Source organism: Lotus japonicus, chromosome 6, assembly GCF_012489685.1.
Source record: "Lotus japonicus ecotype B-129 chromosome 6, LjGifu_v1.2".
Taxonomy (NCBI): Eukaryota; Viridiplantae; Streptophyta; class Magnoliopsida; order Fabales; family Fabaceae; genus Lotus; species Lotus japonicus.
The window spans coordinates 64,730,827-64,835,907 of NC_080046.1; the positions used below are offsets into that span (position 1 = coordinate 64,730,827).

General features: G+C 35.5%; 15 protein-coding genes and 1 non-coding gene across 43 annotated transcripts; 6 read left to right on the forward strand and 10 right to left on the reverse strand.

Annotated features, from left to right (window-relative positions):
• Positions 1 to 4,560: 4,560 nt before the first annotated feature.
• Positions 4,561 to 18,284, forward strand: LOC130726645 (mitochondrial import inner membrane translocase subunit TIM44-2-like). Its single transcript, XM_057577947.1, has 15 exons — positions 4,561 to 4,718; positions 4,849 to 5,027; positions 5,107 to 5,210; positions 6,928 to 6,969; positions 7,082 to 7,157; positions 9,650 to 9,694; positions 9,776 to 10,186; positions 10,268 to 10,336; positions 10,556 to 10,620; positions 10,784 to 10,852; positions 10,943 to 11,015; positions 11,550 to 11,654; positions 17,573 to 17,644; positions 17,751 to 17,813; positions 17,957 to 18,284. The coding sequence occupies exons 2-15, from the start codon at positions 4,962 to 4,964 to the stop codon at positions 18,086 to 18,088; spliced, it is 1,392 nt and encodes a 463-aa protein (XP_057433930.1). The 5' UTR covers positions 4,561 to 4,718; positions 4,849 to 4,961; the 3' UTR covers positions 18,089 to 18,284.
• A 2,009-nt stretch (positions 18,285 to 20,293) lies between these two features.
• LOC130726647 (uncharacterized) lies at positions 20,294 to 20,856 on the forward strand (the record flags this gene model as incomplete). The annotated part of the gene is made up of 1 exon (XM_057577950.1): positions 20,294 to 20,856. A coding segment is annotated over one exon (507 nt), but the record flags the coding sequence as incomplete, so codon positions are not given.
• Positions 20,857 to 21,032: 176 nt separating this feature from the next.
• On the reverse strand, positions 21,033 to 23,911 carry LOC130726646 (NAC domain-containing protein 73-like). The gene is made up of 4 exons (XM_057577949.1): positions 23,689 to 23,911; positions 23,292 to 23,524; positions 22,993 to 23,173; positions 21,033 to 21,893 (listed from the first exon to the last, which is right to left on the reverse strand). The coding sequence occupies exons 2-4, from the start codon at positions 23,439 to 23,441 to the stop codon at positions 21,529 to 21,531; spliced, it is 696 nt and encodes a 231-aa protein (XP_057433932.1). The 5' UTR covers positions 23,442 to 23,524; positions 23,689 to 23,911; the 3' UTR covers positions 21,033 to 21,528.
• A 1,625-nt stretch (positions 23,912 to 25,536) lies between these two features.
• Positions 25,537 to 35,988, forward strand: LOC130722071 (50S ribosomal protein HLP, mitochondrial-like). 27 transcript variants are annotated; one of them, XM_057572689.1, is made up of 10 exons: positions 29,447 to 29,465; positions 29,844 to 29,910; positions 30,048 to 30,102; positions 30,354 to 30,761; positions 30,863 to 31,035; positions 31,256 to 31,316; positions 31,499 to 31,564; positions 31,670 to 31,766; positions 35,073 to 35,152; positions 35,384 to 35,988. In XM_057572689.1, exons 9-10 carry the CDS (start codon positions 35,126 to 35,128, stop codon positions 35,756 to 35,758), a joined length of 402 nt encoding a protein of 133 aa, XP_057428672.1. In that variant the 5' UTR covers positions 29,447 to 29,465; positions 29,844 to 29,910; positions 30,048 to 30,102; positions 30,354 to 30,761; positions 30,863 to 31,035; positions 31,256 to 31,316; positions 31,499 to 31,564; positions 31,670 to 31,766; positions 35,073 to 35,125; the 3' UTR covers positions 35,759 to 35,988. The 27 variants fall into 27 exon arrangements, with proteins under 27 accessions (XP_057428648.1, XP_057428652.1, XP_057428649.1 ...); XM_057572690.1 differs by having other exon boundaries at positions 35,387 to 35,988; XM_057572665.1 differs by lacking the exon at positions 35,384 to 35,988 and having other exon boundaries at positions 25,537 to 29,465; positions 30,232 to 30,414; positions 30,543 to 30,761; positions 31,670 to 35,129.
• Positions 35,989 to 36,780: 792 nt separating this feature from the next.
• LOC130722074 (pentatricopeptide repeat-containing protein At1g08070, chloroplastic-like) lies at positions 36,781 to 38,395 on the reverse strand. The gene has a single exon (XM_057572691.1). The coding sequence runs from the start codon at positions 38,393 to 38,395 to the stop codon at positions 36,857 to 36,859; it is 1,539 nt and encodes a 512-aa protein (XP_057428674.1). The 3' UTR covers positions 36,781 to 36,856.
• Positions 38,396 to 38,495: 100 nt separating this feature from the next.
• On the forward strand, positions 38,496 to 43,417 carry LOC130722075 (putative tRNA (cytidine(32)/guanosine(34)-2'-O)-methyltransferase). The gene is made up of 11 exons (XM_057572692.1): positions 38,496 to 38,663; positions 38,766 to 38,859; positions 39,095 to 39,144; positions 39,286 to 39,335; positions 40,119 to 40,227; positions 40,768 to 40,828; positions 41,104 to 41,156; positions 41,457 to 41,549; positions 42,238 to 42,301; positions 42,652 to 42,759; positions 42,956 to 43,417. The coding sequence occupies exons 1-11, from the start codon at positions 38,637 to 38,639 to the stop codon at positions 43,195 to 43,197; spliced, it is 951 nt and encodes a 316-aa protein (XP_057428675.1). The 5' UTR covers positions 38,496 to 38,636; the 3' UTR covers positions 43,198 to 43,417.
• A 3,530-nt stretch (positions 43,418 to 46,947) lies between these two features.
• Positions 46,948 to 49,023, forward strand: LOC130722380 (pentatricopeptide repeat-containing protein At4g21705, mitochondrial). The gene is made up of 2 exons (XM_057573087.1): positions 46,948 to 47,261; positions 47,626 to 49,023. Exons 1-2 carry the CDS (start codon positions 47,013 to 47,015, stop codon positions 48,862 to 48,864), a joined length of 1,488 nt encoding a protein of 495 aa, XP_057429070.1. The 5' UTR covers positions 46,948 to 47,012; the 3' UTR covers positions 48,865 to 49,023.
• Positions 49,024 to 49,478: 455 nt separating this feature from the next.
• On the reverse strand, positions 49,479 to 50,573 carry LOC130722381 (stress-related protein). Its single transcript, XM_057573088.1, has 2 exons — positions 50,396 to 50,573; positions 49,479 to 50,306 (listed from the first exon to the last, which is right to left on the reverse strand). The coding sequence occupies exons 1-2, from the start codon at positions 50,447 to 50,449 to the stop codon at positions 49,704 to 49,706; spliced, it is 657 nt and encodes a 218-aa protein (XP_057429071.1). The 5' UTR covers positions 50,450 to 50,573; the 3' UTR covers positions 49,479 to 49,703.
• A 6,672-nt stretch (positions 50,574 to 57,245) lies between these two features.
• Positions 57,246 to 63,496, reverse strand: LOC130724180 (putative nuclear RNA export factor SDE5). Its single transcript, XM_057575354.1, has 12 exons — positions 63,351 to 63,496; positions 62,032 to 62,613; positions 60,915 to 60,940; positions 60,429 to 60,503; positions 59,906 to 59,976; positions 59,495 to 59,706; positions 58,746 to 58,828; positions 58,562 to 58,618; positions 58,154 to 58,221; positions 57,941 to 58,044; positions 57,759 to 57,832; positions 57,246 to 57,650 (listed from the first exon to the last, which is right to left on the reverse strand). Exons 2-12 carry the CDS (start codon positions 62,585 to 62,587, stop codon positions 57,534 to 57,536), a joined length of 1,443 nt encoding a protein of 480 aa, XP_057431337.1. The 5' UTR covers positions 62,588 to 62,613; positions 63,351 to 63,496; the 3' UTR covers positions 57,246 to 57,533.
• A 7,300-nt stretch (positions 63,497 to 70,796) lies between these two features.
• Positions 70,797 to 73,409, reverse strand: LOC130724173 (uncharacterized). Its single transcript, XM_057575346.1, has 4 exons — positions 72,466 to 73,409; positions 72,158 to 72,337; positions 71,941 to 72,047; positions 70,797 to 71,380 (listed from the first exon to the last, which is right to left on the reverse strand). Exons 1-4 carry the CDS (start codon positions 72,757 to 72,759, stop codon positions 71,089 to 71,091), a joined length of 873 nt encoding a protein of 290 aa, XP_057431329.1. The 5' UTR covers positions 72,760 to 73,409; the 3' UTR covers positions 70,797 to 71,088.
• Positions 73,410 to 73,549: 140 nt separating this feature from the next.
• Positions 73,550 to 81,920, reverse strand: LOC130724144 (allantoinase). Its single transcript, XM_057575319.1, has 15 exons — positions 81,609 to 81,920; positions 81,288 to 81,381; positions 80,804 to 80,924; positions 79,256 to 79,329; positions 78,817 to 78,893; positions 78,510 to 78,546; positions 78,355 to 78,440; positions 77,825 to 77,884; positions 77,411 to 77,556; positions 76,743 to 76,869; positions 75,644 to 75,799; positions 75,443 to 75,553; positions 74,842 to 74,952; positions 74,055 to 74,153; positions 73,550 to 73,897 (listed from the first exon to the last, which is right to left on the reverse strand). Exons 1-15 carry the CDS (start codon positions 81,708 to 81,710, stop codon positions 73,769 to 73,771), a joined length of 1,530 nt encoding a protein of 509 aa, XP_057431302.1. The 5' UTR covers positions 81,711 to 81,920; the 3' UTR covers positions 73,550 to 73,768.
• Positions 81,921 to 82,791: 871 nt separating this feature from the next.
• On the forward strand, positions 82,792 to 87,452 carry LOC130726914 (uncharacterized). Its single transcript, XM_057578236.1, has 5 exons — positions 82,792 to 83,037; positions 83,629 to 83,682; positions 84,659 to 84,762; positions 85,620 to 85,658; positions 86,988 to 87,452. Exons 1-5 carry the CDS (start codon positions 82,923 to 82,925, stop codon positions 87,120 to 87,122), a joined length of 447 nt encoding a protein of 148 aa, XP_057434219.1. The 5' UTR covers positions 82,792 to 82,922; the 3' UTR covers positions 87,123 to 87,452.
• A 651-nt stretch (positions 87,453 to 88,103) lies between these two features.
• On the reverse strand, positions 88,104 to 88,176 carry TRNAV-UAC (transfer RNA valine (anticodon UAC)). Its single transcript has one exon. It is a non-coding gene; the product is annotated as a tRNA-Val (tRNA).
• A 1,265-nt stretch (positions 88,177 to 89,441) lies between these two features.
• On the reverse strand, positions 89,442 to 91,406 carry LOC130722271 (sphingolipid delta(4)-desaturase DES1-like). The gene is made up of 2 exons (XM_057572955.1): positions 91,143 to 91,406; positions 89,442 to 90,426 (listed from the first exon to the last, which is right to left on the reverse strand). The coding sequence occupies exons 1-2, from the start codon at positions 91,305 to 91,307 to the stop codon at positions 89,608 to 89,610; spliced, it is 984 nt and encodes a 327-aa protein (XP_057428938.1). The 5' UTR covers positions 91,308 to 91,406; the 3' UTR covers positions 89,442 to 89,607.
• A 1,379-nt stretch (positions 91,407 to 92,785) lies between these two features.
• LOC130722272 (E3 ubiquitin-protein ligase AIRP2-like) lies at positions 92,786 to 96,865 on the reverse strand. Of its 2 annotated transcripts, none has more exons than XM_057572956.1 (5): positions 96,625 to 96,865; positions 95,308 to 95,458; positions 95,162 to 95,228; positions 94,832 to 95,066; positions 92,786 to 93,408 (listed from the first exon to the last, which is right to left on the reverse strand). In XM_057572956.1, the coding sequence occupies exons 1-5, from the start codon at positions 96,717 to 96,719 to the stop codon at positions 93,198 to 93,200; spliced, it is 759 nt and encodes a 252-aa protein (XP_057428939.1). In that variant the 5' UTR covers positions 96,720 to 96,865; the 3' UTR covers positions 92,786 to 93,197. The 2 variants fall into 2 exon arrangements, with proteins under 2 accessions (XP_057428939.1, XP_057428940.1); XM_057572957.1 differs by having other exon boundaries at positions 95,308 to 95,517; positions 96,625 to 96,780.
• A 2,566-nt stretch (positions 96,866 to 99,431) lies between these two features.
• LOC130724392 (CBS domain-containing protein CBSX5-like) lies at positions 99,432 to 101,966 on the reverse strand. The gene is made up of 2 exons (XM_057575607.1): positions 101,465 to 101,966; positions 99,432 to 100,464 (listed from the first exon to the last, which is right to left on the reverse strand). Exons 1-2 carry the CDS (start codon positions 101,842 to 101,844, stop codon positions 99,612 to 99,614), a joined length of 1,233 nt encoding a protein of 410 aa, XP_057431590.1. The 5' UTR covers positions 101,845 to 101,966; the 3' UTR covers positions 99,432 to 99,611.
• Positions 101,967 to 105,081: the final 3,115 nt, after the last annotated feature.

Genomic DNA, 105,081 nt, shown 5'->3' on the forward strand with positions numbered 1-105,081 from the left:
AATCCTTGGATACAAACATCAAGGGCTGTGATGTTGCAGGATAGGGCTGCATATAGAAGCTGCTGGAGAGGATTCATTTTCCGCAAATGAAATGGAAGAGTTTTGAGTCATTCGCATTATACTTTTTTTTCTTTTATCCAATTTTCACTTATTTTATCTTCATATCTCTTCTTTTTCTATCACATCCTCCATTATATCTGTTATTTATCTTTTTTCTAGGAGCAACTGATGTGTTCAAGATGCAGTTGGTGTATTCCAGATGTAATGGTGGGCTCGAGCTATGTTGTTATGCAAAGTGTATGACATATATTACGAAGTTACGCTTTGTTTTATTTTCATCCACATGATTTAGTTGGTAGTTATTTTTGTAAACACGGTAAATATGGCTTTGTAATTCGAAATGAGGGCTGAAATCACACTACTGAAAAAACTCTAAAAAAATCTCACGTTCACCGTTAGGACAATGAGGGTTGAACATACGTTTGATCAGTACTTATCGAAGCATTGTTCTTCTAAATTATCTAATATGATGATTTGGTTTTTCAATCTCACATTTTTAATTTAACTTGAACACTAAGGATAAAAGTGTTCTTGTTGTCATTTTAATTTCGTTTGAACACTACAAGACAAAATAAAGTGTAAACCACCAAACCTCAACCTAAAGAGTAATGAGAAAACCTTTATCCATGCCTACAATAGTGAGATTTATATACTTGCATAAAAAATTTCACCTAACTAAAAAAGTACAAATCTATATACTATAGAAAAGAACATCATTGTGAGACCCACTTAGAACACTTGGCATTTCATGGCTTACTCTCACCCAACCCCCCTCATTAAATGACAAGTGTCAACCTCTCATTTATTCAGACTACCTCATTGCAACCCCATTTTTCTTGGACTTTTGTTTTGAGATCCATCATTGATAACTTATTTAATGATCATAATAAATTTCATTAATAGCTGATTTTTTTTAATTCAATTTCAATCCTTACTTGATATTTATTTACAACATATATTACTCAATCAATGGAAGCAATATTTTTTTACAGTTTCATTCTATAACTGTAGCAATATAGAATGATGATTAATATCAGATCACATGATTCTCTCCATTAGATGAGCAACAAATTAAGAAGGATTTATATCATTGACTTGCTCTCTCATAATATGTGAGCATTCTTCACTCTTGATTGCTTTCCGTGATATATGCAAAAACATTACACTCCTTTATGTATATTTCAAATTCAAATACTGGTTGTATTGACCATATTGATTGTATTTAACAATTGGAGAGATTTGTTGTAACATTATATAATGTATCTTTCATATCAATGAAAAGCACCAAAATATTCAAACTTTTTAGAACTTCTTGATCTTCATTGCAGAAATGAGAGCCATTGATAGGTAAACTTTCCTTCTCTCTTATTTTTCTCTCTATTTGTATTAAAAGCACAAATTTTGTTGTGCTTCCCTCGAATGAGAAATGTTATTCAGTTTTATACATCTTTATCTCTTATTTTAATTTATAAATATTGAAATCTTTTAGCCTACATGAACTTTGAAATTCTAAACTGCAATCTGTTCACACTTATCTATTTTTTTATGAATTGAATTCAAGTTCAATGCACAATGATGATAGAATTGTATTGTGTTGCTTTACATTGATCTGTGACCTATGGTACTCTTATTGCAGATTGTAATTGGAGCTATGAGTTTATATGTAAGATTCTTCAAGAGTGAAAACAACATTTGAGGTTATCCCCCTTACTTTCTGATAGATTTTGTTGTAAATTTTTTGTTATGATGGTTATCACGGTCCATTACATTTTTTGTTGTTGTATTTTTCTGACTTGAAAACCTTTGGATTATGTTATGCAGTTCAAGAAGTCATGGTCAAGGAGAATGTTCACATTAACATTTTCGACATTCAAGGTGCCCCTTTATTTTATCAATGGGTATGTTACTTTAATTAAGCTTCAAATTTGATTGGATAAAAAAAAAAGTAATGTTCATGGAGTGTTGTGCGTGAGTGGTGAGTTTCTAATTCAAGTTCGATTTGATAAATTCTTATAATTTTTATTCCCTTTAGATTGTGATTACTTCAGTAGTATTGGGCATTATTGATTATGATATCAGTTTCTTTGTTGTCATCATATTCAATCCAAACATAAAAAAATAATGGGATTTTTACGTTTCCTTTTTTTTTAAATGAATTAAAAAAAAGTCATGATCTCATAGATTAAGGAGTAGATATTCAATTTTAGATAATGTTTTCATTATTTTAAAAAATGTAAAAATAATATAGAGATTTGATTTTAAAATTTAAAATTTAAAATTGATATTAAATATTAGTAATTAATGCAAACTTTCAGTCAGAATTTATGATGATTTTTTTTTGTTGAAAGAAATTAATGACGTTGACCTGAATAAATTATTGATTTTTTTTTGTACATCGGAAAATGAATAAATTATTGATTGAATTATACTTTTACATTTATTTTACATGCACTTTAAATTGAAAGTTTTTTTTTTTCCTAAATCATGTTTAAATTATTTTCCATTATTTTCAAATCAGCTTTAAATTTTAAAAACACGTTTTTTTTTTAGAAAAAATGAAATCAATATTCAATCTATACATAAAAAAATTAATGGGGTTACGTTTACTTTTTTTTAAAATTAATAAAAAAATGTCATGATCTCATTGATTCATGAGTAGATATTCAATTTTAGTAAATTCTTTTTACACGAAAAAAAAACTTCTACATTTAATAGGGTGACAAAATTCAATGTACAGTATAGAGCATGCACGTTTCAAAATTCGAGTCGACCTTAAAAGAGGGGATGTGCTACGAAATTGTCATACTCAACGTCATTATCAATAACTACAAGTATAAATCTTGCACTCTTCATGCAGGTTGTACTTCAAGTTGCAAACCGCAATGAAACCTATAGACAGTGGAAAAATTCTCTTTTACGGGTTCACGTTTGCACCATATCCTTCTATATTGTGAAATCCTAAAGAGGATGAGAAATTGATCTGTATGTTTTAAACGTATTTATATTTTTAATTAAATATAAAGATCACAAATTTCAAAATTTTGATGCGGATGTCATTGGTATACAAAAAAGGAGATACTACAGTTAGTAAGTAATATATTGTTGTTGATTTGCATTCTCTAGAGTAAGTAATATAATTTAAACTCTTTTTTTATTTTTCAAATTTAATAACTATCTATTTAATCTAGCGATTAAATTCCAGCGGAAGTGAAACTTGCGGTGTACACTATGGGAAGATTTCGCTCAACAATTTTTACAGTATATTGCGGAAGGACACGATGGTCCAGTGGTTTCTTATTCTGCAGTTTTCTAAAATGAAAATGTACAGAAGTACTATATTGTAATTACCAAAAATACTTATTTTTCATATGAAAACTAATATAAAAATGATTTTTCATATTACTTAAGTAATTTTTAAAAAAATTAAGAGTAAATATAAAGTCATGGTATGATAAATTGAAAGTGAAAATATGATTTGAAAAACATAATTTTATATATATAAGCATAAAATTAAATAAAAACTAGAAGCAAACAAGAACCTAGCAACCCGCCGACCAGCTCCTAGAGCGCTGCTAGACCATCACCACCGCAAGAAGACAAATATTGAGATCAGAAGGGAACCGTAGCCTCAACGCCCTTGACAAACCCACTAAGCATAGTAGTTGGCCAACCCAAAAACCCACACCAACTTGCCACCACAAAAGCTTCAATCCACATGCTCAGCCGTCGCGAATACCCAGCATCGTCAAAAGCCGAAACCATATAGAAAACCCTAACAGAAACCCCAAAACCACCATACCCAAAACAACAACGAAGGAGCCAGGAGAACCCACACTTACATGGTAAAAAACTTCCACAGGGAAAAACATTTTGCATAAAAAAAATAATTTAATTCAATAATTTTTGCTAACTCTTCATTCTCCTCCAACTCTTATGTCTCTTTTCTCTTACCACTTTTGCTAATTCTCGAGAACAAATATTTAGGATTAAATATATATTAAGTTTTTGTTAAATTTTGCAAGTTTTGTGACACTCATTGTGATTTTGTTTGGTTGAATGCTCATTTTTTTCATATCTTAATTCATTAATATGTGCCTAAGTAATGAGATCAATATTCGCCGTGCAACGCACGGGGTAAAAACGCTAGTAATAGAGAAATAAAAGTAATTATTAACACCGCAATTATAAACTTCATTAATCATGTAACTATGATATAGCAAGGAAACCTAACTAAAAAATATCATGTTTACTTCAATAAACTCCGTTTCATGGTGCGATGATTTTCATCTATTCTCTCAATTCAAACATAAATAACCTTTGAAGCTTGTTTAAAATTTTATATTTTTATTACATATAAAAATAAAAATACTACACATACATTTCATTAAAATTCACTTTTTTACCCCATCATATATCAAAAAAAAAAAGAAACAAGATAAAATTTTATTATCACTATAATGAAATTATAAAAAACCCTAGCTTTTATAATTTGATTTTAATTATAATCTTGATGCTCACGAAAAACGAATATTGCAATTTATAATCTGAACTCTCTACAAATCTTTGATTCTTCTCTCTCTGCCTCTTCCTCGCACGCACCACCCTCCGTCGCCGCCGCAGCCGCAGCCACTCCCCTCTCCGTCAAGCTGCAACCTCTGGTATGCTGTTTTCTTTTCACAACCCAGATTCTTCACTATCATCTGTATAAATTGAATTTCTATGCATCAATGTTCTACTTCATTGGAACTTTGAAGCTCACTCTGTTACGATTATGGTGTCTTGTTATAGGAGTTTAGCATGGGAACATACACACATTACAAGTAGAAGAAAATTAAATTGAAGAGGAAGAAGCTAGATAGATACTGTTTCATATTTGTTTGAATTCATTCAGTTCCAAATAAATGGCAAGCAAGAAGCTCCTTCGTGATTTTTTACTGTCCAAGCAATCACTCTTTCTTCCTCGCCAGGTTTTTCTTTGCCCCTTTTGTTTCTTTTGCTCACCCTAATTTTCTCTCATTTATTTATATATTTTTATTGCCATGATAGGGTTTGAGTATCAGTAGGAGGTTGCCGCCTTTGGTTTCGGTCGATAGGCGTAGATATAGTGTCTTTAAAGAGTTCTCTGAGAAGATTAAAGGTGAAGTTAAAAGGTATTTCACTTAACCTCTCTCTCTTTTGTAAAATTGGATTGCTTCCAGCTGCACAAGGTTGAGGTTTCACTTGACACTAAAACATTTCCTCATACATTGGACTAACTTCGTCCGTAGAAGCTTAAATTTCATTTTTGAAGCTAAGAAATCCAGCCATTAGAGCCAATAAGTTTTACCTGGATATTTGGCTGGAGTATAAGCTATGAAAGACATAACAGGGGGAATTAAAAAAACACATATGGTAGGCAGAAGTTAGATTACTCTAAAAGAAAAAAAAGTCTAATCCATACATGAGAACATGATGAAGAACCTTTAAGCAAAATATCACCTTCGTTGTCCGGTCTTTTCCTCTCTCTCCTTTTCTTTGTTTTCTCAGTTTAGCAGGAATTGTAATGAATGATTTTTTGTTTCTCCCCTCCCCCTGCACCTTCTTATGCTACAAGTCTTAATGGGGAGTCTGGCATGGTTTGGGCTGGCAAAATTTTCCTGTGCTGCCAAGTGCAATAGAATTACTACGTGGTAGACCAATGGCTTTGACATCTAATAGTTTAGGATGGACTCCTAAATCAAGTTCCTGGGGCAGGACTTGTTGGTTGGTTTTGAACCATTGACGTTCTTGCTTCCAAGATGTCTCTCTCTCTCTCTCTCTCTCTCTTATTTGGTTGCTAGACCACCCCCTTATATCCCTAAATTATATCCCTTTTTCCATGTTAGGGGACTTCTCATAATGCATTTTATAAGGCTTTGCTTGTCTTTATTATAATCACAATATAGTATTTTGACTCTTCATGCTACACAAGGAATACAATCTGATGGCATGACATCTGGGAATTCAATCATATATTCATGTACTAGCATTATGCTCTACAAGCACACAGCTGAAAGACACAGACACACACACACACGGTCAACTTACACCACAAACCACAACAACAACAAAGAACAATTATAAAGCCTTTTTCCACCAGACCGGGTCGGTTACATGAATCAAATAATGTCTTCGTGTCTTTATTGAAATCACTTCTTATTAGAAATCATTTAAATCTAGATCCTTCTTAATGATCTGGCTTACAATTTTCTTGGTGAGCATCTATGTTTAACAATTGGACTGCTGTGTATTTGATTTACCCTCGTTACCGGAGCTCTCCATGGCCTTTTCCTCCACAAATACCTAAGTAACCTAAGGCAGGATTCTACCGTCTATTCCCTAATATGCATTATGCAAACATTCTCTCTAAATGCATTCATTTATATTCATATCTTTGTATTCACTCATCCATCACAACATTCACATCTTTCTTCACTAGCATTCAAACCCATACAGCATTGAAGGTCTTAAAGATGTGCAATAAAGCTTTCTCGTGTGTTTGTGTTTAATAGGCAATGATGTTGTTCACTTATTATATTTATATATTTTTATTATTCAATTTGTTCTATTTATTTTCTTAATGGTTGTAATGGAAATAAGGATGTTTATATGTAAACTGGGACATTCCGTTAATTTATTTACGTAGACTAGGTATTTAAACCACCATCCTGAAACAAATGAATGATTGACCTACTCATTTGTATGGAGATGACAAAACTGGGTCTTTAAATGCCCATTTATGCATGCCTTGCATATCTTGTTCTGTTGACTTTTCCGCTTTGTTTTCCCCCTTTCACTAATGGGTGCTACCACCGTTCTCTTTTTGTTTCTTGTCATAAATGGTTGTAGCAATCCAGAATTCGAAAAGTCTGTCAAGGAGCTGAAAGAAAGGTAATTCTTGTTTTGTAGTCAGTGTAGTGTAACGTCAAACTTTTATCAATAGGCCTGAGCCGTACTGCTGTATTTTAATGGAGTGCCTGAGATGGTTAAATTTTGAATGCAGAACAAAGCAGACAACTGAGCAGCTGTACAAACAGGTTGATGAAGTGTGGACAGAAGCTGAAGCTACAGCGAAAAAGGTATAATAAAATCAAAGGTTATTTTCAATTTCTCTAGAGTCTGGATTATTAATTGATGAAATTATAGGGTTTAGACTTAAAGGCAGTGAAAGAAGTAAAAGGAATACAAATAATAAATTTGTATTGATATAATCATAGTAGCCAAAATCGGGATTACGACTTTAATCCGGGTGTTAATCGTAAATCGCAGTTATAAGATTTGACAAATTTCCTCTATATATGCATATAAAATATCATAAATAAATAAAAAAACACTTTCTGGTGCGATTATGTGATTAAGGTATGATTATTAGCCTTACGATTATGCCACAACCTATGAAGCACGGACTCGGACACGGACACGGGACACGGGCGGGAACGCCGACACGGCTAAACTCTAAAAAATAGGATACGGGGACACGGCTTATATATATATATAATAAAAAAACATGATAATATGTTCACAAAATTAAGAGAACATTGCACTATAATATGTTGATCAATTCAATACAATAACACACACAATTAAGTCAGTAACAATGCTTCTCAATAGAAGCAAAAGAAGCTTGAAAATTGTACTATTTATCAATATCAGGCTACATTTTACCAAAGATTAGGAGAGTTTGAACTAAAACATCATTCAACCATTAGTCTGACTGTATGGTAATAAAAAATTTCAGAAAGTCTTACATATTTATGGTAGTGTATATGTACATATAATATAATCGATTAGGAGAAACCTTAAGAAACTAATTTAGGATAGTATATCTGTATATTTGTAATTAACACTATTGATACCTAATCAGATTGATCTTACAATTCTGAAGTACAATGATGTGCAGTAAAATGAGATTGAATAAATGAATTGCACTTAAGGGGTGCAAACCCTATTACAAACAGGGAAAACAAAGAACCAATAAAAGCAAGGGAAGAAAGCCTTCACAGTACATCAAAGAAGGAAGCAAAAACCAGAATATCAATATCCAATACTCATAAACACAAATAATCTAACCATGCTCACTCTCTCTATCAAGTAAAAACTGCAAAATCAGAGTGAAAACAAAATAAAGGTCTTACCTATTTCAAGTAACAGAGAAGGGAAGCAAGAGAGAAGACCAAGAGGTAGGAGGAAACGTCACCGCTGGTGGAGAAGGAGGAGCGTCGCCGCTGGCGGAGGAAGGAGATGAAACACGCAAGAGAAGAGGAGAGGAGAAGCGTCGTGTTTGTGCGTTATGAGCCCACTGAATCATTGTTTTTTATTACGTTTGTTTGATGTTTAATTAGATAAGGTTGTTTATTTTTAATTTATCTTTTTTTTAAGTCAGAAAATAATAAAAAAATAGTACAAAGTGTCCCATATGTGTGTCCAGCCACAAAGGTGTGTCGGCTCAATATACAAGCCGTGTCCACGCCGTGTCCAAGCCGTGTCCGAGCCAAGAAATAATGTTTTTTTATTCAGACACGCCTCAGACGTGTCCGACACGTGTCGGTCACGTGTCAGTGGCGGGTCCGTGTCGTCCGCGTGTCGGACACGCGGACACGCCTCTGTTTTGAAGTGTCCGTGCTTCCCAGGCCACAACTAAGCCAGAAAACAATTAGAGATGCGATTTTAAGCGCCGTGGGCACCATTAATTGCATAGTCATGCGATTAAGCGATTTTAATCGTGATTCTGACTATTACGGAATACGGATATGGATATGGATATATTATTTTTGTTGCAAAAGTAGACTCTAATTCTAGTAAAATAGAGAAAATAATTACGAATCCTAATTAAATAAGGACAAAAACCAACATAATTAATGAAAAAATTAACTGATTCTAAAGAATAATCTAATTACCTTATATTACTTCAAGATAAGATCAAGATATTATAATATCTTTTTATATTCTAACGCCCCCCCTCACCCTAAAGCTTACTTTACTTTTAGCTCTTTGCAAATGTGCCCTTTAGAAAAATAAAAATAGTGAGGGGATGATTATTTAGGACTATTGCTAGGTCAAATGAATTCTCTACGGCTGTTATGGGGGTTAGCTGATCCAGTGAATGAAGGTGAAAAACCAACAGTGCCCAAAATTAAAACATGGTTGAAACAACGAACTAGGAACAGCTAGACAAAGCCTCTGGAGCATAGAAAATAGAGCAGGTCGGTAAAATAAATCCATAGGAAAATCGAGATTTCCAGGATGGACTGGATTGTTTGTTGGGGAGAGAATGACATTATTATTATTATTATTATTATTATTATTATTATTATTATTATTATAATTATTATTATTATTATTATTATTATTATTATTATTATTAGAGTTCTGAAGTCCAAACTTTGGAAAACTTGGTAGCGGAATAGATAGCTTGGATTGCCATTTATGTTCTTATTCTTCGTTGGGTTGTTCTTTTGATTCTTCGATATTGCCTTATTATTGAACTTGTGTTGGGGAATTTGGGATCCTGTATACTATAAATAAGCTGACCTGTTACCTTGAGTTTGATTAGTAACTGTACTTTTTGCAGGTTTCTCACAATGTAAAAGAGAAACTATCAGCCGCAAATGAGGAGGTCTGTTATTTACAATTTTTTTTTAATAAATATGATCAACTATTTATTTGATGGCTTATTGATATTGTTTGTGTAAATTAGGTGAAAGAAACTTTTTGGATAGGAAAGCAGGATTCTTCAGGATCAACTGACTATTCAAAAAAGCAGAATGCTGATGCAAACCAAGGAAGTACGACATCATCGGGTGAAAAACAAAGCCAGCATTCTAAGTCTAGTAATGCTGAGGAGTCATTGTTTGGCAAATTTAAGTCCACCATTTCCTCTTCCTCTTCAAACGTTTCTGCTGCCTTCCAAAAATTAAAGGACACTAAAGTAGTCAATGTAACCAAGAAAGGTTATGACATAATAAAGGAGGAGTTAAGTAGTAACCCGACCAAGAGACAGCGTGCTCCTGTCCCATCAAATGATGAAATCAGTAAAAGAACCGAAATTGTTGTTGTGCCAATAAAACAATCTTGGTGGAGTAAGAAGTTTGACGAGATCAAGGACAAGGTAACTGAGCTAAAGTTTTTTCATATTTGGACCATTAATGATACCTCTCCACTAGGTTATCTTTTCTACATTTTCATTTAGGGGAAAAGCCTTCCTGTATTCAAGCGATTCATCGAGCATAGCGACCCAGTGAAGAGAAAGGGCCAGGAGGTATTTTCTATCCCAAGGTTCTTTATTCTTTTAAAATAGTTCCTTTTTTAACATGAACGCCGACCTATATTATGCATTCTGCAGCTTGCCTCACTTGCATTATTCATGGACCATGGTTGTGGATATAGAAAATAGATTTCACATTTAACTTCCAATCACCTTATATTCCACATTTAACTTCCAAACACCACATTCCTCATCTTTTAATGAAATTGACAGATACTAGAAGACATTCGGGAGAGATATGAAACTACTGACAACCCCATTATTCACAAAATACAAGAGTATGTGTCTGAACTTCTCTTTGTGCTCCTTCTTGTTCTTTGAATTACCAAGTTATTGGCTATTGCACAGCAACGCATGGTGCAATAGTTTTCTGGTTATAGTCTAAATTGTTCTAATATATGTTGCAAGTTTTAGTGCTAATTCACCCTCTTTCTTGTACAGTATCAATGATAGCATGTTTCAAGAGACTGATGCTGCTATTTCTTACAAGGAAATCCGTCAACGGGATCCGTAAGCTCTTATTTTTGTTTTTATCGTAGTCTTGACATATTATTTTATTGGCTAACCAATTTTTTCTTTTATTTTGATTATATGAGCCAGTTGTTTTTCCTTACCAGAATTTGTGGGGGAAGTGCAGGAGGCAATAAAACCCGTGCTCAATGCTTACATCAAGGTTAGAGCTAAACTTATGTCAAAGATTATAGATAAGTGGTCTATAGTATACACAGTTAGACAGTCAACCACAACCAGAATTGTGTTCTTTCACTTTGCTTTTGGTAGTCTTGTAAGTAATGAAGTCCATTGTGACCTATTTTGACACCTTGGAAGGAATGTGAAGAGGTGGTAACAAGCCAGCTGGAGCTAACACCTAAGATTTGTTTTTCTGGATTTTACGCTGCAGAAGCAGATAGCTTTTCTGGAAGATATCCCGATACAAGCATATAGGCTCCCCTCCCTTACTCTAACCAACCCAACTAACTGTAATCTCCTAACCTGCTCAATTGAGCTCATTAGTTTCAGGCCCATCCCTACTATGTCGCCTAGTATTGACCCTTTTAACTACTGCTCTACTAACTGCTAATAGAAGTGGTTTAAATGTTTCCTATGTCATTTCCTAAATGCAAACCTGATATCAACGGATAAGCACTAAATTTTTTTCTAGGCTGGTGCATCTATCATTTATCAATTGCTTTTTAATTATATACAGGGAGATGTCAAAACACTGAAGAAGTACTGCAGCCCTGAGCTGATAGAACGTTGTAAAGCAGAGCATAATGCTTACCAAAGTCATGGTATCTTCTTTGATAACAAGGTGAGACTGTAAATTATTTGAATATTTCATATTGCTCTCTGTTCAATTATATTTTGTTTGAATATGAGGTTGATAGTATCAGAACACAATGTTTTTGCCTTTCTTTACCACCTGCCAAAGAAAAAGGAAAAAAAGAGAGAAGCGTTTGCTTTTGATTTTATTTGGACTTTTTGTAGTAGATTTAACTTCAATGTCTTCTTTAGTTGAACCAAGAGTCATTCTTGATGAAACTAGATAAATATAGCACAAGTAAAATGGTTTTCCAACTGCGAAAGAAATAATATAGTTATCTAATAGCTTTAGATATAAAAAAATTGAGAAGATGGCAGTGTAGGTAGGGAAAATATTTTATTGTCGCAGGAGATGAGCGTAAATGGTGTTAGAAGTATGCTTTCATTACTCTCTAGTATCATTTCCAGCAATTTTCTCATTTATCTCTTCTGAATTTATTTGTTACCATGCAAATGAACTATGGTGGGCAGATTTCTAAAGTCAGATTATTGTTTTACTTATAAATGATGCAATTCTATATTAAATAGTTCTCATAATCTTTCAGAATTTATCTTTCTTGAGCCTGTCCAGCCTCCTTTTGTGAATCTTGAATTAACAGAAAACCAGAATGGTAGAGAGAGAGAGAGAGAGAGAGAGAGAGAGAGAGAGAGAGAGAGAGAGAGAAATAGAAGAACTGAATCTGAATCTGTTATTGTATTGTTGAAAGGTAAATACAACTATGACTTAACTACTATATTTATACTAGAAGCAAAGCTTCTTACACAAGCTATTACTATTGTACTCTAATACTCCCCCGCAAGCTCAATGTGGGTTCCTTGCAAAGGAATCCCTAACATTGAGCTTGTCTTTGAGCTCAAGAAACCTAGTGGGAGCTAATGCTTTTGTAAGAGCATCTGCAACTTGGTACTGAGCTGGAACATGATTAACAACAAGTTGCTTATTGAGCACTTTTTCTCTTACAAAGAACAAATCTAACTCCATGTGCTTAGTTCTGGCATGTAAGACAGGATTGTGAGAGAGAGAAACAGTGCTGAGATTATCACAGAACACAGTAGGTATAGAATGAGCAATGTGAAGCTCTTTGAGCAGTGTTTGAAGCCACAAAAGCTCTGAAGTAGCAGCAGCTAAACTTCTGTATTCTGCCTCTGTAGAGGACCTAGCCACAACAGTTTGTTTCTTAGACCACCAAGAAACTAGATTAGGACCAAGAAACAAGCAAGCACCAGAAGTTGACCTCCTATCATCGGGATCTGAGCCCCAATCTGCATCACAGTAGGAGAGAATTTGCAGTGGAGAAGAGGATTGAGCTGGTCTAAGCAGAAGACCATGGTGCATGGTACCCTTGAGATACCTAAGTATCCGTTTTACTGCTTTCCAGTGAGGCTCAAGAGGCTGAGACATGAACTGACAGACCTTGTTCACTGCATAACTAAGATCAGGTCTAGTGACAGTAGCATACTGTAAGGCACCAACTACAGACCTGTAGAAGGAAGGATCAGCCACTGGATCTCCTTCATGTTTGCTCAATTTCTGACCACCAATCATAGGAGTAGCAATAGGGCAAGCACCTGACATCTTGGTCCTCTCCAACAAATCAGAAACATACTTGGCTTGATTCAGAAGTAAGGCACCATCTGGTTGAGGTTTCACCTCAATACCAAGAAAGTCATCAAGAGAACCCAGCTGTTTAAGAGAAAATTTAGCATCTAATTGAGTAATAAGGGTCTGGACCTGAGCAGAATCATTGCCAGTGATGATTATATCATCAACATAGATCAAAACATAAATGACCAAAGGCTTCTTGGAGAGAACAAACAAAGAGGGATCACATTTGCTGGCAACAAATCCAAATTGAACCAAAGCAGAAGTGAGCTTCTCAAACCAAGCTCGAGGGGCCTGCTTAAGTCCATAAAGAGCTTTGTGCAGCCTACAAACTAACTTCTTATCATGTTCAAAACCCTGTGGTTGCTGCATGTACACTTCTTCAGCCAAATCACCATTCAAAAAAGCATTGTTCACATCCAACTGTTGGATGGTCCAATGATTTGTCAAGGCAAGAGTGAGAATCACTCTAATTGTCACTGGTTTAATAACAGGACTGAAAGTCTCTGTATAGTCAAATCCTGGCTGTTGGTGGAAGCCTTTAGCCACCAACCGAGCCTTATACTTATTCAAAGTGCCATCTGGATTATGCTTAACTCTAAACACCCATTTACAGCCAATGGCTTCCCTACCAGGAGGTAAAGGAACAAGAGACCATGTTTTATTCTTTTGCAAAGCATCAAACTCAGCTTGCATAGCCTGTAACCATTGTGGATGAGCAAGAGCTTGCTTAACAGTGGTAGGTTCAAGCTGGACAGTTAACAGAGTAGGTTGAACTCTTGGCTGGACAATGCCATTCTTAGACCTAGTTATCATAGGATGGACATTACCACTAGAAGAAGGAGCAGAAACTTGACCAGAGGAAGTAGGTATGGTGACTTGTGAGGGAATTTCAGCAGAAGCTTCAGACGTAGCAGGGGCTGAAGCTGGTGAAGTTGAACTTGGATTTTGGTCAGATGAAGCTATAGGAGAAGGCAAAAATGGTGATGGAAGTGAGGAAGAAGGTTGAGCAATAGCTGGCTGTGAAAAATGTTCAACAGAAGGTAAGCTAGGTAAAACCACAGCAGGAGATAAGGATGGAGAATTGGAATTCTGAGCAAAAAGCTTAGGATAGGGAAAAGTATGTTCATCAAAAATAACATCCTTAGAAATATAAATGCGACCACTAGAAGCTAGGCATTTGTAGCCACGATGAGAAGGGGAATACCCAAGAAATACACACTCTTGAGACCTAAAGTCAAGTTTATGAGAATTATAAGGCCTCATCAAAGGAAAACAAGTGCAACCAAATACCTTTAGAAAGGTATAATCTGGAATTTGCTTGAAGAGCTTGTAAAGAGGGATATCAAACTGAAGAGAAGAAGTAGGTAATCGATTAATGAGATACACTGCTGTAGAAAAAGCAAAATCCCAGTAAGTAAGAGGAATAGAGGCATGAGCAAGTAATGATAACCCCAAATCAACAATGTGTCTATGCTTCCTCTCCACAACACCATTTTGATGATGAGTGTGAGGGCATATCAGCCTATGATGAATACCAAAGTCCTTGAGGAAGTTAGGAAAAACTCTAAACTCACCCCCCCAATCAGTTTGCAAAGCTTTAATTTTAGCATTTAATTGTAATTCAGAAGAAGCTTTAAACTGGTGAAAAGCAGAAATAGCCTCTGATTTGGCTTTCAAAAGATAAATCCAGGTATATCTAGAATAGGCATCTATGAAAGTAATGTAGTAAAGATAACCAGATGAAGAAGGAGAGGGTGAGGGCCCCCACAAGTCACTATACACCAATTCCAGTGGAGAAGTATATTCAGTAGTAGACAAAGAAGATGGCAGTCTATGAGACTTGCCCATAACACAAGCTTTGCAAAAATCAACATCCATTTTATTTGAAACTGGAATTTTACAGAATTGTAGAGCTTTCCTAAGAACATTTAGACTAGGATGGCCTAATCTAAAGTGCCACAAATTGGCAGTACAAACAGAAGAAACAACACTGGGTTGCTCAACAGGAGCATGACCACTAGATGAAACACTAGTATGAACAGACACTGGATGTTGAACTGGAGCAGACAAGCTAACTGGAAGATGACTCAGCTTGAATTCATGAAACTTGTAAAGACCATCAGCTCCAACAGAACCTTGCAGAAGGACTTTGCTAGAGGCCTGTGATTTAACACAACAATAGTAAGGATGAAATTCAAAGAACACCCCATTATCCCTTGCAAATTTGCTAACACTGACTAAGTTTTTGGTAATAGAAGGGACATGCAAAAGATTATTAAGAACAAGACCAGAAGATAGAGTAGAGGAACCAATACCACTGATAGGCAGCCCTTGACCATTCCCAACAAACAACTGATCCTGCCCTGCAAAAGGTGTGAACTGGTGAACATTCTGAGATTCTGAAGTAACATGGTGGGAAGCCCCTGAGTCAGGATACCAGGGTTGAGCAGGAGATGTTGCTTGTGGTGTAGAAGTGGATGTCTGAAAAGCAACATGTGCCTGAGCATAACCCATAGGAGAAGGAGCAGGGCCTCGATATGGTACTCCTGGAGAAGAAGCCATAGGAGCATAGCCAGAGGGAGCTGGAGGATAGCGTGGAGGCCACTGAGATGATGAATGTTGCCAAGGTGAGGACACAGGAGCACTCCATTGTGAATTCCACTGAGGTGTAGAAGACCACTGTGAGTTAGAGTGCCATTGAGGAGAAGAATTCCACTGTGAATTCTGTGGCGAATTTTGTGGCGGTTTCTGAGGCACAAAATTAGGATTGAACCTGTGGTAGCACTGCCAGACATCATGACCAAATTTGTAGCAAAGTTGACACTGAATAGAGCTGCGACCACGACCACGACCTCGTGCTCCTCTTCCTCGAGAGGATCCACGACCATGTCCAGAAGAATCATACGAGTCCATAGGATCAGAGTCCTGAGATTCACCCTGAGAAGTGGTGTGCGAAGCACTCTGTGTCGAAACAGCAGAAGAAGACGGAGTTTGAGGATTGGAGAGTGCAACATTCACAGAGATCTCACCAGTAGCAGAAGGTGTACGATACTTGCCAAGTCGCGCCTCCTTCGCGAGCAACAGAGCCTCGAGTTCATCGATCGAGTGCTCTTCAAAGCGAGTGCTGATGAGAGTGATGAGATCCTCGTAATCCGAAGGCAGTCCTTGAAGAATAACATCCAAATGCTCGCGAGGCGAGATTGGATCTCCAATCGCAAACAAAGAGTCAATGATACTCTTGATTTGGAGCAGAAACTCAGAAATCGTGCGATTACCCAAAGTCGCACTTCGCAACTCTGTGCGCAACTGCGTTGATTTCGCACGAGTTTGATTGTGGAAAAAGGAATGAATCTTCTCCCAGAGTTGAAACGAATGAGCACATCCAATCATGCGAGAGAGAACTGGAGTAGAAAGTGACGACTGAAGCCATGAAAGCAAGTATTGATCCTTCGATTCCCAAACAGAGTATGCGGGATTGAGAGTTCCAGCGACGCGATCGCGTTCCGTCACAAACCGAGGAGGAATTTCTGGATCTTGAACCAGAACATGAAGATTGTGAGCCTTGATGATCGGTTCCACTTGCTGTTTCCACAACAAGAAATTACGATCAGAGAGTTTCTCAGAAATCGTATACGTTGACAGAGATGGCAGCTTGAAGCGGTGCGGTGGCAGCGGAGACGCCGGCGGCGGTGGTGGAGGCGGCGTAACTTCTTCCATGGTCCGCAGGAAACGGTTAGGCTCTGGATACCATAACAGAAAACCAGAATGGTAGAGAGAGAGAGAGAGAGAGAGAGAGAGAGAGAGAAATAGAAGAACTGAATCTGAATCTGTTATTGTATTGTTGAAAGGTAAATACAACTATGACTTAACTACTATATTTATACTAGAAGCAAAGCTTCTTACACAAGCTATTACTATTGTACTCTAATATGAATGATAATTTCTATGATTGGACCCTCAAGTTCTTCCCTAAAAAATTGTCAGTAGTGAGTAGACACATTGGTCATTGAGAATGCATAAGTTTCATCCTAATCTCTAAAATCTTAAAATTTCAGTCATCAGTCTCTAGACTTGAGATGCATTAGTTCCTAGAAGGTCTGACGTTGCCAATGTTCATGGTTTCTACCTTCTAGGGACTACAATAAGGTTTGTGTTCTCAGGGACAAATGTGTCCCACTGCTAGATTTCTGAGATACAAATTTGGAAGTTTACTTTATTTCTATCGCCAAAGCTTGATTAAGGTGCTTGTCTAGGTGTCCCTATTATGATGTTCAGCTTTATTTTGATATTTAACTCTGCAGATTTTACATGTATCCGACGTTGATGTAAGAGAGACCAAGATGTTGGAATCATCTCCAGTTATTGTTGTAATGGTACTGTAAATTATTACCTTTTTGTTAATTGCTAATTGACTAAATTTATTCTTATGCCGTGGGAACAAAAACTAATTATGATGGTTTCTGTTAATTGAATTTTCAGTTTCAAACACAACAAATCCACTGCGTACGTGATAGGCATGGGGAAATTACAGAAGGGGGCAAGGTGAATGCTTGTGTTGTTTACTGTTTCATGTCCAAAATGTTAAAATGCTGTTGTTCTATGTGCTCAATCTTGAATATGTATCATGTATGCAATACCATTTTCATGCTTGTATTATTTTTTCTAATGATGATTTTTCTTACTAGGATACAATCCACAATATATTCTATCTTTGGGCTTTACAACAAGTGAACCAAGAAGATAATGCAGAAGATGGCATTTACCTAATGTGGAAACTCAGAGAGATGCACCAGCAAGGGATTCAAGCCCTTATCTAGGACTTATTCTTCTTTTCACAATTTTGCCTTTTGCGTTGATGTTCTATAGATTTATGAATTTCATTTCTCGTGGGCCAATTGCTATGTCCCTGTGATGCGTCCTCTAATAGTTTTTTAACACTAACGACTTGAAAAAATAATGTGTACTGTAACGAGTTCATTGATGTATAAGATATGAGCTAGCTAGATTCGTCAAGTTTATCATGTCTCATTTATACCTGTGAGTTTCACGGGTTTATATATATTTTACATTTATAATATTTGTGAAAGTGAATTTCTATGAAATATGTAAAATAATAATATAACTATATAAAAAAAGTGTTAAGAAAGGAAATTTTATTAGTTAAAGATAATTTACAGTGAGAAATTTCATTGAATTGTCAGCGTGAATTGAGCTTTTTTATGAAGTTTTAGCTCAAATTGCTACACAGTAATGTTAGTCTAGATGGAGAAAGTTCATTGCACACATGTTTATTTCGTATTCAAAAGTATATTTGTGTCGAGTTAGCTGAAAATTTTTGAAGCATAAAGTTCTCATAGCACTTATTTATTTTTTCTGATAGAAAATTTTACTTCACCATTTAACCTTCTAGACTTCTAGGTGTGTCAAACATGTTATAGTCATATTACTTATGCGTTCACTTATGAGCTAAAAAAAATATTACCTATGCGTTCATACAAGATATGCTATATTTTACCATTAAACATGATCAAACAAAGCAAGTTTAACCTTGTGGATCAATTCACACAAATTAAATTGGAAATAATACAAATTCAAGTGAAATCCTCCTTCACGAATTTTAATTACCGCAATCAAACACATATACCCACTAGTCACTACAAATAAAAAAAAATGAAAGGAAACAGAACAATGAAATCAAAAGAAAAAAAAATGGAAAGCATTCAAAGGAAGAACTTAGAGCAATCTAACCATTGGTGTTACAGGATGCAATTCCATCTCTTGTGACATGATGGTCATCAGAAAATTTTTAATAACTAAAATAATTTTTATTTTAATATATTTTATACGGCTGGAATTTTTCTCAAGTGATTATGTGAGTTGATAGATTAGTTACGAATGCTCGCAAGAGCTACTTGAGCGTTAGTCAAATCATACCATTATTTTCTCATTTACGCTCAATATTGAATCCCATTAAAGTTGTTGTAAAACTGGCGTAACAAATATTATAAATGAAAAATTCAAAATTATTTTTCTAAAATACAGATAAAAAAAATAGGTGTAAGAATTTTAAAGTGCTTCAAATAGTTTCTTATTTGAGGAAAAATTAATTAATTTAGGCATACTCTCTTTTTAAAATGAAAAAATAAAATAAAAATGAAATTGCCCTAGTTTTACGGTGCCCACTAGGGTGGACCATTTATCTTTTGGTCCCCCGGTGGTCCATTACTTATAACCGTTGGATGAAGGAATAAAAGAATATTCTTAAATTTAGTGGCTATGATTGAATTAGAGTTAGAAGGGTATGATTGTAATACCACCATGACCAATTTCTCTCTTTCTCAAAATACACCGAACCACCACCGCCGTCCTACCTCCACACCGCCGTTTTGACCCACGGCGTCACAACCACCGCCGCCACCGGATCTTCTCCCTTCCCACCTACGACAACACGCCTTTGTCGATCTTGATCTCCCTCTGTTGCTTATCCTCATTCTTTGCCTTTCAATTTTGATTGCTAGTCATCGATCTCTGAAACTATGATGTTTTCAAGTTTTTCAATTTTTTTGGGATTTTTTTAATGCTTGTTGCTACTGATCTTCTTGTTTTAGTTGAATTTGTCTTTGTCTTCATTTTCGTTATTTGATTTGAACTGAAAATTGGAGTTTAGCGGGTGTTTTGGTTAGAGCTTTCTTTGTTGCTTCTGAATTTGTGTGCTGAATATTGGGGCTTTTTCTGTCTGTGAGTTCGTTTGCTTGCTGTTTCACTTTTGCAGTTAGATTCAGGTTTTGGGCTTTAGAATGTGTGAAAAAGCTCGGATTTTTTTGTAGAGGGGTTGTGCTTCAAACATGAAAAAATTAGGGATTCTTTGGGTGTAACTGGTGGATTAAGATTGTCCTGACTTGATCAGTTTAATTTGTGGTGTCTGCTTGGATAGTATTTGTACCCTAATCAGTTCTTTTATTTTAATTTAATGCTTACATGTTTCCATTTTTACTTTGTTCATTGCAGATCCATGTTAATAATTGTTCAGATCTGATCGTCTCAACCGAACAAATAGTATTGGGAATGATTTAGAAAAGAACCAAGTTGCTTCTTCAAGAAATGTTCAAGTTCAAGATCACATAGATGCTGTGAGCAGTATTCTTGTTAATGAGAATCATTATTCAAGATTCGTAGCTTTAGATGGATGTAGTTGCAGTTGCAGTTGCAGTTGCAGTGCAGCTTCTCAGCTTCTTAATGATCGTTGGACAGCTGCAATACAGTCCTACAATAACTCCAAAGATTCATCTGAAAAGCTAGGTATGTATTCGGGTGGAACATCAGTATGGACTCATTTCAGACTCCCTCATCAGATTATGTCCAAAGATTCTCTGTTAGCTTTGGTTACAACAATAACTTTCTCCAGGAGACTGAATTTCCTTCACACTGTTATACATGACGTGTATTGGTTGTCCTGCATTGCTGCTGTTCCCTCTGATTTCGATTTCATTTACTTTCGCAGACGAAACAGTGCCAAGAATCAAAGTTAACTGCCACTGAATATAAGGTAATGCGATTAATTGAATTTGTTCATGATTTAATTTAATGTTTGTGTGATTAGGTCCTTGATGATTAAAGCGGATTATTACTACAGTTCTCGATTTATCAAATAGGAAGTTGGGAGGGAAATATGGTAGTTTTGATATATGTCATGGTATATGTGCTGTGATTTGTTCTGGTATATTGTGATAATATATACTAGAATTTTCAATGTAACTCCAATAAGAAAGAGTGTAAGTTAAATGGGCTGGCCAAAGACCAAGCCCATTTTGACACCACTACCCACTTTTGCTTAGAAATTTAACAAGGTATAGTCAGGGTCAATTATATTATATATTTGAACATGTCCACCATATGTATCTCCCCTGATCTTCAACCTTGAATTTCATTCATTATGGTCCCATGAATAAATACTGTCAATTAGCCATAAAGTAAAATCAACATATTATATATTATATATATATATATAGAGAGAGAGAGGATTTATCTTATAAGAATGATGTTTTTGTACGAGAACCTAAGAATAACTCACGACCGTTAGATCTAATCATCAATGGTTTAGACTAAAATACAAAGTCATGGCCTATATATATCATTGTTAAGCTCTTCCAGTGTTACTCTCTCCACTCTTGCTTTGCTTGCTTCCGTCGCTAGTCCAATAAAAAGAACCATCACCTTGGACATCCCCAAGTCTGGAATAGGTTGTGGGGAGCTTTCACTATGGAGGATCTCTTATAATGGAAGTACCACATTGTCTAGGTTGTGTCTGGTAGAAGACCTTTGAAACAACTAATTCTCCATCTTGCTCTTCTTCATTACTGCCAAGATGGTATTGATGCATCACCCAATTGGTCTTCTCAGGCTTCCTTTGCCTGCCAAAGTTGGTGTAGAGTACCATAATCTTTTTAAAACCCTTCACTGCACCACCACCAGCAAAAACAGCTCTAGTTTTCCCTGTTTTGTGCCATCTAGTTTCGCTTCCTTCATCATCAGTGTGAACCTTTCTTCTTTTCCTTGTTCCTGTTGTGTATGCTTTAGAAGGCCTGTGAAAGAAGTGGCGGACCTGCCCATCTTTGCTAACTCCTGCATTATTTCAAAGGAACAATTTCTCATATATATAGTTGCATTACGTAAAGGAACTGGTTTTGTTAGTGTGAATTTATGCATGACTAAATTATATGAAAAAAAGAGAGAAAATCTCATATTAGTGTCAAAAGGAAGCAAAACCAACTGTGACTGAGTGAATATCCCAAAGGCAACATTTACAAAACTTGGGGAATTAGACCAAACATTAGGAATGAGGCCTAGGTCCCAAAATTCGTATGCAAGTGAAGATGCCTCTTCCAAATGAGGTAAACTCCCTCTTAAAAGTTCCTTGTGGTTGTCATTTGAATTCTTAAGTAACACTTATGAGTCTCAATTATGGGGTCTTTAGTGTGATATTGATATTTAATTAGAACTATTCCTGGGTAAGTTAATAGCATATAAGCGTGCGTTATGATTCTAGCTAAGCTCTTCCGTGTCCACCCCGTTACTTCTCTAAGCTGTCCTTTTTGTCGTGCTACCTATGGCCGGATTTAGGTATTTGGGACCCGAGAGGTTCACAACTCTTCAAGTTCTAAGCATTTAGCTTAGTGGACTTGAGTAGGTATAGTTATAATAACTATGAATCAGGAATTCTTAACTATGAATTAGGAACTCTTATTTGTATCTTTATATCCGGTAAGAGGTTGAGAAAGCCCCCATCAAAAGAATGACAAGGTAGCAACCTTCTTTTTTGAGCTGATAGAATTAGCCGACAAAAACCTTCTATTTGGTGTCATGTTTGAAATTTGACGAATATTGGTGGAAAATAATTAAGAACTAACATTTACAATTCACTTGAGCATGCCTAAAGTAAGCTAAGTAAGCTATGACGCCACAATTGAGTTTGGCAGTCATTGCCAACCCACTTAGAGAGCATAAATGTTCTGATGTGATTCTAAACCGCCTTATACTTTGAACCTTTTGAAAGAAAAAAAACATTTTCATTTCTAAAACAATTAATTTCACACATGTGGTGCCGCACGCATATATATCAAGATGTGCCTCCCATTAAATGATAATTTCAACGATGGCTAGAACATGCATATGCAATGTCTCAACTAAACTATTTTAAGTAAGGGAAAAAAAAAATCAACACCTGGTAGCTTTTCTGGGTGTGTATAGCAGATTCCATTATCGCCTTGAAGCGTTGGTATGAACTGATCAATAAGGGGATGAAGCTTGCACACATCAGACACTACCTTGGCCTCCAAATGCTCCAGTATTTCTTGGTCATTTGGATCAAACTTCACTCCAGCCGGCAATCCATGAATTCCACCCTATCAAATTGGTGCATGAACAAAATCAACTTGTTATGAACTAAAATTAAGCATAAACACAAGAGAAGGAATTACTATATGTTATGTGAGAATCAAAAAACCTTAAATTAATTAGTACCTGATCTCTGACATCCGTGTTATGGCTACATGAGGGGCATTTTATTGTATGAATTCCTTCTGTGAGATTGATGATAGCTTTAGGAGTATTCGTGGGCGTGATTAAATATTTATTGCCCTTCTCCTTATCAGAGTCATTGCACCATTTCATCTTTCTTTGTTAACTTCTAATGATATATACCACAAATTTTCAGAACCCTTTTCGCTTCTACTTCCTCCTACAATATCAGCTTTCTAGTAATAAAAACAAATAGTAATCAGCAAAATAGAGATGAGAAAGGGTGAAGAAAGGTAAAGCTAGTGCCTTTTTGGGACACTTTTATATCCTGGATCATTTTAGTTATACTTGTTGTGCTGAAAGGGAGAGAATTTCATATTCTACCATAGCAATTTCTTACTTTTCCTTCTTCTGATTCAATGATTGAATAGTTCCTGATATCCCAAACTGCTGGTTCTTGCTCACGAAGAAAAGAAGAGATCGATAGAGGACCAATTAAGGGTTATTATAGCCGATAAAAGAAACATATGAAAGGCTCAACTCAACATATAGGAAAAGGTTACTTGCAGGGCACGTTTGGCTATGCTCGTCTATATACGCTTGTAAACAAGGAATAAATGTGGCCTAGCTAGCTAGCACGATTTTTTCTTAAATTTAAAATAACTAGTTTTATACCCGTGCAATGCACGGGGTAATATTTATAGATATATAAATGCATTTGAAAAAGATATACATATTGAAAAACTAATGAAATTATACTTAAGTTTATTTTTATTTAAATTTTAAAATGATTCATGTAAAATATTTCTTTCAGTAAGAGCTTTTTATCATGTAATTTTATTTTAGGGGGAAGGGAAATGAAGGGATTTGTAGGGTGAAGGGTCAAGGTTCGAATCCTGACAAAAGAACTAATTTACTAACAATTCACTACTAACATTTGCCGATAAAAAAAATGTAATTTTATCATTTATTAGCATTTAATATTAACCACTCATGTTAGATCAAACGGTCACAATTTAGTGCTCTCATCTCTCACAATAAACATTGCTCTCACTTGATACGCTCAAAAAAAAATGAAAGGAATAGTAAAAAAAATTAAATTATGTGGATTATAATACTTAAAAAGGTACCCTTATTACACACTACTTTCTCATTTAGTGTCCAAATTTTTTTATTTCTAATTAAGTGGATTATAATACTTCTTCAACGTGTAGAACATATATCGTATTTTGCCATTAAAAAAGAGAGATCATGTTATGGTACACGACACTTGCAGCCAAAGACTTCGACTTTTCGGGGTTGTTCGGATCAACAAGTTACAGGTCATGTTTGAGGGACGTTTTTGTCATTTAACATTGAGGTTTAGATGATTTGGAATGAGATTACTGGTCTGGATGTTGGGGTCAAAGTAAGCCACAATAGACAGAACACATGCGATCACAGTCCTGTTTTAAATTTCAACAATCGCCGACACGTCTTTGTGAGCTTTTCAAAGAAGCCACGCATGCGAAGCTTGGGCATTAAGTTTCTGCTTTTTTTTAAGAAAGGAGAATATTTATCTTTTTTTTTTTCCTTCAAGTTTTTAATTATTTATCTAGAAATTTCGCTTGGCAAGTATATTATTTAAGGGTTAGAATTAGAGTACAATGACCCCAAAGGATAGGTAAGTGGGTGGCAAGTTGAAGACATATGAGTTGGAGAGGAGAATATTCGCGGATCAAAAGAAAAAAATATTAAGAGTATTGTTTTTACGCTATGAATAAAATTGCTTTTGGTTTATAAATAAAAACCTATGGAGTAATGTACTTAAAAGTCAATAGAATGATTAATTGTGAATCTCTAGTTTTTCAAGCTTGTCCATTAAGGCTACGAGTGATTAGTTATTAGGTGATTTATTTAGTGATTAATATTTTTTTAATTTTAATTTGTTAATTATAAATTTTATTTTATTTACAAATTATATATCTAGAAATAAAAAATTAATTAAATGACGTAGATATCAACATGTCACGTTTGTACGTCATTGGACATGATCGTTAGTGGGGTGAGGACCAAAACTAAACTTAGTGCAAACAGAGAGGTAGCAATCAGCTTCCTAATAAAGCCACCCACCACATTTTCCGCTAATATATCATTATGACATTATTCATCTTCCATTAATTATTTTGGGTAGTAGGTAGCAATCAGCTTTCTAATAAAGCCACCCACCATACCAACCAAGCACCGAGATATTAAAATGGTAGGAAATTGCCATGAAACATCCTTCTACTACCACTACCCCACTTGTCACTAAAAAAGACTAGGAAAGTGCCTCACGAGAATTATTGAAGTTCATCTCAATTCCTTACACTTCTTACTTCCTCTCTTCTCATCCATCCATCACTTACACTCTTACAGATCTTCTTTTCTTGATATCATGGCAGTTGCATTAGTGGGTGGAGCTTTTCTCTCTGGTTTTGTTAATGTTGCTCTTGATAAGCTCACTTCTCCTGAGTTTCTCAACTTCATCCGGAGAAAGAAGCTTGACAATTTGCATTTAAGGTTGAAGACTACTCTTTATGCCGTTAAAGCTGTGCTGAACGATGCAGAGCAGAAACATATAACAGACTCTGAAGTGAAAAACTGGCTTGATGACCTCAAAGACGCTGTCTATGTGGCTGATGACGTTCTGGATCTGCTTTCTACTAAAGCTGCCACTGGAAAGCAGGTGAGCAACATCTTCTCTAGACATTTCAATTTCAATTCTCAAGACAGGGACATGGTTAACCGCTTGGAAGACATAGTTGGCAGACTAGAATCCATTGTCAAACACAGAGATATTCTTGGTCTTAAGGAGGTTGCTAACGTCACCATGTCATCGAGACTTCCATCTACCTCTCTCATGGAGACTCGGTCTACTATCTATGGTAGGGATCAAGATGAGAAGGCCATACTCAAGTTGTTGATAGATGATAATCAAAGTGATGGTAAAGTATGTGTCATCCCTATTGTGGGCATGGGCGGAGTGGGGAAAACCACTTTAGCCCAACTGGTGTATAATGATGATCATGTAAAGCAGAAGTTTAGTTTACGTGCATGGGCTTGTGTTTCAGATGAATTTGATATTCTCAAGGTTATGAAGACTATCACAGGGGCTATTACCAAAAGAAATTGTACTCTGAATGATATCGATTTGCTTCATCTTGAATTGAAGGAAAATTTGACCGGGAAGAAATTCTTAATAGTATTGGATGATGTTTGGATGGAGAATTCTGTTAATTGGAATTTTCTTATAAAACATCTTCAGTTCGGGACACAGGGAAGTAAAATCCTCGTGACAACACGTAGTGAAAAAGCTGCTTCTATGATCCAAACCTTCCAATGTTACCATATGAATCAATTGTCTGATAAAGATTGTTGGTATGTTTTTGCGAGCCATGCAGGTATTTCATTAGAATCTACCGGAAACATGACTTTTGAAACAATTGGTAGACAAATTGTTAAAAGGTGTAAGGGGTCACCTTTAGCGGCACAATCACTTGGAGGCTTATTGCGAGGGAAGCATGATATCGGAGACTGGAACAATATATTGAATAGCAACATTTGGGAACTTCCTGAAAATGAGAGCAATATTATTCCAGCACTGAGAATTAGTTATCATTATCTACCTCCACATCTGAAACGTTGTTTTGTTTATTGTTCATTGTTTCCGAAGGATTATAAGTTTTATAAAGATGAACTAATCTTGTTGTGGATGGCGGAGGATCTTTTAGAGCCTACAAAAACTGGAAAGACTTTAGAAGAAGTTGGTCATGGGTATTTTGTTGATTTGGCTTCAAGATCATTTTTCCAGAGAGATATATCGAATGAGTATTTTGTGATGCATGATCTTATACATGATTTAGCAATCTTACTTAGTGGAGAATTCTATTCTAGATTGGAAGAACTTGGAAAAGAAGCTAAGATCAGTACGAAGACTCGTCATTTGTCAATTAGTGGGTTCATTGGTCAAGTCTCAGAAAGTTTTGATATTTTTTCCAAGGTAAAAATTTTGAGGTCATTTTTGCCAATTAATCTCAAAGATTCTCCATTCAACAATGGAAAGGCAGCATGCACCATTCTCTCCAATTTGAAATACCTAAGAGAATTGTCATTCTGCAAATTCTCAAATCTAGATGCATTACCCGATTCAATAGGTGAAATGATTCATTTGCGATATTTAAATCTCTCTCACACAAGTATAAATGCTCTACCAGAGTCATTGTGTAACTTATACAATTTACAAACATTGAAGTTGTACAATTGTAGGGAGCTGACTATGCTGCCTAATGACATGCAAAATCTTGTGAAGTTGCGCCATCTTGATATCTGGGGAACTGATTTAAAAGAGATGCCTAGAGAAATGAGTAAATTGCATCATTTGCAGCATTTAAGTTGCTTTATTGTGGGCAAGCATGAAGAGAATGGGATCAAGCAACTCGGAAAACTTTCAAATCTTCATGGATTACTTAAGATTATGAAATTGGAGAATGTTAGCAACAGTAATGAAGCATTGGAGGCTAAGGTAAGGGATAAGAAGCACCTTGACCGCTTAGAATTGTGCTGGTCTTCAGGAAACGATTTTAACGATTCCCAAGGTGAAATGGACATTCTTTGCAAGTTACAACCTCATCAAGACCTGAAAGGACTAGAGATATCTGGATACAGGGGCACAAAATTTTCAGAATGGGTTGGATACTCTTCCTTCCATCGCATGACTCGCATAGTTCTATCTGGCTGTGAGAACTGTTGTATGCTTCCTTCCCTTGGACAACTACCCTCTCTCAAGAGTCTTCATATTAGAAAATTGAATGGGCTTGAGAATGTGGGTGTTGAATTTTTCAAGAGTGATGATTCCTTTACTGGGACACCCTTTCCCTCCCTTGAAAAATTGGATATTTGGAACATGCCATGTTGGGAAGTGTGGAATCATCCAATTGAGTCAAATGCCTTTCCTCAGCTAAAGCGCCTCACCATAAGTGATTGTCCCAGATTAAGGGGAGATTTGCCAACTCATCTTCCAGCTTTGGAATCACTTTCGATTAAGAATTGTGAGCAGCTTGCTTCTAACCTTCCTAGGGCTCCCGTCATCCGGTCATTAAATGTAGAGAAAAGCAATAAAGTGTCCTTGCGAGAGCTACCCATTTCGGTGGAAGAGCTAGAAATCAGAGGAAGCGAGGCGGTGGAGTCTATGTTTGAGGCCATCTCCATCATCCAACCAACTTGTCTTCAAGTTTTAGAGATCCGGAGTTGTTCATCTGCCTTATCATTCCCGGGAGATTGTTTACCCGCATCACTCAAGAGATTGGAAATCAGGAAGTGTAGGAAACTAGAATTTCCAAAGCAAAACGAGTTACTTGAAGCGCTGACTGTATGGGACAGCTGTGATTCTCTCATATCCCTTCAGTTGGAGACCTTTCCAAATCTCCGTTCTCTCACCATCATAAACTGTGCAAATCTGGAACGTATTTCAGTACCGAATGCAGGTCTTCACAATCTCACATCTTTCGAGATAAATGGCTGCCCCAAATTTGTATCATTCCCAATAGAAGGATTGCATGCGCCCAACTTGACTGAAATCGTCGTCTTTAATTGCGAAAAGTTAAAGTCATTACCTTGTCACATGAATACTCGTCTCCCAAAGTTAGAATCTCTGTGGATAAGTAATTGCCAAGAAATTGAGTCCTTTCCTAGTAAAGGGGATATGCCGTCTAGCTTGAGATCACTTACCATCGACGGCTGCGAGAATGTGATAAGGAGCACATGCCTAGCTTCGATGGACATGCTCACTGACCTTACCATTGGAGGTCCATGGGATGGGGTCAAGTCCTTCCCGCAGGAGGGTTTGATGTTGCTGCCTCCCTCCCTTACCTCCCTGCGCCTATCTGGATTAATAAGTGTGGAGACGTTGGAGTGCAAGGGGCTTCTCCACCTCACCTCCCTCCATCAATTAACGATTCGGTTCTGTCCCAAGCTGAAGAATGTGGCGGCAGAAAGGCTGCCTGCCTCTCTAATAAAACTTGATATCATTAGGTGTCCTCTGCTGGAAGAACGGTGCAAAATGAAGCACCCACAAATTTGGCCCAAAATTTCCCACATCCCAGGCATTGCAGTTAATTACAGATGGATTTCTTGAACTTGAACCAGGATTATCAATAGGTAATTGCTCCGCTTTTCCTTTAAGTAACCACTTACCCAATTTCATTTATTTTCTGCACCCACTTTTTCCATTACTCTTTTAACCAACTACAATTATCTTTCTACCAACCAATTTCTTTATCCTTTTTCAAAAGAAAAAACTTTTCATGATTTTGAGTCAAGGATATATTTCAAGTCTTTCTGCTTTCTACATTTAATTTTCTAATTGCATTTTTCCTAGTCTAAGATTTTTTGGTCTATGGCAATTGATTGACTGAAAATGTGAATAACTACAAATTCTTTTGTATACACTTTTCTTCACAGTAACATTTCTGTATTTTCAAAAATGAAATGATTACGGTAACTAATAACAAAAAATTGTATTCCTGTTGTTTGCAGTTTGTTTGCACAAGGTCATATGGGTTAGCTGCCCAGTCACAACAACAGCAAAAATTAACATTTAAAGGTAAAGATTATCCAACCACATATTCCATTATCTTTTGGAGGCAGAACAATTATTTACAAGTTACAACTAGGACATGAAAGTTGTCAGTTCTTAAAAAATGAATGTTGTTAATTAATGTTGTTTTTCTTGTTTTACAGACATTGAAGCGGCTAACTCCCTTGTTGATTATGCTAGGAATATCAGTACAATCAAGTGAGTTCATACACTTCCCTTACATAGTAGATAGTTTTACTGGCAAACTTCTTCATGGAAGGGATTGTTATTTTGCTAAACTGATTATTTGAATCTCACAAACATTTTGTCATCAAATTTTTGTGGTAGTGTTGAAAGATTTCTGGAGAAGGAATAGGCATCAAAAGTTCAAACTTTAACTAAAAGGGCTCCAATTATTCTGCTGGTAATTCCCTTTCTAATGGTTGAAAACTTGAAATCTTCAATTGTAGGACCCTGTTGCATCTGGTTCAGAATCAGGAAGAAATGTTGAATCACTTCTTGAGAAATCAAGTAAGTAAGTCAATCGTGCCCAATATAGACAGGACTAATTCTATGAGTCACTGCTTAATTGAGACCTTTCCAAATCTGAGTAAACTTGCAACCAGAAACTGAAACTCTGAAATGTCCTTCCGACTCAGAGTCACAGGATAGTGTTCTTAAGAATCTCTGTCATTTTTCCATTGATGGACGCCACAATATTGTCTCTCCCAAGAGAATGATGGCATGCGCCCAGCAAGACTAAATTTCTCGTCTTCGGATGCTAGAAGTTGAAGTTATTGCCTTCTCACATGAACACCCTTCTTCCAAAGTTACCCGAGTGAATGATTTGCTTGAAATTGAATCCTTTCCTGAAGGAGGTATGCCACCTCTCTTGAGATGAATTGATATCAGAAATGCTAGCCATTTTTTAGCGTATACCTGGCTTCGATTGACATGCTTACCCATCTTTACATAACAGGTCCATGTCATGGTGTCAATTGCTTCCCTCCCCAAGGAGGCTTTTTTCCAACAGTTCTCGATTTATCGAATAGGAAGTTGAGAGGGAAATCTATATTGTAAATTGTAGGTACAGCTATAGAAGAAGTGTTGGAAGTTGAAAGAAACCATAACATAGCTTCAAACTGGATAATAGTAAGAATCTTTGTAAATGGACACAGGATATATGAAAATGAGGATGGATTGTGTTTTAATTTTTTGGCAGAAATTTATTTTGGATCTCTGTAATGCATGTATTGGTTTGTTGTGTAAATAGCTTAGAAAGTCTAACTTGCTTGCACAAAATATTTGATTATATAATTTCATTTTCAAGCAAGTCAAGTTGTTAATTTTGGTGCAAATGATCTTTTTGTAGCTTGAAGGCTTGTTTGTCAACCTCTTCTCACTATAAGCTACTCAAACAAGACTTCATCCCGGTAGGGTTCCTATTCATTCTTTAATTTATTAATTTATTTGCATCTTGTTACCATTTTTGAAATCTTTGGGAGCTCTTTTCCATTTGGCGTGTATTGTTTAATATTTGATTGTGTAAGTAGCTGCCACTCGATTACAGCCACTATCCTCTCTGAGCTAATCTTTGATTTTCTCTCTTTGCTAGGGAGGGAATAAAAAAGACTGCAACTTCCGAAGATGGCTGCAAGTTTTGCTTCCAGATGTTCTCGTGGTATGTGCTTGCTTTTTCTGTTTCATTTTAACAGCCCAGCCCAATTTCTTCTTTCAAATTGGAACTTATGTGTCCAAAACTTGATAATTCTGAATTCTTTTGAAGGATTGTTAGCACAAGTTGTTTTAGTTTAGATGCCGGGGGGTCACCTTCAATGTGCTTTTATTACAATTATTAGAGGATCAAGCTAAGAAGGAAGTTGGTTAGTTATTAGTTCCGAGCAGTTAGTTATTAGTTTCTATGTTCTGTTAATTCTTATTTGTTCGTTAGTTAGTTAGTTAGCTCAGCTTGGGTAGTTATCTTCTGTAGCCTAACTCACATTAGCATAGATTAATACGGCCTCCTCTATATGTGAATGAGGCTAGATCTGTACAATCCAAGAATCAACCAAGTGAGCATTTGACTCTTCTCTTAACAAATTCTCTGTTAGCTTTGGTTACAACAATAACTTTCTCCAGGAGACTGAATTTCCTTCACACTGTTATACATGACGTGTATTGGTTGTCCTGCATTGCTGCTGCTTTTTCTTGCCATCCTTTTTCTGTAGCACACGAAAATTCAAGGGTTCTTCAGCATCACAGCCGCACAATATATCTGATGCAGCGGAAGTCGTACTAGGATTGCAAGCGCAAATCCTAAAAGAAAAGGTTTCTGGAATCCACCAGAAAGTAAGGGTTAGCAAGCACTGAACCCTAAAAAGATAACTCTGGAATCCACCAGTAAAGAGAGAAAAATCTCAAATTTGATTATCAATAATAAACTGAATAGGCTATTGCCTTACACGTGCTTAAATAGAGAAATAGGAAAACCCTAATGAAACTAAAAATAATGAAAATCCTAACTAAAAGATCCTAAACTCAATTAGAAAGTAATTAAAAATAACAAATCCTAACAAATTGATCCTAAACTTAATTAAAAACAGAATAGATTCGGAATGATCCTAAATATATTTAAAAATACTAAAAATAATAAATTCATAATTAATTTGCTCCTGCATCAGGCTCCTCTTCTTGTGAAGAACTCGACCCCGAGTTCTAACGTAACAAAAAAAAACAAAGGAGGCCTCTGTTCGGAACTCATGAACGACATTAAGAATGCCAGGGTCAAATACCCAAATTTGTGTAGAACTATCTGATGTCCGCATGAATGCGTCACAACCAAGTGCCTCTGATGTCTTTACATTCTTGATGCAGCGGAAGTCATACTAGGATTGCAAGCGCAAATCCTAAAAGAAAAGGTTTCTGGAATCCACCAGAAAGTAAGGGTTAGCAAGCACTGAACCCTAAAAAGATAACTCTGGAATCCACCAGTAAAGAGAGAAAAATCTCAAATTTGATTATCAATAATAAACTGAATAGGCTATTGCCTTACACGTGCTTAAATAGAGAAATAGGAAAACCCTAATGAAACTAAAAATAATGAAAATCCTAACTAAAAGATCCTAAACTCAATTAGAAAGTAATTAAAAATAACAAATCCTAACAAATTGATCCTAAACTTAATTAAAAACAGAATAGATTCGGAATGATCCTAAATATATTTAAAAATACTAAAAATAATAAATTCATAATTAATTTGCTCCTGCATCAGGCTCCTCTTCTTGTGAAGAACTCGACCCCGAGTTCTAACGTAACAAAAAAAAACAAAGGAGGCCTCTGTTCGGAACTCATGAACGACATTAAGAATGCCAGGGTCAAATACCCAAATTTGTGTAGAACTATCTGATGTCCGCATGAATGCGTCACAACCAAGTGCCTCTGATGTCTTTACATTCTCCTCTTCTTCCAAAGAACTTGACCACAAGTTCTCTTCTAAATAAAAGGCTTCAATATGCAAACCAACCAAACGAACAACACCATTACTACAACTTCGAACTATTTTTTCATCATCTCCTTCAACAAATATCTCATGAGCACCATCACTATCTTTAAGCAATTCTAACCTCTCCAGTTTCTCCAAAATAACATTGGGGGCTTTTGAATTATAGGGGATAATGCCTTGTACTCCTGTAGGAAGCGGAGTTGAAGATTTGAATGTAAGAAACTCTGAGGACTTCATGTGGCCAAAGTTTTCATCTTTTGTAACGTCTACTTCCCTTGGTTTCTGCGCAGATGGTACCAAATCATCCACCAACATTTTTGCCTCATCTTCCATGTCAACAATAGAGGATGGCGCAAATGAAATTTGAGAATCTGATTCCGAAGAAGTTGCGTACATAGGTCTTGCAGATGGACATGAATTTGAAATAGGTTTTGGTAGGGGTTGTGGCAAGGAAATTGGATTTGCAGTCGGTGATATGTTGGGGTAAGGATTGATAAGGTTGGATGTAGCAGGTTGGGGGTGTGGAGTTTCGGTGGTTTTAGAGGTTGGGTACTGAACTTGGTAATAAGGATGAGATACGGATGGTGAATGCAAAGATTGGGAAGGTAAAGATATAGCGGAACGATTGTTGTTGTTGTCGCGCGGAAACCTATGTGGTTTCCCTCTCCTGTCTCGTCGCCGGTTACCGTTGTTGGTATTGTTGATCTGCGCCGTTAAAGCCGCTGTGAACGTCGCCATATGTTGTATCATTTGTTGTGTCATATGTTGCGTAATAGCAGTTAGGGCCGCGGTAAGAGCCGCGGTAACATCCTTTAGGTCTGCTTTGGTCATTGGTTGATCTTCCATGGTTGATCAAGCAAAGAAAAGAGACAGGAGAAAGCCTGCTCTGATACCACTTGATACAGCGGAAGTCGTACTAGGATTGCAAGCGCAAATCCTAAAAGAAAAGGTTTCTGGAATCCACCAGAAAGTAAGGGTTAGCAAGCACTGAACCCTAAAAAGATAACTCTGGAATCCACCAGTAAAGAGAGAAAAATCTCAAATTTGATTATCAATAATAAACTGAATAGGCTATTGCCTTACACGTGCTTAAATAGAGAAATAGGAAAACCCTAATGAAACTAAAAATAATGAAAATCCTAACTAAAAGATCCTAAACTCAATTAGAAAGTAATTAAAAATAACAAATCCTAACAAATTGATCATAAACTTAATTAAAAACAGAATAGATTCGGAATGATCATAAATATATTTAAAAATACTAAAAATAATAAATTCATAATTAATTTGCTCCTGCATCAATATCCCATTGATTGCTAGCCCTGTTTTCTATAAAGTATAATTCTCGGATAATTGTATACATTCTGTGATTTGAGCTAATGGTTAAAAGTTAGGGATCACAAAACTAAAAGATCAAGGCCTATATTCCAATTGGCTAAAGTGTTATGCTTGCAATGATCTTTTTTGTTCAACCACTGCATTTCGTAACCAGCCTGACATTTCATTCAGCTCCACAACTCTTATTTTGATATATTTAAGCCTGTCTTCATGTCACTTGTACATCCTTTGCAGTAATTATCTTTTTTAATTTAATGGTGAACTGAATTTTATGTTGACAAGATGATATTCTCATACTCTCAACTTACTATTATTTGTTTCATGTGTTGAAAATTAAAAATCAAACTAGTGGGTCGTTCTCTGTTCAGTGGTTTAAGCAACAGTCACCTTGGTTCACATGAGATGACACACAGTAATTACTTTTCTCAGGTCAGTTTATGAATTAATTGCCAATTCATATTTGTATTATTATCATTGTTACTGATAGTCTATGATACTATTTATGTTAGCCCAACATGGTATTGGTAGACAGGTTTTTGAAAAAACAGTAATTTTTCCTTGTTCTGCAAAGATATGCATGTGCTTAAATGATTCTCATCCATTCTTTCACTCTGATACATTTCATTTCTTAAGAAAAATATCTCTATACCTTTTTTGCAGCAGCAACGCACCTTCATACAAATGAGGACTGTTCTCAAGGTTGTGGACAATTCTGGGGCTAAAAAGGTGATGTGCATCCAGGCATTGAAAGGGAAGAAAGGGGCAAGATTAGGTGACACTATAGTAGCATCAGTGAAGGAAGCACATCCTAATGGAAAAGTGAAGAAAGGAAAGGTGGTATATGGGGTTGTTGTGCGTGCAGCAATGCAGAAGGGGAGATGTGATGGCGGCGAGGTCAGGTTTGATGACAATGCTGTTGTTCTTGTTGACAAGCAAGGCCAGCCTATTGGGACCAGAGTTTTTGGACCGGTACCTCATGAGCTTAGGCGGAAGAAGCATGTCAAGATTCTTACCTTGGCAGGGCATATTGCATAAATGAAGAATGGTTTATCCGGCAATTTTTTATGAAATCCAATGTCACATGCACCCTTTTTATAATTTGGCTTAGTGCAATGTTGGTATTTTTAACTATCAACTTATGAGAAGAGAAACAAGAGTTGTGGAATACTTTTACTCGAATAACGAGCCTTTGTTTTGGTTTCTAGCCTTAATTTGAATTAGAGATGCAATATTTAATTATGATTAGTTTTCTTTTGCTTGGATGATATTCCAGTATTTTTACTTAAGAGGAACTTACTAACATTGTTTGTCAGATACAACTTGAAGGCTTGCTAAAGATGAGTTTTTATTTATTTATAATATAATGACAAAGTGAATGAATTTAAACTGTGGAACTCTCATAAGCATCAGGAGTGGAGACAAGAGTTTTATTAAATACTTTGTTACATAATAAACTTTAGTGTCAACTTAAATACTTAATGATAAAAAATGAGAGAGAAATAAAAAGAACAGAAAGATATTTGTCTTCTTTATTATTAATATAGTGTTTTCTACTGCCAGCATTCGTATGGGGTCAGCATTGAGCAGTAACACCATGTTCGGTTTATGGATCACACATGGTACATTGAGTTCTGAGTTTAAACAACGAATGAATTTGGACTTCGAGCATGTATTTACTATTTAAACACCATGAACTGGAGTGTGACAATAGGTCAATAGCGGTTATGGGTCACACATGGTACATAGAGTTTTGTGACCAATTGTAAGCTACATGCACCATTTGCTCTGTGACTGTGAATTTCATTAACGCTTGCCGACATCACATAAAACTCAATAACTACATGATTAGGATAAAGAGAAAACTTATTGAATATCATCACCACTCTATTGAATATATATATATATATATATATATATATATATATATATAATATCTATATATATATATAACACTTTTGTCATTGGATTGCCCTGCTTACTGCCAATCCACATACAAAGAATCACCTAACTGGATTGTACAATAATTGAATATGAACAAGAAATGTTGAAAAAACAGGTTACTTTAAAACTTCAGAGATTCTTTCGTTGTTGGTACCAATATACAGTTTACAAGCATCATCATCCGATACAACCTTATGCAACACATAAGTCTGCTTCAACCCAGCTAAATCCTGCCATCTTCTTCAATCCAGTGCCTCTTATTGTTTTCCGAACCTTATTAGCATCATCCCATCGTTCAGAACTTGCATAAATATTAGACAGCAAAGCAAGTGTACCAACACCAACAATTTTGTTATCAAGGCGCTCCCTAATCCATTCAGACATCTTCTCATTCCCATGGATTTTGCAGGCTTGAAGCAGAGCTCCCCAAATAGGCCCCTCAGCTTCAACAGGCATTGCTCTAAGGAAAGCCTCCGCTTCCTCAAACAGACCAGCACGTCCATACATGTCTACCATGCAACCGTAATGCTGCATTTGCGGCACGATGCCATAACTATCTCTCATGGCTTTAAAGAACATGGTTCCTTCACTAACCAAACCTTCATGGCTGCACGCAGACAACAAGCCAATGAAAGTCACATCATCTGGTTGAACCCCTTGAACCAACATGAGTGAAAAGAGCTGCAAAGCTTCCTTGCCGTGTCCACTCATCGCTAGGCCGCAAATAACAGTGCCCCACGAGATAACATCCTTGTGCTCAAGCATGTCGAAAATCATTAACCCCATTTGCATATCACCACACTTTACGTACATGTTAAGCAACGCATTCCCAATGTTGCCAGCAACCACAAGGTCACACCTAGTGTCAATGTAAGAATGCACCCACTGCCCCAAGCTCAATGAACCTGCAGAAGCACAAGCTGACAACACCGTGACAACAGTCGCCTCATTCGGCTCAGCTTCCCCACTATCCACCATTTGTTTAAACACAGCAACAGCCTCTTCACAACGCCCACCGCGCGCATAAGCCATCACCAATGTGGTCCAAGAAACCACATCCCTTTGCGACATTTTCACAAACAGGTGCCGCGCATTCACCAACGACCCACATTTCGCATACAAATCTAACAAAGCATTATCAAAAACAACATTCCCATCAACCAACAACTCCCTCTTCAACCCATAACCATGAATCCCCTTCCCAAGCTTCAAAGCTCTGAGACCCGAACACGCAGACAAAGCACTCACAAGGGTAGCAGCATTAGGCTTCACATCCATCGAACAAAACAACTCAATCGCTTCAGCTTCAAACCCGCATTTGGATAGCCCCGAAACCATTGAAGTCCATGAAACCACATCAGGTGAAGAAACCGATCGGAAAACGCGCGAAGCCGCAATTACGTCGTTGCAGGCGAGGTAGAAGTTGAGAAGCGAATTCTCGATGAAGCGATCATGGTAGTGACCGGATTTGAGAAGATGGCCGTGAATTTCAACTCCCTTGGAGCGCGCGTGGTGGCGGGAACATGCCTTGAGAGCGTGGGTGAAGGTGTAGTGGTTATGGGAGAATGGGTAACTGAGCATTTGGTTGTAGAGGTTGAAGAATGCATGTTTGGAATTTGATAGAAGTGCTAGCAATGGGTTCAGAAATTGGGGATTAGGGTTTATGGTGAATTGTTGTTGAGCTTGTTTCGCTATCAGATTCAGATTCAGATTCAGATTCTGAAGCTTCATCTTCTAACCCGAACTTCACACAATGGGTTATTTAACCGGGTTTGTTAAACGGGTCGACCCGGTTTTTGCTTAATTTATGAACTGAAACTTGAAACGAACCCTAGTATTGTTGGCGCCGGTGAAAGTTTGAACTATAGCACCACCCACCGGGCTGATACTGCTGGTGGCGCTGCCGTCTTTGTGTCACCGACGGCTCCATCCACTTATTGTTGTTTGAGGCAGGGCAAGGGATTGATCAACCATGGGCAAAGCTTCAAGGGATAAGAGGGTGGGTGTGGTTGATTTATGCTTTATTGTGTTGTTCTTTCTTATTCTTTCTTCTTGTTTTGTGAGGTTGTCTTCATGGTTTGCTAAATTGGTTGGTTTTCAGGATATTTACTATAGGAAAGCGAAAGAAGAAGGTTGGCGTGCTCGAAGTGCATTTAAACTCCTTCAGATTGATGAGGAATTCAACATTTTTGAAGGTAACACGCGTTGCCCGGGTTTAATTGTTTGAGTTTGTTGATTTTTTCGTAACTAGAGAATGAGTATTATCAAATATGCTAATGAAAGGTTCTTATCAAGCATTTTGTTCTACAGTTTTGAGGCTACACAGAACTTGCAGATATGTGTGCATATATGATATATAGAATGTGCACATATTCAAATTTTTGGTTTCAGGTTTGAGACTCACTTTTCCCCTTGTTTTTCCATTTGCAGGTGTGAGACGTGTTGTAGATTTATGTGCTGCCCCAGGTAGCTGGAGTCAGGTACTTGTGATGAAATTATCACTAATCTGGCATATGAATTGTTTACAATGAAACAGGCTTTTCACAATGTAGTTTATACTTACATTTTACTCAACCATTCTCCCATGTATCTAATAAGTAATATCTAATTCTTACATACAGGTTTTGAGTCGTAAGCTGTATCTCCCAGCCAAGCTTGCACCTGATGCAAAGTAAGTTGACTTTCTTTGAAAGTTATGTGCTTTGTTAAGGATTTCCTTGTTATTGAGGTCTCTTATACGGTAAATGCATGCTGGGACTCAGGATTGAAATTAAGCTCTATCATACCACGTTTCCTTTCTTGCTTGTCATAGACTTACCTACAATACAATTGGTATCTTTTTTTTCTTAATTATCATGATAAACGAAGCATTTCATCAAGACAAAGGGAAAAAAACTGCAGAGTTTGAAGGATAAGGGATCCTCCTTAACTTATAAATGAAATACAAAAAGAAAACAATAAAGAAAAAATCAATGAAGCAAAGATGTCCTGATATGCGTGTCATGCTAGGCGCCATCTCAATTAATTCATCATCCCTTCTTACATTGTTTGGCTGCTGATTCTTTGATGAATTTGGAGTTTTTTGTGAATGATATTTGTACTCCTGGTCTTTGGACCAATTTTTTTATGATAGCTTTGGCAGTTTTAGCAGGCAGTGTGTGATTTATGCTACATTGTGGTGCACTTGGTCTATAACTTTCATCCTTAGCTGATTTGGGACAAGATTAGGCATTGACATAAATTACATGACATGTTATTCATTTCTTCTTTTTCCTTTGTTGTTTGTATTGTCTTTTTTACATTATGGAGCATCCTTCATCCTTTGTTGTTTGTGTTGTCTTTTTCCTTTGTTATTTCCTGTTCTTAATTTCTTTTTATATGTAAAAATATGTATATTAATGATCTCTCAGTCCTCATCAGTATCATCAATTTCTTGCTGCATCATGATATGCAGGGATGAAAATCTTCCTCTTATTGTAGCTATTGATTTGCAGCCAATGGCTCCAATTGAAGGTGTTATCCAGGTGCAGGGTGATATAACTAATGCTCGAACTGCTGAAGTGGTAAGTACAGCAGGTTTCCTAATTTTTTTCTCAGATGTCTTTGTTTTATTTGCAAGCTGAGATGAGTATGCTGCGCATAGCTCAGTAAAATTAGAAACTGATGTTGACCCTTTTTCTTATCTAAACTTTGTTCGTCTCATCTGTGATTCATGTTTTTGTTGTCTCTATTCATTTTTAAAATTTTCCTTCTAAATTTTGTGTCATGTTAGAAAGATAACGTTTGTTGGCAAAATTTATATTTGGTTCCCTATTGAAACAAGTGTGAGCATTATGAGTTTCATTTAATATATTTGTTTCTCTCCTGTTATTTAATTTCAATTAGACATACTTGTGCATGTTAAATCCATTCACATGAATTGAGTACGTCTCTTAATTTTCTTGACATGACTCTTTACGGCTGGAGTCTATGTTTTTTTTGGAACTTGGAAGAATCATATAGGATTTGTTCTGAGGAGGCTGCTTTAACCGATCAAATGAATTTTCTTGAATGACTATTTTATTATATTTTGTGAACTTGTTTTTTTGTCTTGTTCTATTCAGGTTATTAGACATTTTGATGGTTGCAAGGCTGACCTGGTTGTTTGTGATGGTGCTCCTGATGGTAAAGAAAATGAGTAATTTACTTCATAATCTCTTCATACATAATATTTACGTTTACTGAAGTGCTCTTTCACTCAAAAGTTGTTTTTTTTATACCAAAAAGCTACAAATGATGTGGCAGTGTTTGTTTAAGCCTCAACCTCTTTCATACGACCTACAAGAATCAATCTATTTCTCATTAGTTGCTCCATGTCATTTGTAATGCATTTCATCATGATATTTAGCAATTTCTTTATTTTTACTTGTAGTTTTAAAAAAGAGTTTCATCTTTTGCAGTTACTGGGCTTCATGACATGGATGAATTTGTTCAATCCCAACTCATACTTGCAGTAAGTACATGACTCCTGTCCTTTTTGGTTTCTGTTATTACATTATTTACGCTTTTATCTTTTATATTTGCCATCTTGATAGCACCTTATCCTTTACTCAAATTGGGGATGGCAAAAAATATTGAAGGCTGTAAAATCAGTTATGCCTCTTTTTAAATCTATTCCTCTTTACCCTCTTCCCAAACTTATAATCTACTTAAAATTTTAGTACTCCTTGCTTTGCTTAGAGTTTCATCATTTTGTTTGGCTATCTTGGTGGAAATTTGTTGCACATTGATGTTAACTCGACACTCCGTGCAGGGGTTGACCATTGTTACACATGTACTTAAGGAAGGAGGGAAGTTTATTGCAAAGATATTTAGAGGAAAGGATACAAGTCTTCTGTACTGCCAGGTATTTGAAGTTTCCCCTTACCATTAAGATTTTAGAAAATGGAGTTTCACATAGTTTGAGATCGACACAAGTGTTTTTTTGCTTTTATCTCTCGCTGTCGTCCACTTTATACTTAGCTTTTGCAACATGCAAAATCTGTAGAAAAGTGAGCATAGATGTTCATCTGTGATAAAACAATGAATGGAAGTTGCAAATATTTGAAATCAATTGGAGCAATGCAAATATACCACAAAGACTACTGACTTTAGATCACATGAAACTCCAGAATTTTATTTTCTATAATATAAGCTTGACCAAAATTCTGAAGGCATACATTAAGCTGATTGGATGCTAACAATGTAGTTGATTTTCAAAGGAAAAGAATAACATGGAGTACTTTCTTGAGAAATAAATGAAGTGCACTTATGTAAGGTAAGGAAATTATTTGTCAACTGATCTTCACGGATAGCATGTTTTTTCTGCTTGGAACTTGGAAGGAACCTACTCATGACTGCATCCAAAATTTTAGTTGTACTTGTGGAATAGTTGTCCAGTTCTTTCTTTTAAATACTAATAATTAGGGGAAAAAAGTGCACATATTATTTGAAAGTGCCCTTTCATTAATCAGATTTTTTAAATTAAAACTTTTTCTATAATCCCAGAAGCCAGAGAATCATAATTACATGATATGTTGTCTTTTTGTTTGCAGCTAAAATTATTTTTCCCTGTAGTGACTTTTGCAAAACCAAAAAGCAGCCGTAATTCCAGCATAGGTAAGGATTTTAGTTTCCACAATCTTACTATTATTTTATGAGTACCTTGTCAGCTCTTTATGCGGTTGTTATTCCTTTTTTAGTATGATTTGCCATTTATGAGGAATTGGCAGTTATGCCTTTTCATTCTATGACAGAAGCTTATCTATTATCTGACAATGTTACAACTCTTTGAAAATGAATATACCTCTTGTTGAATTGTATTTAGCTGCTGCTCCTGTGCCTCCAAACACCTTGCAACTACACTTATGACAGTTTTATCTCACTGGTTTTTCCATGGAAGTGGATTAAAATTGTAGGAAGGTTGGTTGGTACTATTTGTACTAATGCTTTGTGCTTCACCCCTGCAGAGGCATTTGCAGTTTGTGAAAACTATTCCCCTCCTGAAGGATTCAACCCGAAAGATCTTCATCGCCTTCTTGAGAAGGTTGGAAGTCCCTCTGGGGTAGAAGATACAGGTATATGTGGAACATTGTAGCAAACCTTATAAGCTATCTTAGAACACAAAATAGAAAAATTATCCCTAAATTTGTATGCATACTCATCTTAACCCTTAGAAATGATTTTTTTCTTGCTTAGTTTCTTAGTGTTCATGTACATTTATTTTTCATGGAAGTTGTGTGAAGTAATTAATGCATGCGTATGGTTTTGCAGATTGCTGTAGTGGGTGGTTGGAAGGCCCTAATAAGGTGTATATCCCATTTCTAGCTTGTGGGGACCTGAGTGGGTATGATTCTGATAGATCATATCCACTACCTAAAGTTGATGGGGGAACATATCAGAGCTTGGACCCTGTACAACCCCCTATTGCCCCTCCTTACAAGAGGGCTCTCGAGTTAAAAAAAGCCTCCAATCAAGGATTCCGAGAGCTTGAAAACCTCTCATTGGATTCTTGATCACTGTTTATTCACCATGCCATTAAGAACTTTGCTACTTCCTTTTTTTCTATTAGCATGATTTAATTTGTGGATTTACAATTATTAGCTTACGTGTGAACTTTAACTCTTTCTTTTCCCTTGTACCACACCATTATGGTCTGCCTGCCGAGGCTTTTGTTGTCACAATCTTTTAAATGAACATGAATTATCTTATAGATAACTATCCAAGCTTATAACTGTTCCACTGGATGAGGTTTGACTGGTGCTTTTATTTTGGCTTCTTTCAACAAAAGCTTGTCAAAAAGACAAGTTTGAACAAGGTGTCACACCAGAAAACAATTGTTGTGTCATTGTTCCTTAGATAACTTTTTATTGGAAGAATCAATTTTTGGATGGTTGTATAGATATTTCGAAATCTTCTCGGAGAATTCAGTCCCAAAATCAATTCTATAGTGAAGCTAGAAAGAGCAACTTCTAATGCAATTTGATTATCAAAGTTGTCCAATTTGATCATCAAAGTTTATAATTACTACATCTGTTTTTTATTAATGGTCTAAAAAGAGAAGAAATACAGATATTAAGTGTAATTAATTTATTAGCTTTCATAAAAATATTATTTGTTTTCTTATTTTATCCTTTATAATAATGTTTTCTTTATCTCATAAAGAAATTATTTGGAAAAATATCAAATTAATGCTTTCTTAAAATTCATGAAACAAATTTTTTTAAGTGGAAAGTGAGAACCAGTAGTAGTGTTTATTAGTCGGTTTTATTGGTTAGTATTATGAATGAACATTTTGGGATGAATCTTTAGTACTATGGCCAAAGGATGATGGTTTGGAAGTGGATAAATTGGGATATTCACTGATTGTCAGCATATGCCTGACAATGTTTTTCTCAATGAAGATAAGAGCATCTCCAACTAGTATATTTGGGTTGGTTCTTGATATAAGAATCGGTTGCTTAAATTTGTAATACATCGGAGAAAATTGACGTGGAGGTAACTAGTTTTTAGCGGTTTTTATAATAAAAAATTATTATTTCTCTCTCATTTATCTATGAAAACAAGAAATATATAGGGTATTGTGGGAACCTAAGCAATAGTAAAATGAAAATCCGTCATTGGAGCAAAATCTGCAACAATTACTTATGTGTTGTTTGTATTTTATGTGACATTTGGGACTCAGAGAAATAGTGATAAACAACCGCTAAGATCCCTTCCTTTGAAGATGTTCTTTGAGGAAATAGAAACTCTTGTTCTTTTCTGAGCTGTGGGGTAGGATGTAATCAAGAGTTGTGTCACTTTTCAGTAGGTATCTTGACTGGTTAATTCATCAAAGTCCTACAGCCATTCAAATTACAGGTGGCTTAATTAACTGCAGTTCGTGGTGCAACTAAAATTGAGTGATTCTTACATTTGATAATGATGTTTGTTTAGAAAACTAATAGCCACATAAACATATTGCATTGAATGGAAATTTACACAGTTTGCAATACAAACTATGATGATTTGAGCCAAGTTTCAGATGAACATGGTGCACAAAGATCAACCTCTATTTCTACTACTGAATATGTAAATTGAAAATCAAGAAAGCATACCCCTTTTTCTCTAATACATTCTCTTACAAGTAACAACCTTGAAAAACTTTCCCATCCACAATTTGCAGATAAAAACTAATAACATGTTTGGAAATCTTGCTAGAATTGATTCGACAACCAAAATCAATTATGAGAAGAAGCTACTGTGCAGTTCTAAAATTGATTCTGAGAGAAAATAAGCTGATACAAACATGCTATCAACTGGGTGCCTCCCTAGTGGAAGAAGAATGCAAGAACTGAATGCAATCTTCTACAGCTTTAGCACGATGTGAATCAGTGAGGTCTGATAGTGAACGTGACCTGACCAAAGTGGATGAAGAAACCTTCCTGGAGGATCTCCTTCTCATAGAAACAACTCTGATGGAACTTGCTACTTTTTCTCCAAGTTGTAGTAGGAATCTCACAGGTGTCAATATAGGGTCCTTGGTCAATCTCAAAGTCCTCTTCTTGTTTCCTAATACTTTACCATGCTTGAGAAGAATGTTGGATTTCTCACTCAGATCAGGACTAAAGCATATTCTTTTGCTTTTATTCAACATTTCAACAACAATATGCCTGAGAGACAGAGAGAAAAAGAGGAGAAGAGGCAGAGAGAAACAGAGAAACAGAGAAGAGGCAGAGAGAAACAGAGGAGACTAGGAGAGGAAGAGAGGGAGTACTAGCAGAAAGAGGGGACAGTTGTAGATCTTGATAAATGAGACTATATATATAGCTTGTTTGGATCAACTTATTTTTCCGCAATAATCAATTTTGGTACGCAGAAACTACTCACAGAAACTTCTCCACAAAATTGATTTTGACTTTAGAATCATTTTTAAAATGTTTTCCAAACATGCTAATAGACAATTTATTTTAATGAAACATGCTAGCTATAGCTATTGAAATGGATATAAGTAAGGTATAGATATAGTAGGATTAAAATTTAAATCCTTGGGAGGAGAGTGATGTTTCAGTAATATTTAAAGACTTAGGTGTGGGAGAACAAGCAAGGTTCTTATACTTGCATGAGACATGCACACATGGGAATGTAATGGAATCAAAATTTACCATTAATGCAAGAGGCCTACCATTATCAAGCTAATGGTGAGGCAAATAATGAACATCAGAAATGTTGAGTGAGAATTTCTAAGAGATCAAAAAGAGAAAGAAAGTAAAAAAGGCTTTGGTCAAAAGACAAAGTGGTGGAGCCATGAAGACTCATGAGTGAGACAAGGATGAAAATGTTAAGGTTAATATAAAGGTGAGAGTGTGTGAGAGAGAGAAAGAGAGAGGATGCTGTTCTAATCAGCTTTACTTTTGAGCTGGTATTTCAGCAGGACCTACAATTGCTTTCTGCTGCCTTTGTCTTCGGTTCTGTTTCCAAAATGTGAAATTTAGATACCACTGTCCGGAATATGTTGTGCAATGAGAAAAAGAAAAAGGAGGAGGGAATGTGTTTGAATATGTAAGAGATGTTTTTGCAAAGGATAGTTGAGAGATTACATGTCTAAGCTAAACATATGCTATGCGTTTTTATTTCTTTTGTTCATTAAAGAGGGCTTTATTTATAACCATCAACCTTAGCAAAGAGTTATGATGTGTTACCCTGAATGTTTGCATGCATAAGTTAAAAAGTAAATGAAACACTTCTTATGAATCGTGATGAAAGTTTGTTCACGGTGAATTTAACTTGTACCTAAATACATTCTTAATCTCACATCAACATCAGTGGTGATGATTCAGTCAAAGACAAAAAAAAAAGATAAAGTGGACTTAGTTATGTGTTTCAGCATCTTTTTTTCGATGTTAACCAAGGTATTCTCATAGTAGATAGTCGTGCGGCTAATATCTTGTATCCGCACACTAAGCAGTAGCGACACAAAATGAGTTTTTTTTTTTTTATATTCGCAAGAGTTAAAATTTAAAAATCAAATCCATCTCCCTATTTGGTTAGCTGTAGTATAATGTAAATGTGTAAGACATATGTGTCCTCATTCGGAGGCAATTCTGTTCGAGCCGGGAACAGTTGAATGTTTTTGCAGTTGCTTAAGGTTAATTTAAATATTTAATGGGCCAACAAGCCCAAAGCAAAAGCCCAATCTCAAGGCCCTTAATCTGTGTCCATGGCTGAGGGCCACCTCACCATATCCAATTTCAACCAAAAAAACAAAAAATTCACATCCAGTTCAATCTTCATCTTCAACGTTAAACCCTGCACCTCCCATCGACAGTTAAACCCTAGCGTCACCATTGAGATGGGGTTGAAGCTTCTTCAAAGAATTGCGACTGCGATTGAAATTGGGAAGAGTAGCAGGTCATACTACACAAGCAGGACCAAGAAACCAAGCCTCTACTCCAAAATCAGCCCACTTGGAAATCCCAATACGAGTGTGGTTGGGGAGCTCGACGATTGGGTCTACAAGGGGAACAAGGTTCGTGTCGGAGAGCTTCAGCGCCTCATTCGTGATCTTCGCAAACGCAGCAGATTCTCCCAAGCCCTTCAGGTTTCGCAAAATCTCTGCACTCTTGTAAAATTTAAATTTGGGGAAAATGGATAATGAGACCAAAAATGAAACCTTTAGTGCTAGAAAATGCAATGCAGAGAAGGGTTTTGGTTGATTGTGTTAGTTGATGTAGATAATCATTGTTTTTTTTGTTAATTAAGCTGGAATTAGTCTGATGGGTAAGTTCTGATGAGCTACATGAATAGTTATGGCATGCTTCTGCTTTTGTTGTTCCAACATTTGTTGCAACTGATTCAAAATAAGATGTATGTGAGACTGGATCATGGTTGGACTGTTTGAAAATTTAAATAACTAATTGATTGTTTGTTGTAGTCCCTGAAGTTATGTTGGTTAATGGCTGCAGGTATCTGAGTGGATGAATAAGAATGGTGTGTGCATATTTTCGCCAACGGAACATGCGGTGCACTTGGACCTGATCGGCAAGGTTCATGGATTTTCTTCGGCGGAAAGCTACTTTGATAGCTTGAAGGAACAAGACAAAACTGAGAAGGCATATGGTGCTCTCTTGAATTGCTATGTTCGACAGCGCTTAACTGATAAGTCCCTTGCCCATTTTCAGAAAATGAAGGAGCTGGGGTTTGCTTCATTGTCGCTAACTTACAATGACATTATGTGTCTGTACACGAATGTTGGACAGCATGAGAAGGTTCGTGATGTGCTGAATGAGATGAAGGAAAACCAAGTTTTGCCGGATAACTTCAGCTACAGAATCTGTATAAATTCTTACGGCATGAGGCAGAATATTGATGGAATGGAAGAAATATTGAAGGAGATGGAGAGTCAACCACACATTGTGATGGACTGGAACACTTACTCTGTCGTGGCAAATTCCTATATAAAAGCAGGACTTACAAGTAAGGCAGTTGGTGCTCTAAGGAAATCTGAGGAGAGGCTAAATAACAAAGATGGTGAGGGTTACAATCATCTCATCTCTCTTTATGCCCGGCTTGGACAAAAGAATGAGGTCCTAAGACTATGGGATTTGGAGAAAAGTGCGTGCAAGAGATGCCTAAACCGGGATTTTGTGACTGTGTTAGAATCTCTGGTAAAGCTTGCGGAGTTTGATGAAGCTGAGAAAATACTGAAGGAATGGGAGTCCTCTGGTAATTGTTATGATTATGCAGTTCCTAATACATTAATCATGGGATACTCAGATAATGGTTTCCCTGAGAAAGCTGAAGCCATACTTGAAGATTTACCGAAGAAGGGAAAGGCCACCACCCCAAACTGGTGGACTATAGTGGCAAGCTCATATCTGCATAAGGGTGAAATGGAGAAAGCATTGGAGTGCTTGAAAACATCCGCCTCTTTGTGTGCAGAAAATAAAGGGCGGAAACCTAACCCGAAGGTGGTTGCGGGGCTATTGAGTTGGATTGGTAATAAGAGCAGTGTTGAAGATGCAGAAGTTTTAGTGAGTCTGTTAAGAAACATTGTCTCAGTAAATAGTCTAATGTATCATGCCCTAATCAAGTCTTATCTACGAGCTGGTAAAGAAGTGGACGAGCTTTTGGATCGCATGAAAAAAGATGACATTAATGAAAACGAAGAAACTAAGAAAATTCTTAGCATCAAGAAGGCATAACTATGGACCACATTTGTATTCTTATGCATCTCAATCATTTATAGAAAGACAACACATCATCGATAGTTCTCAATTTCAATTGAACACATGAGTCCTTTGTTATGACTTTTTATTGGTCCAAACTATATATATAGTAAAGATCCAATATCCTTTCTTCTACCACTTGTCTCTTACGTACATACCAAGATCTCTCCCTTCCCCATTTCTTCCAACCATACCAAAGACATTTTCAATTTTGCATCCTAATCAAATAAATTGCTACTTATGAACTCCCTGTTTGATCTCACAGCAAACATGAGACTTATCTCCTCAAAGCTTGGAATTCACATAAGTGAGTAACTCTCTTCTTACAAATTATTCTTCATACACATCGTCTGGGATTGAACAATGAAGATACTGTCTTATCTTGTTACCCTTTAAAAGCTTCAAACCTTCAAGATAATCTTGTGAACATTGAAAAATAAGGATAAAACTATTTTATTTTTCACAATTGATTCAATCATATACCAACCATTATAGGAGGCAATGAAAATAAAGAGATACAATGGAATGAAATGAATTCTACAAAGTTTCATTTCATTCCATCATTTTTAACAAATCAAAACAACCAAACATAGTATCATAATATGATTCCATTCCATTCCCCCTCATTACATAACCTTCCATTGACCAAAATTACATGATGCTATTATAAACTGACCAAAATCATAGTCCAAGGAGACATGATATGATATGCATACTATAGGGAGTAATTGACAATACAATTTTTTTTTTCTTCATGCATAGAAAACAAAGTAAAGACATAACAATTGTTCAAAACTAAGAACAATTGAAAATGATTAGTTTGCAGTTGCACTGAACACCTTGGCTATCTTGTCAGTAGGCACCAAGGGAAGATAAGCCGAAACTCTGTAACCCTTCTGGGCGGTGGAAACAACCGCCTCGTTGTACTTCTCCGAGCAGTAAGCAGCCTTAGGCAACACAGCGCCAGCCACCTGAGGGAAAAGCGGCAGCTGGTTCAACCTCCTCCACGCCGACACGGCGCACTGCTCCGCCTTAGGCTCATACTTGGAGTAAACAGTCCTAGCGAGACCGGAAGCAGATTCAACCACGCCGGCACGGCGGACCTCAGAGACGACAGATCGCGCCTGGGAGGACACGCTCTTGACGTTGGATGGAACATGGCGGTCGATCTCAGAGACGGACTCGTCAACCTTGCGATCGACGTAGCGGAGAAACTCGGCGGGGACCTGGTGGAATTTGTCGTAGACGGGGCCAACCACCGTCTTGACGGCTTCCTCGACGGTGTCGACGCCGGGCTTGAGTGGTCCGGCGCGTTCCTTGGCGTTGGAGTAGAGGATGGCGAATCGCATCAGGGCTTGGATTGTGGCGAATTGCACGAATTCCAGGTACTTGAGCTCTTTTTGTTTCTGATCTTCAACCTGTAAAATTCAAATTCAATTTCAATTTCAATTTCAATCAAAATCAGAAATAAGAACCCTAGATTGAACAAAGAGAAAGATGAATTTACCATTTGTGGTTGAGATTGGAGAAGTTGTTGTTGAGATTCAGAGTCGGAGGCCATGGATGAATGGTTGGAGAGAGAGTTTTCGAATTAGGGTTTAGGAATCAATTTGGAATTGGAATGAATTTTGAGAATTGGGGGAAAGTGGGTTTATATAGGGAAGGGAAGAACGGTGGCGTGGGAATATGCAGAAATTTAGGGTCAAGTGCCAACGACAAAACGCGTTAATGCTAAACAAAGTGCTTTTTCTTCCCCGCTAAGAAATTTCTACTTCTACACACTTCTTTTCTTCTATTCTATGTTTGGTTCATGTTATTTATTTTTAGACACACACTATCTTGGGTTTGACATGTTGACCTTGAGAAATTTTTAGAAATGCACTATGTATTTTTAGACACACATACTATATATTTCAGTTTTCTACTTTTATCCTGTTGTTGTTGACCTGGAGAAATTTTCCAACCTGAGATGGTTATAGATAGGTAGTATTTTGGATAGTGAACTAGGGATTTATGATGTATAATAATAATAGCTTGTTTATTTTACAATTTTAGTTAAATATAAGTGTGTGTGTGTGTGTGGGTGTTAAGGGAAACACGGTTTGAGACTTTGAGCGTTAAAAGTTAAAACTAAAAAATTGCTTTTTTAACGTACATTGTATTTTATTAATATAGAAATAACATATGGGATGAGGGTTGGGTTTCAGAGGTTATGAATGGGTTAGATTGAATGGCAAAATAAAATTCAATTCAATCCTAACAAAACTGTTGGGTTAGTTTGAGATTTCACATATGTTCTTTCTTTGAACTTGAACCGAACCACAGACAATGTTCATCGACAATGTTTAGATTAGATCGGGTTGATCAAATCGCCACTAAAATAATAATAAATATGAAATATAAATAGCTATGTAAACATAGAAAATTAAACACAAAATTTCACCACTAAGGCACTACCAAATGATTATGATAGTATACGTGTGTCAAAAAATTATTGACAATTAAGTATAGTTTAGATACTTGGCTTGGATCATATTTTATTTTTTCAAATCCGAGATCCGAACCAATCTGCTCAAATTGACAAAATTGAATTCAAATGAATCCGCGAATCTGAACCAAACCAAAAACTTTTGTCATTAAATTGGGTTGAACTGATCGGGTTGGTCGAATTGACCCAATCGTTTGCACCCCTAATTGGTTCGTATATAAGCCAAAGTCTAAGTATTAGTAGCTTATAATTGTTCCAGATCATCAATTAAGATAGCCTTGTATTTCTTTTACACTTTATGTGTAATATATGATCTTCGTGTGGTAGATGAGTGCCATGGAAAAGAAGATAAAAGATCTCAAAGTAATGGAAGAATATAAAACTTATATATAAATTTAAACTTGGAATCAAACATTTCTGAGTGCAGCCTAATTAACCCCTAATATAGAAACCTAGAATGCAGAAGAAAAAAAATCTCTGCATAAACATAACCATTTATTCCAAGTATTGCCAAAAGTTATGCTCTTATATTGTCATTGTCATATCTAGTCTAAAAAATCTCCAAGAACTAATTCTCAATCTGGAGACATAAGATTGTCGCTGGATGGATTCTCCTTGCAATCTATGTTTGGTAGAAGCATCAGCACTGCCTTCAGCTCCTTCTCCTCAACATGGCGCTTGCCCCTATTTTCAGTAAAGAGATCCTTCACGGAAAGAGCCATGCTTTGAATCAAAAATCTGTCTGTGCATTCAAAACCAGGTGGAGGTAACTTGTCTGATTTCCGGCTTACTGTATCCAACAATAGAAACACACACATGTATGTATTGTTTAGAGCAACACAAGTAATAACATTAACAACTAATATAACACTAATAATGATTTAGGTGGGGAATAATACCAATAATATCATACGTTCCCTGTGGCATGATGATGCCGCCTTCTCTTGGGGTTACACCGTATTTTTCAGGCTTCGATAGTCGAAGCCTAAAGGCCACATAGTTGGTCGTCTTGTTTATAAGATGAAGCTTACAGAAATCTTTTTTCTCCGTGAGAAATGTGAGTTCAGCGGGTTCAATTTGGAGAATCTCTGCATGATCCATTATATTGTTGAATGTGAGAGAGGCTGTGTTGTGTGAGTGATACTTGTGTGCAATTGTGCACAGGGGCGGACCCACATCCAAGTCAGGGGTTCAGATGAACCCCCTGAAAAAAAGAAAAATTCTACTTACCCCCTGTTATGTTTTTTTTTTGAACCCCCTGAGAAATTTAATTTGCACCCAGACCCCAACTTACTCCTCTCTCTCACACACACTCACAGACTCACGCTCTCACCCTCTCACGATTCACGCTCACCACGCCCTCACTCTCTCGCATTCTCACTAGGTCATCAAGATTCAAACACGCACGACACGGCGCATCACCACCGGCCACCACCACGCCACGCCACCACCGTCCACCAGTCCAGCCGCCCCTCTGCGGCTCTACCCTAGGTATGACCCCTCATGGAACCAGATGCACTCCGTGGATGTGTTCTGTTGTTGATTTTTCTGGGTTTCTTCTGGTTATTTTCTGGGTTTGCAGGTGCTGGAGTTGTTGGGTTTCAATCTAGGATGGTGGATATGGGATTTGCAGATCTGGATGGTTACTGTTATGGGTGTATTTGGGAGGTTTGGGTTTGAAGTAGAAGGTTAATTCATGGGGCTACTTGTGGCTCATTGGGGTAGCTATGGGGGTTGTGGTTTTTTTTTTTGCTGCAGTTGCAAAACCACAGCGAAGCACCTGTAATTGATGAATTACTTTGTCAAATGCATCCCTTTCATTTTTTCAATGCAGGACCTAGAACCAAATAAGCATGTGTTAAATGAATTTTTAGATTTGATTTGAATTGTTCAAGAACAATTTCAAGTTTCAACGATGGGTGATGAAAAATTGTGGACAGTGGGTGGTTGAATTTGGTTTTTAATTCAGCAGGTGAAACTGTGAGTTGTGTTCTTCCATAATTAATTAGATAATTTCAAGGGTGATGGTATTTTCAAGGGTGGTAATTGTAATCCAGCGGAAGTATTTGAGAAGAGTAAATAGAGGGCATGGGAGTGGTTGCGGGCCAGGGATAAGGATTTCCTACATGCTTTTGGAGAATGGTATTGCGTGTATTGCTGATGAGTTGAGGATGATATTGCTGCAGCAGGAAGGAAATTTTTAATCTGATTAATGAGTGATATGGTTTTGATGTTATTGGAAAGGTCAAAGGAGTAGTAAGGTAAGGTATGAATAGATGCAGCGTGTTTAAATGCTGGGAGACTCTGGCATCTGAATTTCAATTGGCATGGTGCGGACTAGAAGTGCATCTTGGAATTCATGAAGCTTTGTTATACATTGTTGGGATTCATTAGCGATATTGGGGGCATGGTCTTGACAACAATATGATATGTGGCTTTTAATTGTGAGGATCTATGTGAGAAGAAGGTTGATAGTTTTGCAGGGTTCATTCTTGGGCATTTGGCAGAGTTGCGTCAGCTTAATTGGTTGGTGAATTTCCATGGCTGAAATTGCTGGTGTTAGGAATCAGCTTTGGCATTTGAAGATAGTCTAGACTATAGTACTCCTTGGAGGTATCTCTATGGCTTAAGTAATTTAGTACTCTTTTTAGTGGTGTATAATAAATCAGTCCTTCTATTCTAGTCTATTGTAGTGGGATTGATTAATTTAATTTCACTTTTGATGACAAAAAAAAAAGTGTGCTTGTAGTCTTCATTTAATTACATTTTTATCGATTTACTCATTTGAAAAATTTGAACCCCCTGACCCCGGGGTCCTGGATCCGCCACTGATTGTGCATATGAGTGAGGGAGAGAACTAGGTAGCAAATGATATATATAATGTGAAGTGGCGGTTTGTATTATAATATTTTGTATTAATTTTGTTTCTTAATTTCCTTTATCAAACGATAATTGATTTGTTACCTTGTATAGGAGACATTAATTAGGTTAATTATAGGAAACTTGATATGTGATATTAGATTCATTTGTAAAGGAAATTGATTACTAGATGGTTTAATTTGGATATGTTGCTGATACGTACATGCTTGAAAGCATCTTCTCTTAGCCATATATATTGATTGAGTCCCTGATTCAAGTTGGAAAAATCCGTGAATTAAAAAAAAGTTGAAAACCATGGTATTTAAATTACGTATATTGTCTCCTAATATCTTGATTTCTTCTAGGAAATGGATTTCTGCGTTCCCAACAAATGTGGAAGTAAATTATTTGTGCAATAGTGAAGAAAATGTCGAGTGAGAGAATGTAAATATGGGCCAAGTGAGTTTAAGATTTAATCAACATCCTTAAAATTGATCTAACGGTTGCTGTTAGTATACTTCTCATTTTCACAATAACAAGAGTGTCCAACAAGAGTTCTCACATAATATGTTCAACGTTGGTCAATGTCTCAAATTCCGGTCTTCAACTATTTTAATTATAATTTTGAATATAATGCAATTACTTTTCTTGATTCAGTCATAAAACTTATTAAATAAATTCCATTTTAGGTTTATATACCCATAGGTGTCATCTATTGAGGTAATTACATTAAAAAAACATATATTGAGGTAATTTTATTCTACTCGGGTGCAGTAAATGCTAACGGTTTCTCGAAGAATGTGTCTGTTAAGGATCAAACTTTCAAACTCTGGAGTTCCAACAACTACTTTTAACTATTGCAAATCGACACCCATTGAGTATGATAAGTTCAATATAAATCCCAATATCAAGTTATAATCACTGAATCAATCACCAAATTATCATTAATCAAAAAAATCAAATGAGTCACCCATTTATAATAATTAGCATAACAATCACTAAATTGTAATAAAAAATGAAATCAATCTGAGAATGAAGTACTATGCGAAAATCAATCATCAATCATTGAATTACAATTAGTGACTGGACTATCAATGAAACTTTATTATTATTATTATCATCATTGTCATCTAATAGAATTTGATTTTTTTTTGAAATATATATATATATATATATATTCTACAATTTAAGCATATTTTCTTACCTTTTCATTGCGTCATTTTTTTTTTTTGACGGGTATTCTGTCATTTATTATTTTAAAGTGTGCCGCAATTTAGCCCGAAAATTTCTACATAAAATTATCATAGAGCCCATGAAAAATCAATCGGCAATTTAAGTGGGGATCATAAGTTCATAACCATTCATTTATCTATCATTTATTATTTTATTTGCGGGTTATTTTGCCAATAAGGAAACCTGAGATTTGAATATTTGGTTTAGTCCCTTAAAAAACGAAAGATATATAATAAAATCATAATCAGTATATAAGAAATCACATGATTAGAAATTTTCATGCAAATATAAAAATGTACATTTCCTCTATTACTTTGCTAGGAAGATAAAGAAGAAAAAATTTATTTTATTTTTTTCCATTTATTATTTTGCAAAGATTAAGACATTAGTCTTCTTAAGTATTAATAAGGTTATTATATGTAGACTTTTTTTCTTGTCACTTTAAAGGAAAGAGCTACGCTATCACTTATTTTACATTATTATATTGTCATTATTACTTTGAAAGGCATGATATTTCTTTTCTTATTTTTTCATTTTTTATTTTATTTTCTGGTTATTTTGCCAAGAAGGAAAATTAAACATGAGGTACTTATTTGATTTTGTCAAAATTTTTAGTTGAAATCAACTATTTGGTTTTGAACAAGGGGGTTGACACAAGTGGTGAATGTGCATTTCCTTAAGAGATTTCGCCTAGACTTCTGGCCCGGATTCGATCCCCGCTGAGGTAAAAAATAGTACTTTTATGGCCAGGGACATCACTACCGTATCCCGAGCCAGATTAGTCACATGGGGCCCATTTCCCCATGGAGACTGGTGGTCAAAGAAAAAAAAAGATTTTCTGATTGTTTACATGTCAATGAAATTTAAAATAAATTTACATAACTCCTAAAATTTATAGCTCTTATTCTCTTGAGACTAAGAATTGTTTCTCTAAGAATTCATTTTCTTTGATGTACAAAAATGATTTCTTATATATGTGATTAGGATTCTGTTGTATATGTATTTCCTTTATTAACTGACTGTTGGAGCTTTCCATGAATCCATTCTTTATTTTGGAGGTTCTCTAACAAAGGAAATACCTAGGGATGTGCATTCTTTTGCACCATGGATGTTTTTAGGTTGAAAAAAGTATATAGTGTGCACCATAGATGTTGGATCAAAATGTATTGTCTCTGTTTTTGTTAGCAATTTACAATAGATATGCATTTGCCTTATGTGCATCATAAGTCAAAGTTGTAAAGATATTGCAATGGATGGACAATGAAATATTTAAATAATTCGTATGTACTTCATATTACCTAAACTTTTAAGGTAAAAAAATGATTAAACATAAAATTGTAGAAATTGAGTTTAAATGAATATATAGAAAAAAGTAAGTAAAATAAGATTAAATGATTTTTACAATAAGATCAATTTCAATCTATATATTTAAGATTATAAAATAATTAAGCTAGTTTTTTTTTAAGGAAAACTAGTTAATAAAATGGCTTAATTTTTTATTCAAAATACAATTTTAATAAAGGCTTTTTTTTGGTACATAAAGCACTTCAAACAATAATCGTTTTAAAAACCTTTTATTGAAATAAGAGTTTATCCACGGCTGACAACAATGACTAATCTCTTCGCCATTGGTGCTCACACTAAGCAGTAAATGATTGATCACAATATGCGCTGCATTTTCATAGGCGAAGATCGAACCCCGACCTCATGGTTAAGCGACAAAGTGAGTTAATTACTACACCACACCTTGTAAGTGTTTTATAATATACTAACTGTAAAAGCAATTTTGAGTTGAATCATTCATATCAGCTCAACTGAAGCGTCAAAACCTCATAATCTGTAGTTGCAAGTGAACAAAATTTGCATTTTACCCGCATGCTATCAATGCTTAGAAGAAAAAATGACATGTACCTAGCAAACCCAAAAAGGATATCTTTTGATTTGGTTCCTCATATTTCAAAAAATGTTCCAAAAATTGGGTGAATTACTCCATAGGGCCAAAGACAACCTTAATTCCAATTTTCATTCGATAGCTCGTCACAGATGGCATATTGATTACTGCTATCTATGTTTTGAAAAAACTCAAACGTTTCCGCTCTATGCTTTGCAACCGGATCAATATTGTACCCGCTGTTTCCCCTTCAACCCACTTTATGGATTCCTCCTCTAATAGTTTTAGTATCTGTAAAAAATCAAAGACTACTACGTCACAAATTGTCACAACAACAGCCATGCAAATTCAAACATAAATATATAGCAAGTTGAACTTCAAGAAATCAATCAATCTTACCACTAGTCTCCTGCGAGACTGTTTGGTTTTTTCTTGATCATTCGCATCAATGATAACCTTGAGGTACTCAAATGCTGATGGAGGAGATAGAGGAACATTCAAATTACCATTGAAAACAGAAGGAAAATTGAAAAGGTATAAAGAATTTATACTGATTAGTATAGTTCAATTCCAAAACTTACATGGAATGCCAGAAAGAGAAGAAAGATGACTCTTAAGCAGACGCTTAGCTTCCTTTGCACCATGGTCTTGCAAGTCAAGCACCATTTCTTGGTCCTCTTCAGTGCTGCCAACAAATACAACAAAAGAAATATTGTATTATCTATCATACAAAACTTCCCATGCTAGGAAACAAAAAGTGAAGCAACGCAAGTTTTAGAGCAGAAGATATTAACCTAGTTCCGAGAATCATTCTGCTAGACTCTTCATCTGCATCACGAACCTTTTGGAGAAAAAAATTTCCCTGTCATGGCATACGCCAGTGAAATGACAAAATTTGATTAACCAGGATAATTGTAAGTTTGCTAAGTTAAGACTAAACACATATTTTCTGAAATAATGGAAACTAACCCTAGATGCTGAAAGGAGTATCCATTTATGATACAGTATTAGTAAAAAAGAGTGAATGAAACATGAACACAGCTACAAGCAGGCAAGGAAAAAAAACGAAAAGAAAACCAGCACTAATAGCACACAAGAACCCATTATATCAATGAACTGGAAATTCACAACTTCTAAAAAAAGTCAACGTTTATCGTATCACTAAGAAACTTATTGCCAGGGACAATCTATAAAAACAATACCTCAGCTAAGAGTTTTTCTGCTTTAGTCTGATCCCCCTTGGCAAATGCATCAACTGCCTGAAGTGACAAGTGATCCATGAGTGTACTTTATAGTGTACAAAGCAAATAACCCCAAACTATTTAAAAATCAAATGTGGGACAAAAATATAACCCCTGTTATGCTGGAAAAAAGAATGCAACATACTGCTTTGTAATATTCATTCATTGTCGCTCGATACTCCTTCACAGCTCTACGCAAACTTTGGTACTCCTCCTCGTCCTCCGCATCTGCAATGCGCAGAACTAATATTATACAAAGTAAAACTCAACTTCAAAGGGAGAAAATAAAAAACAACAACAAAAGCTTTGTCCCACTAAGTGAGGTCGGCTATATGGATCACACTACGCCATTGAGCTTGATAAAAAAAAACCAGATTTTGAGAGATATTATTGATAATGAGGTCACTTTTACAAATATCTTCAAATGTATTTTTGGTCTCCCTCTATCCCTCTTCACAGGACTAAAGACCATATTATCTACCCTTCTTACTAGTGCTGCAGAGGTCTTCTTTGTTCACGTCTATAATACCTAACCGATTTTCCATCAGCTTCTCCACGATAGGGATGTATGAAGTACTTGTTCTAATTAAAACAGCAAATATTCAAATAATTGGCAGAGTGAGAGCAGCATGTGAATCAGCTAGTTGTGATAGAGATCCAGAGTATAATAGGGTGCGCATGTTATAAATCGGTGAGGAAAGAAGCTACTCTAACTCTTACAGAGAGAATTCTTCCCTTCCAAACTGAATGCACCATCTCCCTCAATAAATGTCATATAACTCAATAACTGAACGTTTAACAACCAAAAAAATAACTGGAAATCAAGTTTTCTTGAATATCAAAATGACAACCGAGATTGAGAATCGGATTTGCCAGGAAAGTGGATGGAAGTACCTTCTACATTTCGAGAGAAGTCCATGTCGATCTTGTACTCTTTCATCGAGTCTTCGGGTGGTTCAGTAACCACATGTCCATATCTTGAATTCGTATTCACATGATTTACAATTCTTCTTGGAGGTTCCTCGGAATACTCATGATAATTAAATAATGAAGACAGGACTTCTTTCTGAAGGTCGTGTGTCCCTTTCTGTTGCAGCTCCTCATTACTGTGGATAAAAAGAATATACATAACAACCCAAAGTATGGAATGGAAATGAATTGATTATGCCATTAGAGCAAAACACCAATCAAAACAAAAGATAAAGTAGAACTCCCTTATTTTTAAAAGTAAATAAGATAATGTCAGATATAGTAGATATAAACATAAACAAAAAATGAAAGGAAAAAAGAAAAAGAAAAATATACCGTCCGATATTTAAATTCTCAGACTTTCTTTCGGACGAAGGTTCTTCAGATTTTGGTTTTGTATCTGTAAACTGTGAAAGTACAGTTCGCTTAAAATGCATTCAAGAATCTAGATGACTATCAGAGTGTGAAATTGGAGACATCAAGATATAACTTTCAGCATAAAAGGAGATAGTAAAAAACAAAGATAGAGAATACAAAACCATAGCCAACACAAAAAGAACAGGAAGCCAAAAGCTAATTTTTTATTGGATAATAATCAAGGGAAAAATAAAAACCAACAATGGACATGGCCTAAACTAAATGAAGAAAAAATTAACGGGGGAAGGGATCAGAAATATATGTTTCACCAAAAATTATGTCCTCCCTTTGTGAACAATTGGTTACGAAAAATGATTCATGTATATCATTTGACAACATTCAACAGAAAGGCTGGCATGTGGCAAACATCTTTCAGAACAAAAAGTAACAGAAGTAATCCTAATGCAGCTTCAAGTATCAAATAGGCTGCATTCAAACTAACCTTCCCAGCTGAATCCCCAACAGCTGATCTTTCGTCCGCAGCCACAACTGATCGATCAAGCAGTTTCTCCAAGCTCTGGATGATGACAATATATATATTCAACAAAGATCACAAGTGCTATTTTTCAATGCCCCACTATGATGTCATGCAATGCAAGTTAGAGATGTAATTACAAAATTGACATTAGGATAATAGGATCCCATGCAAACTAATTATGTATGTGTATTTCATTAAGAAAATCAGAAAAGTTGAGGTATCTTATGGACAAACCAGAAAAGGTAAATGAGTTTGAACCCTAAATAAAAGTATATGCCAAGAACCAATTATCCCAAAAGCTTAAGCTATTGGGTAAGGGCCACATGAATGATCATATTTCAGTATAGATACAATAAAAAGTAAATTTGCAGATCCTCATACAAATCCCAGAGGGGGGAGATAAGAATTAGAAAACATCAACAATGGCTGCATAAAACAATTATTATGTACCTTCTGCATGTTATACCCGCAAGTATCTGCATGTTTGCAACAAAACCAGGCAGCTGTTAATACAAACTAAAGAAATAAAGCTAATAATAATATAGTTCAGCTTATGAGTTACTTGTCTCAATAATGAAATTAATTAATAGGAAGCATTACAAAATGTTGTCAGTTGATTGCATTGTTTAGCACACAGTCAAGCCAGTATACTTGATAACTAATAGTAAGAAATGATAATACAAAGTAAAACCAGATTTATTAGCATAACGAAAATTGACACCCAAGATAGAAAATATGATGTTAAACAGCTATATAAAATGATATATTCAAGCCCAACATGATTATGATCAAAATAACTAAATTTACATTAAAAAATGATGTATCAGTTACAAACAATCAATAAAAAATTTAAAAAATTGATATTAGATTAGTTGAATAAAAAAGACTAGTAGATATGAGTTTTCTATAATGAAATGATCAAAAGAGAAGATGACACAAAATATCATAGAAAGGACGTAGAGAGCCAACAAGAAAGTAAGCTCGATATTGCAGAGATGAAAATATTACAATGGATAAAATGGTCACACAAAACTAGTTAACAATATGAACGAAAAAGATCAGAGAGTAATTTGGGATTTGGCCATTTGGGGTAGCACTTGTTATAGAAAATATGGTATAATTTTGTTTCAGATTATTTGGGCATGTCTAGAGAAGACCTGTAGAAATACTGGTAGAAACACATGCAAAGAACATAGACCAGATGGGAAAATAGCACAGCTAAAGGAAGGAAAAAAAGACTATATAACCCAATAAGAAGAGTTGAATTTGAATGGTTAGTTATTAGACATCCTTCATGATAGGACATTATAATGCCATTCCATCCATGTATCCAACCCTATCTAGTGGGAAAAAATTCTGATTATTGTTATTGTAGTTGAGATTCTAAACAAAAAAATTACGGAAATCTCAACAAATGATAGAAGAAAATAGCTTGAATAATGTTTCATCGGCAAAAAGTTCCAGTTATGTAGTTGAGATTATTAAAAAAATTAAGGAAATCTCAAACATGTGAGAGAAGAAAATAGCTTCATTAATGTTTCAACAGCAAAAAGTTTCGGTTATGTACCCAGAACTTCTCGTATCATATTTCTGTCAAGCTGAAAGCCCTCTCCAAGCATTTTAAATAAGAAATCTTCCATGTCCTTGTGAAGCTGATCACGCTTGAAAGTATTTGGCTTGCTTTTTTCACGCCAGATTCCAGTCATCGGGAATTCCTTGGCATCCAACTTAATTGGTTTAGTGACACCATAAGACCCATTTGCCGAGGGCATCGGTCTAACATAATCCTTACCAATAACCCCTGAGACAGAACCTAATGAAACCGGGCGAGCTTTGTGCCTTGCGTTTTTCCTCTCTTGGCAGGGATTTTCAGAGAAATATCCATCAGATGATACTGAAGTCTCTTCAGCTCTGGAATCTGTCTTGGATGATTGGGTTCCAGAGGTGGAGGAGCTTCCCTGCATTTCATTCAAAATTTCCGCAGCCAAGTCTGCATTCCGGCTCGCCTTGCAATAGGCAGAAGCTATATCATCCAGAGAAAATGCAGGGTCAAAGGCATCAAGCAAGCACTTCAATGCCTGTTCTTCGTCATATGTGAGCACACTTTGCCCAGAGACTTCCATCCCAAATATATTTGAAATTTGAATCACTGTCAGATAAAATAGTGATAAGTTTATCAATTAGTCAAAATTCATTGTACCAGGGAATATAATGATGGCATCCTAAACTTATGCATATGCATAAGTTTTTGTTACAGAAAATCAAAGCATTTCTAAAGAATGTGTTACTGTATGTGTTTACATCCAATGTTGAATTGCCAATCATAAAAAACAAATTTCAGAAGAACAATTAAAGAAAGTAGACAGAGAAAAAAGAGTGAAGAGAGCATTGCCTTGGGGGAATGACTCAAGTACTCAAAGTATCAAACAAGACAAATAAAAGGTTAGTGCCATTTCTTCAATGCAAAGAAAACCATAGAGAAAAATTACATATGAAACATCAACATATTCATGTTCACACAATCATTTAAAACAAGACAGCAACTCAGAATCAGAATCCTAAACCATGAAAGAAAAACATGTTCCAAAAATTAAAAATAAAAACAGATAAAGTTAGGAAAAAAACTGCACCTAGATGAGATAACAATGCAATCAAACGGTAACCAGTGAGGCAGTGAAACCAACACGATCTCAATAAAAATGGCAAAAGGTGAAAACTTTACGAAAATGGGGAGGTGGGGTATGAAAAAAAGAAAAGACCCAGATGCGATTTTCTCGTTTCGTTGTTACTATGTAAGTTTCTGAGATTTGAATTCAACAGAATAAAATTTCTCACACAATTTGAACCCATTGGCAATAACTGAAGAGAAGAAGAATGAATACTCACCTGGGCATGCGAGAACTGTGGAGGGTGGAATTTGAAGGAGGAGAAGTCCACAAAAGCTGTTATTGCTCTGAGCTAGCAATATATATGTGAAGCTGGAAATAGTAATTGAATGAGAAGAAAAATGAAAAATGAAAAAGCAAAAAATAAAAAAATGAGAATATTTGGCTAAGAATTTTTTGGATATTGATTTTTACTTATTATTGCTAAATAAATAATACGTGTAACACTAAACATTGCATAGAGTTTGAGATATCTCACTATCTTCATTTCAGTCACATCATATTATATATTACTATGGTGTAAGTTGCACCACCTAAGTCATTCATGTACCGTAGTCTTCACCCATTATTATATTATATTATTATTATGTTTATCTTTTCAATATTTCAATATCTATTTAGTTTATTGGTCTACACTATTGCATGTTGGTTTACACAGATCTTTATTGTTATTGCTAAATTGCTAAATGCACAAATCAATCATATTCAATGAGAATTCTTCCTCAGCAAGCTTCTCTCAATCAAAAAAAGAGAATTCTTCCTCAGAAAGCTTCTTTTGAGTCATCCCGTCCAAAACAAGCAGCTTGTCTCTAAAGTTTTTCAATTTTTTTCAGAAGTTAAAAATAAAAAATAAGATCTTTGCAATTAAAAACCAGTGAGACAGGATTTTGTAATCAGTGATGGAATAGATTAATCTAAATAACAAATAAATTATTAAAGTTAAGAGTTATCGTTATCGTTATTTGTGTGATTTGTTGATTGAAGAGGGCTACGAATCGCATTATCTAATGTACATTTGAAAGTTTATTATATACTTATACATGTGAAAAATTAGGAATGAAATTATGCATATGCCCTCGATTTGTCATCCGCATTTGCATCTTCTCTATTCGATCTAAGGAGGAATCTCTTCTTCCCCATATTTTTTTTAATTTATTATGAGATTTTTTTTCAAGCTCCCACAACTCTGAAGGATTTTCATTAAAGATTTGAGATTTGTGAAATCTCATGGGGTTATGAGTTTAGGGTTTGTTAATTTCATGGAACATCCATATTTAGGGTTTGTAAAGGCTAATTTATAGGGATGGAGTTTCAAGATCTAGAAAAAAACATCAGAAAGAGAGTGAAACCTGAGAAACTACTGATCGTCGCAGGTGAAAGTCACATCACACGTGGTTGATTCACATATGGCGCTAGAGTTGCAGCTGGTCGTGAAGGTGCGGCTATTGTAACTGATGAAAGCGCAGCAGTGGGATGGAGGAGGGGCGGCGACGAGAAAGTGAGTGAGTGTGTGAGTGGTTGTGTGTGTGTGTTGGGGGGGGGGGAGTTGGGGGTGGGTTCGGAAAAAGGAGTATTTCAGTCATTTAATTGAGTTAATATCAACTATTCAATATTTTAATATTAAATCAACGGTGAATTTGTTCACATGTGTCAACATGTGATGTTTTCAAATGTTCATTAGACAACGCATGTTGTAGAGAATTAGAATCTCTTTCCTTTTTTCTAAGCATAATAATATTAGTGGTTTGACACAAATTATGAGAGAAAAAATAAAAGGAACTTTGTTGTTTTGTTAGCTTGAAATTCTTTTGAGAGCAACTTAACTTGTATCCAAACATGCATTAGAATTGGAATGTGGAATGTTTGCATTTTTTGTTCGTAAAGGTATCACTACAATCGATAGTCGAACCTTCGTCTCACGGTCAGAACACTAAACGATAGAAGACCGTCAATGAGTTTTAACCATTCATAAGAGTTAAGATTCGAACATTCAACAACACGATTGAGGGACGAATTGTTGAATCACTACGTCAATCTACTTGGTTAGGAATGTTTATATTTGAGATTTGACTCTTCTAAAATCATTTTAGAGAGTAAAGTGAGTACTGGGGTCTTCCCTCCTTGTAACAAAAAAAAGAGTAAAGTGAGTACCACAACCATTAACAGTAATTACATACTTTGAACAAGACAATAAAATAACATATTTTCACAAAATGTTTTACATTGTCATTCACGTTTTCAAAATGTGTCCAAACACAATTAATTTGGAATGTTTATGAATTAAGAAGATAGTGTTTTCACGTGGACTGAATTGACATTCAAACACACACACTATCATATTAAAAAAACAATATTTAGCAATCTAAAAAATGAAATTGGTTTTTTAAGAAAACTATAACTGTTTGATTACACTAATTTAAGACAATTTTTTATTTTCTTCCCCATCTATCTCAACGACTTCTTTTAAAAGCTAATTAAAACAATTTTTTCAAATGCTCAAACAAACGATTGATTTTTAAAGAAAAAAAAAAGATTTTAATGGTAATGCACTGTGAGTGTGAGTGTGAGTGTGAGTGTAATTTTTTCTTATACATACATCCAATGATGAGTTTCCAAATCAGAAAACAAGTTTTTAATTTAATTAAAATAAAAAGAAATATAAATGCTTTTGAATTTGTGACACTCAATTATTGAATGTCTGTGTAAAATATTTTTACACTGATAGTGTACAACCATTAAATTAAAAAAAAAATCATAAACAAACTTAGTACTTTGATAAAGATACCAATAAAATTCTCAAATTTTCAAATACACACAATTTACAAACATCAATTAACTACATAATTACTTAATTAGCGACGCACCCAATTCATTAATTTTTTTTTAGTATAAAGGTTCATAATCAAAATCTCATTTCATTTCCCAATATGATAACTTTTTATAAATTTTAATATAAGAATAAGAATATTATATTTCACTAAAAAAATTATATTACAATAAAATTCACAAATAATTTCTTACGCCACGCAATGTGCGGATTTGTAATCTAGTCATAATACATTTTACAAGTGTTGTGAGAGCTCATGGTTGATGGTGGATTTGAGCTCACTGAGAAATGGTTGTGTTCGATCTAAAGCCATAACTTGTTCCATTAATTCATCATGTTGCACAGTGTTGTAATCTCTGATGTTTTTAAATAGCACAGGTGGGCCAAAATATGGAGAGTCCAGCCTTGGAAAAGGTTGTTGGCTCAATTTCATTAGTCTCTCATCACACTTTAGCATATTTTCATAGTGTTGACCCAAATCTCCACTAGCGAACTCCAAATGATGAATCCTACATGATTATATCATATTTCACATAAGCATTACAATTTATTCACACAATTAGAGAAATTATAAAGCAAAGTTGACCAAATTTTGGAAGGCTTGTTTAAATCATACAAATTTATCTTAGGTAAATAACCCTAGCTTAAGTAAATCGCCCTAGATTTACTTTTAGTTCATAATACGTTAAATTATTATTGAACTACTTCAGATTAGAGCAATTTTAGCGGATACTTACTTATAGTGATTTAGATAACTTTTAAAAGGTGTTAATTAAATATCTATCTTGTACTTTAAAATTATTACTTTTAATTCCTATTAAAATATTATTCAATCATAATGCTACACATTACCATAAAAAATAGCATGTTTTCTTTTGATTCATTGGAAACAAAATAGCATGTTTTTCTAGTCACAAAAGACTAAAAGTACAAGAATTTTGTATTTTTTAATGATTGCAATAGAAAAATTTATATAGGGTTAAAAATTAAAATTTATTAATTTAATTGAGTGCCACTAGTAGGTAATTCTGAATTTTAACCTAAGCATATGTGACAAAAAATTTAAAAATAAACTTAAATGTTTAACAAAGAAAATAAATAAAGTTTCAAAAAAAAAACAAAGAAAATAAATACATACCGGTACGTCATAGCATGACCTCCTGTGAAATCATGATCTGATATCTCCCACGTGGTGTGTGTGCTTTGTGAATTAATCTCCTTATGAAAAATTGGTTGCTCATCAAGCTGGGGATGAAAAAATGAAATTCAAGATCAAATAAATGTATATTGATTATTCTAATTAATCAAGAGGAAAAGATCAGGAAAGAAATTAATAAGAATAGGAAGAATAACACACCTCAATTTCAAGGATTTCAGTCTTGTTTTCTTCAATAAAAGCTCTTATGGCCGAAATTCTATCCCATGGTACTTCAGCTTTGAACTTTTTATTCTTACTGCTATCTAAAATCTCCCATATAAGCTTTCTCCTTGCAAATTGACACTTCACCACCAATTGGTTGACAGTTGTAGGTATAAACTGCATCAAAATTATTTATATTAAATGTGTATTCCTTAATTTAGCTAAAAAATAAATATTTTTTAAATGAAATTGATTATTGCATGCATACACATTGACATTTATTAACCATATATCATATCTTACATTGTATTTTCCGACATTCAGCAACTTAGCATAAAAGGTAGCAGGTGCGAACTTGAGCGTTGTTGATGAGTTTTGCTTTTTGGATTTTTGCATCTTACGCCACATTTTCTCTCGTTCTTTCATTGCAGATGTCGTGCGCTTCAATCCGAGTGGTGGTTTAGGGCACACATTGCGTAGATGTGGCTGTAAAAAAAATTAACCGTTAGTGTATTCATAAAGTAGATGTGGCTGCAAAAAAAATTTAAAATTAGAAAGAAAAAAAAAACATTTATTATGAAATTAAAAAATATGCACCATTAGAATAACTTTACGCAAAAATTTCAGGTTTTTGCCGCATTCGACTCAATTTCTAATAATTTATTTGAATTAACATAAAACAAAATCTCATACAGTCGTCACACATGTTTTTCTCAGTCTCTCCCTCCGTTCTTCTCTTTTCACTCTGATACATGGAATTAATCCCCCAATTCCTTTCCCCTCCATCCCTCAAATGTGTATCATCATATTTTATTTTATTTTGAACTCGTGTATCATCATATTTTAAATTGATTTCTACATGGATAAAAATTGAAATTATATCGGTTTACACTGACAGTGTCCTTTAATCTAGCTCTAAAGTAATTTACTGCAAGAAACTGTTTCTTTAAAAAAAATTGTAATCAACTACAAGAAATTAAACAGGTTTAACCTGACTAACCTCTCTCTCGTTCATTGTAGATGATGAGAGCTCCAATCCGAATGGTGGTTTACTGTTCATAATTCCTTCCAATATTTCACTGATTAGTTACAGCTATATATAAGAAATAGTTTTTATTTTATATTTTAAATTCATAGACAGTTTAACCTAACTAATTCTATCTAATCGTTTCAAAAAATCCTAACTAACAGTTTTATCGTCCCTATCAAAAAGTAAATAATACTATTCTATTACTTCGGCCTATCAAAAAATCTATTTCACAACATCCGTAAAATAAAAATCTATTAAAATATTACTAGTTTATGTATTTACCTTCCAATTGATATGTACTATATTATTTCTTTTTATTATCCACTTATTAATTGATTCACATTATCCATTCAGAGGATGTACAAATATCATAATTTGAAATTACCATGAGTTCAAGAAAAAAGGAATTACCATAATTATTTTTTTCTATAAAGATTTCCATAATTTTAAAATGTTTATTTTCACTATTGGATTAACTTGAAGGGTTAGGACTCATGATTGAATCTCATTAGACATGAATCCACAAACACAATCTGTAGAATATTTTAGTTAGTATTTTTTTTTTTAAAATGAAACTGAATATTATTAAGGTGCTTCCAAAGAGCACACAAGATAAGAAAAACACCAAACCATTACATATTGAAGACCCGCACTATGGCCAAACAAATTTTTTGAGAATGAACCTCATTAAAATTTTCCTAGGAAAAACCCAGTAGGAAAAACCGAAAAAGCCTAACAAGGAAAAAAAATACTCAAAATTCAAAGGGCCAAAATGCTCCGAGACAAAATAATCCCACCAAAGTTCACATCTTACACAGAGATCCCAAAACTTATAAAAAAAATAGCCAGAGCCAAAGTGCACATCCAGAATTGTTTTACACTAGACCTTCCAAACCCAATGCCACGAAGCCACCTTGCCTTCCTTACTTGAACGCACAAATCCAAAACACATACACATAGGCACTAAACACTACATGATAACAGACCTTAAATGCCAAATATCTACCACAGCAGCACATACGAACATATACACTGTCCATACAAACTTGAAACCAACAATTGACCTTGCACATCAACCCAACACTGATGGACCAACTTCACATGCACACATAAAACCTTCAATTCAAATGATAACTGCTGCTGCAAATCCACTGTTAACCCAGATCAGAAGCATGCCCACAGCGGATCCAATCTATCCCTCCCTGTTTTAGCCATGTAATCTGCCAACACATTGGCTTCACGCAAAATATGCCTCACTTCCAGACAATTAACAGCTGCCATTAGTTAGTATTATTACATCAAGTTTGAATTTGATGATACTTTCTGAGCAGTGATCAAGTATCAAACATTTTCATTTGGCTTGAATTGGAACACCACAGGCTGCAGGAGCATGCTTCCCATCCTTGAACACAAGGTTTCCTCTGACAAAAGTGTCCAACACTTTTCCGGATAAACTTCGTCCCATATAAGTAGAGAGGTTCTGAATACCAAAGTGTCATTTTTTTCAATTTGTCTAAAAAGTTCAGCAAGAAGAAGCAACCATATAGTAGTTTAAAATGTTGAATATTTATAATTGGAACAATGAAAGTCCTAGACAGAATGACTCCGGGTGTTAAACTACAATATGTCCCTCAGCTCCTACCACTTGAGCTAATTTACGATGACAGAAAATTATAAATGTTTGATTACACTAATTAAAGACAATTTTTTTTTAAAATTTTCTTTCCCATCTATCTCAACAACTAAAAGCTAATTAAATCAATTTTTTCAATGGAAAATGCTGTGGGGCACGACCTTGGGGCTCGTGCACCACGCACGAAGCATTTTCTGGCGGTTAGAAACCGCCAGAAACCGTAGCTTTTCTTTTTATTTTGACAGTTGTAATTTTGTGGCGGTTTTGAACCGCCAGAAATAGTAGGTTTGCTTTTTTTTTTGGCAGTTGTAATTTTGTGGCGGTTTAAAACCGCCACAAAATTACTCTCGTGCATTCTTCGTACGTGCACTCTCGTACTATATAGCATTGCTCTTTTTCAAATGCTCAAACATTGATTTTTAAAGAAAAAAAATCACAAACAAATACCTTTGGGGGGGCAGGGTAGCTCACTTGGTGAGCTAAGGGAATGAAGAGATTTGCAGGGTGAAGGGTCAGGGTTCGAATCCTCGTGAAGAAACTAATTTACTAACAATTAACAACTAACATTGGCCTATAAAAAAAGCAAACAAATACCTTTGATAAAGATACCAATAAAATTCTTAAATTTTCAAATACACACTACTTACAAACATCAATTAACTACATAATTACTTAATTAGTGACGCACCCAATTCATTAATTGAGTAAAGGTTCATAATCAAAATCTCATTTCCCTTCCCAATTTTTTTTTGTTGCTTCCCAATATGGTAACTTTTTATAAGAATATTATATTATTTTTTTACAGCAAAAGAAGAAGAGCTTTATTGAATAATTGAGAAATAAGAGTCATGAGAACAAGCCTCTCATGAAAACTTAATTGAATCCAAAACATGCTTATACCATTTTTGGAAGAGCACATTTGGGAAAAAATCTCATTAAAATCTTAATTAGGAAAAACTCATTGAGATAAAAGGAAAAAGAATTCTCAAATAACCAAGCGGCTAGAAACCCTCAAAAAAAGACCCATTACACCCATTAAAATAGTTATACTACAATAAAATTCACAAATCATTTCTTACACCACATAATGTGCAGATTTGTAATCTAGTTATAATACATTTTGCAAGTGTTGTGATTGTGAGAGCTCATGGTTGATGGCGGATTTTAGCTCATTGAGAAATGGTTGTGCTCGATCTAAAGCCATAACTTTTTCCACTGAATCATCAAGTTGCACAGGGTTGTAATCTCTGATGTTTTTAAATAGCACAGGTGGGCCAAAATATGGAGAGTCCAGCCTTGGAAAAGGTTGTTGGCTCAATTCCATTAGTCTCTTATCACACTTTAACATCTTCTCATAGTGTTTGCCCAAATCTCCACTAGCGAACTCCAAATGATGAATCCTACATGATTAACTCATATTTCACATAGGCATTACAATTCATTCACATACAATTAGAGAAATTATAAAGCAAAGTTGACCTATTTTTGAAGGGGTTGTCTAAATCATACAAATTTATTTTAGGTAAATAACACTAGCTTAAGTAAAGCGTCCTAGGTTTACTTTTAGTTCATGACACATGCCAAATAATTATTGAACCATTTAAAACTAGAGCAGTTTCAGCCAATGTTCACTTTGAGATTTACACTATATTTAAAAGAAAATGTGTTAAAGATGTGTCTTGTACTTTAAAATTATTACTTTTAATTCCTATTAAAATATTATTCAATCATAATGCTACACATTACAAAAAAATATCATGTTTTCTAATCGGTCACAAAAGACTAAAAGTACAAGAATTCTGTATTTTTTAATGATTGCAATAGAAAATTTTATATAGGGTTTAAAATTAAAATTTATTGATTTTAGTTGAGTGCCACTAGTAGGTAACCCTGAATTTTAACCTAAGCATATGTGACAAAAAATAAAATAAAATGTTTAACAAAGAAAATAAATACATACCGGTACGTCATAGCATGACCTCCTGTGAAATCATGATCTGATATCTCCCACGTGGTGTGTGTGCTTTGTGAACTAATCTCCTTATGAAAAATTGGTTGCTCATCAAGCTGGGGATGAAAAAAGAATTTCATTATCAAATAATGTATATTGATTATTCTAATTTATCAAGAGGAAAAGACCATGAAAGAAATTAATAAGAATAGGAAGAATAACACACCTCAATTTCAAGGATTTCAGTCTTGTTTTCTTCAATAAAAGCTCTTATGGCCGAAATGTTATCCCATGGTACTTCAGCTTTGAACTTTTTCTTCTTACTGCTATCTAAAATCTCCCATATAAGCTTTCTCCTTACAAATTGACACTTCACCACCAATTCGTTGACATTTGTAGGTATAAACTGCATCAAAATTATTTATATTAAATGTGTATTCCTTAATTTCTAGCTAAAAAATAAATGTTTTTTAAATGAAATTAATTTTTATATGCATACACATTAATCTTTATTAGCCATATATCATAACTTACATTGTATTTTCCGATATTCAGCAACTTAGCATAAAAAGTAGCAGGTGCGAACTTGAGCGTTGTTGATGAGTTTTGCTTTTTGGATTTTTGCATCTTACGCCACATTTCCTCTCGTTCTTTCATTGCAGACGCCGTGCGCTTCAATCCGAGTGGTGGTTTAGGGCACAAATTGCGTTCCAATCTTGCATTGAGTAGATGTGGCTGCAAAAAAATTAAAATTAGAAAGAAACAAAAACATTTATTCATAAAGTATGAAATTAAAAAATATGCACTTTGTAGAATCACTTTACACATACAAATTTCAGAAAGAAAAAAAAAACTTTACACATACAACCAACTTCAGCTTTTTGCCCATCCGATACTCAATTTTCAAAAAAAAAATAATATTTGAATTAAAATAAAACAAAATCTCACATAGTCAATTTTTTTCTCTGTTGCCACTGCGTTCTGTCTCTTTTCTCCCTGATACATGAAATCAACCCCCTAATTCACTTCCCCTCTATTCCTCAAATGTGTATCATATTTTAAATTGATTTCTAACATGGATAAAAATTGAAATTCTATTGGTTTAAACTGACAGTATCCTTTAATCTCTAAAGTAATTCACTGCAAGAAACTGTTTCTTAAAAAAAAAATTGGAATCCACTACAAGAAACAGTTTAATTAACCTGACTAACCTCTCTCTCGTTCATTGAAGATGATGAGAGCTCCAATCCAAATGGTGGTTTAGTGTTCATAATTCCTTCCAATATTTCACTGATTTTTTACAGCTATATATAAGAAATAGTTTTTATTTTATATATTTTAAATTCAAAGACAGTTTAACCTAACTAATTCTATCTAATCGTTTCAAAAAATCCTAACTAACAGCTTTATCGTCCCTATCAAATAGTAAATAATACTATTCTATTACTTCGGCCTATCAAAACAACTATTTCACAACATCCGTAAAATAAAAATCTATTAAAATATTACTAGTTTATGTATTTAATTACCTTCCAATCGATATTTACTATATTATTTCTTTTTATTATCCACTTATTAATTGATTCACATTATCTATTCAGAGGATGTACAAATATCATAATTTGAAATTACCATAATTATTTATTTCTATAAAGATTTCCATAATTTTAAAATGTTTATTTTCACTATTGGATTAACTTGAAGGGTTAGGACTCAGGATTGAATCTCAATAGACATGAATCCGCAAACTCAATCTGTAGAATATTTTAGTTAGTATTATTACACCAAGTTTGAATTTGATGATACTTTCTGAGCAGTGATCAAGTATCAAACATTTTCATTTGGCTAGAATTGGAACACCACAGGCTGCAGGAGCATGCTTCCCATCCTTGAACACAAGGTTTCCTCTGACAAAAGTGTCCAACACTTTTCCGGATAACCTTCGTCCCATATAAGCAGAGAGGTTCTGAATACCAAAGAGTCATTTTTTTCAGTTTGTCTAAAAAGTTCAGCAAGAAGAAGCAACCATATAGTAGTTTAAAATGTTTTGATTTATAGTTGGAACAAGGAAACCCATAGACAGAATGAGTTAAATAACAGAATAAAGAAGAATTAAGACGTACCGGATGTTTAAGGAAAACAGGATAATCATCATTCAGCTCAAACTCCAGCTCCGGGTGCCAAACTACAATATCTGCATGGTTTCCAACTACAATGGCTCCCTAAAGCATAAAATGGAAACTTTAGTCAGATTAGAACTGTGAATTATTTTCAAAGAAGCATATATGTTGACTTAACAATCTCACAAGTGCAATATTCAAGTGACTTATCATGTGGCCTTTTTCGATAATAATAATAATTATAATCAATGGAAGCAAATCATCTAGATATTAGTTCTCTGCTTTTAATTTACAATGCATTACTTTAGCAAATGATAATATTTTCAAATAGGATACCAAAAGGACCTTCTCTTGAGTTGCCATCTTAGATGGATCTTAAATCCTATAGCAGCAATGAGGTAAAATCCCTTCTTTAAGACAAGGGCAATGGCCAATGAGGACTGCTTATTAGGATTGAAAAGCGTGACTAAAAAGCCTAGGGTTCAAGCCATGCTTCTTTTTTTGATAGGTCATCTACATGTACCATTGTAAATCCTTGAGGTGACAAGTTACTTGTAGCATGCCTTAACTTTAAAACGAGACAACTTCCTGTTTGTGAAAACTTGCCCAAACCAAAATCTCATTTCTTCTATTAATATTTTTCAATTACTTGTTTCAAAAGAATTGAGCAAACATTATTCCAGGTAGAAATTAAAATTATACAATTATAATGCAATTTTTTAGCTCATCAAATTCCCTATTACAAATAGGGCGGTCTGTGAAGAGGAGATGGAAACAACAATCATGTTACCTTTGATGCTATCCCCGCAAGTGTTGCAGGTTTCTGGCTCCACAATAACGATAATTGCTCTAGAGTTAATCCGTGTTTCTTCCCATATGACCATGTCACTGGAAGATCAAACTACAAGCCTCCCAATAGAACATCAATTAGTCTTTGGATCAATAACAGCAGTTAGTTATATTTGATAAATAAACAATATTTTTAGTAGCATAAACTGTATTATATGATGTTGACCAATTTAAAGATCCTATATATTCTTCAGGCCAGATATCTACATTTCACAAATAATAGAAAAAAAGAAATTACAGTAGTTACACACTCTTGTTGATGTACGGGTACGGCACATTGTTTAGTTGCACTGTACAACAAATAATAAAACTACAAAATGGGTAGACCCAACAGATATTAGTATTTTTTATGACCACAGCTAAGCATTTTCTTCACTCAACAACCAATCTGTAGATTTTTCTAATAATTTCATTGTATTGCATCAAGTAACAAATTTTTTTTTTTTTTTTTTTTTTGAAAACAAAAGTTATATATATAGATATAAAAGGTCGATAGTACAAATTTGAAAGCTCTACCCTTCGCTGAACAAAAATTCACAAACCTGTAAAGATGATATGCCACCCCACGCCTTCAAGAAGTCACCCTCCTTAAGAAGCTTGAGTTCAGGTACAGTGGGTGAGTGATCAGAAGTTAATAGGTCAATGTGGCCCTCCTAAAAAATGAAGAATAAAACAGGTAAAAGTAATGAAATTACATATGATTAAAGTAAGGGGATACTTTGTATTATGGAACAAAAGAATACCAATACAGCCTCCCACAACTTTTCTTTGTTGAATGCATCACGAATGGGCGGGGAACACTTAAAACGAGTATCACCATCTGGTATCTCTTCAGATGAGAAAGCCAAGTAATGGGAGCAAGTCTCAACGCTTATGCTGTCACCACGGAGTTTTGCTTCCTGTACGATATAAAAGTATAACATTAGCATATCCTCTAACCATGAGCTTTTATCATGTTACATTTCACAAGGCTTTGGAAAGAATGGACTGGAACTTTGTTGTAGTGTGCAGGTTATGCTGTTATCAAATATATCTTTAGTTGCATGATATAATTTCACTAGTGTTTGTTTGCCCTTAAATATTATTTCTTTGTACGGGTCCGTGCATAATTTTGGTGTTATTCACATGGATTTATTAAGAGTTTTTCACTTCCTGTCTCCTGACACGTGCAAAGACTGGATAATTTGTCATAAACCAACTATCCTAAAGTTTAAACAGTTTAGTGAAGAGACATGAATGAATTTATATTATATTTCTAACGCCCCTTCAGGCAAGAGTCTATTGGTCTTGAAGCGTGGACAATGCACATACCCACATATGTTCTGTTGAAATTCATCTTTTTTATTAGAAAAATGGGGGCAATAAGGATCATGTTGATACCATGTCATGAAGCAACTATTTCAAAAGCTTAAGTTGTAAGGTGAAAACATATGACTAGTTTTATATTATATTTCTAACATTACATTTCATGTTTACCCCCTTAGGCTCACTTTTTTCTTTTACTTGTTTTGTTAAGGAAGATATTTTATCCTCTCCATAAAATACTGACCTTCTTTTCTCTACAATAAAGTTTCTTCAATTAATCAAAAGAGGATAACTAATTATTAAAAACCTCTAATAGTTTTTTATAAATATATGGTTCTGGCATTATAATGAATGTGCATTTAGATACCTTTTTAAACTCATTTCAACATAAAGCTGTTCCTATGTTTAAACTTCAGTTAACTACAGTGATCATTATCAAACAGCATTGCTTATGGTTGTCAATCAACAGCAAAAGAGTGTTTCATGTTTAAACATCATAGGAACATAATGTTCAATTATAGAAATAGCCCATAATACCTTAATCAGATCTAAGGAAACACTTGAATCAGACAAGTGGACAATGTGAACATGTGCTCCTTCTAAAGGACCGCCATGTATAGTGTCCTTTGTAACATCTACAAGCTCTTTAATGGCTGCCTCCTCCCTGGTTAAGTAAAGAAGAGATTAGGTAATTTTTCAGTAAATTCAATTGGCATTATGCCATTTTAAGACATAAGGTATTATGCTCATCCAAGATCCCAAATGGATTGTATCATGGAAAAGCATAATGGATATTTCGTACATATCATTAGCTTCTCATAGAATATTCAAAAACATGTCCTGAGAATCATATTTTCATCACTATTTCCTTTCATACAATGATAAAGCTCTAGAAAATGGATAGCCTTCATCTTCCTAACACTTTCAGACACTTGCCTCATCAGACTGCAGTTTCCTACTCAAATAGGAACCACAGACCTTTCCCAGTTCCTACAGTCCTAGCCAATTTGGGCCAAATCCCTACGTAGGCTAATTCAGTCATGAAAACATAATATAAGTTTAAGCAAAAGCCTAACCAATTTCAGATTTTGATAAGATATATATTAAAACAAAAAAAAAGCATAACAAAGCATTTATCTGAACTAAACTTATGGTGTAACAGCATGCTTTTTCTTCAGAAAGAAAAGCCATAAATAATGTCTTACCATGAAGGTGGCCTAGTGTTGAGATAGGTCGAGTAAACACGTGGGTCATCATTACCCTTGAGTTCCAAATTATTTTTAGAATCTTGTTGAATCTCAGCATGTACAAGTAAAGGTCTTCTATATTTTGCCAATACAGACAATCCTTCCTAACAAATACATTTGCAAAAAAATTGAACAACCCAAAAGGAAAGACCGCTTCTTAGTATAAAATAAATAACATTTCTCCAAATAGCAGATCTTTTGAGGCAAAGATAATACTAGAAGACCACAGAACAACAGGTAAAGCAACAATCCGTGCCATGTTAGTATGAAAAAATGGAACTGGGTATGCAAGGAAAATATAAGAACTGCCACAAATTGAATGGGGAAAAAATCTCATGAGCTAAAACTTCATATAGCTTGAAAAGAACGTACCTTGATATGGTCAATAGTAGTCATAGGAAAGTCATTAATTCCTGAAGGACACATAAAAGACTGCAAACATAAATTAAAAAAAAAAAGGTCACCCCAAAATGCAACAGCTCATACATATTTACAATGGCTAGCAAAACAGCAGTACAAGTAACAATTGGCTCATATCTGTACAAGAGGAGAGGTACAAAGCCTTATTGTGGAGAGAGACAACTCATGTCATGACTCACAACATATGTTTTGAAGCAATCATGTTAAATTCCAAGACTATAGATGAATGTAGAAATTCATGAATCACCGACAAGGAGTCTCAAACCATTTCAAATATATATTACAGAGCCAGATCCTAGAAATTTCTAGAATCCATAGATTCTCAACATTAATAAACAAATAAATCAATGCTTGATGAAGTGTGTAGTGTAAGAACTAACTACTTTAAAGGGAAAACAAAATCATGTCGTTGACCCCACTGAATATGTCTTTTATCTCTAAGTACAGTTGCAACAGCAATGCATTGGTTTTTGAATAGTTACCTTCAAGCCAAGAACACCGGCACTTAGGAGACCTTCAAGAATACTGGTATTGAGTGCATTTTCAGGGACTAGGCCTCCCCAAAAACCTGTAGAAGATTAAAATAAATTTACAAATTCACTTAATTGCATGCTAGGGTAAAGTTTGCTGATCATACCAACATCAACATGGAGTTCATTCTCTGCAGCTTCAAGCTGGAAGCATGTAAATACTCATGTCAAGAACAGAAAAATTAATTAATGCAAAAATTAAGCGCAAGTAACTTGATAAAATCAACACCACAAAAGACAGCTTAGGTATTAGAACATTTACTGCCAATAAGATTTAAATTAATGTATTTCAGAAGGAACTCTGCCTTCTATCTCTTTGATGGTTGTATTCATCATAAGAAGATAGATATAACCCATAAATAAAATTAATACTTTAAATAATTCAAATCCACACAATTGATCAATCACCGATACCTTAAGTTGCAGTGTTTCCTGAGACACAGTTGTAGGGTGATTGTTTAGAGGCATATCAACCACTGTTGTAACACCTCCTGTTGAAACACAAAGTGCTGTAATAGGTCTACGTGATGCAGAGTAACCAAACTGAAAAAGTTATGCATATTAACAACAATAGAAACAGACAGGACTGCTACTAAGGTTCTATCATTAGGAATAGAGAGAACAATGATAGAAGTCAACCATTAAGTGACATTAGATGAGGACTGATATGTCATAACAACAACACACCGTGCATGCCATGTAGAAGTTCTTGTTTTCATTGCTCTAAGCTTTAAGTCTATGTTCTTAAGAAGTATATGAAAAAACACCGAGATTTCTCCTGAAATGTCCAATCAAGTTTCAAGGCATACAACAAGTAAAAACATAGACCAATAGAGGAAGAAGATCGGCATACCAGCTGCAGCAGCTCTGGTACCAGTAACAAATCCCTCCCATTCAGTTCTTCCCGGCTCATCAAGATGCACGTGACTGTCAAAGTAAGTAACTTATATAAGGGGATGACACATGGAAATCATGTTAAAGTTATAAAATTAACCGGCAGAATTCCACTAATTACAAGGAAGGTGTCAATAATGAAACCTTATAGGTTAGCATTCCTAATCCGTAAACAATTTGTTTCTCTTCAAAAAAATTATAAATATGAAACTACTTTCATCCTTATTTTTAATTCTTTTTTAGTTTTTTTGTCTTCCCCTAGTTTCATATTAGGTTAAATGGAAGGTATTCATGAAGAACCAGTCATAGCATAGAAAACTAACTATGATAATTGAGAAAGAAAGAATTATTCTTGCAGGAAGTAAATCCGCTTTTCTGTTCCTATATTTATATAATCTTCTTACCTAGTCTGTTACTTTTATAATGCCTCATATGCTCCAATCTGGTTATTCCAAAGGAATTTTATTTAGAATGACTGCTACATAGATGAATGAGACAAAACTCAACCAATGAAACCTATTAGAACCGCATTTCCCTCGTAATTCTGATATTTTATATTACAACAACAACAAGAACAAATGTCTTTTTTTTTCACTCAATGGGGTTAGCTACATAAACCAAACAATTCCATTGTGTTCTGTAAAAAGCCGAATCTTCAAATAAATCATTTAGGTCTAGTTCTTACTATTTTGACTTAGAGGTTATATCAATCTCTCTACCTATAATGATTAGACTATCCTCCATCTAAGTATAATCAACTATGCCGTCAAAAAAAAAAGTATAATCAACTATCCTTATTGATGCTTCTATTTGTCCTTTTATCACATGACTGAACCATCTTTGCGGATATACTACCATATTGGCCTAAATGAGTGCTAACCCTACTTGCTCTCTAATATATTCGTCATTGGTTTGGTTCATTGGTCTATGCTCATTAATCCATCACAACATTTACATCTCAACAACACTAAGCTATTGCCCCTATGGAATTCTACCATCTAACATTCAGTTAAGATCTGCTAGTTGTATGGTTTAGCCGTAAAATTGTCCTTTAAAATGGAGGGCCCCTTCAATAACTTAGTTAAATAGTGAAAATACTTTTATTTTGTATGATAGATCCAAAAAACCAAATGTATATGACTTGTGATCTTTTCACCTCTAAGCAAGTGTTAATGTATACTGTGCTAAACTTACATTCCATATACTTAGTCTTCCTTGAACAGAAATCATGCGATTTCAAAGCTTCTTTCCACAACTCTAGTTTATCATTTTTAGCCTAAGATCAAGCTTGAACTCATTTGCTGAGTGAGACAAATGAGCTTGATGAATCACAAAGGATCTAAGTATCTAAAAGTTAATCCATATAGCTTTCACCTATTTTCAGGAACATTCTGCACCCAGCATAGCCAGAGTCATTGTCGCACTATCCAACAATGATGTATTCAGAGCATGCATCCTCAAAACAGTGAAAGAAATAAACCATGAGAAGATAGTTAGCATGTCTTACACATCGATCAAGCCCGGCATGATAACCGCCTCTCCGTAATCAATCACCACTTCTTGCTTAGAATTCCCCTGCTTACCATATCCTTCAGTAATAGATACTATCTTCCCTTCATTTATCTCCACTGTCAAAAATTTATAAACAACAAATGGTCAAGAAAAAATACGGTCTTCACTATGATTAAGCGTGTATGGATCGGCTTTTCTCTTCTCAAAATCAATTCCGACACGCAGAAGCTGCTCACAAGTTTCTCCCTAGAATTTATTTTGAATTTAGAATCAATTGTAAAATGATTTCCAAACATGCACTAAATGATATCGGTGCCCCTGGCACGAGTCCCGATAACTTAACCTCAAGTGTAGCCCTCTTTCTTTATACCCTTTAGTTCATCTAGAATCTTTTCCCACAATCTTACTTAACAGGAAAACATTCACAAAATGAAAACATTGCAACAAAATATAAAGATCAAGGATTAAAAAATAAAAACCTGATCCAGAAATGATCCCTTGTGGGGTGACAATGCGCTTGCTGGTAATCCAGTAATGACGGTGGGGAAGAAGGCTGCACCCATCTCCTGCTAACTATATCATAAAAACACGGCATCATTCAGGACCCCAAATGCACCCTCTAAACAAATATCAAACTTGTCACCATGAATTGACAAAAACAAGTTACTATGCAACTTTGAAGTCACTGTTGTACTGAAAAGCTACTGAGTTTCATTGCTTATGTTGATATAATGATATTACAAACATAATCATGAATTGACAAAAACATGAGAGAGAATCAAAGCAAATTGAGAGTGAACCTTTGTGAGAGGAGATAAGTGCGAATCCTGGAAGTAGAAGAATAATATGAAGGAAACTAACAGTGCTAACATAGGCAACACCCTCCATAGTAGCGGCTCCATTTCTCAGTTTCGAATACGCAGATATTCACTTCAAGTCAAGACACTCTTTTATTTCCATTTCGGATTAATTTTTGTGTAAAGTCAAATCACGAAATCAAGTAGAAAATAAATAAACAATCACCATGTCACCATCCCATCGGCACGCGTGGCCACCAGCATGATTGTATGTTTCGATTCAATTTAGTAACTCCCAAATCGAGTAAATGGTCAAATTCGTCCGTAAAAGCTCGGCCGTGCTAACAAAGTCATCCTTAGAAAAGATAAATACTTCTTGTATGATCTTGATATATTCACTAACTTTGACCAATGTTTTATTTTACTATAAAAAACTTGATCGACATTACATAATTAAAGACCGTAATGGTTATTTTCTAAATCTAAAGATGAGAATACCAACGCTTTAATACTTTCAAAGACAAATTTCACTATTTATAGGCCAATTCATCATTCACTATATAAAGTTACTCTCTTTGTTGAGGGTGTGTGATTAAATGTGGCGGGTTAGCATTAACAACAAAAAAGAAGGCTAATTAATGTCATCCATAAGAGGGAGACATCTTCCAAACATGACAAGGAGCACTAGTTCTCCCTGCCTCACACCTAAACAGTCTCTTTTCGCATCGGACATAAATAAACTAAATACTCTAGAATTTAGTCATCATGATTCGAACACGGCGAATAACATTTCGCGCCAAAAACGTGTTGTCATGAACATGCGTTTGTAGTATTGTAACAATCTACCGACAATTGGACAAGCACACGACACTTAAGATCAATATCACGTTGAAAGCCCAACTTAACCGTCGTAATCTCTGCCAAGAAACCACCACTCTGCCCGAAGCTCGTGGATATTTCTGCCACCCAATCACTTACCATCGCGGAAAACCTCCACACAACCCATGCGGCGAAGGAAAAAAAATATCACTCACAATCAACTAAGAGAGATTAACGGGACTAATAATTCTTTTTTACCATTTTGAGTTCCAAAAAAAACCTAGATTGAATTTTTCTTTTAAATATTGGGCCGAACATGAACATGAACATAAATTCGGACAAGAGGAACGGTCGGTTATGTATGCATTGGAATTACAGAAGTAACCTTAGGTGTATTATGTTGAATGTTTTGTGTAACTCCCTCCATCTTGTCCACTCCAAATCGAACAACCATTAACCACCATTGTTACGGGACCTTCTCTCATTCCTTCCTTCCATATGAGCAAAGAAGAAGAAGAACAACAAAGGATATTCAGGATGATGCCGCAGCAGTGGGCGTCTCCCTGTGGCAACCAATGCACCCACAAATATGCAGCACTTACCCAAATCCCATGTATTCTCAATCCCTCCTTCAAATTTCAATTACCCTTTTTTTGAATATATGGTTACATGATTGTGGATTCTTCAAAATCATTTCTTTTCTCTTTTTCTCATAGTAATTAATAGACATTGATTGTGGGTATGATTGATTTCGTGCTCAATTATGTTTATTTATGAACTTTGATGAATGTCTTAATCCCAAATCAACCCAACCCCCATTCTGGATATGCTTTGGCTCCCCATTACCATGCTCAATCAAAATTTTCCTTCTTTATGGGTGGCTCATTAGGACAAGTTGTTATGTTATTGTAAAACCAATGAACCCTTTGGGTGCCTGCTTGTTAGTTACTCATAAGTATTAAGTAGTGATGATGATGATACAAGTATTGTTTTATCCAGTAAAGTTTATGTGGGAAGGGAGGGTTGCATTAAGGTAGCCCACATACTCAGGGGACTATGGCTGGCTCTTTTATGGATTTATAGCAATTATAGTTTATATGTGAGCAAGATACATTCATGTTATGTTCTACACTTAGCAAAATTTTTATTATTTCTGTTTGGTTTTAACGCTGACATTGCAGAAAAACTCCTTGTGTTATTGCAGGGCGAGTATTCTGCAAAAAGGGGTGCAACTCAGATGGAGAGACGTGGGAGGAATGTGAGACAATTTTGTTCCTTAATCAATTTTTCCTTATCATTGGGTGTATAGATATAATTTATTGATTAATGCTAAATAGTACAAAGTACAATAGCACTAAATAAGCACAAACGACCACCTGGCACTTTTGCTGATTTCGGTTCCGTGTATTGGGATCAAACGGCGATTGCTTATATTCAACTTCATTACTTTTTTATACCAGTATACTATTTAGCAGTGCCTATGCACTTAGGCACTTAATATCCAGGCTTCATAAATTTCAGCTTCTTGCTTTTCTGCATTAGTACTAGCATAATAGTGATTGAACTGTTCTTCTTTTATTATCCTTAATATTATTTGAAAATAATTGTACATTTTGCTTCACCTTTAGCAATTTGGGTAACTATTAGAGTTTGGATCCAATTTGGGTAACTACTAAGGTTTGGATCCAAGTTTTTAACTGCTAAATCATTTTAGCTGTAAAGAATATAAATGGTCAGTATCTTTTATGCATAATGTCGTAAGCCCTTTTTAATTTTTCCTATTGAAGCATCGCAAAATGCGTATGCCAGGTCAAACTTAGGGTTTTCCGCTGTAGAAAGTAGAAGCAGTTAGTTCACATTTGGAGAATCATTATCTTTAAACTCCCTCGGAAAGTTCTCCTAGAGTATTAATTAGTAGTGGACCATACTCTAAGGAAATCAGTATACACAAACATTATCGTACCTCTGATGTGGAACTTGAGGGCTGAAGCCATTCTCCTAAAGCTGTGGGTCCCCAGGTATGCTAGTGGATCCATACATCAGACTACACATAGAGATAGAACTCAATTGCAATACAGAAATAAGAGTCCAGTCTATCTTCCTTTTATGATCATGGGTCTTCGAACATTTTGGATTGCGCTTCTATGCACTAAACCTTGAAACCTTATTTGTAAATGTAGCAAGTTGACAGAACTTGATTCTTATGTATGAATGATAGATTATTTGTTAACCAGGTTTAGAGGAGTGTGATCATATATGTTACAAGGATCCTGTACTAAAGGACCAGAAGTGGAGTGCCTATATTGACCGCTCTCCTGGGGCTGCAAGTTACTCGGAGGTATTTTCTATTCTTGCATGCTTCTTTTTCTTGTCTAGTACTCTAGTTGCCATTTTAGTTTTTTTGCTCCTTGCAACTTAGTTTAATGCGGTTTTCATTTATTCTAACAGAATTTTCTATTATTGGTTTATCCTCTCACAACTTTTTCAGGGTAAACTACAATGTACCGCCTTGAAGTTTTGTCCAAATCAAATTTGTGCATTAAATTTAAAACTCTACAATGTGCACCATAAAGTTTCAACCTCTTGACTTATAATTTTTATCCGAAATTGTGTGGAACTTAAACTTACCAAGAGTTGCATTGAGATTTGTCTTCTAAAATGACAAGTAGGAGAAACTGTTAGTTTTGTGCATAAATGGTAGACAAAACAATGGTGCGGGACACTACCAGCTGTAGTGGTATCTAATCGAAAATAGAAAACTGGAAAATGGTATGTCCTCTGTTGGTTAATTTTTAGAAAAGAAAATTGAAACAGGTATGGAAAATGGCCTCTTCATTGTTGTTAGTTACTTATTTTTAAATAACGCTAAATTTAGTTTGCATATATACTTAATCACCTCAGGTCCAATGGGGTGTTTGATTTTGGGTATTACAGGTGGAGGGAAGAATATAAAACTGGATTAATTTCAAAACCATACACTATATTTTATTTATACATCACAACTTCCCCTTATTTTCTTACCCAATCCTTCTGTCCTAATGCTAAATATTCATATGCAGGAAAGTCTGAACTTTAAGTAAATAAATATGCCCACCGCAACTAATTGCATCATACTCGTAGCTTTTTAATGGCTTAAGATTAATTATGGAATAGTTTTATTTACACATTGATGATGGTTATTGCCTTCATATGCAGGAATGTTTCCATGCTTGTGTATCTGGCTGCGGCTATAAGGTCAGTTTCATTTCAAGAACCCAAATTTTGCTTTGGTCATAGATCTTAAACTTTGTTTAAGTTGTTATGTATGAGAATCTTTCAAAAACGGAAAAAGGTAAACGATGCTTTGCATGAAATCCTGTTTGGACTCCCCATGCCTCCTTCACACAAACAACTTTTTTCATTCTGGAAAAGAAAATAAAAGGAACCATGTAGTAATTGTATATTTGTATTTCTTCTTCTTATAGTGACTTTGCATCCATATCCTGTTTCTAGAGAGCGCATGGTCCTTTGTATGGTTAAAGGAATTCCCATTTCAAAAATCATGACCTTCAATGGAATACATGTTTTTAATCTGAAAAATTGGATATAAAAATGCATCCTAGAACTTTCTTACCTCCATATCTGAAGGCTATCCACTAACAATTACATTACATAGACTTATAACTCCACAGTGAAGCATCAAAATGGTTCTTTCATTATTTTCCACTTGGGTTTAAGTCTGAGAAATAACTAAAAAAAGAAAATTTGGTTAGATCCTTTAATCATTGTAGGTTCCACATATTAATGCATGGAAAATGGAACGCGATTCATCAATAGAAATAATATCTCTCTCTGCTAAATAGAATAATCTTTTCGATAGAGAAGATCAAGTTTTGATATATCAATAGTATGTGCTCCTACAAGGGTTACAAGCACAATGATGGGCCTAACTGCCTAAGGGATAAGCCTGAATAGCTAATCACTATGGCCTTGAGTCTTGGGCTCAAGTGGCTTTATCTTTAGCTGTGTTGTCCCTTTCTTCTTTTGGATACACGAGTTGTTAGGTGGCGCATCCCTCCACGTCCGCCCTCTTTCCATATGTACTATTGTTCCCTCATTCATAAGAATCTACACCACCTTGCTTGTCATTTCTCTTCGGGATTTGTTCCCCTTTTGTCTCTGATTCTTCTTTATCGTCTCCTGCGGGCCCTGCAACTGTTGGTTGTCTGGGGGTACGTCAAACTGTTGTCTTGTGTGAGATCCAAGCGGATCAGATATGGTTGGATGATCGGATGACCCTCTGCAGGGTGTTGCCTGATTCGAACTGGGTGAAGTACGTCGGCTCAATATATGCTGCCGGTTCTGAGCACCCAGGTTAACTTGGACTGTCTCGACCGGGGGTTATGTCATGTGGGCCGACTGGGTAGGAGGGTACTATATGTTTTTTCCTCTTGGTTTTAAGTACTTTATATTAAGCTGGTATTGTTGATTCGTTGAATAGCTGACATATTTGAGTTAATCATATTGCTAGTATCCAAACTCTTATATGTAAGATAACCTAATTGTAGATCTTTTATGTTGCAGTTCGAGGTTCAACAAGAGAAAGCTGAGAAAATTTGTCCCAACAGACCACTAAAGCCTGCCCCTGTTCAGAAGCCGAAGCCACAACCTGTAGAACCGCTTGACCCACCTGAGGATATGCATGGCATTTCTGCATAGTGAAAACTGATAAACATCCTAATTTTATGAAAAAAGCATGTACTTAACCATTCTTTTACAGGTTATATTTTCATAGGAAATTGTCTTCTTTTACATCCTCCTTTGTATCAGTAGCATGATTTAGGTTCATTTTGAAGGCAACAGCATGACTGCTTATGCCTTTTTAAGATTTTAGAAGCTTCATTTTATCTGAAAGCAAGGAATTTGGAAAATTTGGTAGTTAGACAACTATTGTCTAACTATGATTTCCATGATTTTGAAAAAAATTCAGCTACAAGTTCAATTTTCTATCTCATGGTGATTGGTGAATGACAAAATGGATTTTGTGCATGGCAACTGTTAAATTCTTCTTACCTTCATGGCTTAAGTTAAATCCTTAGCTCCATTTGGGCTCATAGTTGCTATGTGATGATGAAGGGTTTCTTGAATGCAATCTGAATTATGAAATTTACTTCCATCATCATACTTACTACAATAAACTCAGTTGGAGATTCGAACATATTTGTTAAAATGTAACCTTGATTGTTTCACGCTCTTAATGTTACATATTTTTTTAGCTCGGTAATTTAACTTTAACTAAAATTTTTTCCATTTTTTGGGGGTCATATTAGAAAGAGTTTATGTTAGTATGTTACATATACTTATCAAGGGCCCTTGGTTAATTAATAATTTGGCTTGAACTTTGTTCACATGTCAAAGCAAATATATGTATCTACCTATGGGAAGGCGTTAACATCAACAATTACACAAATTGAAAAGGGTTTTTGAACTTTCTACAAAACCATAAAAATATTCTCTCTTTTCATAATCAGAGTATCCAATGCTGGAAAAGTCTTGTTTAGGCACAACTAAAGAAAAAATTGTATGGAAATAGAAAAATGGAACCTCTTCCAAAATCTTGGCCATTGATTGTTATATTAAGATTGATTAATAATAAATTATTAATATGTAGTAAATAAAAGGAATATAAAAAATATTGAATGTTGCTGCCCAGGATCGAACTGGGGACCTTTTGCGTGTAAAGCAAACGTGATAACCACTACACCACAGCAACTTGATGCTATATTGTTGGGATATAACATTTAAATACATGACCAATTCTAAATAGTCTAACCTTGCTTTTATGCATAGAGTTAGATAAATCTATGGAATTCATTTTATTCTAGTTTTTTTTTTTTGCAAATGCGGTACTGAATAAATCATAATATATAAAATAATTAATTTAAGTATCAAACACCTCATATATAAGTAATATCATAAAAATATTAGTAAAATTCTTCAAACTCATATTGGAGCCCTTTTATGTCATTCTACTTTAAACTCCCAAATCCAAGAAAAACGTTCACAAGATGAATCAGTTTAGTAATTCCACACTTTCTAGAGCATATTCCTATCAAAATATTAAATTTCATTCAATAATTAAAAATCCCAAATTTTCACCTTTTTAGATCCTAATCTCATATCTCAAAAATCATTCAAAGTTGATCAAAACTCAACCAATTTTTCACTTGTAAATTTAAAACTGTATTACATAGAAAATTCATCATAAACTCTAAAGTCATTTAAATGAAAATGAAGATTTAATAATTTTACACATATAAAATTTGAGGGTGAGGAACCAAATTTTTTTAATTTTAAAAGTAGAAGGACTTGATTAGCTCAAAATAACTAGATGAACCAAAATCACACATGGTGCAGACAATGGGGACAAAAAATTAAGCCCAAAAATAAATATAAGATGCTATTTTCATAATTTAAAATAAAAATAGTAAATGTTTTGCAGGCCCACCAAACCCTAAATTCAAAGGACAACTTTGACGTGTAAATATGGATAGGGACGGCAATGAGTGTCTTCTTTGTCATCAAAATCAAAGAGTAATGTTATGACGTTGTCCTAATCTTACTAGCTCAAATCAAAGACAAATGTTTCTTTTGAAACTAAATCAAAGAGTAATGTGAACAACCCATTCATTTACACAATTTTTCTAATACACTTGTACTTACTAAATAAGTTTCATGTAAATCTTACTAATAATATGAGTTCATCCACTTTTTAGTGAAACTTACATGAAATCAAGTAATAATACTATTAGAAATTTAGAATGCATTTAGCATTTCTCTATACTTAATTTAATATGATGATGATGGTTATGTTGTGTAATTTTTCCATTCCTGAATCAAAATGCTCAGACACCACAGTGTGCTGTTGAATATAGAGGGCATTCATCATGATCATTCTCTAGTAGTTTGTATATTTTTCTTTATTGGTGTCAAAAACTAAGTGTGCTCTCAACCAATATATTCTTCACAATTGTAAGCTAATGAACAAATAACTTGCTATTGGTGTCAAAAACTACAATACATTCCTGTTACATATAAAATTGTCAAAAGTGAGGTTTATAAAGAGTATCCAAGGAGAAGGAGACATTACAAGGAGGGGAATATAAAGGCTAGAAAAACCAATAATGTGAATGGGAATCATCATCTACTCTGTTTTGCCAGGCTTTCTCTTCATTCGGCTAAAAGGCCCAACCGTTCGATCCATAAGATACATGTAAATGACCTGGCTCCAAGATTTATAGGATGCTAACTCATCATAGTACTCTGGAGCAATCTCCTTCACCTTGTGAAGCTTGTTTCCAGGAATTCTAGGAAAATCATGGTGTTCATTGTGGTAGCCCACATGCCATGTAACAAGATTCAAAGGTCCATAGTATGAATATGTCTCTTGGTCAGGATTGAAGACATAATGCTCTGAAATGAAGTGACCAGCCATTGGATGCATCCCTCCACCAACAAATGTGGAGAGTATGAGATAGGCAAGGGATTTCCATCCCCAGAAATAAACCATGGCCACGTCAAGTGCTATCTGAACAGAAAAGTTGATGAATTCCCAGATACCAGGAGGCTTTGGTTTGAGAAACAGTGGTCTAAAGGCATAAAAGAAGAGCTGTAAAAAGACCCATATGGTTTTTGCGAAAACATTTGTCACGACATGTGCTTCGGCGAGGCTAGGGATATCCATATCAATACCATCTACACCTTGGAAGCGGTGGTGCTCCAAGTGATACTTTTGGAAAGTTACAGACATGGGCACACCTATGGGGAGGTTAGCAAAAATACCGAGCCAACGGTTTAAGGCCGGAGTTGAGAAGGCTAGGTTGTGACTGAGCTCATGGATAGCCAAGAAGAGATTGTGGTTGAGAAATGAGCCAAAAAAATAGGCTACTAGTAGTATCTTCAGCCAGCCTGCATCCTGAAGTAGAGTAGCAGTACCAAGCTGAAGCAAAACAACTCCACTAATCTGTAACAACACAATTTCAAAGATCATTAACACACCCTATATAGGAGTAACAGATTTCTAGAAACTTGCACATCCACATAAAATGCATTTCCCATCCCTATCCTAATCTACTTCATTATCATGTACAAATCTTTGGGAAAAAATAGCAGTTTATAATAAAACTATAAAACCATATAATATATTGCAGCTATTATTCCAAACCAGGTATGACAAAAAGAATGGGCCTTTAATTTAGCAAGACCCTAGTGCGTGTTTGGATCAGCGTTGTTAAAGTTGATTTTGGATAAAATCGGTCATGGTAAAAGTGAGTTGAAAGTAAAGTGATTTATATTTGAATACATATCGGAAAAGTGATTTCTATAGGATAATGTTATGAAATACAGGTATAAAACCTCAAAATTGATTATGTCTAAGACAGAAGCTACTTCTCTCTAGCTTGTCAGCAAAATTGACATAAATCAATTCTGTAAGTGATTGTCAAACATTTATATAACCCACCTAAAAGTGTCCTGGTTCATGAGAATTGATTCTAAAGAAAGACAAGTAAAGAATGTAAAGGCAAATAAATATCCAAATAGCCACAATGCCACACAACCTAAGCAACATGTAATGTATAATAACATGAACAATGAAGAACGAGAATGCCAACCCAACCCAGAAGCCATAAACAGGTGCAAGATTGAAGGAATGAGAGAAAAATGCAAGAAGAAAGAAACCTTGAAGAATGCGGAGTGGTCAGGGCCGAAGAGTTGCTTGATTTGAGGGTATTTGGAGAGGATCTGACGGCGTCGTGAGGCGTGAGGTTCATCGGTGTAGGACCAGAAGAAGTCCCCAGCCATGACGACCCCTTCACGATCTTCTCCTCCTCCGCCTCTACCCATTTTCTCTCTCTCTCTCTCTCTCTCTCACATCACAATGTGCATTGCAATGAAGAATGTTATATTAATACAGAGATTGAGATTTGAAATGCCTAACAATAGAAGACAATCCAACCCTCACTCTCTCTTACTGGTCATGATTTGTTTGTCCCCAACATCACAGCCTGGCCCTGGATATAGCAAACAGAATCTATTTTTAATGGTTGAAAAATATCTTTAACCTTTTTTTACTCTGGTAATTCTTTTTAATCTGTGACAAAAATATAAATATCTTGAGTGATATGGCAATGCACATACATTAGGAAAATGAGGACAAATATGTAAACTCATGTTAGCTTAACCATGATGTAAAAAATCCAAAGGTCCTACAAGAGGCCTTGAAAATCCAAAATTAGTGTAGAGACCAATTGATTTTTGAGTGGAGGTGACTTTTATCTACCTTTTCAAACAACGCTCACATATTAACAACTCAATTGGTTTTGTTGAAGTTGCAAACTGTGTGACTATTAGGGAAGCCCAAAGCATGGCTCCAACGGCTCCATAAGAGGTTAATGTGACATTTATGAGAACATGGAGAGAAGAGGAAATCTTCTACGGATCTCAAACAAGCAGGCAAGCAGCAAAAAGAAGACGACGGGAGGAGTGAAAGATGACGGTGGATGCGGTGACGAGTTGAAATCCAAAGGTGGAAAATGGAGATTATGGAATGACAAAGCATGAGGTCCTAGTGGAAGAGGATCCCCTAATTCTTAACTTGTATTCTTTTGCTGCCGTCTACCGATATCTTTAAAAATAAAATAGGAAAAGTATACTCTTACCACTTGAGCAATCTACTATTTAAAATGTAAAAAAGTGGATTGTAAATTATAAAAACTTATTATGAAAGAAAGCATGACAAATTAAGACAAATGTATGAAATGTCTTCACTTTTTTGAATGTGTACAGCTAATTTCCCTAAGATTCCAATCATTAATTATAAAGTTAAAAGTTAAAATTGAAAAATATTATAAATTATAGTAGACGTAAAAGTATATGACTAGCCTCAACCAACATAACTCATTCAACAAAAATAAGTCTCCAGTCTCCACGTAATTTATATGCACTAATATGTGACAGTGATACGCAATAGAATTCTGCACAGATATATCTAATCACTTATTTTCTAAAATTTCTCACTTTATGCTGCAAAATAATGAGATGTATGCATTAAGAAAACAAATTACACTGCCCGTGCATGTATATCATTGTCTTTCAATTAACCAGTTGTGATTCACACACCTAATTCACCCACTTTAGATGAGTCGAAACTCACTACAAGTACATTTGCTGTTTTTAAAACTGCAGGTAGTTAACGGTGAAGTACTGTAGTGTGTATTTTGATATCAGTATAGTTAATGTAAAAACATTTTCATCGCATCCGCAACAAGAGTTTCATTTACTTTTTGCCTATCCATTGGCATGGACGGGGAGTACTGAGGGTGTTTCTGAACTCGAAAGATTCGCATTTTCAATTATCAGAGAGGCACAGAATATGCAAACCTCTTCTTAATAAGTAATTTAATCTGTACAGGATATACACATGAGCTACATACAATTTACCATCTCAACTTAACTAACAGACAATAGTAAACTTAGGGCCGCTGGATACTTCACGAAGACCAGGGAAGCAAGCACTGCAACTCTAAATAACATGTTGGTTCCACGATGAAATGTTATAGGTTAGAAGCTTTGTCTTAGCTTCTCAGTTCTCAGTAAGTGTGCGTTGGATTCTGTGCAAATCGTGAAACCAAACATGCACTAAATTTACCGAATCACAAGTTTATGTGACTAAATTGAAGACTACTACCCATCCAAGATCACACCAGAACAGCAAAATGTGTCTGTCGCAATCACTTATCTTAGGTGAGAGTCATATGTATCAAAAAGGGAATCTGGAATGATCAGAGGCAACTTATCTATGTACATGAAAAGTCTTCTAATATTCTCCCTTGTCACTGTTGCCATGTCTACCACATCCCTACTATCAGTTAATACCCACAGATCACCTGAGTTCACACTCTCAAGACTGTCTCGGCAAAAGGGGCATGACTGTGATCTTGTTCTCCTGCAAAACATGTCAAGTTACAAATAGCTTTCAACTAAACAGGCGAACACAATTTCATATACTGAGACATGGTGCAGGAATAATGAGAACACCAAACAATACATCAGATATATCATACAAGTTAAATTAGAATCATATAACAATCATAAAGCCTAAAAAGCCTAAAAAGCAACCTTCATAGTCTAATCTTTATAGCGTATACTTCTGATCAATTCTAATTAAACCATTAAGTTCCAATTAAAGCATTAATCTACAAATAAACCCTGATGCCAACAAGTATGCTTGGCAAGTTCACAGAATCCAAAAAGATTATTAGCTTATCCGAAGCTATTGTCCTATTCTCATAAGCAAGTAACAATGTGAATATTTTCTTTCAACTCGCTTTGGCTGAGAAATCTAGTTCTAGAATCTGGTTGGATATCCCATAATAGTTCCACAAGAAAAATAGCAACATATTTATACTTCTCTGATCATTGCAATACAATACTGGTACAGCATAAGAAGCTGTTTCATTTCTCCAAGTTAATAAGAGCCCTTATTGTTACTCCTTCCTCATGTCTAAATAGCAATGATCACCACTAGACCACACAATTCAAAACTACTGACCTAGATATGTAGGGAACAAAATCACATCAAATATTACCCACAGTCCCACACAATATATTATTTTATGTCTTATAAATACAACTTGAATGATTGTTGAATAATCTTTTAAGGGGAGCCTTGATGCAGCAGTTGGAGTTGCTGCTGAGTGCTGAGTGACTGGGGGTCATAAGTTCATGTCATTGAATCGGCCTCTTGCAAAAATGCAAGTAAGGCTGCCTACAATAGATCCACAATAGGTCCAACCCTTCCCTGGACTGCACCATGGTGGGAGCTTTATAACAGCTGGCTGTCCTTATTTTCCTACTTATGTTTGTAATGATTCATTATTAGTAATTAGATAATCTTTGAGCACTTGATCATTCTTGAAAAATGGAGTTAGGTGAGTAGTAAACATAATCATTCGTGCATTTCCCTCACCATAGTCCCTATATAATAATTTTCAGGGGGGGAAGTACTTTGAAAGCAGCATTCATATAATGCAAGTATATTATTGTACATATATCAGTGTCAGATCCGGACACATGATAAGGACCTATCGAAACCAGGTCATTTATGGTGAGACTGATAACCGCTGCACAGCCTGCACTACTTGCAAAATCACTCATAAATCATAACAGAATGCCTCTTACTTTACATGGTTATGAACAATTATGATTCAACCAAACTGAGCCAATCAGAACCTATGAAAACCCAAAAATCTCATACTTCCTAATTTCAACAAGTCATGATTATAAAATAAGGAGTGTGTGTGTGTGTGTGTGTGTGTGTGTGTGTGTGAGAGAGAGAGAGAGAGAGAGAGAGAGAGAGACTAAAGTACCATTCATGGTAACATTTCAGGCACATGGCGTGGTTGCAGTCTGGCAAAACAATCTTACTATTCATTTCCATGCATATTCCACATTCTTCTTCTCTTTCAATGTCTATGTCTGAAGACTGTCTATCCTCCTCATCATCTCTTCTTCGATACCTTTCCATGCAAACAGCCTTCTGTTTTTTATCCTCTGTATCAGTGACACCCTTTTGAAGTTGCAATAAAGAGGGATATATGAACCCTGAACAATACAGAAATTCAGTACATTAGCAATTCACATAGACTAAATGCAAACTAATTTATTATAATAAAAAAAGGAAGATAAGGAAGATATACCATAGAATTCCCTAATACTTGCTTTTCTTTCATGGACAGACATGGTAGTTGTCCCGTCCACATACACCTGCAGCATGAGGGAAATTTTGACACCTTGACAAAATTTCTCAGTTCAAAATGAACATTCAAAAACCAAAACGCCTTACCTTGTAAATTAGGATTCTCAACAGTCCAAGAGCTCCGGCAAGATTGCAGTCTGTCCATTGCACCAAAAAAAGAAACAGGCGTGCTGCTGGACTGTATGACATTCTCATCTGAAGGCACGCACCATCATATTCCCTCGGAAAATCCGAGGCCCTGCACACCCAATTGCATGATGATTGATACTCATATACTGATATAAGTAATGAGAATGGCTGAGACAAGGAAGAAAAGATATCATTCCAAAGACTTAAATCATTTCCAGTTTTCAATGTTTAGAAAGAACACCATTCAGAACTTAAGCCTGTTATGTCTGAAACTTCTATAGACAAATTTCACTAAGGGCTCATAATACCATCTTAGAATTCCAGTTAGGTCTAACTCTACCTCAAAACTAGCTCAAATATGAGGATTGCTCGACTCTAGATAAGGACTTATTTAGCCATATCACACTGGCCAATGTTGGACTTTAAAAAGACACAACAAAACAAACAACTCATTTGGGGGGGGGGGGGGGGGGGGGGGACTAGGCAGCCTGTGTCACCGTAGCTGGGACATATAGAGCACGTTTGGATACACACCAAAGAGCACTTATTGGAGCTTCTATGCTAGAAAAAGCACTAATAAGCTCCAATAGGCAATAGCCAATAAGTACTTTTTGGGCCAATCCAAATTGGCTCATAATGCATTGCACATCAAAGATCAGGAAACAACAAATTGGTATCAAAATCATCATGCAGTAGTTGCTAGTAAGCCAAATCACTTAGGGGATCATTACCCTACCAGAAAAGGTGATAAGAGAAGAAAAAATACTGTCACCATACCGACAAAACAAATTTTCAGATAAATGAAATTACAAAAATAACAACAAAAAACCAAGAGATAGACTGAGATGTATATAGATGTCACTACTATTAAAAAAACAAAACATGAGGGAGGTGGAAGCCAGAGGAAAAACTTCGCCAAACTTTCCACAGTATGTTTGCTGCTGGTTTCTATAAGTATCAAATTATCCCCAACCGGACATAGAGACAGAGAAAGATAAGGCACAGTAACTGGAGTGGATAATCACAAAACAGAAAACTAATGAAACCATGAATTTGCAATGAATTAAATACACCATATTTATGAAATAAATTTGATGGTTGACTTAACTAGAAAAAAATCATTAGCTGTTGAAGCTAAACCCCAGAAAATAATTCTCAAACCAAAATAATCTAACTCATGATCAAAATAGATAAAAAAAAAAAAAGGGTATCTAAAATTGTAAACAAAATAAAATAAAAAGTTTAAAGGGTAAAGAAAGAAGGTGACTAACTTACAGGGTATTGGCATGGTGGATATCAGCTTCAAGAAGTTTGAGGGATTCCTTGAAAGACCTTCCCATGGAAGAAGAAGAAGAAGAAGCTATGTACATAATAATACTAGTAGTTTCTCTCTAACTCGGAGTCTCAAACGACAAAACTTTTCAATCAAAAACCAAACAACAATCTAAAACCCACAACAAAGTTTGATACTTTTTTGTCTCTGTGTTATGAAATAGCAGGTTCCGCCTCTTCCTGTCACGCACTGAGTCTCTTCTTCAACGCCATGACCCTACACCAGAACTTTGGGGTGGACACGTGTCGCCACGCCATGAAATATGATCATTTTTATTTTTATTTTAATATTTTAGTGAAGTTAGTAGATGAATATTTAATATTTATTCATATTTAAAGAGAGGCTTATCCTATCCAGATTTTAGGCTTTTGTTTTTGGTAGCTTTCCCTTCACGCACCGCTGATGGTGACTCTTTCTCTTTGCCACTCATCATATCTATTTTAGTGCCAATTTTCAATTTTTCCTTCCCTTCTTCTTGTTTTACTTTTCTACTTTTGTTTTTCTTTTGATATGAGTCATTGCATCATATATAATAATGAGGGATAGTGTGGTTAACTAAAGTCATCCTCCAAGTGATAACTCCATAATAATAACTTCATATGTAGTAGTAGGTAAACATTATGCTTTTATTAAATCAATGTTGGTTATCATTACTTATCTTTGAAAAATAGTTAGGGGATTTCTAGTTGGATAAAGTTAGGTTTGATATGGTTAAATTTTATAGAATTAAGTTGAAAATAGACAACTTGTGTTTTGGAAGTGATATTAAAAAGTAAGTTTTAAAAATGAACATTTCTTAGAATAAAGTGAAATCACAAAATTAATAAAATTAGTATAAGATGATAGATATAGATAGTATCAAGTTGTTGTCTCAATATAGGAAATCTTGTAAAATAGCACTTAACATACTTTGATTTAACTTTTCAAAAATAAATACTTTGATTTAACGAAAAAAATATTAATAATCATATTTTTTTAAACACATTTGTTAAGTTTGAAACACACTTGTATTTAGCATTGGCTTAACCCGGAGATCAAGTGGTTGAAATATAATTGGTTTGGGTTGAGAAGCTAGTTATGGAGATGTGCATGTTGGAAACTTTGAACTCATTGTTGGTTGAGTTGTGGGCTATTAACCCAGTTTTGGAGTTAATTTTAAAAGATGCTAATTCTCGAGGGATCTTCGATTGACTCTCTTAAAGTTCCTGAGTTGATTATGGTAAGTGTTGTGTTAGTCAGCCTTTATATGGAGCTGGTTGTTAGCATTTGTTATGTTATGTCATTTCCTATGTCGAGATTAATTTCTAAAGAAGTCATTTTGATGGTTGATTATTTAGCTAAACCCACTCATGTGTTTAATTTTGATGTACATTTATTTCACCCCCTTATGAAGTATCATAGTTTACTCATTTCAGACAACTACGAGGCTGTGAGGTCTAAGAATGTCACCGATTTATAACCCGGGTTTTATAACACACGTTTATTTAACATAAAAACGAACATACAAAATGGATCATTTTGTTAGACTTTTGTACATAAAAAAATATATATGCAAAGAATATATTCATTAAGCACAAGGGGTGTTAACCCATATACAAGAGGAGGAGAAAAGAAAAGAGAAAAAAAATACAGGAAGGAAAGGTATTAGACTTTTGTACATGCATAGTGTACTTTCTAGAAAAGTAAAGTAGTGCACTTTTTTTTTTGTTAATTACACAACTAGTATGAATCACCACTTAAAGTGGCTATACCTAATTTATTATTAATTTTTATGTTTTGAAATCGCGGGTGAGCAATTTTACTTTCTTTGTTAGCGACGGCAAGAATTCCGCCACAAAGTTCTAGTATATAATATAAAGGAATTAATGACGCAATGTGAAGAGAGAATTTTCTGTCACAAGCTATATTCCAACGCTAACTTACTTGCGATGGAAACATTGCATGACAAAATTCCACCGCCAATTTAATACATATCATCCACTAGGATTTTGTGACGGCATAAGTTTCGTCGCAAGTTAGTTCGTCTCAAAATACTTTGCGATGGAAAAATTCTTTCCATCACTAATTCCTTTTATATTATAGACTAGGATTTTGTAACGGATCTTTCTCCGTCACTAATAAAAAAAGTAAAAGAATTGAGAAAAGGGTCTAGAAACTTGCAGTGGTCATTTCAAAACAAATAATAATAATAATAATAATAATAATAATAATAATAAGCAATTTATACTAGTTGTGTAATTAAAAAATAAAGCGCAATACTTTGGTAAAATTTTCAAACAAGTACACTATGCATGCATGTATAAGAGTCCATAAAAATGATATTTAAACACCCTAATAATAATAAATAATTTAGAACATCTCTCATTTGATGCAATCATCATTTGGTGCAATTAGAGAAGCCGATGTCACCTAACTCTTATACTTAAACACCCTAATAAAGTAATAACAATAAATATCTAAGAATACCCCTCGTTGGATGCAATCAGAGAAGTTGCTTCTTGTGATTAATTCCTTGAGTCATTTGATCTATGCATATACTCTCGGTGTCTAAAGATGTTTAAGTGTTCTAGTTATGAGAACTCAAAGTCCATTTTGTTAAGTTGCTTCTTGTGAAACAGAAAAAAAAGTGGATCAGTATGGTGTTATTTTCCCGTTTTATCCCATGAACGAAATGGAGCGAAAGTTGTGGAAACACAATGAATCTCATGAAAGAGTCACATCGCTAAGCACGAGCCACGAGCACGTAATATATACAAGAGGAAAAACACACTTTTGTTTCTGGCACCGTGGTACCCTGTTCATCAGCAACAAACAAACATCATCGTGTAAGCACAATCCGTAGTATCTATCTCACAATATTAGATTCATTGACAAAACAGGTGACATAAAATAATACAAAAACATGTCCATAGAGCATTTATCACTACTGTTAGCACATTGATTTCAGCTGTTCCCTGAAAATTTTCAACATATTTTCAAACGTAACAATCCCCATCAAGGTCCCATCCTCTTCCACAACCCACGCGTAACTCACCCTGTGTGCAAGTGCCTGAATCATCACCGCCACCAACGAGCTCCACGGATAGCAAACAGTTACAGTCGCCTCCGTTCTCCTCGCCCCCCTCGCCGCCGAGGACTTCCAGCTCTTCCCGGAGCTGCCAAAGTCCTCATCCGACGAAGAAGACGTTGAAGAAAACGACGGCCAAGAAGGTAGCACAACCCCACTTTCATCGCCACCAAGCAACAACTCCACAGCCGCACCTAGATTCTGTTCCTCGAGTCTCTCTTTCACCAGCTGGACCATGTCCTCCGGCGGGGAACCACAGTCTATGTAGGCCATGAGGTCACCGGCGGAGAGAGTGGCAATGGCGGGGGCGACGGCCTCGTCGCAGGAGTTTAGCATGGAAGGGGAGATTTCACCGACGAGCTTCCCCTGCGGGTCGACAATGGCGACGGAGGATTGGTGGAGGAGGGAGGCGGTGAGAAGGTTCAGAGCAGAGGAAGCAGGGTCGTCGTAGCTGACGGCGAAGATGTTCTGTGTGTCGATGACGTTGAGGGTGTTGATGGGGCTTGCTGGTGTTGGGGAGAACACTCCGATTGAGTTGATGAGGAAGCGAATCACGTCCTCTTGTGTGAGCCAACAGTAGGTGCGGTTTTTGTTGTGCAGGGTTCTTGACCACTCCAAAGATTCAACCTCTTTTCTCCTTGTCCTGTTCTCTTTGTGTATGGGTATCACCAGATTGTGCACCCCTTCATACATAGCATCGATTCCCTCCAATAAGCTGCAATCAAATTAAACACATCAAACAAACTGCATGTTTCCAAGTCAAAATTAATTTTTGAGTTAAGTTTTCAAGTTACTTCTTCCAAAATCAATTATTAACACTCAAAACTTCAATTTGGGGGGAGGAGGTGAGGTTCCTCTTGCTGCAGTTCTTTTTGTGAACTCGGATGTTTTGACTTCTTTGCCACGTGATTGACTAATGCAATGCATTGACGAATCACTTAAAAAAATTTATAACACTCAAAATTATTTTAGGTGATTTCAAGTATCCTTATGTAACTATAGACTCATATATGAGGCCGGCTTAGAACATCATAGTAGAATTGTGTATAATGGACAAAAAGCACCTCTCAGCATAGAATCACTCCTACTTCGAAGTAGGATAGGAGGTTTTTCGTCCATTAATTGAGATTTTACTACATAATTTTACTAAATGCAAGAGTTCGAATCTTCAATCAATGAGAGATGACTCAAAATGTGGTTGTTTATGTCTACCTAAGTTGGCGTGTAATGAAATATGTTTGTTATTGTACACATTTATAAAATTGATTTTGTAATATCATATATAGAATCTCACAATAGAAGCTAATCTCTCTAACTTTTAACTAAATCAATTACTCTTTCTTAAACTAAGTTTGTGCATTTGAGTTGTAGAATTGATTCTAGCAAAATTAAATTTCCTATAGTAATAATTACTAATTAACAAGGTTAAAATAACAAATTCCCATTCCCATTAATTTTGCACGTTACAAGCTTTAATATGGCAGTTTGCTTCCATGTTTTAATTGGTCAAAGGTCAAAAAAATCACCTTAAAAAATTATCGTAGATATTAATTTATTTTTTCCCAATTTATGGAGTCAAACTGAATTTAAAGCCACACAAAAGTCACGGAATTAACAGAGCCACACACATACACACGAGACACGCGTGACCCTCCTCTCGCATAATGGATGGAATATTCTACAAACAATTAAGAGAGATGCGGAAACCAACCAACCTGGCATTGGGTTGTAGGTGGCGGAGGAGGGCGGCGGAATGGTCAGGGAGGAGAACGGAGACGGGGGAGCACAGGGCGGCGGAAGGGGAAGCGAGGTTGAGGGGTTTGCAAAGGAAGCAGATGATGTCGACCATGCAAACCTTACCGATGCATATGCAATCCTTATCCTCCTGTTTGTCTTCGTCAGATTGTAATTTGTTGATGTTGTTGGTGAGGGAATGGTGGCAGTTCCAGACGCTGAGGTGGTGGGTGTCTCCGGCGGTTCTCTTTAAGGCGGAGAGGGCGTCGGCGACGGTGTCGGTGAGACGAAGGGACCTGAGCGCGGGTTTGCCAAGACAGAGATCGGAAACCTCATAACCTGATAACAATTTAACTGCCATACACAGAGGGATTTCAATTTCAATTTCAATTGCAATGTTGATTACGAATGGGAGAGGAGAAGAAGAAGAAGAATCAGAATGTTGTTGAGATTGAGAGAGAAACGGAAGGAGAAAAGAGTATTTATAGGAGGAGCACATGGCTTTGATTTGGAGAACACAAGGCCACTGAATATTCAGGAACCGTTCAAATTAATTTTTTTAAATTTGACAAAAAAAGATAAAAAAAAGTATTTACTATTTACCAAAGAAAAAAAATGTTTCCAGGGCTGCCGTCAATTTTGTAACCTAATGGGTAGAGTTTACCATGTGAGTTTGGATACCAATTAAATTAACGTTTGATCCAGTTAGGGCATCGCGTCCTGGAGCTAGCGTCATGCCCCTTGGGTGGAGGATCTTCATACTGTTGGGCGGGTCCTCCAGTTGACTTGCGCCTTGTTAGCTTGAAGGTTTCGCGCCACGAGGGGTTCGATGAGTCAAGTCTAGGACACGCTTGAACTCAGCGTCTTGCGGGCATGTGAACCGGTCTCTTCATAAGCTGAGCGGCTCGACCTACACAGGAATGAACGAGCGTCTCATGCGAGTCCACCTCTTAGGACTTAGACAGAATCCTTGCGAGTTGGGCTAGTCCTTGACTAAAGTTTCATTAAGCTGTTCTAAGACCCATTTTGTAATAGATTGCCCCCCTATAAAAGACAAAACCTCATTCATAACAAATAAGGTTCTTTCTTAAGCTCAATAATGGTTGCATAAAACCCTAAATCTAGGATCTCCATGTTCATGCAAGAACAACGTTAAAATCATTTGATCGCAATTCATAAATAATTAAATAAATATTCACTTTTTACTTACAAAGGACATATTGATATCCAAACAAAGCCTAGTTTAGTTGAAATTTTCACTGTGTATTTTTATATTTTTCCGAATAATTTATCGAATTAGAATGGTTGAGAAACTGTTTCTGTATTTTTTACCATATGTAATATGTTATTCAATTGGGCACTAGGTTGGTTTCTACTATACGTGTGTGTAATTTGATACAAAACTACCATACAACTTTTTCATACCTGATTATCAGTATCTCAAAAGGGCCCGCCCGAATATTTTGTCGTTTTTTGGCTGCAGTATTGATATATTTAGGTAGCAGTAGCCTGTTGCTTTTGATACTTTCTCATTCTTAGGAGTTAGGTTTGCTAATACATGGCTCACAATTTTATTCCAAACCCATCTTTCTAATCAGAGGGAAAAATCATATGGTTCAGTACAAATACCTCTTCTTTCTCATCCCTTAAATCTCTGTACTAGTAATTAACTAATTATCATATGAGAGCATCTCTACCGCATATACCTTAGCTCAATTCTTAGCTTAAGATACAGTTGGAGAAAGCTAAGGAAGGGTAGCTTATGTTAAACACCATTGTCTTCCACAAATAACTCGTTCGTACTAGGATCTTAAATAAAAGAATAGTTATTTCCCTTCATGCTTCAACAAATATGCATTTGAGCAAAATTTGAGACCAATCAAAATGCAGGCATTGAGTGCAAAATACAAATATATGCGATATTGTGGGTGGCTGTTAGGGTGCAATTGCAACCTAGGTATTGTACCATGCAAAAGCCAATTTTACCTGTTATAACAGGTAAAAGTTACCTGCTGAAAAAATATTTAAAAAGACATTTTACAAAAATATCCACCTCTCTTTCCTTTTCTCCATCCTTGTCCTCCACCGCAGCTCCTCCTCCCTCTACCACCATCTCCCTCATCCCTTCATGCACATCCTAAGAACCCAAATAGATCTGTTACTGTAGCCTTGCACCACCGAGATCCCCGTCGGAAAAAGGCACACGAACTAAATCCTCCGCCAGAAAACCCACGCGAATCCAGATCTCAGCATCCCCTTCGACATCGAGGTCGACGTGGCGGAGGGACCCGCCGTGGATTGTAGCGGAGGGACCCTGGTTTGGTGTGCAGGTGGTTCAAACTTCGAAATCACGGCAGTGGCTGCGATGGATGTTGATTTGACCAAAAATTGATTGAAGCCAAAAACCAGTGCTTCAAACCCATTTGTGAAGCTCTGCAACAACTCTCTTTATCGCCGCTCTCATGATTATGTTCTTGTTGTGGGTGCCAACCTATTAGTTTGAAACAAAAGCACTGGTTATGAGATCTTTGTTCTTCTTTGCTTTTGTTTGAATTTTCTCTTGCTGAGTTGGATTGGTTTGAAGGTTAAATTGTTTGGTGGTTTTGACGGTATTTTGTTGTTGAGTCATATGGCTTCAAATTAATGCTAAATCTCCCTCGCGATCCTTCTCTCTCTAGCTGATTGGTGTTTTTTGAGAAATGGATTTGGTTTTAATTTGTTACATAGTGGGTTCATTTTTTTGGGTTAGAGTGGTAGTGGCTGGGAGTGGAGGGATTCTTTATCGTGGAAACCAAGTCTACATTACTACAAGTCCTTGAAATTGCAGAGCAATCATCAAACCCATAAGCAGGAACCAACCCAGGACCAAATCCTGTGTCAAACTTTCCCAACTGGGGCCACCCATTTACAAAACCCGGGTAGAGAGAAAACAAATTGAGCAAATTAAACTTATGGGGGTGTTTTCAATATTGTATGTATATTATTAAGAAAATTTAAGATTTTAGTGGGGACTGAATTGGAGTGATGTTATTAACTGGGTTGATGTTCATATTATTTGGAGTGAAAACAAAAAGTTGATTAGAGAAGTTGTATGAAGAACCCATAAATTTTCTCTTGCTGGATTTTAGATTTACAGAACCATATATCTGTTTGATTGTTGTGTTTGGGAAAAGGGGATTGATGGTGGTTGATTTGGTGGTGGTCAAGACCTTTGGTCATGGGGTATTTAGGCTGAGATGCAGTTCTAGACGGCGGCAACAGTTGGTGGTGAGGTTTGAGTTGAGGGAGAAATGAATTAGAGGGGCTTTATTGTAAAAAGCAAAATAAAATTATAATAAAATACAAATATAAGATTACAAGTTTAACAGGTTACACATATAGGATCTAAAGGGAATATTTAATTTCTGTGGTTATAAATGTATCTTGCACCGGTGCAAGACCCAACTTGTATTGCACCTTATCCTTCACCGATATTGTGAGACTCAATCAAAAGTAAAATAGGATAAATATGCACGAGTTGCATGAAGATAGTAATAAGATACCAACTAAAATATCAACTATTTGAGATGCTTATGTTTGATCCAGTCGTGGTGAATGT

What these genes read in the sequence shown, in the direction of transcription:
- LOC130724173 (XM_057575346.1), bottom strand. Translation starts at nt 72,759, where the DNA reads ATGTGTAAAGTGATTCTACAAAGTGCATATTTTTTAATTTCATACTTT. An exon ending in TGAATATCGGAAAATACAAT is followed by an intron (nt 72,338 to 72,465) that starts GTAAGTTATGAT and finishes ATTTTGATGCAG; the next exon opens with TTTATACCTACAAATGTCAA. An exon ending in CTGAAATCCTTGAAATTGAG is followed by an intron (nt 72,048 to 72,157) that starts GTGTGTTATTCT and finishes TTTCATCCCCAG; the next exon opens with CTTGATGAGCAACCAATTTT.
- LOC130726914 (XM_057578236.1), top strand. Translation starts at nt 82,923, where the DNA reads ATGAGCAAAGAAGAAGAAGAACAACAAAGGATATTCAGGATGATGCCG. An exon ending in TGGAGAGACGTGGGAGGAAT is followed by an intron (nt 83,683 to 84,658) that starts GTGAGACAATTT and finishes TTTGTTAACCAG; the next exon opens with GTTTAGAGGAGTGTGATCAT. An exon ending in TATCTGGCTGCGGCTATAAG is followed by an intron (nt 85,659 to 86,987) that starts GTCAGTTTCATT and finishes TTTATGTTGCAG; the next exon opens with TTCGAGGTTCAACAAGAGAA.
- LOC130722074 (XM_057572691.1), bottom strand. Translation starts at nt 38,395, where the DNA reads ATGAAGCTTCAGAATCTGAATCTGAATCTGAATCTGATAGCGAAACAA.
- LOC130724180 (XM_057575354.1), bottom strand. Translation starts at nt 62,587, where the DNA reads ATGGAAGTCTCTGGGCAAAGTGTGCTCACATATGACGAAGAACAGGCA. An exon ending in TATGATACGAGAAGTTCTGG is followed by an intron (nt 60,941 to 62,031) that starts GTACATAACCGA and finishes GCAAACATGCAG; the next exon opens with ATACTTGCGGGTATAACATG. An exon ending in AGAATGATTCTCGGAACTAG is followed by an intron (nt 58,045 to 58,153) that starts GTTAATATCTTC and finishes ATTTGTTGGCAG; the next exon opens with CACTGAAGAGGACCAAGAAA.
- LOC130722272 (XM_057572956.1), bottom strand. Translation starts at nt 96,719, where the DNA reads ATGTACATAGCTTCTTCTTCTTCTTCTTCCATGGGAAGGTCTTTCAAG. An exon ending in TGAGAATCCTAATTTACAAG is followed by an intron (nt 95,229 to 95,307) that starts GTAAGGCGTTTT and finishes CTCATGCTGCAG; the next exon opens with GTGTATGTGGACGGGACAAC. An exon ending in AAGTATTAGGGAATTCTATG is followed by an intron (nt 95,067 to 95,161) that starts GTATATCTTCCT and finishes TGTATTGTTCAG; the next exon opens with GGTTCATATATCCCTCTTTA.
- LOC130722071 (XM_057572665.1), top strand. Translation starts at nt 25,705, where the DNA reads ATGGCAGTTGCATTAGTGGGTGGAGCTTTTCTCTCTGGTTTTGTTAAT.
- LOC130724144 (XM_057575319.1), bottom strand. Translation starts at nt 81,710, where the DNA reads ATGGAGCCGCTACTATGGAGGGTGTTGCCTATGTTAGCACTGTTAGTT. An exon ending in TTTCCTTAGATCTGATTAAG is followed by an intron (nt 75,800 to 76,742) that starts GTATTATGGGCT and finishes TATATCGTACAG; the next exon opens with GAAGCAAAACTCCGTGGTGA. An exon ending in CTGTTTTCCTTAAACATCCG is followed by an intron (nt 73,898 to 74,054) that starts GTACGTCTTAAT and finishes TTTGGTATTCAG; the next exon opens with AACCTCTCTGCTTATATGGG.
- LOC130726645 (XM_057577947.1), top strand. Translation starts at nt 4,962, where the DNA reads ATGGCAAGCAAGAAGCTCCTTCGTGATTTTTTACTGTCCAAGCAATCA. An exon ending in TGAAGAGAAAGGGCCAGGAG is followed by an intron (nt 10,337 to 10,555) that starts GTATTTTCTATC and finishes TGAAATTGACAG; the next exon opens with ATACTAGAAGACATTCGGGA. An exon ending in ATTATTCACAAAATACAAGA is followed by an intron (nt 10,621 to 10,783) that starts GTATGTGTCTGA and finishes TTTCTTGTACAG; the next exon opens with TATCAATGATAGCATGTTTC.
- LOC130722075 (XM_057572692.1), top strand. Translation starts at nt 38,637, where the DNA reads ATGGGCAAAGCTTCAAGGGATAAGAGG. An exon ending in GGAATTCAACATTTTTGAAG is followed by an intron (nt 38,860 to 39,094) that starts GTAACACGCGTT and finishes TTCCATTTGCAG; the next exon opens with GTGTGAGACGTGTTGTAGAT. An exon ending in CAGCCGTAATTCCAGCATAG is followed by an intron (nt 42,302 to 42,651) that starts GTAAGGATTTTA and finishes TCACCCCTGCAG; the next exon opens with AGGCATTTGCAGTTTGTGAA.
- LOC130722271 (XM_057572955.1), bottom strand. Translation starts at nt 91,307, where the DNA reads ATGGGTAGAGGCGGAGGAGGAGAAGATCGTGAAGGGGTCGTCATGGCT. An exon ending in ACCACTCCGCATTCTTCAAG is followed by an intron (nt 90,427 to 91,142) that starts GTTTCTTTCTTC and finishes GTGTTGTTACAG; the next exon opens with ATTAGTGGAGTTGTTTTGCT.
- LOC130722380 (XM_057573087.1), top strand. Translation starts at nt 47,013, where the DNA reads ATGGGGTTGAAGCTTCTTCAAAGAATTGCGACTGCGATTGAAATTGGG. An exon ending in GATTCTCCCAAGCCCTTCAG is followed by an intron (nt 47,262 to 47,625) that starts GTTTCGCAAAAT and finishes TAATGGCTGCAG; the next exon opens with GTATCTGAGTGGATGAATAA.
- LOC130724392 (XM_057575607.1), bottom strand. Translation starts at nt 101,844, where the DNA reads ATGGCAGTTAAATTGTTATCAGGTTATGAGGTTTCCGATCTCTGTCTT. An exon ending in CACCTACAACCCAATGCCAG is followed by an intron (nt 100,465 to 101,464) that starts GTTGGTTGGTTT and finishes ATTTGATTGCAG; the next exon opens with CTTATTGGAGGGAATCGATG.
- LOC130722381 (XM_057573088.1), bottom strand. Translation starts at nt 50,449, where the DNA reads ATGGCCTCCGACTCTGAATCTCAACAACAACTTCTCCAATCTCAACCA. An exon ending in TCCAATCTCAACCACAAATG is followed by an intron (nt 50,307 to 50,395) that starts GTAAATTCATCT and finishes TGAATTTTACAG; the next exon opens with GTTGAAGATCAGAAACAAAA.
- LOC130726646 (XM_057577949.1), bottom strand. Translation starts at nt 23,441, where the DNA reads ATGAAATGGTGCAATGACTCTGATAAGGAGAAGGGCAATAAATATTTA. An exon ending in ACACGGATGTCAGAGATCAG is followed by an intron (nt 23,174 to 23,291) that starts GTACTAATTAAT and finishes CCAATTTGATAG; the next exon opens with GGTGGAATTCATGGATTGCC. An exon ending in ACACCCAGAAAAGCTACCAG is followed by an intron (nt 21,894 to 22,992) that starts GTGTTGATTTTT and finishes GAAATAATGCAG; the next exon opens with GAGTTAGCAAAGATGGGCAG.